Source organism: Sinohyriopsis cumingii, unplaced genomic scaffold (genome assembly GCF_028554795.1).
Source record: "Sinohyriopsis cumingii isolate HCF-2022 unplaced genomic scaffold, ASM2855479v2 utg002317l, whole genome shotgun sequence".
Lineage (NCBI taxonomy): Eukaryota > Metazoa > Mollusca > Bivalvia > Unionida > Unionidae > Sinohyriopsis > Sinohyriopsis cumingii.
Window position 1 is genome coordinate 148,058 of NW_028316184.1, and position 144,179 is coordinate 292,236.

Here is a 144,179-nt window from a genome sequence, read left to right on the forward strand (position 1 = left end):
TTTCATTAATACTCGAGTATGACATTGACTTATCTCGCCTTAATTGTGTTATTTCGGTTTCTTTCCGTACATATCATTTTATATCTTTTTTAAAAGGGTTTAAGTGGTAAACATTTTGCGTATAGGAATTGGAACTATGATTGTTTCACTTTCTTACTGCAATGAACCCTGAAATTTACTCTGCTATAACGTCAGCCTATTTTTGTAAGTATGGGGAATTTTTAACTGACCGTGTCAGCTGTTATGTGTGAAAAACAATAAACGTGATTATGCAAAATTATGAATTTTGTATACAACAAAAATGCATTCATTTGGGTGTTCCATGTGTCAAATTGTTCGGCTTGAGGTTGATGTCTCCCGCTTTCGTTAGTGGTGAGGCTAAATCCTGGACCCGCAGCAAACATGTTCTAAACTAAAGTCTACTGGTAATGCACACCCTGTACATGTAGGTGAGGAAATGTACTCTATGAATAAATGTGTTTCTCTTTCGGCTATACTGATGTCTTATTTTCATCAATAAGATAGCCTGTAACACCTGACAGCGAGTAAAGGATTACTTAAAGTATTAAAAAACATTCGATACTGTTTTGCCTGACGCACTTTGAAGCAGTGAACATCAATACGGAATTGGTGTGCAATGAAACAAAAACTGTCATTGACGCTTGTGAATAACTCATTTAGAGGCAAGGACAAGTATGTATTGTTTAAACTTTCGCAAATCAAACATAAACTGTTTTTTTTTCTTTTACATAATGTTTGCAAATAAAAGACAATTTAGTAAGCAGTGGAAAAAATGTCGCATGTACAGCTTTAGGCCGATACATCAGCCGCTCTGCAGTGATGATATTGATTATCGGTTTAGGACTGATATCACCCATTCATTAAAACCTGCAAAACTTTGCAGCCAGTTTTGTCTGCACACGTTGGTATATTTATTCTAAAATTACACGTGTTTCTCGTGGCTGTGTAGCTACCGTCACCTGAAGTGTTCTTTCGGTGACAAGTACATTATAATTCTGGAGTAAATCCTAGTTTTGGTGACTTGTAAATCCATGTAGAATAGCAAAACCATCTGTCATGTAGCCATTTTGAATTTCGCGCTAGATATGGCTGTTACCAATTACCGGTATGTATCTAAGGTGTACGCAGGTTTGTTCCGAAAAGATTTACATGCAGCAAAATTGCACATTTTAATGAATGGGTGACATCATACCTACATATCGTTCATCAGTATCAGCATAGATTTTTTTTTTTTGGGGGGGGGGGTTGATTTATCGGACTAGAACATCCTAATTAAAGGCATGGAGGAAATTAATGGCCATAAGTAATGTTGGTAATAATTTAATGATAATAATTTCAGTGGCAAACATTATGCTGATGAACGTTCAAGCTTAATCTCTGATCAGATGTCTTTCTGCGCATGCTGTACGTCTAACTATATATCTGCCTGCCTGTTTGTACCAATAAGATACCAAAAACACTCTACAATGCCCGCTAGTCCCCCTTTTTATTACTTTCCTTATGAAAGATTACAGGACTGCCACCATGCTTTACTATTTTCCTGGCCACCTTTATATGCGATTATGTCGACCACCAGTAGCATTAAATTGCCTCTTAAAAATTCTTCTTTTTAAAGCACCCTTTGTCTTGCCACGAACTGGACCGTAGCTCCATAAAAACTGATTGACTCATAATCTTCAAATCTTTCAAACAAAGCAAACCCAATTGATACCTAAGACAAATACAAAAAAGTCACCTAAACAGCACCCAATTGTACATAAACTAAATCGAAAAATGAGTTAAATTCTATCGCTACACATAGCCAAATTTATGCACCGTAGATTTCACTGTAGAAGAACACGAAGATGCCAATCAACGGATCTGAAGGAACGACGTTCTTCTAAAGAACGCAATTTTTCATATATCCTACCGAATTAGTTGTTTATTTTCATATAACAACACTTTTTTCGTTGAGGAAAATGCCCTCACACACAGTGGACATATATCCTACAGCTACAATAGTTCTTATTGTTGCACCCAACATCAATGTATGTACCGTTTGCGACGCAATACAATCCAATTTACAATTTAGAGTTAACTTAGTGTAATTTTTATTAGTTTAAACAGATATTAATAACACCGGAAGATATGACGCTTGGCGGATTAATATTTACAAAACTATATGCGGTGAATCGACAGAGGACAAACAAGTGACATGTCAATAAAGGAATGAGTCGTTAGAAAGCATGTATTTCAAAGATATTTCGGAATTGTCTTTGCATCGCTTTCAAGAGTACCGACCACAAATGCACTTTCTATGTGTTAACTTTTAAAGATATCAGGTTTCGAAAGTACTGACTGGAAGAAGACCACCATGGCAGCCTCCAGTATAGTTCATTGGGATGTTTGCCCTATGCAGTTTACCTAATGCCCCATGTGCGATGTAACGCTTGTTGCATTTTTATTAGTTTTGTTTTGTTGTTTTTTTTTTATGATATAAGACCGGAACTTTATTGCAATCATTCTGTTTCTATGTTGTTATCTATCGTCCTAAAGGGGGCCACAGACATGTAGCATGATGTCCCACCCAGTCACATTATCCTGACACCAGGCCGACAAGTCCTAGCACTAACCTCTTAATGATGTGCGCCAAGCGATACGGCTGTTAGTACTATTTTTATGTCTTTGGTATGACTCGCTCGGGGATCAAACCCACGACCTCCCGCATCCGAGGCATGCAAAATGTAACGCCTGTTAAATCTTCAATATTTTCATTTTGTTATAAAATGCAAAACGAAAACTATGACACAATTCTATTTATATCTTGTTATCTATTAAAGTTAATGGGGCCCCGGCAGCCGAGTGATCTAAGGCCCCAGGTGGCCGAGCGGTGTGAGGCACTCGCCTTTATAGATAAATGACATCTCGCCTCTATACGCATGGGTTGTGTCTCAGCTCGGCCAACGTGGGTATGTGAGACTATTGTCAGTAACTTCCCGTGGGCCGTTGGATCTTTCTGGCGTTTACCCGGGTTCCTCCTCCACCAAATATAAAGGCCGCCATGTAGCATCTTTTAAAAACCAGCGCTACACCCACAAACGAAACCAAATTAATGCGTGTAATTTCTGCAGTATCAGATTGGCGATTTTAACTCTTATAACTACCCTTTCCGCAAAACAGGTTGTAGCCGCATATTAAATTGGGTGTTTTTAAGCACATAATGTAACATTTTCCAGTACTATCATCTATGCATGACACTTGGCTATAACCACACCTACCCACCCTATGGAGCATGTTCGTATTACCAAAACAACACGTTACAAATTAGGTTCCCATGTTGAACAGTTAATGTTCACACTTAGTCATTATATCTTGTACTTTGGCCATAAGACTTCAAATAATTACAAACAAACAAAACTTATAGTTCTGGTTAATTATGGACGTTAGTACCATCTAGACTACATCACTGTAATTACAAATAGTTACAAAACATTTAATGAATATATCCATTATTAAAAACTTTCCCAAAATTTGACCGAATCCAAAACAACGTCATTCATTTGTTTAAGTTGACCCCCATTCACATGCAGAATTAGGGTACTCACCCCTAACATAAAGTGGCAATTGGTTTGAATACATGACCACTATGGTGCGAAAAATTTTGAATGTGATCTCCTGTATTAAGTATAGGCAGGCGAATGGAACTACACTAATTTATTGGACATTTTCCCTATTGTCGCGAAGTTCTCCATAACAAGAAGCATACAAATAACTTCAGACTTTATATACTTCAAGCATTTGTTAATAATTTGGTATTAATATCATTACAATTCGGAAAATAGATTGAATTGGAGAAAGCATTAGTTTTCATTAATCTACTTTATGGGGCTGATCCTCGAATACCTAATGAACAATAAATTAATTATATACTAAATCCAGAAATGTTTAATTGGAAATTCAATAAATCTGGATAATATAATCTAATTATGGTGACATAGTTGTACGGACAATAATGTATGTAACGAATTTCGGGGTTACGACCAAGAATCCCGACTCCAAGGAGAGTGCGGTGGCAAAAGGGCATAGGGTGAAAATAGAGGGAAAGAGGGTGGAATAGAGGGTCTGAATTTTACTGTTGCCTTTATGGCAGTGTAAAAAGAGCAAGCATTTTCGACGGCAATTAGTATTTCCTTACCGCTCACACAACTGGCTAGATCTTTTTGAGTCACTCGTATGAAATTCTTAGATGTACAGAATCAAATTTTATGTTTCCATGTCCTTTGAACTGTATTTAAAATGTTCGGCTAAAAATATACGACAAGCGGCAAAAAGGGATATATGTATTAAAACAAAATCGTGGTTACTTTTGCGTGTCTGGGGAAATAACTCATTTGATATTGCGTTGGAACACATATTGAGGCAGCCGTTAATTATTTCTGCCAGGAAAATAGAACATATAATTTATATGGCCGTGAAATACAGTATTTATCTTTCATGATAAAAAAAATACAGAAGCTTACACGACCAAACTCCCACGGTGACACGGCAAAAAATTCAAACAAACTCGATTTTAGATGAAAGAGTTTTGGTAAAACCAAATCTGCACATTTGGCAGGAAACATGGGGGTGGGGCGATTAACTTATGATAATAGATCTGCACGTGAGAGACACGAATGAGGATCTGATAAAGCTATACTTGGATATAAATGTTTGAAGGTCATACACGTGGATCGGATTAATTGATAATTAGATCTAAACGTCTTAGGGACACTCCGATTTTTTCAGCTAATGATGGACATACATGGCGGTCAGTATATCTGGTGGAAGAAGAACCCGGGAAAACTATGGGAAGATTCACCGTCCCAGAGAAAGCTACTGGTAATCTTTCGCACATACACATGCTGGCCGTGCTTGAGAATTGAATCCACGCAGATAGAGATGAGATTTCAATGATGTGTAAAAGCGAGCGCCATAGCTTACTCGGCCACTAAGGGACCAGGTCTGAGGGACATAGGTGTTGTTCAGATAGGGGCCATCCATTTAGTACATACGCAAACATCTGGTAAAGCTTGACCCTTCCCCACTTCCATGTACATGCGTACTTTTTTTACAAACACCACACACCTGCATACGTATGCTTGACGCATATCCCCCCCCCCCAATTCTATAGAACGGCCTATATTTAATCCAGGCAGAAACGATGAAGCATTAGTAATATTAAAGTGTTTAATAAAACAGATAGTCCTCCGACGTTGAATGTCTGGCTGCATCAAAGAAATAAGATGCGTAACGTTAAAAAGTTTGTCTAGTGTCCGCTAAAACTCAAACGCCGTATGAACCCGGTCGAACAGGTTACGTATTAGACAAATTGTTATCGCGGTTTCACACTCACACCCGCTTCCTATGCGTACATACATTATCAGTAGACCCCCCCCCCCATATGCAAGCGTATGCATTTTTGTTAACCCCCTGCCCCCTTCGTGCGTATGTACCAAATGGACGGTCCCACATACCGATAATTAGATCTAAACGGTTGTAGGACATGCATTTTGTTCGATAACCGATATTTAGATTAAAACGTTGAAGGACATGCATTTTGTCTCGATAACCGATAATTAGAACCTAAACGTTGAAGAATATGCATTTTGTTCGATAACCGATAATTAAACCAACACGTTTGAGGGTCATATATGGGTATGTTTCAGATTAACTGATACTTAAGAATGCGTGCTTGGGGGACATACACGTGGTTTGGATTAACTATTTGGATTAACCAATAATCAGATCTAAATATATAAACATATGTGGCTCGAATTAAACGATAATTAGATCTACACGTCTGAGGGACATATGGCTAGGCTAAACCTATAACTACACATAAGAGGCTGATGGACATATACATGGTTCCGATTAACCGAAACAAACAAGGTTCTATCTCATGTGCCTTGGCTTGTAACGTATTTTACTTGGCTTCATTATAGAAAATTGTATTGCATTGTATTTATCAATGTAAATCTGAACTGCTTCTTGGAGAAACAAATGGTAGAATGCTATGAGGTTTTCATCGATTTATTTTGATACTGTAAAAGCATGAAAAAAATAATGATTTGGTAGGAATGTCAATACATTTATAATTATTATTACAATCTGTAGCTTCAAGCTATGAATGACCATTAATTTCGGAAAATACAAAAATATTCTCTGAATATATCATATATTTACGTGTAATTGGAAAGACAGTAAGCAATGCATAGTGTAATTCTTTTTCTTACCAAACAAGATTTATTCTTTACAAACAAAATTTCAAGGTATTTTCACTTTCATTTTATAATATGTAAGTATCAGTCTCATAGAAAAATATAAAAAGCAATATGAATAAAAATGTATCAGTGAGATAAAGAGACAGACATTAACACGGAGAGAGAACATATAATATATTATTTGAAATGGATAAATAATTCAATGCTCAGTTTCGAAAGAAGTATTTTGTGCACCTAAATCACTGCACTTAATGTATGTCAACACAGAAACCGAGATAAAAAAAATAATCGTGTACATTATAAATGCAACATTCAATTATGCATGTAAAGAGAAACAATGTCATAACAAAATACCTTAATTACTTTTTGAAAAGGATTTTTTGTACATGATTAGCACGGCTAATACTGGATACATCAGGCATGATATGGACTCGTGTCTTGATGCACTACGCCATAAAGAAATGTGCAGAAAGTGACGTGTAGTCATATACGGAAAGAACAACAAACTGAGAACATAATGAACATGGATATTTTTTTTCCTAAATGTACCAGGAGGGTATAGAGTACATTTACGACTTGAATTCCACAATATAAATTGTGATCTGGAGACGTAAAACTCTGAAAACGAGCTAGGATTGAATTTTAATTATCTGCCAATCTACCAATCAGAAAGAGCCTTTCGAATGTAACGTTGTTTTTGAAGGGTCAAAACAAAATCTAATGCACACTCGGTTTCTCAAGCGTTTTATACTTTCGTACCAGGAGATAATAAGACACTGGGCTTAAATTTAGATCTGAGCCAATAAAAAGTGACATAAAAGTAAAGTCATTTGCGACTGGCTGACAAAAAATCTCAAGCTCAAACTCAAGCTTAGCATTAATCTGATCAAAGTCTTGCTGCTTTATATTGTTCGCATGTACGTTATGTACACGTCAATAATTGACAAATCCATTCTTTTCTACAAATTATAGATATTGATTTCTTTAACTGGTTCTGTTATTCCTGTCATTTTCTTGGAATCTAATAATTATTTCAAATCATATTGATGGTAACTTATTTAGTTATTTATAGGAAATGCATTTACCTGTACAGAGAACACTCAAATCGATTTCAGTGATATATAGGTAAATAAAGAAGAGTGTACTTAGATAAACTTAAAAATACAAATAAATATTATGAGGTAAATTATATAAAAAGCCATTGGTGTATTTGTTTTTCATCTCATTAGACATTCTGTATGAGATGTTCTCCAAGCCAGATGCTTTAGTGATTTTCAGCTCAATGGAGAAAGGTTGTGAATTTAGTATTCTGTACAGGGTGTTCTCAAATTCATATACATTAGTGATTTTTAGCTCAAAGGACAAAGGTTGTGAATTTAGTATTCTGTACAGGGTGTTCTCAAATCCATATACATTAGTGATTTGTAGCTCAAAGGACAAAGGTTGTGAATTTAGTATTTTGTACAGGGTGTTCTCAAATCCATATACATTAGTGATTTGTAGCTCAAAGGACAAAGGTTGTGAATTTAGTATTCTGTACAGGGTGTTCTCAAATCCAGATACATTAGTGATTTGTAGCTCAATGGACAAAGGTTGTGAATTTAGTATTCTGTACAAAGTGTTCTAAAATCCAGATACATAAGTGGTTTTTAGCTCAATGAATGTTATATTCTGTATGGTGTGTTCACAAATCCAGATACATTAGTGATTTTTAGCTCAATGAATGTTATATTCTGTACAGTGTGTTCTCAAATCCAGATACATTAGTGATTTTTAGCTCAATGAATGTTATATTCTGTACGGTGTGTTCTCAAATCCAGATACATTAGTGATTTTTAGCTCAATGAATGTTATATTCTATACGGGGTGTTCTCATATCCAGATGCTTTAGTGATTTTCAGCTAAATGGACAAAGGTTGTGAATGTACTATTCTGTATGGGGTGTTCTCAGATCCAAAATACATTAGTGATTTTCAGCTCAATACATAATTCTGTACAGGGTGCTCTAAGATCCAGAGGACAAATATTGCCAGCCATGAAATCGACAGGAGTAAATGTGGTAAGCTGTGAAGGCCTGAAATGGAAAATATATGAAAAACATGATGAAATCTTGTTTCTTTGTCTCTGTTGGCACCTATCACAATTTATATTAATATCCATGGTACAGTTTTAGTCTTGAACAGGTACAGTGTATGCGACTACAACCAGCAACAAATTTAAACAACTTTCGATCTCATCGCTGTAACTAAATAATGCGGAGATCTGAAGCCAAACAAGACATAACAAAAATAAAGTGTTTTTAGCGTGTTTTGCTTTTTGCTTTTGAATTTTTAAAATATGCCTTAAGATGAAAGAAATAATATGCTTATTTCTGACAGTAGTCCCAAGTTTTCAAGATGTTGAGTAGGACGTAGAAACTCATACCAAACTTTTAAAGGCTTTCAAACTTATAATCACTATTATTAATTAATATTATATTCTACGTTATTTTCCCAATTTCCAAATTTGTGTCTATTCAGATATCCAAGACACAGGATTGAATTATCGGGTGGTGCGCATTTGCCTTTATCTTTCGTACACCAAGACGAACTAAAATTAGCTACTTTCCTCTTCGGGATACGTGGCACATGTACCCAGTAATACTTCTTTTAGATATTCAAGGAATGTGATGCTATTTCTTCTGCCAAATCCAATACTGGATCAGTGATGAATATGGCGGAAACATTTTGGTGGAAACTTTCTAAACAGCAACGTACAAATTTATTTATTTGCCGCTTCAGTTACTCCTTATAGCTGACCTAACCTAATGAACTACGTAGCTATGTAAAAATCACGCAGGAATTTCCAGCAGCAGTTCCAATTCAGAATCATTATCATGCTCGTGACAAATGTTCTATTGATTGGAAGGACATTTGTTGCTTTATTTGTTATTTAATTAATTTAGTTTTATGGATTTAATGCCATTTTTCAGCACATGATAGGCTATACATGGCGGTCAGTATATTTGGTGGCACAAAAAAACGGGCAGAAATAACAACCCACTGGTGGATACTGGCTAGCCTTCTCACATACTTGCATTGGCCGAGCTCGGGACTCGAACCCACGAAGGCGAGCGTCACAGACCACTCTGTCAGCTTGGGGCTCAATAGAATACTGTATATACTCAGAACGTTTACTTATTTAGCAGAGAATAGTTTCACAGCAAAAACTTTTGTTTTGATATAAAATTGTATACCAATAATTTGGCTTGCGAAATATCAATTATCCTTTTCCCATCCCCACTCCCGATCCCCATTCCCACCCCCCGTGACTTGCCTGCTTCTCCTGAGCTGACTTTGCAGCTGGAGTCTGGAGAATAGATCCGTAGCTCCTTGTAGTTCCCACTGGATATCAAGTCCTTAAACAATGTACTCAATCGCAGAGCATCTGAACCTAAAAAAACATATACAGATGGGTTTGAGTGATTCGTCTACATCCATGAAAATGAAAACGGTGAGAGGTGCAAAATAAATGTAAATGCATACCTCGTGGTCCTCCTTATGTCCTCTCTCCTCAAGTGACATCTTTACCACCTTCTGTGACCCATATTAGAAGCTATACGTTTATAAGGCCACCGTTTCATAGCTTTAGGGGTGACATAAAAAGAAGGGAACAGCGCTAGAAGTCATTTTTTATACTAATACCGTAAACATTCGCTTATAAGTCGAGCTGCAAACACGCACCCTGGTCTGCCATTCCATAATGCGACAGCAGATCAGGGCCTGTGTTATTTGGTCTGCTGACTACTGCTACCTTCACAGTCTGCAGTTGGACTCGATTTTTAAGCAAGTATAGATGGTAACACTGCATGAAATGTGTCCACATTATTGACATTATAAGTTGTTTTTTTTGTTGTAGGGTTTAACGCCATTTTTCAGCACACGATAGGCTATACATGGCGGCCAGTATTAATGGTGGAGGAAGAACCAGGGAAAACCCCGGAAAGAACCACCAACCCACGAGAAGCTACTGGCAAGCTTTCTCACATACCCACATTGGCTGAATCCGAGACTCGAACCCACGCAGAGGTGACAAGACAAGGCTACAAAATACTTCCCAAATGGTTTCGTATCCCAATAGCACTGTGTACGATTATTTGGGGTAAGCATCGTGTTTGGGGTATGTAAAAGGTTTGAATTATGCAACAGGTTTGCGGGTTAACAGCCGGTTTGCAGGTATGCACCAGGTGTGGGGTAAGGAACAGGTTTGATATGCCCAACATATATGCTAAAACAGAATAGCCATTACTAAATATGGAAGTAGAAATAGCTCCGATCAACCGTTACTTAATATGGAGGTAGAGATGTCTTCGAATAACCATCGTTTAATATGGAGGCAGGGATGTTTTCGAATAACCATTACTAAATATTAAGGTAGGAATATCTCCGAAGAGGATTTACTTAATAAGGAGGTAGGAATGTCTCAGAATACCCACTACTTAATAAAGAGGTATTCAAAGTGAGTTGTTTTTGTGCATTTTCCAAAACATAATACGCAAGCTCTGAATGAAGCAGATAATGTCCTGACTTTGAACAAACACATAACGTGGACAAGTTACAGACTGCAATGAAAGTGTGGAAAAGCTGAATTTGTAACATGAAAATTGAAATCTTATGATTACTATACTACCGCGGTATCTGCGCTAAGTTAATATGGTCAAATCCATTCAATTCCAGAATCTATTGCACTCTAGCCGTCTCATGGGATATGTAGTGTTGAACCTGTGACATGGGAAGCATCCCAACAAGAAGATCATGCAGGCGTTATCTGACCAATGTGCTGCTATCCACAAGTCCGTAAAATAGTTGCAAATATATTTGAACTGTTGAATAGTGATACTTAACATGCAAATAATTTCAGACATCTCGATAACGGTCAATGTAATCTTTTGATTCGCACTGTACAAGATTATTATAAAATACCAGAATTATGACAGAGACAAAAGATATCAGACGGATGATTTGTTATAGCCCTGCAAGCTTTCACTGACTGTGGTACTTGGCACTTGTACAGACATCTCGAGCATTGAAGATCTGAAGGAACTCGTAAAGGTCGTGGTCGAGTTACGTCATACTTTAATTATCATTTACCAATACTTTATGGGGTTTAGAAATAAAAAATCAATTAGAAAACTTGTCTCTAAGTTGATTGACATATTTCATAATACTGAAAAACAAAAAGTAATCTTATGTCTAAAGTTAATTTTTAGTTCTTGATTAACAAGTTTATCCAACACTTCTTCCTCCCTTGCATTTAAATAACTGTAAATAAAGGAAAATCTAAAGAGAACATCAGTACTGTCCAAAATTACACTCTCTTAACCAGAAGCCTTTTTTTTTTTTTCTTGCAATATTTAAATAAAATCTGAAATCAACACATGCCTAAGGAACTAATTCACTGTCAGAATCCCGAAAGTTGAATTTTAACTTATTTAAATTCCTGCCAAACAAGTCGTCTTAAAATGGCTCTAATCTGGGTTTCCTCAGACATACTTTATTGGATGAACTTTGTAAGGCATAGTCTATAGACAATAAAAGTCAACGCTTCACATTTGGATTAATTTTCAGTTTCAGCGAATGAAAAGTAATCTTTCAAATGTATACTTATCTATGCCTGGTTTACACTTAGCAAATTTTCAAACTCAAAATCAGGCTGAAAAGTAACACGATTTTCAAGCCAGATTTCAATGATATTGAGAGACAAGGTCACTCACCTAAGAAGTGGACCTTGGCGGTCATACAGTTGGGGTTCCAGTTCTCCCATTGCTCACAAACAACGTTGTACGCATCTGTGTTAATAGCGTTGGCTACTGTAATCGCCATGTCCGTCCTGGGATTAGGGAATAAAAGCATTGGACAATAAAATGCTGGTAATGTTATTAATACAGAGACTAACGTTTTCTATATACATGTCGTCTTACAGAGCAGTGACAACAGAGAAAAAGATAGTAATGTTACGTGTATATCTCGAGAAATTTTTTGGAATATTTCTAAACTATTATTTACGTATATGTAGATGAAACTTACTTACAATATAAAGTAAACGCTGTTCCTTTAATCGATGATGGTTGCAAATTTTTACATTCTCTTGAAATCATATCTGATCAATTAGAAAAACAAAGTCTAGTTGTCCTCTGTTTGAATTTCCTATTTATTTGAAATTTATGGAAGGATGTAAACAAACGATTATTGTCTTACCGGTTGAAATTTGAGACAGAAGGAAAACTAACGGTGTAATAATAAGCTGAGTTGAAAGGCATCAAATCTGCGCAGGCGATCCTCGGCGCACCTCCATTTTCAGCATGGACAACAAAAGATCGCCCGAGAACTGTAAAATTAAACGTTTCTCCTGTAAATATCCCAAACCAGTTATTCATTCTGAAAGTCTTAAAATGTAGCAAAATTACAAAATTTGACGGTTCTCGTGTGTTTTTGGTCTGTTGAACTCCATCTCAATGACACTCCTTTTAATCGGATTTGAATGTTCATAAAACAAGAAATTAGCAAATTTCTTGAGATGTTATATTTAAAATTTCTAGAATTGTCAAAGACACTGCCTTGGACAATAAATATCTACCTAGAATATTTCCCCACCCCCATCTCTCATAAATATCCACCTAGCATATTCTTCCACCCCAATCTCTCATTCCGACAAAAATATAGGATCATAGCGCTATATTTAATTTATCGAACACATCTTTATTTCATTCTGCGAAATTCTGTACTGGGTTCATCATTTCTGGATTTTACTTCCCTTACATTAATTAATTTCTGGGCGAGATCTTAATATTCAATTGACGCATACCTGTTCACAAGCTGGAGGAACAAACCGTCTTAACCCTCTATAGCTAAAACAAAATGCAAATAGTTCAGACTGAGATCTGCTGTTGCATAAATCGGGGTAGGCCCGTAACAAGTCTATTCGTTTGGAATTATAAATAGAAGAAACACTGCTGGGCCAACAGGTATGAATTTATACTAGTCGCAACTGTGTCTGGCTTTTGAAAGCGAACATACGGTAGATATGAGTCCAAAATAGTTAATTAAGTTAAAGTACCAGCAAAACGTCCAGTAAGAGGTAAATTGACATCGACGTAGAACCTCCTTCCACTTCCAATAGAATACTGGCCAAGTTTACGGGACTGGTCTCCGACCTCACAGCGCAGAGGATTGGCCATTTTACATTCACTGTAATTATTCTGCACCTGAAATGTGCAGACAGACATGTGAATAACAACTGCTTTTCTTATTAGATATTTTACTCAGCCATCTGCTTTAACAGCCTTGAACAAGGATTTAAAATAAACGAATTGAGGGGCAGGAAACAGACGGGGGAGAACAAAATAATTTCATTATATTATCGTTGTGATGCACCGTAAAGATAGCTTTTACCACATTTCGAAAAGTACTGGACCATATAAATCACATCTTAAAGTATTTTCAGAAATAAAATGGCATGAATGGACGCTTGATTTTACCAGCTTTGGCTAATATTGGTAGGTGAACGGAAATTAAAATCAAATGCAAGTTAACATTTTGGATACTAAAACGTACTTGAAAATGATATGGATAATGTTGCTAAATCAGTACGTGTATATTTACTATTCTTACATACGTCGAGCTTGGCGTTCTGAAACAGGTATTTTGAGAATCTAAATGGCATGCAAAACAATATGTTTGTCTGTGCAGATCACGTAATTAATTGGTGCAGGTGTCACTCATGGACTCAACTGGTTGGAGAACTTGATCATTTCTTACATACTGCTAGATCAGATGATAAAAAAGCGCATAGATTTGTATAGGAAACTTAATTAACTCAACCAGCTAGATGAAAGACGCTCTCCCTCCCTCTCACTTCTCATTGTGACCATAAGCGGCACATGAAGCATTCGCGAGTCTTCCCCAACCACAGCGGTCTGCTGTTTTCATATCAAACTGATCTGACTGGCCTCATTTCCGTGGAGCGTCTCTGGGTCTCTTTCAGGTGTCCTCTTCCCTGCTTCCTCTGTGGTGTCCATTTTAGGGCTCATTTTGGGCAGACCGTCTGGATTCACTCTTATGACATGTTCAAGCCATCTCCATCTCCGTTAATTTACCTCTTCTGATGGAAGCCGTGCATTGCACGTTGTCATTAGTTCACCATTCCATATCATATTAAGACAAAACATTCTGCTTCTAAAGCACGTGGTGTGGAACGACTCGAGTTTCTTGTTGATGACTTGGGTGGTTTTCTAGCATTTGGATCCATATAGTAGAATGCTTAGTACATTTGATTTACAGATTCTCAGTTTTGTCCTCAGAGACAGCTGTTCTAATTTCCATATTCCACGTAGCAAGGCAAAGTTGTTGCTGCCATTCGTCAATTTAGAGACAACCTCTGTTTACTTTCATTATCAGTTGTAATTTTGCTCCCAAGGTATGTAAACTCTGTGATCTCCTCAACTTCCTACTTGTTAATGGTTTGTGTCTTATTTAACCGTGTTGTTTATTCCTGAAAACGTTTTTTTTTTTTACTTCCTATGCTTAATTTCTTACTATTATGACTCTGTGGTATTAAACTAAGTAATAGAAAAGAGTAAAACCCAGTAAATTTTTATATAAAAAAAATCAACAAATAGTTCATTTCCCTAAAATACAAAGTGAAAATTTAAAAAGAACTTACAGTATTGCGAAATAAATCACAAAATAGTCCTAATAAATAGAGTTCTAATTAAATTCCAGTGGACGGGGCCATGAGTGGCCGAGTGGTCTAAAGCGCTCACCGTTACGGATCACTGCCATCTCACCTCTGTCTGCGTGGGTTCGAGTCCAAGGGTCGGCTAGCGTGGATACGTGGGAAAGCCTGCCAGTAGCTTCTCGTGGGTCGGTGGTTCTTCCCTGGGTTTTCCAGGGTTCTTCCTCCACCAGTTATACTGGCCGCCATTTATAGCCTATCTTGTGCTGAAAAATGGCGTTAAACCCTTGAACAACAACAACAACAACAAAACTCCAGTGGTGTTCGAAATAAGATCCAACACTTAATGTGTTGATGTGTCCTTAGTAGTCTGTGACGTGGAGATGTGCCAAGCATCTTTCGATGAAGCTCAATAACATACTCAAAGATGGCCTTGTCTGAATTCACTATAATTCCAAGTTAATGTTTCTGTTTAAGAATATTATTTAAGAGCACTTTGTATTTCCATTGAATAAATATCTGAATAAATAATTCCACCCAAATCAAAATACTGAACACAGATGATTTCTGATTCAAATAATCTCACAAGAGTGAATATTTTTTCAAATAAACAAGATTTATATTTTAAAAAATAACACATAAAAGAAAATCCAGGATTTTGGACAAAAGCCAATTTTTAGAAATATCTAAATTATCAACACGATAAAATAGGTAACTAAAATTAAAATAAAATAAGTAAACGTAATGTCGTTGACTCGGACTAAGAGAATGATCCTAATATTTAACCCATACTCCTAAAAACATATTCACTATGTATTATTCGTTTACAAAATAAAAACATCAGTAGTTTTAGTCCGGTACAATATGAACTTGATTTTGGGCAAGGTTAAGTCCAAAATACATTAACACATAACCTTTAATCCAGAAGAAAAAAGCTAGCAATCAATAATATATATATATATATATATATATATATATATATATATATATATATATATATATATATATATATATATATATATATATATATATATAACAGTAACAACGTGTCTGCTATTGCCGCCAGCATCATCTGCAAATTCCTAATCTTCTTGTAAGAAGGTGGTTAAAGACCTTTGTATATTTTTATTTGTGTCCTTAATTGTCTCTTTCATCAACCTGCATAGTGTTAGGGTGAACAGAAATGGGTAAAGTCTGCATCCTTGTTTCGCTCCGGTCCTGATCTTGAAGCTGTTTGTTGCCTGTATTCACAGATGCAAGAATACACCAATAGTAAGACATATGTGCACTTCTCTGGAGTAACCTGGCATCTAATTTGCTGAGCTGATTACTACTGTACAAGTTTCTTTTGAAAATAGATATCCTAATGGAAAGTTGTCGATATAAACCTAAATCCTACGTACATATGGAATACATTCATTCATACCTGCCGCAGTTTTCATTGCTGACATGAAACATATTTAGCATTTTAACAGAAACAACATGCAAACTTAAAACAAGAAAGAAAAAAAAAACTTTGCATAAGATTTTATCAACAGTCAGAACTTACATCTACTTGGAATGGATTGAAGTGATCTCCGGTCGTGGAGCAATTTCCGCTGACACCATACACATGGACGTGCCAGTTGTGGTTAGACGTCTGTAACATCGCAGGGTATATTAAATAATTTACATAGCAATACAGATAACGTTATCAACTAATGGCTATATACAAACATGACCGTATTCAAAATAGTGATGCAAACCTCAATCCATTGATGGCAATGCAAAAGGAATAGCACAATACAAATTAACTTATATACGTGGGATCGAAAACATGAAAGAAAACAAGTAAACTAGAATACTTTGTTCATATCTTCGTGATCCATTTACAGCGCCATGGTTCGTGGCGTCTGTGGCCAATATTCTTCAGTGGAGATTGTTCTTTGCTCCATAACATTTTTTATGTTAGTTTCCAATAGCTCCTTTCCCACCCCTAAATATGTTTTGCAAAGAATAGCTCCCATCGCTACACTCAGGGCCGTAGAGAGCAATCACGGACCCTGGGGTAAGAAACACCCGAGCCTCTCCAAGTTCTTGTTCAAACAAAAAATGTCTTGCATAAAATTAAAAAGTTTTGTTCGGCCTAGGCCCCCTTATCGGCCCGGGCCCCGAGGATATATTCCCAGTTGACACACACACACACCCATTGTCGGCCCTGGCTACACTAATGGTAGTCCGAGTTTCCTCTGACCCTTATCACACCATTTTTGATATTTGGATAGTTGTATTGGGATGTTGGGTCAGAGTCCATTCCCTATCGAAAAGTTGGAATTCTCCGACACCATTTGGTGTCGACATGGGGTAGCCGCTTACTAGCCGGCCCAGCAAATTTGAATGAACTTTCATCAAGATATACCTGCATGAAATCGATATGAATATGATTTATCTTTTTCAAAAATCGTGATCATATCATTCGTCATGTCTTTAATTCGCTGACATACGAGACGAAAGTACGTCTTTGCTGAAATTTTACCTGGATATGGCCATTTGCATTCCGAGTCACATGACTATACAAATTTCGCAATGTCAGTGACATTAGAGGTCATATAATCACGTGATATCGACAATAAACAAATTTCTGAAGTTATTGTACATAGAATTGGGACATATTTTATACGTCACAAAATGATTGTAAATAAATATAATTCCCCACTAATTCTCAACATATTTATTCTGAGAACAACGAACAGAAACCTGTCGATATCAAAGCAAGGCGGAGAAAACCATTTTAAAGAAGTAGCGAGCACGTGTCAGCGATGTTTTTGTTGGTGTCACATGACTACCACGTTGACATGGTCTCTCTGAGTAGTGGATCTGGTTTTCTTCAAATTGCTGCAACATTTACAGAGTTTAGGTAGTTATTTTGACAATAAATATTTTCAAAGTTTTTGTTTTTTCATTTTTATATAAAAATTACGTGACTGTCATTTATATGTTTGATTTGTTTTCCTACAGCAACATTAGAAATGGTTTAGTCTCGATATTACGTGACTGTATGACCTCTGATGTCATTGACAAGTAGGTTGCGAGAGTTGTGTAGTCACGTGACTAAGAATGCAAATGGCCAGATCGAGGTCAAATGTCAGCAACGATGTACGTTCGTCTCGTCTCTGGGCGGATTAAAGACATGACGAATGATATGATCGCAATTTCTGATGAAAAAAAAAATCATATTCCTATCGATTTTATGCAAATATATCTCAAAGAAAGGTCGTTCAAGTTTGCTGGGTCGGCTAGTAAGCGGTTACCCCATGCCGACGGTGTCGGCGAATTATAACTTTTCGATAGGGAATGAACTCTGATCCTATACCCAAACATAAATGCCCAAATATAAAAAATGGGGTAACACGGGTAAGAGGAAACTCGGACTACACTAAATAGTAGGTGAAATGCTCTGAACATTTTAGTTGCAGGAAAGAACTCCCAACAGCACTCCCTTCGCCTGGTTCCTGTTGGCAATTGACCTCTCCCAACCCATTCCATTGCGCCGTTACTGACGTACTTCACCAGTATGGCTTAAATCTCAAAGTTGTATGTTCTTGGGTAGGATCCTGAGGGTAAGAACTACCTAAGGGATAAATATCACAAGTACATCTACTTTAGTATCTTCAGGGCATGGTCATAGGGTGGTGATATCGATAGTTCCCAAACGATGGCCCAATAGTGTAGGGTACGGACTAATCCAGTGACCGGTATAAGTTGCATGGATACATTTGTATTTTCATGCTTAGTAAGTCTACATATGGTCAAAGGGCGTATATTTAAATAACTTTCAATGTATGACCCAGGATTAAGCCCCTAATGGTGCAGATGAACTTGCATGTATAATTTGTCTCTTTCATACCCAGTTGGTACACCTATGAATACTTAATGAGCATCTCAACAGTTTCTAGGTCATGAACCAGACGCCATGTTTCTGGGCGAGGTGATGGACCCTGCGCTCAATTTCGGCTACATGTAAAAATGTGTCTTCTTATGCCCATTGGTTATGTTGGAAACGCATTCCCTTTCCTGTATTTTGACCCAGGGTCAAGTTGCTGGGGATATGAATCAATACAGAGGATTCGGTGTAATATGCCTTGTCATCTGTGTTATAGATCATACATGACAGTTCGTATGCATGTCGGCCAAAAGAAAAATCGGATATTTATCTGACATTTATGGAGCGGTATGTGTAACCTCTAAAGTCCTACCAACAAGGGCTAGCACAGGCACTTGATTCCGGGGTAAACTAACTGTCAATTGGTAAGTGTACACATTAGTTTACCCCAAAATCAAGTGCCGGTGAGGGCTAGATCTAAATTTAGACAAATATTAATAGAAGCTACGTCCATAGTACTGGCGTTAACCCACAAACTCTGTCAAGCTTCAACTGTGTGGGACGAGTTCAGGACATTGCGTGTGTTCGACTAAAGATTTTGGTTTGTTTGTTGGTTGGGGTGGGGTGGGGTGGGGGAGGTGCTTACATAAACTATTTGACAGCTTGTACGCTGAATAAACCCGTATATCACTCTGCAACGTTAGTAGAGCTAACATGCATACTGAGGGTACATTATTGGGAATTAATGAAATTGAATGACTGATGATACAATAAACAACAATGTATCATCATCTATTGTATACAATATAGAAAGAAAACATTTTAAGAAAAGGAAAATTACATATGCATGTAGATGCAGATCAATGAAAATGAAATAAGCAGATTAAATTCACAAAACTGTTCCGTATGGAGAAACAGATAAGGGTAATAACATTAAGATAAAATCCCAGGAGTTATGCAACTTGAATTTATAGTGAAGTAGTGGTCTATTTACAAGATATTTGAATATACGACTATGTCTCTATGATTAAAAGCTTTATAAATATAAATGGCCAAGTTATTAAAAATTCTAGTATTCTGGATATTACATACTATGTCTTTTGTGAAACATTTCACTATATATCTGGCTGGTAAATCTTTATACGATAAGCATTCAAGTACAAAATGTTATTCATCTTCAAGCAGGTTAAAAATATACCAGAGTCTATCATGAATTGGTTTATATGGTCTTGCCCATCTCCCACCTTCAACATCGAGTCTGTGATTCTAAATTTAGCAATTAGATTTCTATATTTAACAGAACAGATGAAATATTTACATAAAATAATGCTTGACTACTGTTCTTACGGCCATCCATCCAACTTGGAATAAAACTGTCCAATAGCTATAATTTAAATGACTGTAAAAATAGGTCAATGTTACCTGTCCCTTCATTAGCCAAATTTTCATAGAATCTAAATCTTGACAATACAATTTTAATTAATTATGATAAACTTAGACGTTCTAAAACGATCAACATCGTTTGGTGTGTGTGTATATAATTTTACTCCTTTGTGCCTAATATCTTAAACCAGTCATAAACCAATACTGCACAATGTAATACAATCTATTATTTATAATTTACTACTATTGTAGTACTGCCCATAAATAAATCATATTGTGTTGTCACGTTCACTCCGGACATCATTTTTCAAAATCTATGTGCACTCTTCCAACGCATTTAGCAGAAATAAATACGGAAAACTTGGCAGCAATAATTTAAGGCAGATTTTATAAGTCTAACAAAAGATTCATGACATGGCTTGTTTAAAGGGTGTAAATTCAAAAAGGTATTTTTCAAGTAAAAATCTCGCTTTTTAGTTTGTATTGCCAATGTTGTCTGTGCTTCGATAAAGGAACAACCAGAGGTCATAACAAGTCCAAGACATGTAAAATTATGTATAATTTCTAGTTTTCACATATGCATCTGCTTATTAACAGTTGTGCATATCTTAAAGACAGTAGGATTAAAATTATAAATGGAATTAAAATGTAGGTTCTGTCTTGAACGGAACAGAGTAATCCAGTAAGTCTTCAACCAATTTTTGCGGCGAGAGTATAATGATGAGAGAAGCGTGGAAATATCCTGTTTGATTCAAAATTGAGTTTAATTTAAACAGATAAAGTTGAACATTTACAAAATATAGGTAAATATCTTTATCAGTTTCATTGACGAGATATTCAAGAGTTTATCTGAAAAGTTGCATTGTTCCGGAATCCACGAATTATATTGTAGGACCTTTATCTCCAATGGGTCGAAACATTCGGAATTTTCGAAGTTTCATCCTACACTATACGATATTTGCATCAAATACCTCAAAAGTAAATAATTTTGCACTACCGATATCAGAAAGCATTGATTAAATTAGTCCGATAAATCAGCGCCCCACCTCCACCGGTGTTAATTCCAGTGAACGATTTGAGGATATGATATCACGTATAAAACTGAGGAATGTTTTCCAAACAGATCTGTAAGTCCACGTCAAATAACACAACATTATATCATGTAACCATTTTGAATTACGTGGCTACATACGGCTGTTATCAAACAGAGGTACATAGGTAAACAATAAGTTGGTGTGTTCCGGACAGATTTGTACGCAGTAACATTTCCGACAGGTTTCTATGCAGTAACATTTCGGACAGGTTTCAAGGCAGTGACATTCAGGACAGGTTTATATGCAATAACATTGGCTTAGTACTGATCCACAAATCGTCCATTAATACCAACACGGTTTTTTTTGTGGGGGTGGGGGTATCGGACTATGGTTAAATGTGAACATGCAATAATAGTAAAGTGTGCACCAGCATAACGAAATTGTACTCTAGATCGATTTTATTTGTCACAGTAGTCTAAGACCCTAAAAAGATGAAAACTGAGTTAATCGCCTCTTACAAAAAATGTGGCGAAATGAAACTGACGGTTAATGACTGTTTGCTAGTTATAACAGAAACAAAATATGAATACTCACACCGGGACGACCGTCTGAGTATTTCAAATCCACCAGCACCATTGTGTCGCTAAGTTTGCCATTGGGATACAAGTATTGACTCTGAAATTCATAAAGTTAGCATGTGTGTACAACTTTTTCAAAAGGAGGTTATTACACGCTATGTAATTTGACTGACTGAAGTTTCCATTTGCATGCACAAGCGTAGGAGATTCTCAAAAATAACTTGTGAAATACAATTAAATCATAGAAGTCGCTTTGGTAGAGATTTGGTTTTTATGTTTAAATCAAACGGTATTTTCTGTAGCAAGAACCCCATGACCCTCGAAAATACGTAACTATTTTGCAAGATAATGCGTGATCGTGAATAGCTAATTCATAGGATGTTAATTTTCACCGTTAAACGTATGTGCCGATTATGATAAGATTCTCTTCATGGTAACAGATGAACAGATGATAAAACATATACTTAATAAATTTTGCAACGATTTACCCAGAAGCAACAAACAATTAACCCCATGGACCTTGATCTCAAACACGTTGATGTGTAATCCCAATAGGTACACCACATACACACAGATGAATCTAGTTCAAACTATGATGCATGCTCAAAGACACGTTACATAAGTTTATTATGTGTTGATTCCAAAAGCTTTGTTCCAAGTGACCTCAGTGACCTTGACCTTTAACTCACTGATCTCTAACTCCCCAGTAGATAGTTTATAACCTGTGGTAAATTTCTTAGAAATGTCTGACAAATATTTATCATTTTCAACATCGGATAATTCCAAATCCGAAACTGGTAACCAATGACAACAAACCTACAAATTAAAGAATAGTAAGCAGTAGCCATGACGTTCGACAGCTTTGACCTTTAGGGATGTTCCTTCCTCGTGACTCAGTTAGGGGCAAGAGTTGGTGATAATATATCAATAGAAATTATAAATCAAAGAGAATAACAGTAACTAAAGGCTGAAGCAGTAGAAAACACCATCTTACTAGAGGTTTATATGAAGGAAGGCAATCATGCGGGAAAGGATCGTAATAGCTGATCAATTCTATTGATTTACGTCCATAATGAATATTTTTTACAGCAATAATTATTCTTCTAGATATAGTCGGGAAATTGGAGTAATATTTTAAAATCGTGCTCTCTTGAATTCCTGAGTTACATTATTCCTCGTGCCCGTCCGTCCTTAACTCCGACATTAATGCATAAAACAAGTCACTCGTTTTTATATATAGATTGCCATTACACCTGCTAAAACATTATCATCACAAGAAGAGATAATATAGATATATGCCTCTTCATGTGATGATAATGTCGATATATGTCTCTTCATGTGATGATAATGTAGATATGTGTCTCTTCATGTGATGATAATGTAGATATGTGTCTCTTCATGTGATGATAATGTAGATATGTGTCTCTTCATGTGATGATAATGTAGATATGTGTCTCTTCATGTGATGATAATGTAGATATGTGTCTCTTCATGTGATGATAATGTAGATATGTGTCTCTTCATGTGATGATAATGTAGATATGTGTCTCTTCATGTGATGATAATGTAGATATGTGTCTCTTTATGTGATGATATTTGTAGATATGTGTCTCTTCATCTAATGATAATGTAGATATGTCTCTTCATGTGACGATAATGAAGATATGTGTCTTTTCATGTGATGATAATGTAGATATCTGTCTCTTCATATGATGATAATGTAGATATGTGTCTCTTCATGTGACGATAATGTAGATATGTGTCTCTTCATGTGATGATAATGTAGATATATGTCTCTTCATGTGATGATAATGTAGATATCCGTCTCTTCATGTGACGATAATGTAGATATGTGTCTCTTCATGTGATGATAATGTAGATATGTGTCTCTTCATGTGATGATAATGTGGATACGTGTCTCTTCATGTGACGATAATGTAGATACGAGTCTTTTCATGTGATGATAATTAGATATCTGTCTCTTTATGTGATGATAATGTAGATATCTGTCTCTTCATGTGATGATAATGTAGATATGTGTCTCTTCATGTGATGATAATGTAGATATCTGTTTCTTCATGTGATGATAATGTAGATATCTGTCTCTTCGTGTGACGATAATGTAGATATGTGTCTCTTCATGTGATGATAATGTAGATATCTGTCTCTTCATGTGATGATAATGTAGATATCTGTCTCTTCATGTGACGATAAAGTAGATATGTGTCTCTTCATGTGATGATAATGTAGATATGTGTCTCTTCATGTGATGATAATGTGGATACGTGTCTCTTCATGTGACGATAATGTAGATATGTGCCACTTCATGTGATGATAATGTAGATATCTGTCTCTTCATGTGATGATAATGTGTGTCTTTTCATGTGAGGATAATGTAGATATGTGTCTCTTCATGTGATGATAATGTAGATATCTGTCTCTTCATGTGATGATAACGTAGATATGTGTCTCTTCATATAATGATATGGTAGATGTGTGTCTCTTTATGTGTTGATAATGTAGATATGTGCCACTTCATGTGACGACAGTGTAGATATCTGTCTCTTCCTGTAATGATAATGTAAATGCGTGTCGTTTCATGTAATGATAATGTGGATATGTGTCTCTTCATGTGATGATAATGTGGATATGTGTCTCTTCATGTGATGATAATGTAGATAGGTGTCTCTTCCTGTGATGATAATGTAGATATGTGTCTCTTCACGTTTTGACAATGTAGATATGTCTCTTCATGTGATGATAATGTAGATATGTGTCTCTTCATGTGATGATAATGTAGATATCTGACTCTTCATGTGATGATAATGTAGGTATGTTTCTCTTCATGTGATGATAATGTAGATAACTGACTCTTCATGTGATGATAATGTAGATATATGTCTCTTCATGTGATGATAATGTAGATATCTGCCTCTTCATGTGATGATAATGCAGATATGCGTCTCTACGTGTCATGATGATCTAGATATCTGACATTTCATGTCATGATAATGTAGATACGTTTCGTTTCATGTAATAATTATGTAGATACATGTCTCTTCATGTGATGATACTTTATATATGTGTCTCTTCATGTGATGATAATGTAGAGATATGTCTCTTCATGTGATGATAATGTAGAGATATGTCTCTTCATGTGATGATAATGTAGATATCTGACACTTCATGTAATGATAATGCAGATACGCGTCTCTACATGTGATGATAATGTAGATATGCGTCTCTACATGTGATGATAATGTAGATAGGCGTCTCTACATGTCATGATAATGTAGATATGCGTCTCTACATGTCATGATAATGTTGATATCTGACACTTCATGTGATGATAATGTAGATACGTGTCGTTTCATGTAATGATTATGTAGATACGTGTCTCTTCATGTGATGATACTTTATATATGTGTCTCTTCATGTGATGATAATGTAGGTCGGTACAACATTTCTTGCAATTTTTAGTGGATTACTGTGGAACTTAGTACCTAACATAGATATCATCAGAATACACGCATTTTGAGGATCACTGCACTGTCTATTTTCAGAAGAGCTAAGTGGATATCAACACGTGTCGGCAACGGTAGTGTGTCCCAGGGCAAGCATTTTACTCAAATTACAATGGCACAAAATAATCATTAGCCTTTGTGATTTGCTATACCGAAAAGCTCCAAGCCTATCATCATCTCTATTATGAAACAGAAAATTTAAAAAGAACTTATAGTACTAATTAGATTTAAGTCCTAAACAGTGCTTAAAGTTCAAAAAGAAGTCCACAAATATTATGTATTCTAAAGGAATTCCAGTGGAGTTCCTACCGAAGTCCAATCTTGAACGTGCTGATGTGCCAGGAGCCTTAAAAGTGATGTGTCAACAGTCATGATGTGTCACAATGGTATAGTCCAGAATGTCTTAACATGAAGTTAAAATAATTCCAAAATACTGATTGCATTCTAAGACCTATAAGCTCTTTGTAATTTCAAAGAATAATCAAAATAAATAATTCCTCTCAAATAACAATAGAACACAGATAAAAGACTGATTCCGATAAAGATGTTTAAGACATGAATGAACAATTCTAAGGTCAACAACCCTTATATTAAAAGACACAATAACAAAACCAGGATTCGGACCATGTGCTCAATTCCTGAACATTGTAACTTATAAACTAGGTTAGGACCTATACAGAATTTTACCAGTCAACCATTCAGAAATCGGATAGGTCATCGACTTTTTAAATTAATATATTTTTTAAAAAAATATTATATTAAAGTACATACCCAACATCATCGACAAAATTAGTTATTCACTATGTTGCTTACAAAAGTACCCTTAAATCCATAACCATAAAGAAAACATATTAAGCACACACTATAGATATACATAGCGATATGTAAAATAACTACATAAGTACATACATACATGCATGCACACACGCACACATGCACATACATACATACATACATACATACATACATACATACATACATACATACATACATAATGTACCTTCCATGATAACACACACAATGTCCCTACAAACAAACAACCCTTCACATATACGTGTGCTATCAAGCTAATACAAAGAAATTAACAAAGGCATATAAACCTATATACACGGGCAATTGATATTTACATTCTGCATGTGGGGGAGTGGTGATGGAAGTAAGATGCACGACTATTTTTCGACACTAACAAATTTAAAAGTTGAGACTTAACTAAACATACGAGACACAGTAATAGTCTGTTACGTACCAGAAGAATTGATCCATTAAGAAGTCCGGTGAACATAGCTCTTCCTTGAAACAAAATGGTATTAGGCAGGTTCGACGTGTCCTCCATAATGTTACCACAAGCCCATCGCTTGCCGTCTTTATCGTGAATGACGACGGATCGCCCAATAATACTCAACGGACCGCGAAGTGGAAGGTTCGTGTCGCTATACGATGACATGTACTCGGAGCCAGAAAGCATGCCAAATTTGTTGCTGAGGTCACCAATCTCGTACTGGTCATTAGTCCCTGTGGCGGTGGCCGGCCAGGTGGTCACATAGAATGGATTAAAATGTCCGCCTACATCTGCATCAGAACATCGTGATGGTGCATTAATATCCGTGGGATATTGATGTACATGATATCCGCCAGCTCCTGCAATCATGTTGCTCAAATGGACGTCTACGTCAGTTATTCCAGCCATGATTCCTGGCATTGGATTCTGGAACATGATATGTCCTGTAGGAGTGCTAGCTTGGGTACCTGGAGACCAGATACTCACGTGTGCAGATAGTACGTGTAATTCGTAGATATTTGCACATGAGAGACGCCCACTGCCACTATTTGCAGCATGAATTGTGATGGACCTACCGAGAATAGACTGGGGGCCTGTCAAAGGAAGATGTATATCCGTGTAGAATGCTCTGAACATTCCCCCTAAAGAGCTTCTGATGCTCAGACTCCCATGTTTACTAGATAAGTCACCCACTTCGCATCGAAACTGCTTCCTTGAGCTACACTGAGTTGAATAATTTCCTGCAACACTCAAGTCCACATAATACGGATTGTAATGTCCTTGGACAGATTGGCAACGAGAAGTGGTTGTGTTTTCATTGCCCCAGTCAGTTCCGACCTGAGACATATGAATATGCCAGTTATGTCCTGTAGTCTGTACGGCCGAATTACCATAATTAAGTTCCACATACACCTGAGTATCTGCGAACCAGTCCCCTTTTGGCTGCCTGAGTATAATGTGGCCGATCACTGGGTAGGTAAACGTCGCAATTGCTGTAGTCATGGCCCCTTGCAACTCCAAAGAAGCACACACCCATCTTGCGCCTGTATAAGCCTTGTGAATCACTATGGATCGTCCAACTACACTATTCACTCCAAATAAAGGAAGATTTCTGTCTGTATAATTGTTTTTGAGCTCCACTAGGTTACGCAGGGTACCATACTTTCCGCTTAAATCCCCTATTTCATATTGGTCATTCGTACCTGTACCTGCTGATGGGGATGCACTGGAATTTACAAAGAAGGGGTTAAAGTGACCGGAAACATATTCTCCACTGCAGACAGATTGACCCTGCTCCAGCATCCGTGAAACTGGCCATTCATGAACGTGATAACCATCACCTGAAGAATTAAGCCCTTCTAGATCGACCTCTACTAACGTTTCATCAAGCGGAGACTTCTGTGTGAATTTTATATAACCGTGCACGCCGTCATTGCTAAACTTTGCTAAAGCTTCTTTCGTTTTAAACTCAACCACATTAGCGCATGCCTTTATGTTACCTGATGATGCATCATAGAGTGTAATGGATCTGTTGATGATAGAGTTTAGACCACTGAGTGGGAGATTTAAGTCCACATATGCAAAGGTTCCGATAGAAAGGTTCCCAAGTTTTGAGGTCAGATCTCCAATTGGACAGCTCCTTTGGTCTGAGGTAGAACATAGTGTACCCGAGTTAACGCCTGATTGGTTAAACAAAACACCAGTACTGGAGCAACGTGAGGAGATGTTCACAGTCTGCGACATGTCCATCACCACGCTTTCCTTGTTAACCTGCCACTTGTAGTTGGTAGGGGCACCAGCGGAATCAGAAATGTAGTACAGACTGCCACTGATTGTAGTAATAGATGATGGTGAATTGGCCTTCTGGCGGAAAATCACGGTGCCCCCCACATAGGCTGGAAAGTTGGCAAAGGCTGTGACATATTCTGTGTCCTCTTCAATTGTTGCACACGCCTTTATGATGGGGTTTGTCGATTGCACAATGGCAAATGACTTTCCTGTGAAAGAAAAGTGGGATGAACGCAGTTATGGAGATAAAACACAGCTTAATTCAGAAGCAATTTACCAATTGAAAACTGTCATCAATAACTAATCATCGATGATCTAAGTGGGATGCTTACCAGTCCGATAGTGATCCACATGACATTTAGAGTGCATTCATCCTGTACTGCTTTTTTGGCAATATCAATGAAAGCAGTCACACTTTGCACAATCGACGTGCTGTAGGATTATGTTTTTTAATACTGAAAAATATGATCTATTTATGAGAAGGCAAACCTGTGTCAACAGGTCTGATTAGTCTTATTAAAAAAAGGTTCAAGTTGCTGATGAAAAACTGAGCTTCTGGAGAAGCCATTTACATTATTGGATTTGTCTGGGGTCTTAGAGTACCTTTAAGTTTTGTTTCCGCGAACATAAGACACATTTATTTATCTACATTAGTAGCAAACTGTTAAATAATGCTAGCTAGATGGCTTTAACTTAGCTTCATGATATTGCTTGTCAAGAAAACACACGCTTAAACCAGACAACCCTCTTGAAGAGGTAACGAGAAAATAGTTGCAAACAGGAAACTGGCAAAAATACTTACGTGAAGGATGGACAAAGGTGAATTGAACTAGTTGATCTTGAGCATTGGGTTCAGTTTTACAAACTGTCTAAAGTTTATCCTTAAACTAAATTTGAGAACTAGGCAAACTACATGGTTAGGCCTTCAGATTGATATTTCTTTCAGTCAAACTTTGTGACCATAGGCGAAAGACATGTTAATGTATTAAGAAAGCTGTCAGTAACCTAGAAACCATTAGCACAAAAAAACAGCTCAGACCCAATCAATGTCACGCTCATACAAAAATGCATAAAAATGGAGGAACACGTGCGCAGTACCTACTATTTTGTACATATCTTAGATCTGCATAAGCGCCAAGTGTTACATAATGTCGTCTTGTTTAATGTCATGTTAACTTCATACAAAATTCTAAGGCTTGAAAACCAGCGCCTAGCAACTCAAGAGAACAGGCAGTTATTATAATTTTAGAATGGATTGCCGTGTGAATGGTAAATTGTGAAAATATTACCAAAACATGAAAGCAAGGTGTCCAATAAAGGCTCAAAATTAATCGGAAAAACAAAATAACTAATCACTTATCAAAGTAAAAAAAATAGTTCAAGATGCAAATAAAAGAGTCGTGTTTCTTGTCCGATACACACATCTCATGAGACTTCTTTATCTGAGTGTAATTTCCGTGATATTTGAAATATTAGTGCATGGTCCATAACGTGACTCTAAACAGTGAATAAATTACAAATATATTTGATAATGTTCACAAGAACCTTAAGAGTTATCTCACCTTGAACCGACTTGGCGCCATCCAGATCGATTCCCTGTACTTTCACAGTTCCCACACCGGACGTGATCGTAATGCGGCTCCCTAAACTGAGCAAAGAGCCTTCAAGTCAGGTATTAGCATTAACAAATTAAATTATTCAAAGTACAGCTACTCTGTGCAAGAAAAATAAATAAATTACTCTGTCCGAAAATTACGCATTTTTTATATTTTAGTATTAGATATTATTCTTTCTTAATTGCTTTCATATTCACTATACTGTTTGTATGCGGTCTCAACTAAATTTAAAAATGTTTATAAAATATTACTGCCTTCAAAAGTACATACATACATACATACATACATACATACATACATGAAATGTACATTTGTCTGTAATGCAAATATTACGATTGAGAAAACGGAGGTAGTATAAAATACCTAAGTAACATATGATCTATTTGTAAATTGATAAATTTAGGGTGTATAAAAAAACAATTACATTGAAAACAGTGAAAAAAATATTACACATTCAACCTATCATTAACTTTAAATAATTAAATCTGGCAATAAATAAAAGTCATAAAATTGCTTTTATTTGTGTCATGAACAATTCTATACAAGTTAAATTGCCTTGAGCCGTTGAGAGAATCCGGAATTATGCTTGACTTTATATACATCGTAACATTGTTATACCGAATGACCAATATTATAAATATATACGTGTTTGGTACACTTTATCAGTTATTACCTTTACAACATCATACAGCATACACATCTACATTATAAACATATATATTTATACATCAAAATATATATGGCATGCTTGTATCTACGGGAATATAGTGCTAATACGTCCAGATAAACGCACAGCAGGTGTTAGGGTAAAACTCCCTACAGTAGCGAAACAGTGCGAGAGAAAGAGTTAGGGTGTCGCTCCCTGTAGTCACAAAATAGTGTGCGTAAGTAAGAGTCAGGGGAGGTCCATGCATTCACGAAATGGTACGCGTGCAAGTAAGAGGCATGGGTTCACTCCCCTCAGTTACGAAAAAGCATGACAGTAAAAAAAAGTCAGAGGATCACTCCTCGGGGGATCACTCGATGTAGTCACGAAACAGCTTTAGCGTACTATCTCAACTCCAAACCAGGTTACATCTTAAAAAGGACATGGTTAATTGCCTTTTGACATCTGTCATTTTTGCAATATATTAAGCTACAAATAATCAACTAATTTCTGAGAGTTTGGCAATTTCTATCCGCTTCCATGGATACAAATTATTTAGAATCTTTCGTCACGTTCCATATACGATTAAACATTTTAAGTTCAAGGTATTTTGTGACGATATCAGACCCTAGTGTCACTAAATTTCTAAACTTGTTTCCTGGAACAAGATATTACGTTATCGTGGTTTCTACACTTGAACAATATTGTTGTTGTATACAGAGGTTGATATGGTGGAGACGAAAACTTTGACATTTATAGAAATGATAATCTTGTATGCTCGAAAATTACGTTACGAAATAACACAAATTTAAGGAAATCCTCTAATTTTCCTCGGTGATAAAATATATCTATTTTTATGGGCGAGCTAAAGATATTATAACTGAATTGTACTCTGTTTAATGTTCTTCTAAAAGTGCATGGTCGCCAAATTGTCTGCGTCTGTGTGTCTTTGGTAAATGCACTCGGCTCTACTTCATCTTCATAATATGGTCAAAAATGTGTTCAAGATCACACAGAGGCACCAAACCCGGGTTTATCTGGAAGTGTATCAAACCCGCGACTCCTGAATTACGAGTTCGACGCTCTACCGACTATGCTACCGCATCCCCGTCCCAACAGGAACATCAAACAGGTTTTGGTTTTGTGGGATTCAACGCAATTTTACGGCACGTGATTGGCTATACAAGGCGAGATAAAAACCCGAGACGACCTCGGGAAAAACAACTGATCCAAGGGATATGAGAGGTCAAACATGTGCAAGCAGAATATTGTTATGTTACATGCTGGTGGTAATAAGCGGAAAGATGAAATAGGATCAAGCAACTAATAGTAAATTGGAGATTACCTGATAGTGGTTAAAAGCAGAGGTCCAACAATGGTTACATATATAAAGTATTTTCTTGACAATATATTGTGTGCAAAACAAACAGAGATGATTCCAATCTGCCGGCTATCAGATTCGTTGTATTAATGACTCAAAGCGAACAGCATACATCCAGATCAGACAGAGCATTAGGCGACAGTAAACCTGATTGTGCCCGATTCTCAGCTCGGTACCTGTTGTATAGTTATTTACAGTACGTATGACTACAAGACAAACAGAATGAAGCCACTTAAGTTAAAGGAAGTAGATGCTAAAGTAGATAGGAACCTATGTGGTACTAGGTTACATCAAAGACATACTTTTAACTATATAAACATCGGATTTGGAAGTCTACAATCCAAGCATAACTTGGGCGTGTTATTTTTATTTGAAACCAGATTTCCTTCAAATCAGCATGAACTGGCGAGTTTTTCGTAAATGGATTCAGACTTAGTCTTGCTTTCCTACAGATATGTGTAATTTCCCTTAATTTTTGCTACAGCGGAGCTGATGGAAGATGAGAAAAGGTTCTTTCTGAAATTGAGTTTTTGTCTGGACAAAAAATTTTGGCAATATTTTTTTTTTCTTATCGTGCGCGACGTGACGATATTTACATCACTATGTGCTTATACTTCCGTTTGACCATCCAAAATTTGCGTCATCGATCGTTCTAATGTACAAATGACAACTTTCTCTTTTCGTCCCTGTCATAAAGCGCATCCATCTCTTACATATGCAGTGACCGCTCCGGTGGCCTAGTGGTTAGAGCATCCGCCTTGGATGCGGAGGTCGTGGGTTCGATCCTCGGCAGAGTCATACCAAAGACTTACAAAAATGGTACTAACAGCTACCTCGCTTGGCGCTCAGCATTAAGAGGTCAGTGTTAGGACTGGTCGGCCTGGTGTCAGGATAATGTGACTGGGTGGGACATCATGCTACATGTCTGCGGCATGAAGCCCCAGTGCTAGACATCATACTGCATACATCGTAGCGATATGACTGACAAATTGTTAAAGCTACGTTAAAAATCCAAATCACACACACACACACACATGCAGTGCTGCTGTTAAACATAACGAGCTCCGACAGCATAAGACTTCTCCGTTTTAGGAAATATACTCAAAATTAAAAATGTCAATTTATCGGAAATTATTCAAGTTACAAACTCAAATCACCAGCCGGAATATAAGTAAAATTACACAATATTTCCCATTTACACGTAGTATCATGATATATGAAAACTGGAACTGCCTGCGTACTGCCTGTTTTATAAAAGTAGTACCAGGTGTCAAGACCCGCGTTATTTATGTATCCTGCTAGAACTTAAGCAGCAATGGAGATCGTAAGAGCTATGTCTGGTCCTAAAGCCTATGGAACATAGCTCCTTAAATTTACTGCAGACAAACGTGATGGTCTTATAGCAATCTTCTCAAAAACATTTTATTTGCTAATGGCAGTTACTGATCACGGAGATAACTGATTTCAGTAACACTTTGTACAGCTTCCGGTCCCGAAACTAAATTTCAACTAAATATTACAAATGCAGATAACGGCAACGACACCTAACAATGAATACCCACCCTCACAAAGGAAACATGTACTTCGAAAAGGTTCATCCAAGTCAGCGTTATGCTGCTGACAGTTTATCCACTCATAGTCCCTTTGGAGTTTAAAATATATTAACTAATAAGCCATGAAAACTTATCAAGGATGTTCCCGCATAACGATACAGTGTGGTGATATACGAGTGGGATTAATTTGTAAAAGAAATAATTACTCTTCTTCATCCGATTACAAACTTTTGATCGGGTGTAAGTCTTGCGACAGAGCAGTTATGACTTAATATTCAAAATTGATAATGATGTAATGATAATGACGTAAACTTCCAATCCTGTGTTTATAGTATTGTTACTTACCCTGTGAAATTCGAGCTGGTTATGTTCCACACGCTATAAAAATTCGTATTAAAAAGTAGCATCAACACTTATAGATTCATGGAATAAACTTCGAAAAATATTACGGTATATACACCCGTTATAATAAAACTCAGACTTTTTAAAAACTTTGTTCAGGTAAAAAAAAAAAGGTAAGTAACTCAGTCAATGTAAAATACGGGCAATCCTGGATTCTTCTTGTTGAAGGTAAAATTGTGGTTGCAGATACAAGATACTTCAAAATATTGATGTACGCTCAGCATCAGCTTATGCCGCTGGTTGTTCTCATGAACTATCGGAAACGTAGTTTAAACCTCTTTAATTCTACAAATTATTACTTTATGAATGAATTATACACCCGATTTCAATTAGGCAGGTCATATTTGTTACTTAACAAATAGCTAATAAATATAACTACTGCTGGGGTGGGTGGGGTGGAAACGCCGATAAATGATTATTTATCATTAAATATAGCATAATATCTGATTTAATAGCAAGAAGTGACATCGAATTCAAGAATTCAACAGGGAAATAAGAAATGTAGCAATAATAATAATAACTCACATAGGTCCAATCTGAGAGTCACTACAGCGGTCTGCCACGTCATAGTTGACCCTTTGTGCATGTAGTTCCAGGTAGTAGGTCTGCCCAGGCGTCAGTCCTGTTAAGTTGATTGTGATATCTACGTTGCCACCGATAATTACTTGGGAGAGAGTGACAGTGCCCTTAATCCCGGTCATGTGAAAATTGGCAGAAAGTTCAACGCCGACAGCTGAAATAGAAGAAAAAAAAAACGCAAAATTTAACATTGCTGATTAAGAGAGTATCATCTTCTATGCAAAATAACCTGTTAACACTGGTATTTATTCCATGCACCTATTCTGGATCAACAGACAATAACAACTCAGCCACCGCCACCAATAATAATAATAATAATAATGACACCTAAGTCACAACAAATCTTTTCTCATATCTCATACAGATCGCCGTTGAATGAAAATCAACGAACTCTCAAGTGTTCCTTGCATCACCTGCAGTCATATTTAAAATCTGCTACGCTGAATAAGGGTCACAACAGGTAAACAGATTTACAACGGTTTACACAGCTGCTAAACAGCTTTACAACGGTTTAATGCAGCTGGTGAACAGATTTTCAACGGTTTCATACAACTGTTAACAGATTTAAAAAGGTTTAGTCTAGCTAGTGAAGAGATTTTCAAAGGTTTAACACAACAGGTAACATATTTACAACGGTTTAATACAGCTGATTACGATATAGTTTCTTTCTAAAAAGTGTACATGAAATCGGTAGTTTCTTGTACACCTCAAGTGAATTAGGTATATTAGACGTCAAGGTGACAACAATACCTATTTGAACATTTGAAATGGCTTTTCACATACAGTTTGAATCCAAACATTTACGTTCTAAGTATCTAATTTCACACACACACACACACACACACACACACACGTAACCTCAGCACACCTAGGTGTAACCCGAAATCCATTTCATATATTGCGTGTTTTCCATACTTTGACCAAACACACTAGGTTTTGCAACAACATCACAATCAAAATATATTTTCCTCATCAAGCCCATTTTAGCAGGTTTGACATGTGCAATATTGTGACGTCAGGTGCTTACCAACATATTTATTATTGTTTAAAATTCCTCTTTTGCTGTCTTGTAGTTTGGCAATATTGTAATGTCAGGTGTTTTCAAACATCATCAATTGTCGTGTTGTTTGACAGATATTTTTCGTGTTTAAAAGTCCTCTTTGCTGACACTTGCTATATAATTATAAATGTTTTAGTAACTTCTCATGTCAGAATGACAATAATTACACGCTTTATTGTATTTCAAGCGCTCGGAAATGACTTTGAACCCTTGGGCTCAAACTCGTCCATTGGCTGAACATAGAAAACCGTGTGTAGTCCAATTAGTAGTTTAACTTACGTTTTAAAACATTTGAACTTTTGACCCTCTACCGGGAACTCCAGAAGAGTGAGCCCAAAGCAATATTCTCTTTCACATGAACGCCAGTTATCATGTGGGCAAGTTATAATACCAATTGAAATTCTAAATATGCTACCGGACAGACTGAGTGGATCACAACATATCCGAATTCATTTGGCATGGAGATAAGGAACCTTTCAGTAATTATGTTTTCTTTTTAATTATCTATGAAAATCATTGTTGTCACACCTGTTGATCAACAGTTGTCACGCCTGTTATGCATTAGTTTTCACACCCGGTAATGGTTTTTAGCCTGCTATGCATTAGTTGTCAAACCTGGTAATGGTTTTTAGTTGTCACACCTGCTAAACTTTAGTTGTCACGTATGAAAATCATTAGTTGTCACACCTGGTAATTATCATTTGTCACATCTGCTAATCATTAGTGTCACACCTGTAGCAGCAGGGAAGTTGTACAGACCAGCCGTTCCAACCAAAATAAACCTTCCTGCGCAAACTTTCTCCGTAGAAGCCTCAGATTTCACTTTTGAGCCTTCCTACGAAAATTAATTTGCGTAAAATCCCCACCGAGTGCAATTTATGTGTTCATTCAGGCAAGTAAAAAAGGAAGATTTTTCTGGGGGGGTCTGGGAATATTTTTTTGTGTTAATGCGATTTTGCATCTTTGGGCTGCGTTTTCATGAATAAATTTGATCGAGACCGATTCGATACCTACTACGCGGATCATGAAGATTGATCGTGATAAAACCGTGCGGTGTTGCCTGAGCTCGGCTGAAGAAATTTTTAAATTTGTTTATGTCCATGTCACCGTTACACCAAGTCTGATGAATATTTCTCAGCGTGTGTGTGTCTACGCCGTTGAACACCGACAAAATATTACAATTGTCCCTGATCACCTTTGGAATCTGCGTATATCTCTGTGTCACGTAAATCACATCGGTGTTCTTATGTCTGCCACGCGAGAATATCCTAGCCGGATTAGTTTGCTTGTCCAGCATAACATCATCGAATACGACGAGATTATTAACATCGCCATCTAAATTTTCCACGGTTGGAGCTTCATTAATGTCTGTGATAAATTCGATTGTGCCCTCATCGGTATTGTCACTAAATTCCTTTAACACTTGATAACAGCGTTGATCGTCCACGGATGGTGCAACTAAATACAATTTATCCCATTTCAACCATCGCATTATCAAATTTAGCAACAACTGTGTCTTTCCAGAACCAGACGGGCCAATAATTATCATTCTTATCGAATTTGGTAATACCGCGTTATGTTTTATTTGCTCGCGTCGCTTCGTGGCGGAAAAATCAATTACATTCATGTTACTAGAATACATGGATCTATATTGTGTTAAGTGTCGCACTCACACAGCTACGTTAAATCCAATCGAAATTGTCACACGCAACAACAGAAACGCAATCAAGGGGGAATGCGAAGTTTGCAAGACTCGCAAGTTTAAATTTGTAAAAAAAAAAGTAGAACCGGAGGAGACATTGCCGCCTCCTTATCAAATCTACCCGGAACTCCCTGGGCAAAATATCCCGGAGAGAAGCATCTGCCAGGGTACAATTACTGTGGACCCGGAACAAGACTCGATATAAGACTCGATGATAATAATCAACCAAATCAAGGCGAAGATCCAGTAAACGCCATCGATAGCGCTTGTTACTACCACGATCTTGCGTATCGTAGTGGAGATCTACAACAAAGGCATCTCGCTGATATCAGGCTAATTCACGCACTAAACGCGATTCCTGACAAAAGTTTCAAAGAAAAATTGGCAACTTGGTTGATAAAAGGCGCAATGAAAGGTAAATTAGTACTCGGCGCTGGTAAATAATAATGGAGCAGATATATTATTCTCCGCGAGGATTTTGGCGATGAAAATCAGCAATTGCCAAACTCGCTAAAGCCGCTAAAGTAAAACAATCCACCGCTGAATCGTGGTTATCGAAACAGGCAATTTGGCAAATATATCTTCCTCCGCCTAAGAAAATACCATATGCAAGTTTCACCGTCAGTGTCCCTAATGAGGTCCATCAGGCTGATCTTATGTTTCTTCCTTACGATACCGTCGACGGAGTCACATATAAATATGTCTTGACAGTCGTTGATATCGCTAGCAGATACAAGGAAGCGGAGCCGTTATCGAATAAAACAGCAACAGAAATTGCCAAGGCGTTTAGCGAAATTTATTCACGATCCCCGTTGACATGGCCGAAGCTTCTCCAGGTTGATCCGGGTCGAGAATTTCTTGGTGCGGTTACTTCACTGATGAAAAAGAATAATGTTAAAATCCGTCGCGGTATTGTGGGTGTTCATCACAATCAAGCTATCGTCGAAAGATTCAACAAAACACTCGCGGAAAGATTATTCGGATATCAGTACGCGCGTGAATTCATTCAAGATAATCGATCTCATGATTGGGTATCAAGATTGCCTCACGTGATTAACGCGCTAAATAACGAAGTAACTCGAACAATAGCAATGAAACCCGCAATTGCAATTACAAAATCGAATATACCCCTAAAGCGAGATTCTACGATTCCGCCTGTGCTAGGTAGCGTCACGGTCAGGTATTTATATAAAGAAGGCGAGGCCGAGGGAGGCAGAAAAAGAGCAACCGATCCAAACTGGAGCGTCACAACACACAAAATATCAGCCGTAACAAGATCATCGGGAAGACCAGCAATTTATATTCTAGATTCGCTAGCGCCACAACGCGGATTTACCAAGGAGGAATTACAAATAATACCGAAAGATACTCAACTACCACCAGCGTCACTAATGTGATTTATTCGAATTCTACCTAACTGAGATAATTTTCTTACTCTCGACACGGCTAAATATACCAAATTTGACCAGGAAATTCTATCATCGACGATCCAAACTTGGCCATGCACGGTCAATCCCTGCGATGAATGTATCGTTGTTGCGTATCCAAGTTTCCATGGCGATTTTTCTGCGTTTATCGCGTCATTAACAAGATTAATATCAACGAGGATAATATCATTCAAGACCAAGGTCTTTTCCTCTCCGCAGGGCAAAGTAACACTGATATTTTGTTTCCTAGTATCAGTGGGCCTATAACATAACGGCACCTGCAACGTTGGAAACTTCTCGCAATGCAGCTTGAATAACATTTCTTGGATAATATCACGAACAATTTTCCTACTAGCAACAATCAGATGATCGGGACGCCACAAATTTAGAAAATCATCCATCGGAGTCTCGTCGATTATTCTTCTCATCACATCACATTGAATCTTATTCGGTTGTAATCGAATTAATTTCTTAAATTCGGTCAGTAAAATATCAGTAGATCTATAATCGGCGTCGATTTCTTCATAATAATCAACGAAGTTTCTGAGCCATTCATGAGGCGATTCACCATCAATCGGATCAGGCTGACCGTGATCTCCGCACATTACCACGGCGGTATTTTTCCCTTCCAGCCAAGTCAGTATCGATTTTAGCGTGACCAGATTTACCGTGCAAATTTCATCAAATATTATGATCTTGTTGATATATTTGTTTCCCATGCGAGCCGGATCCCATAATCCACCGCTGTATTTGAAATAACTATGATACGTGCAAGAACCAACTCCGCGTTGCTTTATTTCTCGCGCTAATCTGTGAGTCGGAGTCAACACGATCATATCAGAGTTTGCAAATAAATTTATCGCTCGCGTTGTTTTACCGCTACCACCAGGACCATTCATGTAAACGAATTTACTACGTGAAATTGGGTCAAATGCAGATGCAGCCGCCGAAAAATCTTCAAATTTATCTCGATGAAATTTATCGCAATCTTCGACATCGGCGTCTTCACAATAATCTAGAATATCCTCGTTTTTTATCCTCCAAGTTCCCCAAGAGCTACCATCGGTGATTAAATTCTCCAGCTTGTATTGGTATTTTTTATCGATATAGAACGAATCCGTCGCAACTCTTACCGCGATATCAGAAAATTTGTTTATCATCGACAGCAAATTTATACTCACATAAGCGAGCATCGACGATCGTAAATGCGTATACTGCGCTGATTCTCCATCAAGGTAACTAATCACGGTACCTAACTTTGCTCCGTCAATGATAATATTCTCTCTGTTGCAGAATATTCCTCGCGATACCGTATCGGCGATTATAAAATCCATCTCGGCATCGTTGATAAACAACCTAGCGTGTCGATGTTTATGATCAACGGATCCGCCTTGAGTAAATTTACCAATTATTTTTCTTCCTATATCTTTCGCGTTGTCACAGTCCGTCGGCAACCACACCTTAGTTTGTTTCCTATATGATATAATTGCCTCGCTCACTGTCAACGACATTAACATCGACGAATCTAGCATATATCTCAACAACACCGTAGGAACCCAACGACGCTGGGATAAATGCCTACCGAACCAAATGTAGCAAATTTTATGTAAATTTTCAGCAAACTCGAACGAAGTAACACAAGCGAATCCGGTCATGATAAAATCAGGTAACGGTCCGTTAATCGCTACTCTTGTCATCTCGCTGGTAGGATGGCCGAATTTAGCAAAATAATCTGCACAATCGCCGTATCCAAGGAAACTTCCAGGATAACACGCGCTCATGTCAACGGAAATCATATCTTCGAAATCGTACTTGGTATTCCACAATCCGCCATGGCCGTATTCGATACAACTAAGTTGAATATCAGCGAGATATTCATTCCTCGTAGGCTTCCATGAGTTCTTCTCTCTAGCGGCATGAGCGGCCACAGACGGAACCGTAAAGCAATTCGTTAGTAACTGATCGGGATTCGACGAATATTTTACCGCAAGTTTTCTCATCGACTCGTGTAATATCTCATCCCGGTAAATATCACCGCATGGCAAAATAAATTGATCGTATTTTTCTTCACTCGAGAATAACCATATCGATATTGGATCAGATGCGCTTAATTTTTTGATAAATCTGAACATAGCATCGGAATTATTATTCTCAACATCCGCCGTGGAAAATTCCACGGGATAAAATTTGACCACACGATCCCGCGGAAATATCATTACCGACTGCGACCACGCATGTGAATTGTGATCGACAATCTCGATTGGTGCTCCTCGTGATCTATACGGCGACGAGTATAATATTTCTCCCGATAACGTTTTCACCGTAATTGGAAATTTCAGTTTTTTGCTCAACGCAGCTACGTCATCCACCGATGCACCATTAGCGACAGTCTTCGCCCACGCATTAATTTTATCTAGCCTTAATTGTGTTAAACCAGATCCACGTCGGGCGTTTTTCATGTGTTCGATTACACGCTCAGCAACGCAGTTTATCTTCGGCGATTCTTTCATCGCAGGTAGATTTTTCATGTCAGGATTATTATTCAGCCGATAAATTCCATAAACAACTGCGCTGGCTGGATAGGATCTAGCATAATAAGGACCGTCGATTCCAAGTAACAATCCGGGCTTAGAATTTTTATCAAAAACAACGTTTTTCTTGCCGCCACGCACGGGATCTCGTTTATCGCGAATAATCCAAGTATCGTCAGGCATTTGTGCAATAAATTTTATTCCGAAGATAAATCGCTCTTCTTTGTGTTCGTTTTTTATGTGCTCGATTATTTTCTTGGCTCGCTCCAGATTCATCGTGGCATCGACAGAATTCGTTTTCCAAGTCGACCAAGTGTGAATCGCTCCATCATCGAAGAATTCTTTTTTCGCCCGATCAACTTCAGGAATGATATATTCTGCCTCATCAAGATCAAACGCATCCATGATTATATTTTAGACAAATGTTTAAATTATAATGAATAAATGTGCGTGGATATCAATCGGTTCAGTAAAATCATGTGATAAATCCTGCAGAGGCGATTATTGCGGCGCTCATATATATGCAATTCGACATGGCAGTAAAGGACCACAGCGGTGTTTAGTTTGTCAAGTTGGCACTCGAGGAAAGACTCGATTGTGTTTGGCTTGTGGAGGGAAAAATTATCGAGAATTGCGCCGATATTATGAAAAAAGATCCTCCTCGGTGATAACATGCGAAGAAGATTATATTAATCGATTCAAGGCAAATTATGATTTAGACATATAATTATTATATAATGAACTTGAAATCAACGATTCCTCCAACAACAATGACATGCGAGTTTAAATCTCATCCTACGATCATGGGATACGAGTCATCATCGGATGGTATTGTCAGAAATATCAAAACGAAGAATCGTGTTGGTAATGTTGATATCAATGGATATCTCAGATTTACCGTCAACAAAAATGATAAAAGAAGAGGCGCAAGGTACTTCAATCACAGATTCGTATACGAGTGATATCACGGACCAATAAAAATTGGACTTGTCATCGATCACATTGACGGAAATAAACTCAACAACAAGCTATCTAACATTCGAGCAGTAACTCAGAGTGAAAATTGTAGATCCGGCAATACCGGTGGTGCGCGATCGGCTAAGTCGGTCAAATCAGTAAATCGAGAAACAGGCAATGAGCTTGCATTTGAGTCGATGAGGGCCGCTGCAAGATACTTCGGTATTAATACCGTCTCGGTACGATATGCAGCAGAAAAAATACACAGGGCGACGTTTTCATATGACCTCGGTGCGTGGATCGAGTTTTCCTATATTCCGATAATATTCGATTCGGAAAATGAGGATAAAAATTAATTAAATATTACAAAAATTATATAATGGACGAACAGAATATAAATAACATCATCGAAGCTATCGATGACCTGAGAAAAAAAAATATAAATCTTCCCTCGGAGTTGGACGCGAATAAAATCCGATCCGAATTCGAGACGATTGTTCAGGGAAAACTCGAATATAAATACACGCTGCCGTCAGAGTACAAATTAATAAAAAAGATCCAAATTGCCATGTATCAATCACTTGCGACTGTCAGCGATGATCAAATCGAGGATTTTGTTAAATTATCGAAGCTGGTAGAAAAAGCTAGGTTGATTTTATCAGACGCATACGAATCGAGAAAAATTACAAGCTCGCGTGTCAGGCAGCTGAAAAAGCTGGTCGATGAAAAAGTCAAGGAATCTTGAAGATTTCTGCAACAAAAAAACCCCAAAAATTAAAAAAATATATTAATTTTGAAAATTTCCTTGGTTTTTATTTATTTTTTTGGCCTGTTTTTTTCCCGTGGAGAGATTTAAGAATCTTTGATTCTATGATCTTACCAGCAAGTTGATACTTAGCGTTTCCCCGCGTATATCAAGCAAATGTCCATTTTGATCCGTCAGTTTGAAATTTATCCTCGACAATATTCGATTGTGACATCGCAGATAAAACGGATTTACTGGCTCTTTTATTATCAAAAAACCCGGAGATGCGCTAGGTGAAAACGAATATAAGATAAATCCCTGCTGTGCCTGCTCTGACACTGACGAATCAACATTGTAGCTATTTTCAACAACATCCGCGTGAAGATAAATCGCGATAACTTCCGTTATGTTAACGATACCCAGCGAGATATGCCGCCCTTGCCCGGCAGGATCATTATTATGTTTGAGAATCGATTCTGATTGTATTTTTTTAGTCCACGCGGCATTTAATTTCGGAAATAAATCATCGATGGTATCAGTGACGGATTTTCTCATTTCATCAACATCATAATCGGGAAATTTGAAATTTGGTAGCGTTTCCTCGGTTAATTCAAATACTCTCATGAATTTTTGTTTTTCTCCTGAATTTCTGATCAACTCGAATTTGCTAATAGGAAGAACATAATCGGCAATTGATATATCGTCGATTATCGCCCGAATGAACATACCATGATAATATTCAACATCATTCGCGAGTTGATTTAAAATCTTCACGCGTTCGATAATTTCGCTACATGAACCTGATTTATTTAAGATGCATTCATGAAAGGATTCCCGCAATAAATTTAATTGTAATTTATGTTCTTGAATAAATTCGTCGAGGGTTCTTCTTATCAAGATACCGTCTATGGGGGCTATTATCCTGTTAATGTTGGTAGCGTCGAAGATTTTCACACCGGGGGGAATTTTAGGAAGAGGCAACCACGAGAGAATTCTTTCGTTAATAAAAGTAAAAGCGAACATTACCAGGTTAAATTTGTGGTTATTCATGAGGTTGATGGCGCTGTGGATCAGAGGCTTGTGTTTGTTATCTTCCCTCCATCCCTCATCAGTAGTAAAATCTGATTTTTTTGGCTCCGGTAGTTCTGGAGGAGCTTCCTCGTGCCAACCTGGAATAATAAAATCTGGTTTTTCTGGTTTTGCCAGAGGTGCGATTTCGGGCCAACCTAGAACTGTCCTAATCGATGACTGGTAAATATCAACGATATATGGCGATTTTACTTCGATTATCGACGACAACGTTGGATCGTGCGAGGATATTTTTATTCTTGGAGTAGCATCGCCGGTTATATTTGATATTCTACTGGTAAATTCCTTACCTAGTTGCTCAATTTCGTAACTGCCTGTTGGTATGCCAACGACGATCCAATCGGGAGTTCCATCGGGGCGGTTTTTATTAGCAAAAACAAGCGAATTATTCGATGATAATCTACCAAATGATTTCGACCTAACATTGGGCCAGCTGTTATAGACGCGTAACTGTGACAGCGCAATTTCCTTGACGCTAATTGGTATTGGAAAATCGATACTAAATTCTGGCCTGGTTGAGCTTGCCGATATCAGCGTTGTTATCGGCGGTGTCGTGTTTGTCACGATTTGAGTTAGTTCGGACATTATTGATATTCATTTGTTCAATCTCGGAGTAGATATTTATCATTGCTGAAAATTCTAGATCGGATATAACGCCATCGTTGAGACTCTCAGAAAGCAGCGACGATAATTTTGAATACGCGCCGTTGACCTGGGATAATTTACTCGTGTATAGAGACAATTTCTCATTCGTGCACGAGGATATTTTTTTCGCGATGATATTGAGAACACCAGCGATTGTTGTTGTCGATGAGATTATTATCGTTGCTGCGATCGGCGCGATTGTTGTTACCGCGGATAAGATTATTCCCGCACCGGCGATTATTGCACTTACCGCGTACACAGCAACATCGATGGCAATTAATCTGCGTTGATATTTTTTTATTTTTGTTTGATATTCGTCAAGGAGTTTTTTTAGCGAATCCTGCCATGAACGCGCCTGATTGTAACGGTAATCCGATGCGGTCATTTATTAGTATCTACGATAACAATTACGGAATACCAACTGTTCCCCATCCCGATAAATATTCGAAAATTACAAAATAATTCACCGGTCCTGTGGTGGTTCTGTCTGGCGGTTCTAGATCGCATAACATATCGCTACCTTCACTTAGCGAAATAATAAAAAAATCCAGGGTAGAATTCATGAATTTTACTGCCACGTTCCACTATTATATTGAATTTTATCTCGGAGATCACATATATTCGATATACGCCAGTAATTGGCGCGTTGAAATAAAACCCGATACTGTTTCCAGGTTCCCAAGTATAATTGTATGTCCTAAACACAAATGGCACATTGCAGGGAAGATTTTTTGTTTCTACTTCCGCTGGTATCGAAATACGCGCTAATCTTCCAAGATTCATTGACGATATTTTTGTGTTAATATCGCTAATTTTTGTAGTTGCGTCGAGAAGTTTCGCGTTTAAATCTCGAATTTCTCCGCCGTACACTGATGTATCGAATTTTTGACGCGCTAATTCACGTACCACGTTAATTTCATCGTTGATTTTAGTAATATCCTCGTTGATTTTTTTCGTTTTCTCATCTATCGATTCACGTATCGCGTTAAACCCCTTGGTAAATTCGGGAGCAACAACATCGCTGAGTTTATTAATTTCCTCGCTGATTTTTTTGTTGAGATCGTCGATTGATGTTTTATCGATTTTCTGACCCATCGCGGTATTTATTTTGGTAATTTCCTCGTTGATTTTTCTTATTCTCTCGTTGAGATCGTTGTGTGTAGTGGAGGAAGTATCGCTGGATGTTTTTATATCATCCTCAAATTTTTTGCTAAATTTAGCTAAGGCATCGTCGAGTTTTTTAAGGTCGTTATTTAGCCTGTTAAGTCTTTTTGTCATTCTGTCCTGAAGATCGTCGTGTAATGTTTTATCGGCCTTTAGAAGCAACGTTGCTGATAGCTCGTTGTCCTTTTTTTCCACATCCGCGATATTAGCCTTCAGGGGTAACTTCGCTATAATATCGGCGATATCAGCGATGGATTTTGATACCGAATCTGACAGGCTAGTAAATTGATTAATGCGATCGTTATATTCGTCTCGCTTGATTATATCGGTTATTTTGACGTTGCTTGTTTGTAATCTTCCTTCGCGGCTCTGAAAAACAGCAACTTCGCCAGGATCTACTTCTGACAGCGATAGAAGATTGTTAATATCATCCCTGGTTGCGAACTTTGATAGATCGACGTCAGTCACTTCTGCTTCCTTCTTCCTGTAGATAAATCTACCGTAAATATCAACCATGATATTTATCTATGGCATATTCAAATACAATTTTATGATATAGACCGGATGATTTTGAAATTGCATCAAGGACATTAATTGATTCAGGACCGCATATCGGTGGATCCATTAACGTCTGCGTCGGAAGTGTCGAATACCAAATCGGAATATTCAACGAAGACACGTAACTGATAAATTCCTTCGGTGGTGCTAATCCGTACGAGTCAAAATAAACGACTTCGCGAGGATTAATCGCGTAGGCAACCCAGTGTGTGCCAGGGCCGGTATTTGCATCAAGATTTATTATTCCTGTCTCGGTAGGGTTTGGTTTTTCTGGTAGTTGGTCCCGCATAAATACGCCTCTGAAAATTTTTTTTTTTTTTTTTACTTCGCTAAGTAGATCTAAATTTGAGGCTGGTAGACTCGACTTAAGCCGGATCCGTACGGGGGTCGTCTTAGGTAAAGGCCGTTTCCCTTTTTTTTACCGTATCTTCCTCCCATCACTTTTTGTGCTAATTTGGAACCTACACCTCCAAGCGCGCCTAACCCTAATGCTTTTCCAATTGCCGGAAGAGCCCCAGCTAGCAGCCCTGGAAGAGCGGCAAATAGAGGGAAAATGCCGCCCGTTTTGACCATGTCTCTGATGGCGCCTATACTAAGACTCACATGAACACCAGAATTTGCTGATTTGGCCTTGGAGAAACGTTCACGTTGACTTTTGGTTAGCGATAGTTTGTTAGGTCCACCCTGAATTTGATCGTTTTTCAAGGTTAATTTCATACCGCATCGCTTTGATATCGCTGATTGGAGCTTTTTCATCTGACCCGGGGTCAGAATTACACTGACGTGTTCGTATGGCATATTAATAATCGCTTAATCTAAATTTAGAAATATTCGATTTTGTCACATTTTCTCTACAGGAGCGTCGATGATTCTCATTCTACCACTGATGCCTTCCAAGATCATTGCTCTATCGCTGAGAATAACCGCGATAGCTTTGTGATTAAGTCCAGCTGTGTGAATTCTGGCTTTGAAATGGATATCAACGACAGATTGTTTTACCAAATCGAGATGTTCCAGGGAAAAGTAATAGATAGGATAAAATTTATTAAAATCTAGCTGTGATATTTGCAATCCTGTATCGATATTTTGATCGCGACCCATGAAACTTAGCAAGCGATGATACGCACGGGCCGTCGAATGATTTTCAAAATCAATAGATATTTCCTCGGATGGTTCTTGTTGGCCATTTACTCTCAACGACACATTTGTCGCTTCAATGCGATCAAATATCATATGACTGTATAATTGATGATATCTATCGGTACGCAAAAACGCGATAAAGATATGCCTAGGTGCAGAGGTACCCTGCTGCGATGCAATACGCCAGGTAAAATCACCATTAATATTGGTAGTTGTGGAATCTGTTGTTGTTGTCAGCCATGACATGACAGATTTACCGCCTTGGTTCATGAATGATAATAATTTTTCTTCCTCGATTATTGATGGAGTTATCGCTGGCATCCACAAGGTAAATTTTAGTAATCTTACTATGCCGTTATTATTCGCGGCATCATTAACACCTATCACGCCGGTAGCGTAATCGACGGCACCTTCTCGTCAGATAGCATCGTTGCTATTTTCCTTTCTGATAAACGTAACGGTGTGTTTTGCTCCGTAGATAATTTTCCTGAAATGCCTGCAAAATCCGAATATATGAGATAACGGGATAGCACAAGAAAATCTTCTGTTACCTGGTGATAGCATGGACTTTCGCGTGGTAAATCCGAGATTGTAATCAGGATAAGGTTTAATGATCATATCTTCGACATCAGCGGGAGCGGCGGCAGGAGCGGTGCGATCGTTGGGTTGTCTGATATCGAATTGTCTACTTTCGGGACGATTAGTATTATCCTTGGCAAACATCATGCTAGGGCCAGCCGATCTAGTAAAATCATCTGAGTATCTCGCTAGGCCTATTATCGTTGTTGCTAAGTCAATATCATTGGTAATTGACTCAATCTCTCTTCCGTCAATCATGTAAGTGGCGCTCTTGAATAATGCCATAATACCGTTATTGACGAATCCGACTCTAAAATCTGCCCCATAATTGGTACCATCAGTTTTAACAACTTCCCCAATAAGTTCGATATATGCCTCAGATGGAAGAAAATATCTTGTTGTATCGTGAACTTGAATTTCCAAGCGATTAGGTGTATTTGGTTCAACTGCAATATACGAAAAATACTGGAAATCTCGCACGGATGTGTCCCTGCCTACGGGCTCGTCCATGTCGAACACTTCATTTGACACTTGTGCGAACATTTATTATTAAGAATATCATCTAAAACGAAGACCGCTGCCTGAAATGAAGCTTGTATTTGCAACTTCATTTGCTAGATTTGCGTTAGCAACTTCCTTTGCGAGATCGTTTATTTTTTTATTTGCTGCGTCGTTTATGGCTTTGCTGATCTCGGGTGGCATTTCGCTGGTGCTAGGTAATTTGACGGGTTGTTTTTTACGCGTTAAATTTAATATTTTACTTTTGACAACATCGTAGCCTTTAGTGGCCAAATTGCCGATACCAGAAATGACAGTCTCGCCGATCTTTCCTATTGCTTTTGACGCGAATTGCTTGACCGTGGGTCCGATTTTAGGTATTATTCGCGTAACGAGGCTTTTAACGATATCGCCGAATCCATTGCCGTGAATATATTTATATACAGGCAATCGAGAGTTTACTATGCGGACCTGTTTAGGTCTGCGCTGATGTTTGTGAACAATCATGTTATTTCAATTGTGTTGTTTTAATCGATGAGTTCATCAACGAACTCCTTATAAATGTGAGAGTCGATGACACCGCCGCGGAATAATCGTTGACAAATATCTGAGGCCTCGTTGATTATTTCACGAGAGTTATTTCCGGCTCGTTTTCCTCCGATTAATATTTCGAGGCGAGACACGTCGTTGACAACGCTGTCAGGGCAAATGGTATATCCGCTTCCTGTCTTTGGTTCTGGACTACTTTCCCACCCCTGAAATATATCTTCCTCTTCTTCTTTTTCTTCTTCATTTTTTTGTAATATTTTCCCAATAAAATCTTGGTAACCCGGGTCATCAAGATTGACGGATTGTTTTTTTGAAGCAAAATATACCGCGGGGATCCAATTTCCTTTAGCAAATTTATCAGCTTGTCCGGGTTTCATGTATTTGTCTCTTTCTCCAAAGCCAATTCTGGCAACGTTGATTAAGGTATCCTCATTGGTGTTAAAATAATCGATGGCATCTTTTTCAAAATGTTGGTGAGGAAATTTTCCCGAGATATTGGTTTTTTTCTCTGTTTGGGGAAGCACCCGAGATGTATCGGGGGATTTTATTTGGGGTGTTTCCTCTTTTTCCAAATATTGTGACGTTACCGAAATTTTAGGTTTCCCCCTTGCCAAAGGTTGACTTATATTATGCTTATATCTATCCCGTGCAGATTGTTGAAATCGATGAAAAATTTGGTCACCAGGAGATATTTTCTCTATATTAAGTTTAGCTCGGTATATATTCCTGATCCAAACATCTCGCGATTTAATTTTTTTTAATCCATCACTCGTTAAAAATTTCGATCTAAAGCTAAAGGAATCCTCGGCAAATGCACCAAGCTCATCAATATTATTACCAGATATTTCGAATTGTTTTTCTATTGTTTTCCAACCATCATCGGTAAATTTATCTTTTATTACTTCCCGAGGTTCTCTATCACCTTTCTCCTCCTCTTCTTCTTCTTCTTCTTGCTGTGGTTGTTCTTGAGGCAATTGTGCTTGTGCTTGCTGCAATTGTTCTCGCAGCGCTTGTGTTTGTGCTTGTACTTGTGCTCGTGTTTGTGCTTGCCTCAATTGTCCTTGTAGCTTTTGTGTTTGTGCTCGCACTCGTTCTTGTGCTTGCATTGCTCGTGCTTGTTCTTGTCCTTGATGAATTTGCTCAAGACGACCCGGTACTAATCGAGTGTGTTCCTCAATGTCTCTCGTCATGGGAATAAGTCCGCGTTTCCTGAGTTCCTTATCTTTCTTTTCGTCACCGTACGCGACTTGCTCGATTGTTCCAGTGACTGGCTTTAGCCATTTCGACGATATCTCGGTAATTCCATATTGCGTATCTTCGTATTCACGAATTTTTTTCTTAAATAATTGTTTTGTCGGGATAAGTTTCTTTACTGCCGCTAATTCTTCTCGCGCTAATCTAGCAGAATGAGGCTCTCCAACTGTGCTAGTTTTCTGACTCATATTATTTTCAAGTATATTATTTTAATGTGATGTAAAATTGGCCAAAGCAGCCCAAAGATGCAAAATCACATTAACACAAAAAAATATTCCCAGACCCCCCCCAGAAAAATCTTCCTTTTTTACTTGCCTGAATGAACACATAAATTGCACTCGGTGGGGATTTTACGCAAATTAATTTTCGTAGGAAGGCTCAAAAGTGAAATCTGAGGCTTCTACGGAGAAAGTTTGCGCAGGAAGGTTTATTTTGGTTGGAACGGCTGGTCTGTACAACTTCCCTGCTGCTCACCTGTTAAACAGTTTAACTTTGGTTAGATACAAGATTACTATCAAGAATGAAAACAGATATGAATCTAATAGTAGATTATTATTTAATGCCACGTCACAAATGTAGAAGAGACAAACAGTGCTACCCTTTCAGTGCGTACTAACGGTAAATGGCGCTCGGAACGACGACGAAGGCCCCATGGAGTTTTCGCGCCCCAAGACCTCTGACGCCGGAGGCAATCACCACGTTCGCCGAAACACACCCGTTAGTACGCTAGTATACATTTGTCAATCCTCCCGTCACATCTCGGTTCAGTTTTGTGTTAATGTCAAAGGATAGGGTGTGGAGACGATTTTGTGTTTCTCAACACATTGTTAATTTTTCAGGGATGTAAGAAAGTAAATTTTCATTCATTCATTCATTCATTCATTCATTCAACGTCTATAATCCCCGAGGGTCATAACCCAAAGTCTTAACCCATAAAATGAACGATGTGTCTTCTTCGTACGACAGTATCCATAAAGTTTAGCAAGTTAAGACTGTTAATGTAATATTTTTTTAATACATTTACCATTCCCCCACCCACCATCCAGATTTCAACAGAGATAGAAACTATAAATATCAAACTTGCGCATGGTTACAATATGAACAAGATGACCGTAAAGTTCCACGTCAATTCGTCTGTGAGATCTTGTGATTGACGAACGTACAGACTGACGAAGGGATGAACCAATTTTTTTTAATTATCCCAGATACAAATGCGATGGGATAATAAAGTGCACTATATTTCCGATAGCTCTAGTGCTTCTGGAACATCATCGACTCTTTCCGATACGAGACGAATATATTTTTCTTGATTGTTGTTGTTGTTGGGGTTCTTCTTCTTTATAATGCCACAGTAAACGCAAAGGTCATCCGACTTCGGTCAGGTGAAAATGTGGAGTGATCTTTAGTTCGGAGCGAAACTTTAAATATCTCTGAGCGAATCACTTGATACTATTTTGGTAACCACTGGCAACAGGCAATAAAAACTAGCCCGAAGAGGTGCAACCCTAACCAATAATCTGTTCGATTCTGGAAATCGAGCCGTTATAGTCTCCTGTCTGTACAGATATGTACCCACTTCTGAGCATCAGGATGTGATGTGATTTCGATTTTAACGTAGCTTTAACACTTTTTCAGTCATATCCCTACGATGTCTGCATTGTGACAGTTTATAGTGATGTCTAGCACTAGGGCATCATGCCACAGACATGTAGCATGATGTCCCACCCTGTCACTTTATCCTGACACCAGGCCGACCAGTCCTAACACTAACCTCGTAATGCTGAGCGCCAAGCGAGGCAGCCGTTAGTACCATTTTTTTTAAGTCTTTGGTATGACTCGGCCGGGGATCAAACACACGACCTCTCGCATCCGAGGCGGACGCTCTAACCACTAGGCCACCGGAGCGGTTCTGAGTATCAGTAATTAACTATTTGCAAAACATCGGGGAATCTGTGTTCACTCGGTCATGCTAGAGTTCAGATATGAGAGCAGCAAGGTTGTGGCCGTTGAAAAAAAATACTGCCTGGCATCTTTGGTATGACTCGGCCGGGGATCGAACCCACGACTTCTCGCATTCGAGGCGGACGCTCTAACCACTAGGCCACCGGAGCGATTCTGAGTATCAGTAATTAACTAACTGCAAAACATCGGGGAATCTGTGTTCACTCGGTCATGCTAGAGTTCAGATGTGAGAGAAGCAAGGTTGTGGCCGTTGAAAAAAGAAAATACTGCCTGGCATCTTCTGTAAACCATGATCATCTCGATGGAAAAGACAACTCAAACTGACACAATAATAAAAGGGTGCTAGATATTCAATTTATTTGAAGACTGCATGTCGTGGCCAAAACTTAAACGTTCTCAAAAATATTGAACTAAATAGACTTAGAAGTGATATTAGCCGATTTCAAGGGTATATCCCTCAGGGTCAAAATTAATCTATTGTTGAGATAAATAAATATGTGCCATATGCATACCAATATGTTACATTGTACGTAAATGTGAGTAGGGAAAAGCCCAGAATCAAGGTTGGCACTATAATTTTTAAAGTAGTCCTCACAGTTTACCTGAGATAGACTGGCAGATCAAATTAACTGTTCTACAAAAAGGCTATGTTATTAATTCTTCCGTTCCAAATACTGCACTAAGAATTTTTTGTAATGGGTTTCACGCAGTGTTTTATCACCTGATAGTCTATACAAGGCGACCAGTATATTTGTGGACAAAGAGAACCCAGAAAAAAACCCAATGATAAATAAAATGAACTAATGTACCAAAAAGCTAAACTATGAATTCTTCAGTTCAAAATACTGCACTGAGAATGTTATTGTTGTGGGTTTCACGCCATTTGTTTTATCACATGATAGGCTAGAATATTTGAGTAAAAGTATTAAGATTGAAATTTTCTCTAGATTGTATTAAAAGTACGTTTTCATTAAATTATATTGAAAGTAATTTTCCACTAAATTATATTGAGATTAATTTTATCTATTTGCGTAATACAACTGTATGCTATTTTATAAAGATCGCACGTTTACTAGCAGGTGCAGAAATCCATAAAATACATTTCGCTTGTATTTAAAGATCAGCAATTTAGATTTGGTGGGACGCTGCCGAACAGGCAAATTATTAAATCAATAATGGATGAGTTAAGCAGATGATTCACACGGTTTCCCTGAGAAAGGTCGAGAGCCTTGTTCTGACTGGACTGAGCGAATACAAAAACTGCTTATAAATAGAGAAGCAGACTTACGCAGAATCAGTTCGTTATTCGAGTCAGAACAGCTCTGTCTTTTCCTTACAGCGATTCCGTACCTCAATCCCCAACATGTAGCCGTATGTACACGGTTATGGGTGAGACCTTTGTTAGAGAGCCTGAACTTATTCTCTCTTTCTCTCTAACCATGGGCAAAAATATATTTCGTAACTTATGAGTAATCCCTTCTCATAGCAAGAGATGAGAAGAAGGTAATGATACAAACTATATCATAACACGTATATATACACGGGGCCAGTTTATTTGGTGGACGAAAAACCCGGAAAAAAAGCCAAGAACCACCAACCCACGGAAACTGCTGGCAAGTTTTCTCAAAACCCCGCATTAGCCGAGCCCAAGATTAAACCCATAAGGCCAGGAATGAAATGTCAGCGACAAGTAAAGGTGAAAGTCTTAGACGTAATTAACAATCATTATTTTGCACTCAGCATTAAGACGTTAGTGTTAGGAATGGTCGGCTTGGTGTCAGGACAATGTGATCGGGTGGGACATCATGCTGCGACATGATGCCATAGTGCTAAGTAAGCATCAATATAAACTGCCATACTGCAAGCGTCATAGCGATATGACTGAAAAATTGTTAAAGCAAAGTTAAAAATCCATATCACACACACACACACACACATCTACGGGATATAGAAATCACGTTACACTATTAACGGTCAACAACCTCAAATCGTAAATCTGCAGGAAACAACGCATGCCTCAAACCGCAATCGGAAATTAGGCTATGTATACTGAAGTGAATCGTCATCTGAAAATTTGATCGCTCGCGCGCGCGCGTGCGTGTGTGTGTGTGTGTGTGTGTGTGTGTGTGTGTTTACTAAACCGACGCATTAAATTAGTCATGAACATGCAGACACTCTCAAACATATATTGTGTGCCGACATTTTGCCAACATTTTCCAAACGACGAAGCAAATTGAAACAGGTGTCGTTAGAATCACACAGGCAGCCATACAAAAGAACTATACAAAGCTATAAAAATAGAAAATGATAATTTTATTCACTTTAATTATTTCAGTAAAAGTTGTATATCATCAAGTTCTCTATAGATTAAACAAAATGATAATACTAATTACGTTATATTGACGTAGAAGTAAAGATATGTAAATTCTATTAAATACAAATCCTTGTCACTATTTTTCTTGTAGCCAGTTATCCTTGCTATTAAATACAAATCCTTGTCACTTTTTTTCTTGTAGCCAGTTATCCTTGCTATTAAATACAAATTTTTGTCACGATTTTTCTTATAGCCAGTTATCCTTGCTATTAAATACAAATCTTTGTCACTATTTTTCTTATAGCCAGTTATCCTTTCTATTAAATACAGATTTTTGTCACGATTTTTCATATAGACGGTTAAATACAACAAGAACAATTTATACCAAATTCAGTTTTCTTGGTAGGAGTAGCAGTGATCTTTCCTTAGAGTTCTGCCACCATCAAATAAATGAATTGTTTATTTTGCTTTGTTTTTAAATTCTTCTTGTCGTATGTGTGTTTATCGTCGTTTGGTTATACTAGTGCCTATTTTCAATGCAATCATGTGCAGTGATTCTGTGTACAATTATGTTTCGTTCTTTCTTTTGATTCATCAGTAACTGAAGGATTCTGATTTTTTCTTGGTACGGATAGATTCTTCTGAACAATATTCGACTGCAATTTGTCCATCTGAAGTCTCGAAGTGCAGATAGTAAATTCGCTCGCATTTTATAGTATACTAACCAGGAGCAAGCTGAAGATGGGGGTGGGAACAGGCCGTATTTGCAACCTAATGTGGCCGTGTGACACATCCGACCAATCTGGAACCCGATGTTACATATAAGCAAGCTGGCGGACGAATAGATGATCACCATATTTAGTCGCAGTATTCGAATAGAAGCAAGATGGCGAATACGGTGTAGCAATCCTCGTGTGAGTCATGACATGTGATTGGCATTTCGTAAGATGTGGTATTACAAAAACAACACGCTGCATAAAGCAGACAGATCATGGAAATGTATGCATCCATGAGCTTAAACTAGTCCAAGATATACTAATTTTAGCAGTTATTAATATACGGTAAATAACTTTTACCATAGTAGACAATGTTAGCTTCTAAAAGTGCGTTAAATGGATTATTTAACACATCTTTTTTTAAAAATTAAGAAAACGCAATCGACTAGTTTGTTGTATTGTCTTTCCAACTTGCTTTAAAAAACCATGAATTCAAAATGATCAAGCGGAACTAGCAGTTCTTTGAAAGATGTATATTTAAAGCAAGACCAAGCAATGTACTCTCTGACCAATATTCCACACATCAATCATAAACCACAATAAATGTAATTAAAAGTTATTTTAACACTGTGTAAAATCTATAAGGTCTGTTTTAAGCAGTCGGGATTACCAGTGAAGAAACACTGGGAAATTAGTTTTCTTTACATATCGAAATACGAAACTTACAGAGGAAACTAAAGAAAACAGAGTTTCCAGTTTGCTAGATTTGGTTCGAAAAGACATCATTCGTTACTATGCCCAAATACATCATTATTTATATTGTAATGTCTGTTTATTTTTTAAATTATACTACGAAACAGTAGGACTATAATCTATAATTACATATAGATTGGTGTCGAAGCCTTTAGAGAACCTGTGTCTTACGTCATTGTGGTACATGTTCAACGGGGCCATTTACCTGACTGTATTATCCATCAAAGTGGTTTCTCGAAATAGAATTTGGTTTTGTAATAGGAATTATTTTTTCCTCATTACGGAATGTACAAAGTCGCTTTAAATTGAATGAATACAAATTCAAATCTTGTATCTTGTGTGAATAGCGGAATTTCATAATTTAAAGTGATCAGCATAAACTAACAATGTTATTTGTCACATGAACAGAACAGTCTCGTATATGTTAACATATAAATCGTAAGTAGTGAAGGGGGGCACCCTACGTACAATGGGAATTAGCATTACAGGGACCCCTGGGTCAATCTACGTACAATGGAAATTTAACATGGCGAAAAATCGTGGGTCAATCTACGTACAAGGGGAATTTAACATGGGAATAAATCGTGGGTCACTCTACGTACAAGGGGAATTTAACATGGGATTTTTTTTTAAATTTTAAAAAAAAATTTTTTTAAAAAAGGGGTAGGCAATGGAAAGGCTATCTCTTTTCGAGAAATATGGCTGGCCCTGAAAAGGGCCTTTGGGTTTTATGTTAATGTATTCATTAACATAAATGGCACCGCATTGGTCTTCTTCTTGTCCTTAGGCTGCGTCTTACTGTTGGTCCGTACATCAGCACTCTTTTCAGGCATCCTTGTCTTTCGACGTAGATCCTACGTATCCACAGGCTGGTGTTTGTCCTGTGGACAACGGTCCACTTCGATCGGACATACATGAGCAAGTCTGTCCGAAACATCATGGAAGACACAAGGGTGGATGACTCAACTGTAGTCCACATCTTGAAGCGACGAGAACAGGTGAATCAATGCATTGAACGGCGCTTATTTATAGGCGGAGGAAGGATTGAAACGGATTGAGTTCATTTACCAATCCGAACACGCGTTACAGAATTCAGTCAGCTCGCATCCAATCCGAAGAGAGCAGTCTGTGACGTCACGTAGTCAATATAGATTCGCTAGCGCTTGTGTGCAGTCAATCTATGCGACAGTGATTCAACATGACGGAAACTCAGAAAACGATCCAGTGGGGTGCACCAGCAGGGGAGACTGCCCAAGGGAACCCGGACTTACTTTCAGAAGAGGTGAATTGGGATTTTGTGGATTTTCTCTCCTCGCAAGAATTTGTTCCGGAACCTTCGTTACTTTCTTCATTACCGCAAGTGGAGAATTTTAGACAGAGACAGAAAGAAGAATTGGAGAAATTTATACAACGACAAAAGGAAGCGGAACAGACTTTTCTCCTACAGCAACAGCAACAAGAAGAAGAGGTAAGAAAAAAACAACAGCAAGAAGAAGTAGCAGCAAAGAAACAAGAGGGTGAAAATCCAACGGTCACGGTACTGTTGGACATTTTAGCGGAGTTAAGAAGTCTGAAACAAATGTATCAGACTTCTTTATCACGACCGAAGAGAATACGACCTTCCCGAGCCAAACATGTCAACCCTGTGACTAAGCCTACCGTACCACCCTTAGTGATTTCAACCCAATCATTATCATCAACATTACGCAGTCCAGAAGTAGGCCTTGGCCGTGGCAAAGGCTTAAGGCAGTTAAAATTGATTGCTTAAACTCACCCCTACACCATGAAGAAAAAAGGCCCTTTTCAGGGCCACCCACATTTCTCGAAAAGAAATACAATTTCAATTTGCCAATAACTCAAAAAAAAAACTCACCCATGTTACCCTTTTAATACGTGTCTGTGTATGAGTGCGTGAGTGTAGCTTCTTATTTTAAAATCACAACTCAAAGACACTTACCTTATATCATTCATTTATTCTTTTCTCCATTTTTTACAATCCAATTCACAATTTATAACTCAACACTTTAATAAAAAGTTCATTAATTTCTTCTGTCTCCTTGTTTAGTCTCTCTGTTTTTTGAATTTCTTCACCGTCACACTCTTTTCCTCTTCTTCTTCCTCCTCGCTTTCTTCCCTTCTTCTTTTTTTCTCTTGTTTCTTTTTCTTCACCTGTCTTCTTTCTTCCTCAGAAGAATCCCTCTCTTCCTCTGAAGAATCCCTCTCTTCTTCTGAAGAATTCCTCTTTTCTTCTGACTCCTCTTGTTTCTTTTTTGGGCAATCTGGAGACCAATGTCCTTTTTCTTTACAATAATAACAGGTATCTTGACTTTTGTCTTTTTTATCCCCTGTTTTTTTTCTTTTTTGACGGTCTGGACACTCTGAAGACCAATGCCCTTTCTTCTGACAGATATAGCAAGTATCTTGACTTTTATCTCTAAAGGAAGGAGAGTAGTCCGTAGGCTGGTCTGAAGAGAATTTTCTAATGACCCCTCGCAAAGCTCTGACGAAACGTTCCATCTGGTCAGTCTCTTCCATCGTTGTGTTCGGCTTGAGAGTGAAATGAATAGTGAAAGGACAAGACACACACCCTTTTATATACGCTGGTCTGCTATGACTATAAAGTAGTTTATGGTGTTTGAACTTGAGTCATTTGACTTTTTGCTTTCAAGATGAAACGATCCCATTCATTCGAGAAGAAAGAAGAAGAAAGTAAGAGGCAGAAACGTGATCTATCGCCTCGTACCAGGGCTGAAATCTTGGCACAAATTCATGCCAGTGATTTTGAAGAGGACATGAGTGAACCAGAATCCGAACCCTCTAAACCAAGTTCACCACCCTTTGTCAACCCTGAAAAGTACTATTCCATTCGAGAGACGGAAAAGCGCTCCTCTAGAAAATTTAGAACCACGGCTTACAAATACACGGTGAAGTTTAAAGATTTCAAGGCTGAAGTGCCGTTAGAGAAAGCAGAAGTGTTCATCACCGAGGTGTGGGATTCTTTGCTCACTGCACTCAAGCAGCAATGTCAACCCAAAGAAGACGATCGCTTGAGACTTTCCATACAACACGACGGTTTGAAATCCCCTGTTTGGATCGAGTTTAGCACCCCTGCAGAATTAACTGCTTCCAAAGTCATGGACAAGATTCAACACGTACAACAATCTAATGATCAGTTTGACATCACCGATGGTAAAGCCACACTGGATATGACCCACGTCTCTCCTCCTCAAGGGACTGGACGCAAAAAGATGTTATTGGTGGACGACCTTCGCAACACCAAAACGAGTCTCGTCCGAATTAACAACCCTCATGACCAGATGTGTTTAGCCCGTGCCATCGTGGTGGGACGAACCTATGCCAACAAGAACGACACGGTAGAATGGAAAAGAACCTGGAACACTATTCAACGTTCCGACCGAGCCAAACAACGAAACGAAGCAGAACTCCTGTTACAACAAGCCGGACTGCCCAAAGACACACCCTGTGGCATTCCTGAGATGCAAAAATTGCAAGATGCCCTAGCTCCACGCTACACCTTGAAAGTGCACCCTCAAGAAGTGCGCGGACCTCTGTTGTTTCGAGGCCAAGACTTTAAGGACGGAAAATACATTCACCTTTATCATCATGATGACCATTTCGATACCATTACCAGTATCACTGGATTCCTGGGATATGTTTATTATTGTGAGAAATGTGACCATGGTTATAACAATCGAGAGCAACACAAACATTGTGGATCGAAATGCACAGGATGTTTGGCCTCTTCACCCTGTCTGAGCGAAGAACCAGTGCCTTGTTCCACTTGTCTGCGCACGTTTGTCAGCCCTACCTGTTACCAACAACATTTGAAGACGCAAGGTTCACAGAAGAAATGCGCTTGTCAACTGCTGAGATTGTGCCCTACGTGTGAACAAGTCATACGTACCAATAATACCAAGGCACACGTATGTTCAGGAAAGAAAAAATGTCACATTTGTCACCACATCGTGGACTTGGAACACCAATGTTACGTGCAAAAATACCAACCCTCACCAGAGAAAGAGGACGGTGACAAGAAGAAAGGCAATTTCATCTTTTTCGATTTCGAATGCATGCAAGAGACCGGCATTCACATTCCTAATTTTTGCGTGGCTCATCGAGCGTGCGAGAAGTGCATTCAAGAACCTATCTTCAGTCATTGCCCTCACTGCAGCAAGATACCCGGAGGACGTGAAAAAATCTTTCGGGGACCGAACACGTTAGCCGATTTTGCCCAATGGGTCTTAGACCCCGTCGACAAGACGTGGAGCCAAGAGGACATCGAACGTTACGGAGATTGTCATCGTCATGCCACGGTGATGGCTCACAATTTTTCCGGATACGATGGACAGTTTCTTTTGAGGTACTATACGGAACAAGGCACCGAGCGTCCTAAAGTGACTTTGAACGGAGCCAAAATCATTTTCATGCAAGTGGGACAAGTGCAGTTTAAAGATTCGATGAGCTATTTGGCCATGCCTTTGAGTCGAATGCCTAAAACGTTTGGAATGACAGAAATGGCTAAAGGGTACTTTCCACACTTTTTCAATACGGAAGCCAATCAACACGCCGTTCTACCCCATTTACCTGAGGCTCACTATTACGACCCCGACAACATGCGCACCGAACAACGAGAAGCTTTCTACGCTTGGTACCAGGCTCACGCTTCGGACCCTTTCGACTTTCAGGAAGAAATGCTAAAGTATTGTCGTTCCGACGTGGACATTTTACGGCGTTGCTGTGGAAAATTTCGAGAACTGTTCATGGAACACGGAGGGGTGGATCCTTTGAAAGAAGCTTGCACCATTGCCAAAGCGTGTTCCCTAGTGTATCGACAACGATTCATGCCTGAAAACACCGTGGCTGTCATCAGCCCTCAAACGACCCACTTTGTCAAACGTCAATACTCGGTCAAAGCCCTACGTTGGTTACATTACTTGTGCGACAAGGAAGACAAGTGGATTCAGCATGCCCGCAACGGAGGGGGCGAAAAGACCATCGGAACGTATTCGGTCGATGGCTGGGACTTAGAAAACCCCAAGATCGTGTACGAGTTTAACGGTTGCTTATTTCACGGATGTCCTGTTTGTTACCCTGACCGTGGCACTAAAAATCAGTTTTTGCAACGAACCATGGAAGACTTGTACCAGGACACTTGTCAGCGACGCCTAAAGTTAGAACAGGAAGGATACCAAGTGGTGGAAATGTGGGAACACGAGTACGATCACCGTATGAAAACCGATCCCGAGTTTAAACGCCTCGTGGAAAGTTACCAGTTCATGGACCCGCTGAACCCAAGGGATAGTTTGTACGGAGGAAGGACCAATGCCGCCTGTTTGCTGTACCAAGCCGACGAAGAGAAAGGAGAAGAAATCAAATACTTGGACGTGTGTTCGCTGTATCCCTACGTGTGCAAATATTGTCGCTTTCCTGTAGGGCACCCGCAATTGCTGACGGAACACATCGACCTGGTCAACATTCGACAATACGAAGGCTTGATCAAGTGCAAAGTTTTGCCTCCCACGAACCTATACCACCCCGTCTTACCTCACCATTGTCAAGGCAAACTGATGTTTCCCTTGTGCCGTACTTGTGCCGAAACGTGCAACCAAGACCAACCTTGTCAGCACAGTCAGGAAGAACGGGCCTTGACGGGAACTTGGGTCAGCGTAGAATTGTTCAAAGCTCTGGACATGGGATACCAACTGTTAGAAGTGTACGAAATTTGCCACTTTCCCAAGACACAACAGTACTGCAAAGGTGACCCTACTCAGAAAGGCATTTTCGCCGACTACGTGGATGCCTTTTTGAAACTGAAGCAAGAAGCCAGCGGCTATCCTTCCTGGTGTCACACTCCCGAAGACCAAATAAAATTCAAAGAGAAATACCGGGAACAAGAAGGCATCACTTTAGACCACATCGAGAAAAACGAAGGCAGGCGATCGTTTGCCAAAGTGATGTTAAATTGCTTGTGGGGTAAAATGGCACAACGACCGTGTTTACCCAAGACGGAATATTTGACAGAACCTTCCCGCTACTTCCAGATGATTCACGACAAAACCAAATACATGAAACACGTGGACGTCGTTCGAGAGAATTTAATCTTGGTCAATTACGAAGAAGATCTGGACTTTGTACAAGACGACCCTTTTGGAAATGTCATCATTGCGGCTTACGTGACAGCTCATGCTCGCTTAAAATTGTACGAAGCTTTAGAACTGTTAGAAGAACGCGTCCTGTACTTTGACACGGACAGTTGCATTTACATCCATCACCCGATTCAACATCACCCTAACATCGAAGGAGACCGTTTAGGAGCCTGGACAGACGAGCATCCCGACGACAAGATTCTAAGTTTCGTCAGTGGCGGTCCCAAAAATTACGGCTACGAATACCGGGACAAACAAGGAGAAGTGCACACGACGTGCAAAGTGAAAGGACTGACTCTGAATTATCGTACCAGTCGAGTGGTCAACTTTGGGGTATTGAAAGAAGCCTTGCAATCGGGAGAGGATGGAAACTTTAAAGTGACCACCTACCAGCCGAACAAGATTGTACGTTTACCCACTCACCACATCGTCAGTCGACCCCTGGAAAAAGTCTATCAAATCGTGTACCAGAAGCGAGTTCGACTTCCCAATCATTTCACCTTACCGTATGGACACGTTGGTATAAAACATTGGTTGTAAGAGGATAGCCACCCACCAGAAAGATGACTTCGCCACAGCAAGAATCAAGTGAGAAACCCGATGAGAACTCCAAGTTCAAACCCTACCATTTTCCAGTCTTCTTACCTGACTATTGTGATTGTGCCCGTCGATTGGACACGTTTCAGAAATGGCCTACGGATAGGGAAGGATTACCTTCTTCGCATGTTTTAGCTAGAACAGGATTTGTCTACTTGGGACCTGAGTCAGGATTGGGATACGAGGTACAGTGTTTCGCTTGCGGACTGAAGTTACGAATGGATCTATGTATCTATAAAGATTCAGCTATTCTGGAACATACTCGATGGTCTCCGCACTGCCCTTACCTTTCTATGGCCTTTCCACTCATTACACTACGGTACAATGTTGACGGTACCTTAGAGACGGTACCTTCCGAAACAAGACATAAAAAACGTAAAAAAGGAAAGATGTACAAGCTGGAGACTGCATTGAGACTAGTATAAAAAGGGGCTATGGTCAAGATCGATAGTTCATTGTGACTACCAAGACCGAGCGAACAAGATGAATACTTTGAAAAAGACATCGTTCCAGTTTGGGGATTGTAAAAAAGCTGTATCTTTCTCTAGTGCGACTAATACTGGATGGATAAGACCCATGCATTGCGACGGAAAATGTCCGGAAGGAAACTGTGATTGTCCATGTGGTTACCATTGTAATTGCGTAACGGAGTTTGCAGACGAGTGCGATTGTGAGCCTTGCGATGGGACCGATGCTGTACGTTGTGACCTGAGCGATGCCGTAAAGCATTATGGGAACTTTAGTGCCCCTACCCCTATCATGGAAAGTGATGCTGTGCGTGTCAAACCTGTGGGGTGCGAAAGCGATGCTGCTCGTCCTCTTGGACATTTTACTGGGTTTCGTTTTAAAGGGGAATGTTCACCTTCACGTCTACCCCCCTACGGATGTCATCCAGCCCTGAGCAAACTCCTGTTCATGTCACCCAACCCTCATCGAAACGAACCTGTGAAAGACGAATATTCGTTTCCTGTGCGTTTGTCGGAATACTGCGACTTTGAAAATCGTCTTCAATCGTTCAAAGGAAAATGGCCAAAGTATCTGGGAGGACCGACCCCCGAAGAATTAGCCAGAGCCGGATTTTTCTACTTGGGCGAAGGAGATAAAGTCAAGTGCTTCAGTTGCGGTGTGTCACTTCACCACTGGGAACCGCAAGATTCGGCCTACGTTGAACATGCTCGATGGTCACCGAATTGTCATTACTTACCCTTAGTGAGACCGAGACATTGAAGTAACTTCTTACCATAATAATTTGTTCATGGATACTTTACAAGAGAACATTCGTGCTTTGCCTGTGGAGTTGAGAGAACACATTTACCGAGAGCTGGTCAAAATACAAGTGAAACGTAAAGAACAATTGCATCCGTTACGTCACCGGTGTTTGAACCACTGGTACCTGAAGGCTATACAAGGATTGATTCAATTGAAAGTGTTCCATCGGACAGACATTGATCAACGATCCTCTAGTTTTAAAAAGGATTGGTTTGGTATGGACGATTGTAGTTACATCATTGTAAACGTACTGCATCGAATTCCAGAGGAAGAGTTAACGAATTACCAACATCTTGAACACAATGTCAACTTGGTGAAAGAGGAAACTTCTGAACGAATTGTAATGTGTAGATTAGTGACTCAACGATTTAAATTCGACACTGAAGTGAAACCATGTTTGTGCAAAGAGTACATTTCTTGTGTCAGACCAAAGAGGATTTAGTATGACCTATTCATGGATACTTTGCTAGAGAACATTCGTGCTTTGCCTGTGGAGTTGAGAGAACGCATTTACCGAGAACTGATCAAAATACAAGTGAAACGCAAACTCAAAGTGATTCATCCGTTTTTAAATTATGCTCTGTTCCAAAGTACAAGAAGACTGATTATGAGTGGATATTACATTAGGCACAAAGTTAAACGAGGCTATTGGCTACCACCCAGCGATTCCAAAAACAGTGTATATACTTATGGATACTTTACAAGAGTACATTTTGGGCTTGCCTGAGGAGTTGAGAGAAAGGATTTATCGAGAGTTGGTGAAAATACAAGTGAAACGTAAAGAACAATTGCATCCGTTACGTCACCAGATCTTTAACCACTGGTACCTGAATGGTATAAGAGGACTGATTCGTCAGAAATTTTTTCACTGGTCAGACCTTGTTGAATACTTTCAGTATATGAATGATGATGATGGGCTAGACGTTCGTAATTTTGGTTACTTGGAGATTCACTTACTGCAACGTATTGAGGAAGACGAGTTAAAGGATTACCAACATTTGTTACATGGAATCTGCTTAGAAAAAGACGAAACATCTAGACAAACTCTGGCGTTTCAGTTACAGTATGTAACATTTAAATTCCCTACTGGAGAACGAACGTGTTTGGTTAGAAATTACCTTTATTGCTTCCGAAACAAAGACACTATAAAATCAAGTTGCCATGCCACGGATTATGTCACATATCATTCAACAGATTCCGTGGAAGGAACTCAATGACCATATTCAAACCGTGGATCATTACCATCAATTATTACAAGAACTGTATCCATTCAATTTTGGACGACAAGTGGTGTGTGTCTTAGTGACTTGTTTTCTGGGATTTCGTTTACCAGCCGATTCTTTGTGGACTCTTTACGATCAGTACTTACCACCTCCATGGCCTTAAATGGTCACGAAAAACTCCTTTTGTTCAAAGCCTTGCGTTTTCATCTGGATACTTCTCGACCTCAACAGGAAAAAAAGATTCGTCAACTTTTAGCGACCCAAGACGTGTATGACGATGTGTGTGTAGCTTGTGACTTACATCCCCATTGGACAGATGTTCGTGATTGGAAAAAGGGGGGTTTTGAGGCTTGGACCCAAGAAGTGGCCCAGTATGCACAAGAGTTGTTCAAGGAAAAAAGTTACTTTTCAACCCGTGTTAGTGACGGTGCCAGAAGAACCCGTCACCGAGAACAACCACTCGTTTCAGGACAGGACTGTCATGGACATGCCTGAAAGGTCATTCCGGGAGGACACTTGTGTGACAATACCTCATGTAGAAACTGTAAGAACATTACACACTGTCCCTAGGACATCTTGGTTAACCAAAACATGTTGTACAGACACTTGTTTATATTCCACTTTGATCACTTTGCTGTGTTTTATATTCCTGTACATCACTATTTGGGTTGTATGTATTTTTGTCTTTCGTGTTCATATTTGAAACATTCAATAAACGTGTTCTGAAAAAGTATATAAACTCTTGTCTTGTTTGTTTTTTCGTGTCACAAGTGACATTTCTCATACCATGGCTACCTCTGCTGTCTCTGCTCCCTCTTCCTCTACTGTCAAAGTCATCGACGAACACTTAGATCGTGCCAGTTGGGAGGCTTTGTATCTTCGCCATCCCTTTAACATGCTCATTGCTGGACCTAGCGGTTCGGGCAAAACCGAATTCGTCAAACGTTTGATCGAACATAAACATCATTTGATCGATCGGCCCCCTCAACGGATCGTGTGGTGTTACAAAGAGTGGCAATCGGCGTACAACCTCTTGCGAGAAAGTCAAGGCGATTCCATCGTGTTTGTGGAAGGCATTCCTAAAGAAGACGATGGCATCGTCTCTGACTCCCGTCTAACCCATTTGGTCATTTTCGACGACATGTTAGGAGAAGACGAAGAAGAAATTAAATTGTGGTTCACGCGCAAAGGGCATCACCGTAATGCCAGTGTCGTTTACATCACCCAAAATTTGTTTCAACAAAGTAAAGCCCATCGCACCATCAGTCTCAATGCACATTACGTGGTCTTGTTTAAAAGCCCTCGAGATAAATCGCAAGTGCAAGTCTTAGCCAAACAGTTAGGAACGCCTTGGCTGACTCAGGCGTACGACGATGCCACTCAAACTCCACACGCCTATTTACTCGTCGATTTGAAACCTACGACCCCCGAGGATTTGCGATTTCGTACCCACTTGTTTCACCACTGGTGCCAAGACGGAGGACCTGTCCTGTACACGTCTCCGTCCTCGACTTCATTTCACTCCTCCCATGAAAAAAATCTATAAAAACCTCGGACCCTTTTTCGTCTGTCTCACACAGTGTGAACATGACGTCCCTTCAGTCACATCTTCCCGTCAAATTGATTCGTGCCTTGTATGGCATCAGCCGAGAAAAAGATCCACAAACACGAGCCCGTGTCTTAGAAGCTAGTCTCAAAGAAGTCTTACGATGGTTCACGGTGACGGCACGTCAATTACTCCAAGGAATCATTCAGATTCCTCATCAAACCCAACGCTTTTTCGATCGAAACAAAGTCGCTTTGGTCCAACTGGCCGATCCCCGCATCGACACTCAAACCAAAAAACAAATCATTTTGAAACCTGGAGGGAGCGGTACTCTAGGAGGGGTCATCATTCGCTCACTCTTAAGATGGGATCCTAATGCCCCCAAAGTTATCCCCAAGACAAAAGTTCAACGAAGCCCCAAGAAGAAAAAGAAAAAGACCAAGTCCCCAAGAAGAATAACTTCTCCAGTGGCAGGACCCTCCTCTTACCAGACACCACCACCATCACCCCGGAAAAAGAAAAGAAGCCCCAAGAAAAAGAAACAGAGAAAATGTCCTCAAAAAAAGAAAAGTCCACAGAAGAAAACTAGTCGCAAGAGAGGCACTTCAGCCAGGACGCAACCTTACACTCGCAAGCCACGACCTGCCACAACGTCTCCGGTAGCCTCACGTTTGTCCACTTCTCCGTTGATGTCACCAGGAACTGAAGAGTACTTGGAGACGTTGATCACACCAAGAACTTCTCCGTTGATGACCCCCAAAAGAGCTTCCCCAGTGGCAGGACCTTCCCATTTAGCAGCAGTGGCTGCTGCTCACAAAGTACCTTCTCCCAAAATCAAAGTTCAAGAAAGATCGGGCATGTTACAAAGTTTACTGGATTTGTCCAAGCAAGAACTGGCTCGATTTAGTCCGTTACGTACCCCTGCACGACGTGTCATGCCTGTCCTCAAACTGATAAAACGTAAAGACAATCAGTGGCGACGCGTTCCAGTATAAAAAAGGCCTGTGACCGAGTAGGGTATCAGTGTTTTTAGGTGCTCCTAAAGACTCAAAGATGTCACCCTCCAGAAAACCCCAAGGAAAGAAAAGGAAAGGACTACCACCACGTTTAGCCAAACATGGGGACCTGTTATCTGTCCTGTCCAAAGCTTCTCCACCCCTACGAAAAAAACTCATTCAAACGGCCTCCAAAGAGGTCATCGATACCGTGTGCGAATGTTGTTTGAACGTTTTGAAAGGCACTATCCCTTTGTCCAAACACCAGAAACAATGCTTAGGCAAACATCGTCACGTTCTTCGGAAAATGGTTCAAAAGAAAATTCCCATTCGTCAAAAAAAGAAGATGTTGGTCCAACGTGGAGGCATTTTACCTCTCTTGTTAGGCCCCATACTGAAAGGAGTCTTGGGGACCATGTTGGGAGGACTGGTGGGAGCAAGATAAAAAGGCCTTCGGAAGTCCCAAGATCTCAGAATTCACCCCTGACAACCCCATGGAAGGACGAAAACTAGCTTTAGTGCCTTACAAACGATGGATGGAATACCATCGGTGGCAAGAACAACGCACCCCGCATTTACCTCCCAATCCCAATTTGAGCGAGATGTCCCAGTTACAACACGAATTGCAATCCTTGCTGGATCGCCAAGATTTGTCCGAAACAGAAAAATCGCAAAAGTACGGTCAACTCTTGCAAAGACTGCAACTCTTTCACCAGAAAGCTTTAGACGAAACAGCTCTACCCACTTTGAAAGATTTTAAGACCTTGATGAAAAGTCCAGCACCATCACCAGTACCAGTACCAGTACCACCAGTACCCGTGACCAAGACAGAAAAAGGAAAAGAAGAAGAAGAAGAAGGATTTCAAACTCCACCAGAAAAAGTACGCAAGTTAACAACACCACCTACCTCCAGAATTGGATGGATTAAAAAGATGATGGCCACCCCTTCTTCCTCACAAGAGAAAAAGAAAGTGAAGACAGAAGTGAAAACAGAAGTGAAACAAGAACCGATATCCCCCGCTCAGACATCCTCCTCTTCGACACCTATTGCTGGCCGCACACGCAAAGCCTTGCAATCCAAGAAAATACCCCAAGAGAAAAAGAGTAGCCTCTTCCAAGAGTGGGTGCCTTATTAAGACACCAATCCACACAAAAAATGGAAAAAGTCTTAGCTAGCATTTACTACGATCCCTCCCATCCTGCAGGTTACGCAGGAGTTCAAAAATTGTATCGTGCTGCCAAAACGCGACTGAAAAGTCTCCGTTTACCTCAAGTGCAACGATGGTTACAAGAACAAGCTACCTACACTTTACACAAACCCATTCGACGCAAGTTTGCCAGAAGTCGCACCCGAGTGGAAGGCATCGATCATCAATGGCAAGCCGATTTAGCCGATGTCTCTCATTTGGCCAGCTACAATCGTGGTTACAAATATTTGTTTTGTGTCATCGACGTCTTTTCCAAATTTGCCTGGGTCGTGCCTTTGACTTCCAAATCGAGCAGCGAGTTAGTGCGAGCCCTGCAACGGGTGTTGAAACAAAGTGGCCGTCGCCCTCTTCGATGGCAAACGGACAAAGGCACCGAATTTCTGAACCAAGCTTTCCAAAAAGAATTAAAGAAACGTGACATTCATTTTTTTACCACCGAGAATCCCGAAACCAAAGCCAGCATCGTGGAACGTTTTCAACGCACTTTGAAAGAACGCATGTGGAAATATTTTACGCATCACCACACTCTGAAGTACATCGACATCTTACCGCACCTGGTGCAAGCGTACAACCAATCTTACCATCGAAGCATCGGACGTGCCCCGCAAGACGTGACTCCCAACAACGAAGTGCTGGTGTTCGAGCGCCTGTTCGGTACGTCCCCGACGAGGGCTGTCCCCAAGAAAAGTGGAGAGTTGACCGTAGGAGATTGGGTGCGCATTGGCAAAACCAAACGCACTTTCGACAAAGGTTACTTACCTAACTGGACGACCGAACTGTTTCGCGTCACTGGACGAGTACATGGCCGTCATCCTGCCGTCTATAAATTGGAAGACATGAACGGAGAAGTACTCAAAGGAACGTTTTATTTGCCCGAGTTACAACGTGTCACCAAAAAAGAAGACGACGTGTACGACATCGAAAGCATTCTCGAACGCAGAACCCGTAAAGTGGGCAAACGACGTGTCAAAGAAGTCAAAGTACGTTGGAAAGGATATCCACCCAGTTTCGATTCTTGGATCGACGCTTCGCAAGTCATCGACTATAAAAAGAAGAAGTGACCATCATGCCCTTTCACACAGCAGACGCAGCTACGTCGACCAGTCCTTCTTCCCCTAGTTCTTCTGTGCAAGATTTACAAAAACAACCCTTGTGGGTGTGGTGTGGAGAACGTGTGCCTAAAACGCAAATCGTCTTTTTCTGCCAAATCTTCGTGGTGTATTGTGTCATCGGGGCAGCCATCGCCAATTTGAGTTTGCAACAAGGAGACAAACAATTGTGGACCATTTTATTGAGCAGTTGCATCGGTTACCTGCTTCCCAATCCCTCCCTGAAATTCTCCTCTAACGGGAACGTTGTGTCCAGTGCCAGTGCCAGTCACCACTCCAACAACCACAACCAGAACCCCATTTTGGGCGGAGACACACCTCTGACATCCACTAATATTCCCTCGGACAGCCACAGAACTCTGGAATTATGAGTCACCAAAACCAATTTTACTTAACCTTACCCAGTGACAGTTCCATGGAGGTGTTTCCCAACAACACGTTGTGCTGTTACACGGCCAAATTACCTCAAGCCATCCCCTTAGATCACGAAGCCCATTGGGAAGTGGCTTTAGTAGAAATGATTCACCCGACCCAAGTCCTCAATGTCGTTGTCAATCAAAATACATTTAATGTGGAAGTTTATGACGAACAAATACAACAGTGGATGGATACCCATAGCAAATATAAGCATAAAAGCCCTAGCACAAAAAATCTAAAGTACACCACCTATCACTTGTTCATTCCCCAAGGGTATTATTTTAGTGGTCAACATTTGGTCAACACCATAGCCACCAGGTTTAATGGCGTGTTTGGGGAAGCTTTTAAGAATGTCAAGAACAAAACTGTCACCCTGGAATACCACAAAACAGCTCGTCGCTTCCTGATAAAATTTCCTGAGGATAAAATCATGGGTTTCTATTTTTGTGATGAATTGTTTGACATGTTGGGCGGTGACATGGAGATGAGGAAGAGAGTAGAACAACAAAAAAAACCCCCCGAATTATCAATCATTTACGACAACGAGTCTTTTGGCCAGTATTTTCGTACCCCGGTAGAACTGAACCAAGGACAGAATTTGATGTTCGTGTATTCCGATGTGGTGGAATACAACGTGGTGGGACACACCTCCGTACCGTTACTGCGTGTCATTCCTTTCAAAGTGGATTCTGCCGCAAACGCTGACGAGGAAGGTGGAAACACTTACCACGTCCACCGCGAATTTGTCCATCCTCACTATTTGCCGGTCAGCAAGTCGTATTTGGACACGGTCAACATTACTATAAAAGGAGATCTGGGACAAAATATTCCATTCACCAAAGGAAAAGTCACGGTGAAACTCCATTTTCGAAAACGGTTCTCTCACGACTCGTAAGCAAGTCATGTATCCAGTGTACCGAGGGGTGGCTCGACAGCGAGGACACGGTTTAGGAGATATGTTAAAATCGGCCTTTCGTTCGGTGGCTCCGGTGTTGAAACCGATGGTGACACGAGGATTGCACGCCTTGAAAGATGCGGCACTGACGCAAGGCAAAGAATTTCTCCAAAATGTCATCATCGACAAACAAAACCCTAAAGAAGCCTTCATGAGGGCAGGCAAAAATGTCTTGCTGCAAACGGGAAAAGACATTTTGGGCCGACGAGACACACCTATAAATGCCCTGCACGCTACCGAGTCAGGCATTCAGCAAGGACAAGGCAGAAAGAGACGACGAAGAAGAAAACACCCTTTCACCAGACTTCAAGCGAGAAAGGCCAAGAAAAGAAGAACCGTTCGAGACTTAGACGTTTTCGATTATTGAGACACAGAACAAAAAAATGATGCACCGAGAGTCTTGCGCTTGTTCCAAGACGGAACTGGATCTGTTTGCCATGCCCCCCACCATGATGACCATGCAAGAATCTCAGTGGGTGGAATTTCACCCCGTCTCCTCATTGACCGATTCCGCTCCCATCGAGTTTGAAATCAAAGGACAGCCCGAAGATTACATCGATCTGAATAGCAGTTACTCTTACCTGAAAGTCAAAATTCTAGATAAGACTGGAGGTCCTATAGACACTGAAGCAGTAGCTCCCGTCAACAAGTTCATGCATTCCTTGTTCAGTGGAGTGGACTTGTACTTGAATAACAAACTGGTCAGTAGCAGCATGGATACTTACCCTTATCGTGCCTACCTGGAAAATCTCTTGACGTACGGAATAGATGCCAAGAACACTCATCTCAATTCCTGTGTGGTATGGGAAGCTGACGAAGCAGACGAGTTTGAAACATTCGAAATTGATGCAAAAAAAACACCAAACAATGCGGGATTTATAGAACGAAGAGACAGAATCAAAGATGGACAGAGTTTAGAACTGATGGACCGTTTGCATTTGGACATGTGGTTGCAAGAGAAATATTTGCTAAACGGAGTGAATGTTCGCCTGAGACTGAATCGGAGCAGTACCGCTTTCCATTTATTGGGTAATGCTGACGAGTACAAAACCAAAATCCTAGAAGCCAGACTCTACGTACGCCGTGTGGAAGTGTTACCTAAAGTAGGAAACGACATCAGTCAGACGTTGAGCAGAACGACCGCCAAATATCCCATACGAAGAGTGGAAGTGAAAACCTTCACCATTCCCAAGGGACAGCGATCCATGATCGAAGATCATCTGTTTCAAGGACAGTTACCCAAACGTTTGATCGTTGGTATGGTCGAGAATACAGCCTTCAACGGAGCTGCCGATAAAAATCCTTTCAACTTTGAACACTTTGACGTGTCTAAGATCGAAGTCAGTCGCGATGGTAAGACCTTGTGTACCCGACCTTTTGAACCTGACTTTAAAGAGAAGAATTACTTGAGATCGTACTTGTCCTTGTACGAAGCCACCGGTCAGTTAGGAACCAACACCAGTCACGGTATTACGTACGAAGATTATGCAGGAGGCTATGCTTTGTGGGCGTTTGATTTCACTCCAGACCAAGGCAGCGACGAGGGACATTTCCACCCTATAAAATCCGGCCAGATTCGTGTGGAACTTCAGTTTGCAAATCCTCTGCCAGAGACAGTGAACGTCATCCTGTATGCAGAATTCGATAATACCATAGAAATCAACAGTTTGAGAGAAGTCATTCTAGATTATTAGAAGCCATGGAAGACTGTTATCCCTCTTTACAAAGTGAAGAAACTTTGGACATGAAATGTGAGGAGACCGTGGAAGGAGAATCCCAAGACGAAGAAATTGTCATGATGAAGTCGAGATGGCCAGAACAAGAAGCCCATTTAGTCTCCTGTTTTGCCAAACACTTGGTCGACAAAATGACGGAATTGATCAAGAAAAATTGCTATGGATGTCAAAACGATCATCCCAGTCAAATTCAACACAATAAATGCCTGATGTTAAGTCAAGAAGAAAAATTGGACGAGTATCTGGACGAAGCTTGGAGTCTCATCTCGAACGAAGACGTGTTGCACCAGTGGTATAAAGACTTGCGTGAACATTCTTGTCCACCATTAACCACTCAAGAGATCCATCGTATCGAAGCTCTCCTGAATCAGAGTGAGGAAACAGAACGAATAACCGTTTATTCCTCAGACATTTTCAAGCAAAAAGTCAGGATCGAATTGACAACGTATTATTACCTGTGAAGAAGAAAAAAACAAACACAAAACAATGGATACCTGGGAACTTTATTACCTTTTGAACCACAGTTCGTATACGTCTTCTTGGAATCCCGTCGTCTGTGCTAAAGATGAACTCCCTCATCGCAAACCTAAAGACCATCAAGCTTACATGATCAACACGGACGACAGTCATCTCCCAGGAACCCACTGGGTAGCCGTCTACTTTCCTCAAGAAGGATGTGTGGAATATTTCGATTCGTATGGATTGCCCCCTTTGGAAGACGATATCATCGACTTTATGAGAAGAAATGCTCAAACCACCCGATTCAATAATGTGAAATTACAAGGCACAGATTCCTTGGTGTGTGGACAGTACTGTGTGTATTTTCTGCATCATCGGAGCCTGGGCTATTCCTTAGAACATTTAGTGACTCATTTTGATCCTCGTTCTTCTGCTAGAAATGATGTGAAAGTAGATCGATGGTTTTGTGACCATTATGTTTATCTTTTGTCTCAAGCTAGGAAACGTAGTGTCCATCAATGGCCTAATGATTTCCAACAGTGGAAATCACAATTTCATTCACAACGTTGTCAGCCCTGTTTAAAGTAGATTGTGAATTGAGAAAAAAATGTTTGTGATTTGAAAAAATTGTTTGATGTTATAGTGTTGGATTATTGTTAAAAATGTTAGAGTTGTTGTTTAGTGTTAAGTGATTTTTGAATAAAAAATGTTGTGTTTTGAAAAAAATGCCTTTGTCTTTTGTTTAGCTATAAGAATGTTGGATTGATGCTCTTTCATTTCTTACTATCCCTCTCATGAACGTTGCGGCTCGAAAAAACCGTGTGTGGGATGTTTTCCTTCACGTCCGCGCTTTAACTTTAAGAACCGGTTTGTTCCCAGTCTAACCATCCATTGTCGACTCATCCTCCTACGAAGATGTGCTCCAAACTAGCTAAGCTCAACGAAGCCTACGTGAATTTGCATAGGGTCAGACACAGTCTGATACCGAAGCCAGAAGAAATAGAGAATGTGAGAATGTTAAAAATCACTGAAGACCTGATAGAAGAGCTCTTCAGAGAAGAAATGAACAGGGAAAAAGAAGAATGGACAGAGAAGTACAGACTTCAGAGACAGCAGCAACAGCAGCAACAACAGCAACAACAGCAGCAGCAGCAACCTGAAGCTGACAGAGGCTTTGTCGATTGCCGTATCGACACCAAAGAGTTCTTCTTCTCTTTCCGAAGAAGCAGACCTATCGCCAGAAAGTCTATCCTCAGAGGACATCGCATTCTTAGAAACTAAAAAAAGAATGCCATAGCAAAACAAAAAAAACAGCCCTTTTCAGGGCTACCCAATACTCTAGAAAAGAAATAACTATTAATTTGCCAATGTGTGTGTGTGTAGGTAGAGTAGTGTGAAAATAAACACTAACTCTTTTTATGGATAGTAGATTAAAATGATGTTTGTTTTTTGGTGTTTGAGGTGTATATTTGGGGTTAGATTGGATTGCCTTGCGTATGTGGATAGTCTATTGAAGTGATGGGTAAAATAAAAAGTGAGTGAGTGTTTCTTTTAGGTCCGCGCGTTGTTGTTGATTTTGGTCATGATCTAGGTAAGATGAATTTTATGTTTTTAGGGGGATGTTTTCCTTCACGTACGCGCTTTCAGTATAAATTGAAACCCGTTCGGCAGTCCAGCTACCCTTGTTGATTGATCAACACCAAAAATGAACACGAGACTGGAGAAACTGTTGGAACTTCATGTGCATCTGGAATATGCCAGACGCATATTAAATGAACTGGCCGCTGAAGCCATTGTCGAGGAGGGAAGGATAAGAGAGGAGGAAAGAAGAAAAAAAGAAGAGGAGGAGAGAAGATATAAAGAAGAGGAGGAGGAAAAGGAGAGAAGAAAAAATTTCAGAATCCCAGAGAGTGAAAATTGGGATTCTGAAGCGACATATCCTGCCTCTGCTCTCTCCCCCCAAAAGGTAAAAAGTAACTGGGGGATAAGATGCGTATGTGGCGCCAGGCCTGGAAGGTGCCACCATTAACCAGGTGTCCATGAAGTTCCAAACAAAACAGCCCTTTTCAGGGCTACCCAATACTCTAGAAAAGAAATAACTATCGATTTGCCAATGTGTGTAGGTAGAGTAGTGTGAATATAAACACTAACTCTTCATTAATAGTGTAAGTGAATGTGTTTGTAAGAGCTCAGGTATGTTTGTGTGAATAGTAGATTATGGGTTTCTTAGCGTATGTGAAGAGTATAGTTAGGGTTATATTATATGAAAAAAGTAGGGGGATGTTTTCCTTCACGTTCGCGCGTTGTTGGGCCATGATCTAGGTAAGATCCATTTTATGTTTTAGGGGGATGTTTTCCTTCACGTTCGCGCTTTTCGTATAAGAACCCACAGTATTCGTCGTTCAAACCATTCTTCATAGAAGATGGCTTCAAACCACCTGGATAAATTTCAATCATTGCAAGACGTGCTTGACAATTTGGGAATGATAGAACAAATGCTCGTACGACTAGTTGAAGATCACTATTCTTATAGTCCGCATAGAGTAAAAATGGAAATTAATAATTTAAGAAAAGCAAAGGATATGATAAGTGCTGTAATGAAGGAAATAAAGGAGGAGAAGGAGGATGAAGAAGAAAGGACAAGGATGAGAGCATGGAATGAAAAAATTGAAAAAGAAGAAGAAAATGAGAAGAGGAAGAAAGAAGAAGAGGAGGAAGAGAAGAAAGAAGAGGAGGAGAAAAAAAAGAAGAAAAAGAGTGTAGGTGAGAAAATAAGAAGTTGGTGGAGGAAAAGAAGAAATTAGAAGCAGAAGAAGAAGAAAACCCAAAGGCCCTTTTCAGGGCCAGCCATATTTCTCGAAAAGAGATAGCCTTTCCATTGCCTACCCCTTTTTTAAAAAAATTTTTTTTTAAAATTTAAAAAAAAATCCCATGTTAAATTCCCCTTGTACGTAGAGTGACCCACGATTTATTCCCATGTTAAATTCCCCTTGTACGTAGATTGACCCACGATTTTTCGCCATGTTAAATTTCCATTGTACGTAGATTGACCCAGGGGTCCCTGTAATGCTAATTCCCATTGTACGTAGGGTGCCCCCCTTCACTACTATCGTATAAGTACGTTTGCTTTATGTGCACACGATAACATATATTGATCAAACGAGAAAGCGTGTCACTTCCGTTACTAGAGAGGATAAATCCAGTAATCACATATGAAAACCTCTCAGTAAGTAATTTAGGATTCACTGTATAATTCGGGTAGGCCGATAAATCAGCCCTTCACAGGTGATGATATTGATTTTCGGGTGAGGGGCTGAAACAAAGCTGCCAACCTTCCAGGCTCACAATTAGTGAAAATAGGGATAAAAAGTCCTGAATTTGGACATGATTTAGTGAAAAATACCATGACAATAACTCCATCCACTCTGACCGTCAATACTACACTATATCAAGATCGCAATATAAATCTAAACACTACATATATGCAGAAATATATCTGCATTTCTATTTATTATGGTATTCATAAACTTCACTTGTTCTTGTGGTTATTTATCAAGACATGATACTGTGGCAGACTTGAACTTCCTCAACTGCTTGATCGTAAATTTGTTTTCTAAACAGTTCAGACTTCTTGTCTGCTGGTTGATCTTGGTGACTAAAATTGCTGACAAATTTTCTGCAGCTAAGGAGGCCCTAAAGTCGTACTTATTTTTCCTCACTAAACAAAATACTCTTTCGCTGTCACCGTTGCTGTGAGGAATGCACATGAGCTGCAGCACTTTTGGTTCTTCCACAGGAATATTCGGAAGCGATTTTCGAGTCCGGGAACATTGGTCGGAACAAATGTTTAGCATGGTCTCCAGCTGATAAAGGTAGATTGTGTTCAACACGAAACCTCACAAATAATGCTTCAGCGTTGGTAGCTTGCCGGTCTTCCGCCAATGGCTTAAAATATTCCAGAGCTGAAATCTGCGAATTCTTAATTTTCCTAACTTCTACGTGTTGTTTTTTTTTTTTTTGCAACCGATGTGCTTCCTCACATCGTCTCTGCGACCTAGCTACGATGTCGTAGCCTCAACTTGATTTGTTGAGGTTGATGCTACGAACTGATCCCATATCATGTATATTCCAAATTAAACTTCACTTTCAGCAATACATTTCTTTTACCTTGGTGGTGAAGACATTTTCAAGATCTTACATGCGATGCTGAACGGTAACTCAAATCAGTGTTGGTGACGCATGCGCGGAGCACAATTCCGGTTAGGCTCCAGTTTCTCTCAAAGCATTTGTAAAACTACTCTTATACATATAGATTAAAATAGGCTAAAATGCTTGCTAAAGGGCCAATTGTACTAATCGGCTGTAATTCTACTAATATCGCGACCAGCAGTACCGGAGAGTTTCGGCAACTGCGAATATCACGACTAGCGCTTAACGGGAAATCGGTTATTTTATTAAAGATTTAAAATAATTGAGAAATGGAGAATTCGTGAATTTTTGGCTTGCGGCGTGAATCCGTGAATCGCTGAAAAAGTCCTGAAATTCGCGCCAAATTTGTGAGGGTCGACAGCTATGCTGATATCACCTATTCATTAAAAGCTGCAATTATCTGAATCCAAATTTGGCTGCACACATCGATGTATATTTTATACACTTACTGGTATTTATCGTTGCAGTGCAGCTACCGTCGGCTGAAGGGTTCTTTTGGTGACATGTAGATTATATTTCATGAGGAAATCATATGTTTGGTGACTTGCAAATCCATCTGGAATAGTACAACCATCTGTCCAGTGGCCATTTTGAATTTCGCGTTTGACATGGCTGTTACCAATTACCGGTATGTGTCTAAAGTGTACGCGGGATTGTTCCGGAATGATTTGCGTGCAGCAAATTGTATATTTTAATGAACAGGTGACATCATACCCACCTCATCGTCCATCAGCATCAACACAGATTTGTGGGCTTGATTTATAAGACTATATTTCGGGTAGCAATATTTATTTTATATCACGTACAGAAAGCATTTTATTGTGTAAATCGGTACTGTTTTAATCACGCGCATTTTCGCACACATACATACACACACACTCTCTCTTACACATCTTAAGACTAAAAAGGTCAATCACGCACAAAACAAATCATCTGTCCTCTGGTACCATATTTTTCAATTAAATAATTCATTCATTTTGTTCATTAGTCACTCATAATTACTACTTTTTGTGTTTCTTCAGACTTGTCTGCTTTTTATAAGTCCATTTAAGTCCACTGCTCAAGAACTGTCCATTCAAAAGTCACGAAACTTGGATACTGGATGCATCAGAGTTCTATACCAGTATAATGAATGAAGATCACACTGAACTGTCTTTCATGATTCGTTGATGATTGTTGAATTTTGTGCACAAGTTCAGATATGTGATCAGAAGGTAATAGAACACATTACTTTAAAGGTAAAATGATAGTTTTCTTTGCAAACTGACACATTTGAAGTAGTGACCAATTTTTATTTAACTTTACAAGAAAGATCTTAGTGTTACTAAAGGACATAACAATGGTGATAGATAAAATCTGATATAGTTATTTGTTTGTGCTTCTCATCGAGGGCTTGCTATTGCGAATATTAGTGATACTGCACAGGATGACAGCCATTAGAAAATCATTCTTGGTAGGTGTGAATCAAATGTAGAAAGTGTAAGGTTATCCAAGGTTTAAGATGGGTTAAATTCAATGAAAATATGGTCATGTATCTGTTCTAAATCTCGCGTAATCACGCGGTTTTAGAGCTGCATAAACTTATAAGAACAAATCGAAGTACATGAGGTATATATAATTTTTAGGAGACAATAAGTCGACTCTATTCATTTCGGATTCGCCTTGTTACACACAGAACAATGAGCCCTCAACATGCGGTAACGTATGTGTCATTACATCTCTACAAGGCACTAACTGTATGCCTCTCTATAAATAACGCAAGAGTCAAACTGTGACAGAGTTCAATTCATCGTCTTGTGCAGATCTAGCTTGCTACATGATGAATCATAAAATTCTCACTCAAATTTGGAGGACTACATCCGATATCAAACTCCTTATATATATATATATATATATATATATATATATATATATATATATATATATATATATATATATATATATATATATATATATATATATATATATATATATATATATATATATATAGATAGCAGCAGGGAAGTTGTACAGACCCCCTGGCACAGACTAAAATAACCCTCCCACCAAACATTTCTTCGTAGAAGCCTCAGAAAGCAGAAATAACGCCTCCTACGCAAATTAATCCGCAAAATTTCAACCCAAAGTGCATTTTTAGGCATAAAAAAAAACAGCAATTTTTTGGGGGGGTATTGTAAAATTTGTTTGTGCCATAATGAATTATGGTGGGCTGCGGATGCTAGTTTTATTTCACATTAAAACAATATAGTTGAAAATAATATGAGTCGGAAAACTAGCACAGTTGGAGAACCTCAATCTGCTAGATTAGCGCGAGAGCAATTAGCGGCATTAAAGAAGTTCATTCCGACAAAACAATTATTTAAGAAAAATGTTCGTGGTTACGAAGATATGCAACATGGAATTTCAGAAACTTCGGCAAAATGGTTGAAGCCAGTGACCGGAACAATTGAACAGGTTGTATATGGCGACGAAAAAGATCCAGATGCTAGAAAACGTGGAATCTTTCCTATGTTGAAAGGTATTGAGGATCAATCACGAACATTACCCGAGCGATTAGCAATAGCAGCAGCGGCGCAACAACTTGCAATTACTGATGGAGGACAACCGGGAGAAAGAAAAATCTCAATGATAAAAGGAAAATATAATATTGATAATTTAAGAGAAAATTTCACCGATGAGGGATGGGAAATAATATCGCAGCCCCTCTCGACATTGTATAATATAGATGAGATTGGCCAATTTGCGGAGGAATATTTTAGTAGTCGAACTGAATTTTTGACTGCAGTGGGGAAAAAAAGATATGCAACTCGCGATAGTTGGTATGATATGGTATATAAAATTTACACACAAACAACATCAATAAGGAAGACAGCGGATCCGCGTTACAGAAGGTTTTTAGAAACGGCAAGAGATACACAAAGATATAATAAGCAAATGGCGGAAGAAAGAAAACAACTGGAAAAAGAAAGAAAACAACAGGAAAAAGAAGAAAGAAAACAACTGGAAAAAGAAAGAAAACAACAGGAGAAGAAGGAAAAAACTAAAACACGAGGAAGAAAAGCAGCACCACAGGAAGATATTCAACTACAGGAGCCAATATTTCAACCAGAGGAATTAGGAGCTAGACCAAAAGAAAAAACTCCACCTCAGAAAAAAGAGAGAAAATCGAAAAAGAAAAAAGATCAGAGTGATGAACCAATAATTGTTCCCGAATATGTACCATCACCGGCTAGTAGTTCGTTTATTCTTAATCCTAGAATATCTGCTGAAAATTATTTGGATGAAAACATGTTGCATTTAACTCGCAACTATGATTCAACAGTTCAAATGGCTGCGGATAATTCTCCGGAAAATAAAAGATTCCTTTTGCGAAAAGATATTGATGCTGATAAAATTGACGAAATTGATTGGCTAGCAATGATGTATTTTGGTAGTATAGAAAAACCAGTAAAATATGATGATGAAAATTTTAGAAAATTTTCATCAGATGTTATTAAATATAGAGCTGCGAGTGCGAGAAAGACAATTTCGCCACCTAAAAGTAAAAGTTCGTCACCCAAAGATAAAGGTTCACCACCTAAAAGTGATAGTCCTGAATCATTTTCCTTTGAACCTCACCACTCTCCTCTTCTCTCTCCCACATTATATCCAAGGGAACCTTCTGCATTCCCCTCTTGGCGACCCCCACCTGTGGAACCAACAGCGTCAAACTACAGGGGTCCCACTGAAAAACCATTAAGATGGGGAATTCACCCCGGGGAGGGTGCAACACTTAGGGGCGGTACCCCTTCACCTCCACTAGAACAATATTCACCACCGACGTCGTCAGGGACATCACCAGGATCAGCAGAGGAGAAGAAATCTTCATCGCCGTCAGATGAAGTATTCTACGTAACGCCATTGGAATCTCCAGAAACAAAAAAAACAGGAAGCGGATATTCAGTTTGTCCCGATAGTGTTGTCAACGATGTATCTCGCCTCGAAGTATTAATCGGAGGAAAACGAGCCGGAAATAACTCTCGTGAGATAGTCAACGAAGCATCAGATATTTGTCAGCGATTATTCCGTGGTGGTATCATCGATTCTCACATTTATAAAGAGTTTGTCGATGAACTCATCGATTAAATCAACACAATTGAAATAATATGATTATTCATAAACATCAGCGCAGACCTAATCAGGTCCGCATAGTAAACTCTCGATTGCCAGTGTACAAATATATTCACGGCAATGGATTCGGCGATATCATTGGAAGTCTCGTTACTCGAGTAATACCTAAAATTGGACCAATGGTAAAACAACTAGGATTGAAAGCAATAGGAAAGATTGGTGAGACTGCTGTTTCTGGTATCGGTAATTTGGCCAGTAAAGGCTTCAACGCTATCAAAAATAAAATATTAAGTTTAGTACGTAAAAAGCAACCCGTCAAATTACCTATTACCAGAGAAATGCCACCTGAAGTCAGTAAGGCCATAAATGATGCGGCAAATAAAAAAATAAATGATCTAGCACAGGAAGCTGCTATAACAAATCTAGCGCAGGAAGTTGCTAAGACAAATCTAGCGCAGAATGTTGCTAATACAAATTTAGCAAATACAAGTTTTGTTTCAGGTAGTGGTCTTCGTTTTAGACGATATTATTAATAATAAATGTTCGCACAAGTGTCAAATGAAGTATTTGATATGGACGAGCCAGTAGGTAGGGATACATCAGTGCGAGATTTCCAGTATTTCTCGTACGATGTAGTTGAGCCAGATTCAAGAAATCGAAAGGAAATTCAAGTCCACGATACAACAAGATATTTTCTTCCATCTGAGGCGTATATCGAATTTGTTGGAAAAATTGTAAAGGCAGCTGATGGTACCAACTACGATGCAAATTTTGGTGTTGGTTTTGTCAATAATGGTATCATGGCATTATTCAAGAATGCCACTTACATGATTGATGGAAGAGAGATTGAATCAATTACGAACAACGTTGATATAGCAACGACTATCATAGGTCTAGCGAGATACTCGGATGATTTTACCAGATCAGCCGGTCCTAGTATGATGTTTGCCAAGGATAATTCCAACTACCCTGAACATTTACCATTTGATATCGGTAGACCGGTAAACCCCGCTGGCCTCCCCGCTGATGTTCGTTCAGCGATGATTGCCCCCAATGCCAATTACAATCTTGGATTTGCCATAAGAAAAAATATGTTGAAGGGAGATGAACGAAAATTCTCCTGTGCAATTCCATTATCTCATATTTTTGGATTTTGCAGACATTTCAGAAAAGTTATTTACGGAGCGAAGCATACGATATCTTTCGTTCGAGATGCCAATGATGACAGAGCCATTTGGCGAGATCCTGGTGATCCTGGTAAAGTTGTCCTTGAAAAAATTACCTTGTGGATGCCAGCAATAACACCGTCGATGATTATAGAAGAAAAATTATTATCATTTATGAATCAAGGAGGAAAATCCATCATGTCTTGGTTGACAACAATGACTGACTCCTACGATATTAATATGGACGGAATATTTACTTGGCGAATTGCGTCACAGCAGGGCTCTTCCGCACCTAGACATATCTTTGTTGCTCTGCAAAGCATGATTAGAGACGATCAATTACATAGTAACATGATATTCGATCGATTAGATGCAACAAATGTATCGTTGAGAATAAATGGCCAACAGGAGCCATCTGAGGAAATAGCCATCGATTTTGAGAACAATTCGACGGCACGCGCGTATCATCGATTACTAAGTTTCATGGGCCGCGATCAAAATATTGATACCGGATTGCAAATATCACAGTTAGATTTTAATACTCTCTATCCCATCTATTACTTTTCCCTGGAACATCTCGATTTAGTAAAGCAGTCGGTTGTCGATATTCATTTCAAAGCCAGAATTAACACAGGAGGACCAGCAAGAGCAATCGCGGTTATTCTTAGTGATAGAACAATGATCCTGGAGGGTATCAGTGGTAGAATGAGAGTCATCGATGCACCCGTAGAGAACATGTGATAAATTCTAAATTTAGATTAAGTGATTATTAATATGCCATACGATCACGTCAGCGTAACTCTGACTCCCGGTCAGGTGAAAAAACTTCATGCAGCAACAACAGCGCGACGAGGTTTAAGTTTAACCTTAAAAAGTAATCAACTTCACGGTGGACCTAACAAACTATCGTTAACTAAAAATCAACACGGACATTTCACCAGAGCCAGATCAGCAAATACTGGTATTCGCTTGAATCTCTCGATAGGTGCAATCAGAGATATGATCAAAGTAGGTGGTATTTTTCCTTTATTCGCCGCTATTCCAGGATTAATAGCTGCAGCGGCCCCCATGATTGCAAAAACAATAGGATTAGGTGCACTTGGTGGGATGGGTACCGCATTAGGAAAAAAGATCGTCGGAGGAAGATATCGCAAAAAAAAGGGAGGGATATTCCCTCTTCTCCCCCTTCTCACAAAATTGATGCAACCGCAACAAGGATCCGGTCTTTATCTAAGACGACCCCCGTACGGATCCGGTCTAAGTCGAGCCTACCAACCTCAAATTTAGATTTAATCAGTGAAGCAAAAAAAAAGAAAATAAAATTTTTCAGAGGCGTATTTATGCGAGATCAACTACCAGATAAACCAAATCCTACCGAGACAGGAATAATAAATCTCGATAAAAATTCTGGTCCTGGCACTCACTGGGTTGCGTATGCGATTAATCCTCGCGAGGTTATTTACTTCGACTCATATGGATTAGCACCGCCAAATGAATTTATCAAATATGTGTCAAAACTAAAACTTCCGGTTTGGTATTCAACACTTCCAACACAAACATTAGCGGATCCACCAATATGCGGTCCGGAGTCAATTAATGTCCTTGATGCAATTTCAAAATCATCCAATTCTTATCGCAAAATTTTATTTGAATATACCGTAGATAAATATCATGGTTGACATTTACGGTAGATCTCTCTTCAGAAAAGAAAAAAAGGGAGCAGTCGACATCGATACATCAAAGTTTGCCACGAGGGATGATATTAACAATCTTTTATCGCTGTCAGAGGTGGATCCTGGCGAAGTTGCTGTATTTCAAAATACAGAAGGGCGATTACAAACTAGTAACGTTAAAATAACTGATATAATCAAGCGAGACGAATACCGCGATCACATTAGTCAATTTACTCGCCAATCGGAGATGGTATTAAAATCTGTTGCTGATATCGCCGATATTATAGCAAAGTTACCCCTGAAGGCCGATAAAGCATTACACGACGATCTTCAGGACAGAATGACAAAAAGACTTAATAGGCTAAATAACGACCTTAAAAAACTTGACGATGTTTTAGATAAATTTAGCAAAAAATTTGACGAGAATATAAAAACATCCAGTGATACTTCCTCCGTATCAGATCAAGCATCATATGACGATCTTAGCGAGAAAATAAAAAAAATCAACGAGGAAATTACTAATATTCTTGCCGAAATTAACGAAGTAAATATCTCGATGAGTCAGAAAATCGATAAAACATCAATCGACGATCTCAACAAAAAAATAAAAAAAATCAACGAGGAAATTACTAATATTCTTGCCGAAATTAACGAAGTAAATATCTCGATGAGTCAGAAACCATCCACCGACGATCTCAACAAAAAAATCAACGAGGAAATTATTAAACTCGGTAATGTTGTTGTTCCTGAATTTACCAAGGGGATTAACGTGATGCAAGGACAAATAAAATCCATCAACGATGAAATTAACGCGGTACGTGAATTAGCGCGTCAAAAGTTAGATATATCAACGTACGACGGAGAAATTCGAGATTTAAACACGAAACTTCTTGCTGCAACAGCAAAAATTGATCAATCCGCCGATAAAACTGGTCACGCCACTGACGTAAAACAATTAGGTAGGGAAATTATCGAAACAACCACAAAAATTAACAATATCAACACAAAAATATCATCAATGAACCTTGAAAGATTATCGCGAATTTCGATACCAGAGGAAGTAGAAACAAAAAATCTTACCTGCAGTGTGCCACTTGTGGTAGAGGTACGAAAAGAGGCATGGTGGACACCCGTGAATAACACATTTAAATTTAAACCGCCAATTAGTGGATATTATCGAATATTTATTCAATCTCCGGTAGGTTTTAAAATAAAAGCCGCAGGTGGTAAAATTTTTGGTGAAAATTTTAATTATGTTATGTACACAGGTTACGAGACTACATTTGTGCTGGAACCACCAGATAGAACCAATATGGGACCGTTTGGTTATAGTATAGTTTTCGAATTTTTGTCGGGATTGGAAACAGTTGGTGTTCCAGATGAAATTGATGAGACGGTAATTATCAAAGTAGGAAATTACCAGGAATTAATCAAATAAATAACTAATAATGACAGCATCGGATTACCGATACAATCAGGCGCGATCATGGCAGGATTCGTTGCGAAAACAACTTGACGATTATCAGATAAAAATAAATAAATACCAGCGCAAATTAGTTATCATTGATGTTGCAGTGTACGCAGTATCAGCTGTGGTCGCTGGTGCAGGAATAATTCTATCCGCGGTAACAATGATAGCGCCAATCGTAGCAACAATAATAATCTCGTCAACAACAGCAATCGCGGGTGTTCTTAATATCATTGCAAAAAAGATATCCTCGTGCACAAGTGAGAAATTATCATCGTACAAAAGTAAACTTGCTAAGATCAATGACGCGTACTCGAAGTTATCATTGTTACTTTCTGAAAGTCTCAACGATGGTATTATATCCGATCTAGAATTTTCTTCAATGATTAGTATTTACTCGGAGATTGAACAAATGAATATTAATAATGTCCGAGTTAGCCCAGATCGTGACAAACACGACACCACCAACAACAACGTTAATATCGTTAAGTTCAACGAAACCCGAGTTTAGTATTAATTTTTCAACACCAATTAACGTTAACGAAATTGCATTAACACAATTGCGCGTCTACAACAGCTGGCCTAATGTTAGATCAAAATCATTCGGTAATTTGATGCCAAATAATTCACTTGTTTTTGCAAATAAAAATAAACCCGATGGAACACCCGATTGGATCGTCGTTGGTATACCAACGGGCAGTTACGAAATTGATCAGCTGAATAATGAGTTTACCACTAGAATATCAAATTTAACCGGCGATGCTACTCCGGGAATAAAGATATCATCACATGATCCAACACTATCGTCAATGATAGAAGTGAAATCACCGTACGTGGTAGATATTTACCAATCATCGATCAGGAATATATTAGGTTGGCCCGAGGTCGCACCTCTGATAAAACCAAAGAAATCGGATGTTATTATTCCAGGTTGGTATGATGAAACCCTTCCAGAACTACCGGAACCAAAAAAGGAAGATTTTACAACCAACGAAGGATGGTATGGAGATATCAAACACAAACCTCTGATCCACAGCGCCATCAATCTCATGAATAACCACAAAATTAACCTAGTAATATTCGCTTTCACTTTTATTAACGAAAGAATTCTCTCATGGTTGCCTCTTCCTAAAATCCCCCCAGATGTGAAAATCTTCGACGCTACCCACATTAACAGGATAATAGCCCCCATAGACGGTATCTTGGTAAGAAGAACCCTCGACGAGTTTATTCAAGAACACGAATTACAATTAAATTTATTGCGCGGATCATTTCATGAATGCATCCTAAATAAATCTGGTTCATGTAGCGAAATTATAAAACACGTGAAGATTTTAAATCAACTTGCAAATGATATTGAATATTATCATGATATGTTTATTCGGGCGATAGTCGACGATATATCAATTGCCGACTATGTTCTTCCTATTAGCAAATTCGAGTTGATCAAGAACTCGGGTGAGAAACAAAAATTCATGAGAGTATTTGAATTAACCGAGGAAACACTGCCAAAATTTAAATTTCCTAATTCTGATTTTGATGCGATGAGAAAATCCGTCACTGATACCATTGATGATTTATTTCCGAAATTACATGCCTCATGGACCAAAAAAATACATTCAGAATTAATTCTTAAACACAATAACGATCCTGACAAAGGTGGACGACATATATCGCCGGGTATCGTTAATATAACGGAAGTTATCGCGATTTATCTTCACGCGGATGTTGTCGAGGGTAGCTACAACGTGGATTCGTCAGAGTCAAATCAAGCCCATCAGGGTTTTATATTGTATTCGTTTTCACCTAGCGCATCTCCCGGTTATTTGATAATCAAGGAACCAATGAATCCGTTTTACCTGCGATGTCATAATCGATTATTGACAAGAATAAATTTCAAATTAACGGATCAAAAAGGAAATTTACTTGATATACGAGGAGAAACTGTAAGTATCAATCTTTTGGTGAAATCATAGATTTTTAAATCGCAAGTGAGATTTTCCAAATCTGTCTCCGTGGGAAAAATGGGCGAAAAAAATAAATAAAATCCAGGGAAATTTTCAAAATTAATCTTTTTTTTTTGTTTTGCGGAGATATTCAATTATTCTTCGTCACTCTCCGAATCAAATATTATTGGTACATAGGAGAATTTGATCCACGAATCAGCATCATAAGAAAATGTTGCGTTATATTTTCCTTCTGCCACAAATTGTACTGATCGTGGTTCAATAAAGAAATGTTTTGCTGCTGCACTCATCGATGTAAACGCGATTTCCTCACCTGTTGCTTGATTCACTGATTTAACAGTCTTCGAATAATTAGGAAATCCACGGTTATTACCAAATCTTGAATTTTCACTCTGGGTTACCGCGCGCAGATTGGAAAGTTTATTGTTAAGTTTATTACCGTCAATGTGGTCGATAACAAGTCCGATCTCTATTGGTCCTTTGTAGCATTCGAACACAAATCTATGATTCGAATAACATTCTGTTCTTTCATTTCTTTTATGGACTGTAAATTTGAGATATCCCGAATTACAAATACTACCAACACGTTTCTTTGTTTTGATGTTTCTGACATTACCATCCTCAGATGCTTCGTAACCTTCGATGATGGGATGCGATTTATACTCGCATGTGATTTTCATTGTGGGAATCGCTGATTTCATTTCCATATATGATATTCTCTTTGTTTAAATCGTAATTTGCTTTGAAGCGATTAATATAATCTTCTTCACATTTTATTACTGACGAAGATCTTTTTTCATAATATCTTCGTAATTCACGATATTTTTTCCCTCCACAGGAGAAACATAATCTTGTCTTTCCTCGAATACCAACTTGGCAAACTAAACATCGCTGTGGTCCTTTGTTACCTCGTCGAATTTCGTATATATGAGCGCCACAATATTCACCTCTGCAGGATTTGTTACATGATTTTGTTGATCCAACTGTTATCCACGCACATTGCTTCATTATTATAATTAAATATTTGTCTAAAATATAATAATGGATTTATTTGATCTTGATGAGGCAGAATATATCATTCCTGAAGTTGATAATGCGAAGAAGGAATTTTTTGATGATGGAGCGATTCATGTTTGGTCGACATGGAAAACTAACTTTGTTGATGCTACGATGAATTTGGAGCGAGCGAAGAAGATAATCGAACATATAAAAAACTCACACAAAGAAGAGAGATTTATTTTCGGAATAAAATTTATTGCACAAATGCCCGATGACATTTGGATTATTCGTGATAAACGAGATCCGGTACGCGGCGGTAAGAAAAATGTTGTTCTTGATAAAAATTCGAAACCAGGATTGTTATTAGGGATTGATGGTCCTTATTATGCTAGGGCGTATCCTTCTAGTGCTGTTGTTTATGGAATTTATCGGCTGAATAATAATCCTGATGTGAAAAATCTACCTGCGATGAGGGAATCTCCGATAATAAACTGCGTGGCTGAGCGAGTTATCGAACACATGAGGAATGCTCGTCGCGGATCTGGTCTGACTCAATTGAGATTGGATAAAATTAATTCATGGGCAAAGACAGTTACTGATGGCGCATCAATCGATGATGTTGCTGCGTTAAGTAAGAAACTTAAATTTCCTATTACGGTTAAAACACTATCGGGTGAAATATTATATTCATCGCCGTATAATTCTCGAGGAACACCAATCGAAATTGTTGATCATAATTCACATGCGTGGAGTCAGTCGGTAATGATATTCCCGCGAGATCGTGTTGTTAAGTTTTATCCCGTGGAATCTGGGAAAGATAGTTCCGATGCAATGTTTAGGTTTATCAAACTATTAGCCAAGTCCGATCCAATATCGATTTGGTTATTTTCTAGCGAAGAAAGATACGATCAATTTATCTTACCACGCGGAGATATTTACCGAGATGAAATATTACATGAATCGATGAAAAATATCGCGGAGAAGTATTCGTCAAATCCAGATCGATTACTGACAAATTGCTTTACCATTTCGTCTGTTGCTGCTCACGCTGCTAGAGAAAGAAATTCGTGGAAACCTACAAGAAATGAATTTCTCAATGATATTCAACTTAGTTGTATCGAATACGGCCATGGAGGATTATGGAATACCAAATATTATTTCGAGGATATGATTTCCGTTGATATGAGCGCATGCTATCCTGGAAGTTTCCTTGGGTATGGCGATTGTGCAGATTACTTTGCTAAATTCGGTCATCCCACCAACGAGATGACTAGAGTTGCAATTAACGGACCGTTACCCGATTTTGTCATGACAGGATTCGCTCATGTTACTTCATTCGAACTTGCTGAGAATTTGCATAGGATTTGCTATATTTGGTTTGGTCGGCATTTATCTCAACGCAGATGGGTCCCTACGGTATTGTTGAGATTTATGTTGGATTCGTCGATGTTAATATCATTGACGGTAAGTGAAGCAATTATATCGTATAGAAAGCAGACCGAGGTGTGGTTGCCGACAGATTGTGAAAACGCGAAAGATATTGGAAGAAAAATAATTGGTAAATTTACTCAAGGAGGATCAGTTGATCATAAACATCGCCACGCTAGGTTATTTATCAATGATGCTGAGATGGATTTTATTATTGCCGATACAGTGTCTCGTGGAATATTTTGCAGTAGAGAAAATATTATTATTGATGGAGAAAAATTAGGAACAGTGATAACTTATCTTGATGGAGAATCGGCGCAGTATACTCATTTGAGATCATCAATGCTCGCTTATGTAAGTATCAATCTGCTATCAATGATAAATAAATTTTCTGATATCGCGGTAAGGGTTGCAACGGATTCATTTTATATCGATAAGAAATTTCAATGTAGATTGGAAAATTTAATCACCGATGGTTCCTGGGGAACTTGGAGAATAAAAAACGAGGATATTCTAGATTATTGTGAGGACGCGGATGTGGAAGATTGTGATAAATTTCATAAAGATAAATGTGATGAAGTATCAACAGCAGTATCTGCGTTTGATCCAATTTCACGAAACAAATTCGTTTACCTAAATGGTCCTGGTGGTAGTGGTAAAACAACACGAGCGATAAATTTATTTTCAAAATCTGATATGATCGTGTTGACTCCAACTCACAGACTAGCGCGAGAAATAAAACAACGTGGCGTTAATTCTTGTACTTATCATAGTTATTTCAAATACAGTGGTGGATTGTGGGATCCGGCTCGAATGGGAAACAAGTACGTTAATAAGATTATAATATTTGATGAAATTTGCACAGTAAATTTAGTTGTGTTAAAATCATTCCTGAGTTGGCTAGAAGAAAAAAATACCGCAGTAATAATGTGCGGCGATCATGGTCAACCTGATCCTATTGATGGCGAATCTCCTCATAGATGGCTTAGAAATTTTGTGGATTATTATGAAGAAATTAACACTGATTATAGATCTAATGATATTTTACTGACCGAGTTTAAAAAAATGATTCGATTACAACCTAATAAATTTCAATGTGATGTGATGAGAAAAATAATTGATGAGACTCCGATGGATAATTTTCTAACTTTGTGGCGTCCAGATCATTTGATCGTTGCTAGCAGAAAAATTATTCGCGATGTTATTCAGGAAATATTATTCAAACTTCACTGTGAGAAATTTCCAACATTGCAGGTGCCGTTGTGTTATAGGCCAACTGATACTAGGAAACAAAATATCAATGTTATTTTGCCATGTGGAGAAGAAAAAATATTAGTTTTGAATGATATTATTTTCGTTGATATTAATCTTGTCAATGATGCAATAAACGCAGAAAGATCGCCATGGAAACTCGGATACGCAGCAACGATACATTCATCACAAGGATTAACAGTAGATGGTCAAGTCTGGATTGTCGATGATAGAATTTCCTGGTCAAATTTAGTTTATTTAGCCGTGTCTCGAGTAAGAAAATTATCTCAATTGGGCAGGATTAAATTTCACATTAACGAAGATGGCGGTAATTGAGTATCATTTGGAATTACTTGTAGTTCCTCTTTGGTAAATCCTCGTTGTGGCGCTAGTGAATCTAGAAAATAAATTGCCGGTCTTCCCGATGATCTTGTTACGGCCGATATTTTATGCGTTGTAACGCTCCAGTTTGGATCGGTTGCTCTTTTTCTGCCACCTTCGGCTTCTCCTTCTTTATATAAATATCTTACAATAACACTACCTAGTACAGGCGGAATTGTGGAACTTCGCTTTAGTGGTATATTTGTTTTTGTAATTGCAATTGCGGGTTTCATTGATATTGTTCGTGTTACTTCGTTATTTAGTGCGTTAATCACGTGAGGCAATCTTGTTACCCAATCGTGAGATCGTTTATCTTGGATAAATTCTCTCGCGTACTGATATCCGAATAATCTTTCTGCTAGTGTTTTGTTGAATCTTTCAACGATAGCTTGATTGTGATGAACACCTACAATACCGCGACGGATTTTAACATTATTCTTTTTCATCAGTGAAGTAACCACGCCAAGAAATTCTCGACCTGGATCAACCTGAAGAAGCTTCGGCCATGTTAATGGAGATCGTGAATAAATTTCGCTAAACGCCTTAGCAATATCTGTTGCTGTTTTATTCGATAACGGTTCCGCTTCCTTGTATCTGCTAGCAATATCAACAACCGTCAACACGTATTTATATGTGACTCCGTCAACGGTATCGTAAGGAAGAAACATAAGATCAGCCTGATGGACTTCATTAGGGACGCTGACAGAGAAACTCGCATATGATATTTTCTTAGGCGGAGGAAGATAAATTTGCCAGACTGCTTGCCTCGATAGCCACGATTCAGCGATAAATTGCTTTACTTTTGCTGCCTTAGCAAGTTTGGCTATTGCTGATTTTCCTCGCCAAAATCCTCGCGGAGAATAATATATTTGCTCCATTATAAATTACCAGCACCTAGTACTAATTTACCTTTCATTGCTCCTTTTATCAACCAAGTTGCCAATTTCTCTTTGAAATTTTTATCAGGAATAGCATCTATTGCGTGAATTAATTTAATATCAGCGAGATGTCTTTGTTGTAAATCTCCGCTGCGATATGCAAGATCGTGATAGTAGCATGCGTTATCGATAGCGTTTACTGGATCCTCGCCAGGATTTGGTTGATTATTATCGTTAAGTCTTATATCTAGCCTTGTACCAGGTCCGCAGTAATTATATCCTGGTAAATGTTTCTCTCCGGGATATTTCGCCCAAGGAGCTCCAGGCAGATTTGTTAAGGAGGTTGCGATGTCTCCTCCGGTTCTACTTTTTTTTTTACAAATCTAAACTTAATTGTCTTGCAAACTTCACATTCTCCCTTGATTGCATTCCTGTTGTTGCGTGTAACGACTTCGATTGGATTTATCGTAGCAGTTCGAGTGCGACACTTAACACAATATGAATCCATAATATTCTAATAACATGAATGTAATTGATTTTTCAGCCACAAAAAAACGCGAGCAAGTAAAGCACACCGAGGCATTACCAAATTCGATTAGAATGATAATCATTGGACCGTCGGGATCTGGAAAAACGCAATTGTTGTTGAATTTGATAATGCGATGGTTAAAATGGGACAAATTGTATTTGGTTGCGCCATCCGTTGATGATCAGCGATGTTATCAAGTACTAAAAGAATTTAGCGATAATACTGAAGATGGCACAATAGAATTTATAACAGATATCAATGAGGCTCCATCAGTGGAAAGTTTAGACGGCGATACTAATAATCTTGTTGTTTTCGATGATGTGATGCTGGATAAGCAAACTAACCCAGCTAGGATATTCTCGCGTGGCCGACACAAGAACACAGATGTGATTTACGTGACGCAGCGATATACGCAAATTCCAAAGGTAATTAGAGATAATTGTAATATTTTATCAGTTTTCAATGGCGTTGATACTCACACGCTGAGGAATATTCATCAAACTTGGTGCAACGGCGACATGGATATAAATAAGTTTAAAAATTTCTTCAGTCACGCTCAGGCAACACCACACGGTTTTGTCACGATTAATCTTCATGATCCTCGTAGTAGGTATCGAGTTGGTCTTGATCAAATTTACTCATAAAATTGTAGTCGGAATTTGCAATAACAAATAAATTTTACAATACCCCCCCAAAAAATTGCTGTTTTTTTTTTATGCCTAAAAATGCACTTTGGGTTGAAATTTTGCGGATTAATTTGCGTAGGAGGCGTTATTTCTGCTTTCTGAGGCTTCTGCGAAGAAATGTTTGGTGGGAGGGTTATTTTAGTCTGTGCCAGGGGGTCTGTACAACTTCCCTGCTGCTTATAGATAGATAGATAGATAGATAGATAGATAGATAGATATCTTTGTTTTGAAACTTAAAATCAATTGCCGATAATTAAAGATAAATGTGATAGATATATAGCTGAGGCAAAATGGTTAGAATACAAATATAGCAAGAAGAGTTTATATTTATATGGCTAGAGAGATAGATGGATTGCATATAAAGGTTTTAGAAATGGTTAGGAGAGAGAGAGAGAGAGTCTTACATGTTTCTTATAAAGCGCTATACGTGACAACATATATCATGTAGTCTTTATTAATAAATATCAGCATTATAAATAATACACATCGTAACTTCGTCATTTAATCAAAGTAAATATGGTACTCAAAAATATTAACTTGTCCTAAAACTACGCTCCAGTGGATAGATAATGTAACGACAGTGAGCTTAAAGAAATATTGGTACAAACTTACCTGGTTTGGCTATCAGAATGAAAAACCAAGCAATCAATACAAACATCCCGATTCCTTAAGATATTTGTGAAACTATGATCCGCTCTGTCGTGATGTGTCCACAGCACTAAATAATTAACTCAGTCTAGTGTAACAGTATAAACCCTCGAGAACAACTTATACAGTCACACTATTTACATATATACAAAGGTGTATTTTTGTTAACACTATATCCAACTGGCTGTAGTTCCCTGCTCGTACGTTGCTGATAAAACGTTTGGAGTATCGGACGGGTATTTTCGCTCTAGCGAGAATTCTGAATGATTGACAGCTGTGTGTACATGTCAGCTGCTGATGATTGATTGCTGGGCAGTCCCTACAACCCAATACGACGGTAGTAACCGCTTCAGGACACGGAAGTACAAGGATTGTTTTGATCTTGTTGGATTAAACGGCACTTTTAACACATTATTGCCTACACGATGTCGAGGAAATGTGAGTCATGTGCCTTTCGCAAGGACACGCCGAATCATCCGACTAGTGATGACCTGGGCGGATATCGAATCCGCTACTCTTCGATTACGAGTCTCCGTCTCTACCATTTGAGCTACAGCTGCTACATGGAAGTGACAGGTGAATTTTCAGTCATATCGCTACGATGTTTGCAGCGTGGCAATTTATAGTGATGTCTAGCACTGGGGCATCATGCCAATCACATTATCCTGACACCAGGCTGACCAGTCATAACACTAACCTCTTAATGCTGAGCGCCTAGCGAGGCAGCTGTTAGTACCATTTTTGCAAGTCTTTGATATGACTCAGCCGGGGTTCGAGCCCACGACCTCCCGCTTCCGAGGCGGATGCTCTAAGCACTAGGTCACTGGAGCGATAAAAAAACAAGGTAAAAATGGGGGAAAATCCAAAAATAATCCAAGAATAATCCAAGAATTATAAATTATTAGTCCAAGTAATTAAATGTTCTAATGAATTTGAGTTCGAGTCCCAACGAAAATCCCAAATGAAAGGCGATGACGTATACTGTAGCCAATATACGACTGATGTGTCAACAGTTCTTTGTTGATCCACAGAAAATAATATTCCGGTATTTGAATTCCGAATATTTTTAAATAAATGTCTTTGTCCGAGAATTCTGTATGAGTACATATTCCCAGGGAAAAGAATTAATCTCTTAAAATCCAAATGATAGGAAGCAAAATTAAAATTTAACTCCAACTTGTCACAACATAAAAAACACCTTCATATCTAAGTGTTTAAAAGCCCAACTGAGATTATCTCTCAAAACATCGGTATTAAACCTAGCTACTGCGCTAAATAGATGCCCGTATGCGGGTCACGTGTTCACTTTCCAGAACAAGGTAGAAGCTTTACATCAAGTACTCCCAGGACAGCCTCGAGTTCACTCTTGAAATCACACATTAAGAAGGAATTTTCATTTTAAAAAAGTTGTTTACCCAACTATTAACAATTCTGTATCAAAGGTCAGGAACTATGTCACCATAAAGATACAAAGTTCTGTTTTAGGTGTTTACGAAAAAAAACAGTCGGGTCTAACTAATTTCTGGAAAATGTCAAATTTCAGTAAACAAAATTACATTCCTTTAATATGTAATAGAATAAAAAAAATTAAAACTAAAAAGCAAACAATTAAATTAAATCAAGTATAAATTAAATCAAATACATATAACACTTTAAAAAAAATTAAATAATTATTTATTTCCCTAGAAAAACAAGTTAAAAATGAGAAAAAGAATCAAATCCAAAAATAATCCAAGAATCAAAAAATAAAAATCCTAGAAACAAAGAGTCCTAATAAAACTGAGTTCGAATCCCGATGAAATTCCAAACGGAAGGCGATGACGTATGTTGTGGTCAGCATCGTACTGATGTGTCAACAGTTCTTTGATGAATCACAGAAAATAATATTCCAATTTACATTCTGTATAAATTTCTATAAATGTCTTTGTCCAAGAATTAATGTTGAGCACTAGTATTTCCAGGGAAAAGAATCACATTTCCTTAAAATAAAATAAAAATTAAGGCAGGTATGACTATTATTTCTTAAAAACATCAGTAATAAATCTAACTACAACGCAAAAGAGATGCCCAGATGTCGATCAAGCCCCTGGAAAAACCTCATTAATACGTGTTATGACCTCGAAACCCTTCTATGAATCTTACTCTGAGAAAGAATTTAAAAAAAAATTAAAAAGTTGTTTACTACAAACTATCACTGGTTCTGAATCAAGGACAGGAACTAGGTCAGCATCAGATACAATGTTTCTATAACGTTTATTACGTCACAAATAATAATAAAAATCTGTCAGAACTGAACCATATTCCAGTAAATAGATTTACATTACAATAGCAAGTAATGGAATGCAAAAAAAATTAAAACTTGCAAACAAACAATTAAATTAAATCAAATATACATAACAATATCAATGCAAACAATTTCCTTGCTTTATTCGATGGTTTTGAATTATATATTGTCGCATGTAAGTCAAACCTATATAAATATAAATAGCTAACAACACTGACCAATATTCTTGCGTCAAATGTGCGAGTCATTTATACAGGTGCACTGGAACCTTGTACGACAACATGCTTCATGTCAGTCACATAGCCGACTGCCACTATATCATATACAAATTCAAATACGTCATAACTTTAACATTATGTAACCATTTTTCATGTTTTTTACAGTGTACACTACAAAACTAACACTAATACATATTGGGTTAGTATCAACGTAAATTGCTCTCGCTTTATGTAATGTACTATGCTAATGAATATATGTGGCTATTACGGTAAGGGAATTGGCTCGGTTATCTCTGCTAGGGGCATAGACGCTGTTACCTTTGATATGGGCATATACGCGATTATCTCTTATATGGGCATAGACGCTGTTATCATTTATATGGGCATATACATGGCTATCTCTGATATGTCACAATGCTCAACTTCATATCTTCATGTTAGAAGTATGTCCTCAGTCGAGATATACCATATACATGGGATAACAATACAAGATCTGTTTAAAGGTAATTCCATTGACATTAACATACAATAGGATAACACTCTAACTTGATCACTTTTCACATCTAATGACACAGTTGTGAACTAAAGAATGACTGTGTTAACTTTTTATATGAAAATTATGCTGTTTTATGTGTCTGTTTGTTTTGTAGGTTTAACTACATTTTTCAGCACATGACATGGCGGTTAGTATATCTGGTGGAGGAAGAAGCCAGGAAAGCCACCGGAAAAACTACGGCAAGTTATCTCACGATGGCCGAGCACGCGAAAGTGAGATGTCAGTGATCTGTAAAAAGGATCGCCTTAGGGCACTCGGCCACCCTATGCGGCTTTAATCAAAACACCTAGACTGCATACGGCATATGAAAAAAGTGAAAAAAGGGAGATTAAGTTAGTTTTATATGTAGAATCAAACCTTATAAAGAACAGATTCTAAACTATGGCAGAAATGGGTGAGTGTTTATTTACTGGGCTAAAAAATAGTTTGCATTAACTTAACAAAGGTGAAGATATGTTGGTAGTCATATCAAACCAACAAGGTGGATATATGACTCGAACTGAATTTGACACGAACGAAAACATAAGGTCAACAAATCAGGTGAACCATGCTATTATAAGATTTAAATACTTTTGCAAAATAATAATAATAATAATAATAATAATTATTATTAGTAGTAGTAGTAGTAGTAGTAGTAGTAGTAGCATTAGTATTATTAGTATTAGTATTATTAGTATTATTTATTTATTTATTTGTCATGAAAAATGAAAACATGCAGTTAGAATCATTCAGTCTGTAGGAAGATTACTAGGGAATGACGAAAACTACTGAAGTACATGTACAGTTTTCAAGTACCGTGGTACGTAATGTCGGAATAAAGTACCGCGGAATACAGATAATACATCTCACCGATACTAATGACTTTGCATCCAAAACGCACTTAATATGTCCTGCTACCACATCCTGTTTACTTACGTAGGACGTTAACGTTATTGGTTATCCTTGGTTTGAAATCAGAACTCCGCTGTTAGATGTCCGCTGTTATACATGAAGGACAGTGGAGATCTGATTTTAATATAACTTAAAGCAAATGTTGACCGAGATCATTATAGAAAGTGTTTAGAAAGCGAAAAAGAAACAGTAGATTGAGCATACAGTACTGAAGCACTTTGCACATCTAGACAAAATATAGTCTCCATTCCTACTAACAACCATAGGCTAAGACAAATATAATCACTTTAAATGATTCAGTTGCTGGCCAACGGGTATATTTTTATAAGTAAATGAAGAATGAAGGTAAAGTTATGGGTCATGTTGACAACAGACTCTTTCAATAATAAAGTTGTAGTTTTAATGCCATTTCTCAGTGAAAAATAGGCCATATTTGGCAGCCAGTATAACTGGTGGTGAAAGAACTTCGGCAAAAGACAACGACCAGCGGGAAGCTACTGACAGCTTTCTCACATCAGTAGTTATTGGGGATACTTTGGTGTCAATGGAAATCCCAGTCAAAAAGGTCGTGGGACACTTTGGCGTCAAGGAGAATTTAACATGGAGAAATTTAACATGGAGTGAATGGGAATTTAACATAGTGACAAGGGATTGGGTCACTTTAGCTCCAATGGGACCTTAATGTTAAAATCGGGTATATTAAAATTGGCGTCAGTGGGAATTTAGCATGGGGAATTTTAACGTGGACTGTCTAGCTTCAAGGTATTGGGACAGTCTAGCGACAAGGGGAATTGAACATGGGACGATATACGGACAATGGGACTTCTGTTTCAAATTTGGTCGTTTGTACTATAAGTACAGAACGGGAATTTAACATTGTGGGACTATATACTGACAAGGGAAATTTAAGATAGGCGGGACAATATACGGACAATAGGAATTTAATATGGGGGAGTTTAACATGGGTGGTACTATAGCGGGACAAAGGAAATTTTAACACAGGTTGGGACTGTATAGGGACAAGGGGAATCGAATATAGGAATGTATAGAGACTATGGATTGGGACTGTCTAGGGACAAGGGAATTTGAACATGGATGGGCCTGTCTGGGGACTATGGAGAAATTGTATAGGGCCTGTCTAGGGACAAGGATGGTAGAGGGCCAAAGCAAGAGACAGAGACAGACATATACTAATTCAAGCCCGATATTTATATATAAAGCATTACCTAGACCTGAACTTATGCCGGCGGCATTCATAAATTTGCATAATTGTAATGATAATAATCTATAATCAAGGAAAAGTCTAACGCCAATACGGATGTAACTAAAAGTGACGCTAAAATTACGAAACAGTTCCAGAATTTAAAGGAGACTGTGTATATATATATATATATATATATATATATATATATATATATATATATATATATATATATATATATATATATATATCCCCGAACATTAAGTTACATTGGTTTAGACTAAAATGGATAAACCTAGCAACTATTTATAGTCTCAACTTGTGTGACGATCGTGGATAAATACCCATGTATAGTTTTATAGCCATAACCTATTTAATGTCCTATAAAAACCCATTATTTATTTATAGCTACCCGTGGAAAGTCCTATGAAAAACCCACTATATATTTATAGTCACAACTTGGGTGACGGTCCAGTTTGAAAACCCTAGTATATATAGCTACAGCTTGTGGAAATTCCTATATAAAAACCCAAGTCTACATTTATAGCATCTATAGTGACTTCACTGTACTGGACACTAGGGGAATAATGACAACAGTGTTGCAATTGGCTGACCTGAATACGCTCTACTGTAGGTAGGTAGGTGAAATGAATTTGATAGGGATAAAGGGAGTTTTATTGGGACAAACAAAGACATACACACATACAAACAAGTGTCCGCACGCACAAATACACACAAACCAACACACACAGATTCACACAAAAACAAATGCACGCGCTCACACATACACACAAACACACATAAACATACATACACAAACGTACACGCGCACACATGCAAACACACACATCTACACACACGTACGCGCACGCTCACAAACACAAAGACCAATACACACACACTTCAATTGTTATGTGTTCTCTTATAATGTATGAGAAGGAGATGAAATCTCGCAAAATATCTATCCCTTACACAACAAAAAAATGCTATCCATTACATACACTATACCATCCATTATATCATACTCACTATCCAAACGCCCTGTATTAGCCTAAAATGTAAGAAGAGGCGATAAAATCTCACAAAACAGACTATCTCTTACACTACCAAAGGAAATGTGGAAAAACACTAGTATCTAAATATAGTCACCACTGGTAGCGATTCCTTTGGAAAAACTAGTATTTATTTTTAGCTACAACTTGTGGGAAATTCCTATGGAAAAACCCACTATCTATTTATAATCTTATATGTAGGAAAGTCATGTGAATTTACGTAGTATCTATTTATAGATGCAACCTGTGAAAAATCCAAGTCTATATTCATAATCTCACAATTTGCAGCTTCAATGACGTCACTGTACTAGACACTAGGGGACAAATTCATACACACACAAACAAACGTGTGCGCACACACATACACACAAACACACACATACACACACAAACAAACGTACGCGCGCACACATACGCACATACAAACACATATACACATACACGTAACGTCACTGTACCAGACACTAGGGGAATAATGGCAACAGTTTGCAAGTGGCTGACCTGAATACGCGTTACTGTATGTATGTAGGTAGGGGAAATGAATTTAATATGGATAAAGGGAGTTTTATAGGAACAAACAAAGACCAATATATACACACAAACGTACGCTTGCACACATACACACAAACAAACACCCACTATACCATCCATTATAGCGTACTCACTGTCAAAACGACCTGTATTGGCTTAAAATGTAAGTGGAGGCGATACAATCTCACAAAATAGACTATATCTTACACTACCAAAGTACTATGTGGAAAAACGCTAGTATCTATATATAGTCACCACTGGTAGCAATTCCTTTGGAAAAATTTTGTATTTATTTTTAGCTACAACTTGTGGGAAATTCATGTGGAAAAATCCAATATCTATTTATGATCTCATCTTGTAGAAAAGTCATATGAACTAGGCTAGTATATATTTATAGATACAACCTGTGGAAAAATCCAAGACTATATTTATAAACTCAAAATTTCCAGCTTCAATGACGTCACTGTATTAGACAGTAGGGGGAATAATGGCAACAGTATTGCAAGAGGCTGACCTGAATACGCGCTACTGTAGGTAGGTAGGTAGGTGTTATGAATTTGATATGGATAAATGGAGTTTTATAGGGACAAACAAAGACCAATTCATACACACACAAACAAACTTGTGCGCGCACACATACACACAAACAAACACATACATGCACACAAACAAACAAACGTACCCGAGCAAACATACACACATACAAACACACATACACATACACGTACGCGCAAGCACAAAAGCACAAACAAAGACCAGTACACACACATACGGAAGCGCACGCACACAAACACAAAGACCAACACACACACATACTTCAATCGTTATGTATTCGCTTAGACTGTAAGAGAAGTAGATGAAATCTCACAAAATATCTATCCCTTACAACACAAAAATAATATCCATTACACCCACTATACAATCCATTAAATCATGCTCACTATCAAAACGCCTTGTGTTTGCTTAAAATGTAAGAGAAGGAGGTAAGCTCTCGCAAAATATGATATACTTTACACGAACACAAATACTATGTAGAAAAATGCTAGAATCTATTTACAGTCACCACTGGTAGGAAATTCCTTTGGTAAAACCTAGTATTTATTTTTAGCTAAAACTCGTGGAAAATTCATAAGGAAAAACCCACTATATATTTATAGCCTCATCTTGTATGACGTTCCTATTTAAACACCCTAGTATATATTTATAGCTACGACCTGTGGAGAAACTATACTAGACACTAGGGGAATATTGGCAACAGTGGTGGCTGACCTGAATACGCGCTACTGTAGGTAGCTAGGTAGATAGGTGAAATGAATTTGATAGGGACGAAGGGAGTTTTGTAGGGATAAACAAAGACCGATACACACGCACACGTACGCGCACGCACACAAACACATACACACATAAACATACACCTACACACACAAACCAACGTACGCGTGCACACATACAACCACACATATAAACATACACATACACACAAAAAAGTAAGCACGCACACATACAAACACATAAACACATACACACACACAAATATATTATTGTCAACTTGATTAGTCTCTCTTTTCTAGAGATCTGGTTAGCCCTGAGAAGGGCTGTTTTAAAACAAAAAAACTCCAAATACTCCTGATTAATGCTGGAACGTCCCAGGCCGAGCACCAGCACGCAACCACGGCTTCAGTCTTTATCCTAACTGACATTTGTTCTTGGGAGTGCAGAAGGGGGTTGAGTTGCTTCACTAACCCATTCCTCCCTTTGAGGGATAGTAAAGACTTGTTCCCTCTGTCTTCTCCTATGCCAGACCCGTGGATGATGTGGTTTTTGTGGTTGCTCTCGCTGTCTTTCAAAATCCTCCTCTCAGTTCTCTATCTGAGGTACCACATGTCTCTGTGATTGTAATGGATGTGGTGCTGGTAGTGGCTGTGGATGTGTCCTCACCGTGGACTTGACTTCACAGACCTGTCTTAGCATCAGGTGCGGCAGGACCATTTTTTTCTTCTTTCCCTTCTTTTTCTTCTCTTCCTCTTCTTCTCCAATCCTACCTTCTTCTACAATAGCCTCCATGGCCAGTTCGTCCAGGAGGCGACGGGCATACTCCAGATGCATTTGGATTAAGCAATTTGGTGATCCTATTCATGTTAACGAGTGAACACTGGGTAGCCAGACTGACGAACGCTCTGCTTTATATTTCTGAAGCACGGACGTAAGGAATACATTCCCCTAACAAAAAAACTAACAATACCCACTCCACCATCAATCACATGGAACGCGCGGACTTAAAAGAAACACTCACGTTCACTTTTGTCACCGATATGCACATTTTATTATTACTTCTACATATAAAAACACAGAGACTATCTTACAAGTCAAAGAAACGAAGTGTTTATAGGCACACATTTATTTCTTAACCTACTAACACACAAAGGGGCTGTTTTGTTGAGGAGGTTATGGCCATCTCTCATCGTCTAAGATTGTGTCCCCGTCTGGCTGCACGCTTTCCCACAGGGTAGGGTCAGCTTCTTCGGAAGGAGAAGGAGAACTCTTTCGCGTCCACATGACAGTCCACAAAACCTCTTCTGCTGTTGCTTATGATGATGCTCTCTCTGCTTTTTCTGAAGTCTGTACAGCCTAAGACAACTCAATCACTCAGGTCCCCTCAATACTAAGGTATTAATTTAAAAGCCCCCCCCCCAAAAAAAAAAAAACAACCCACAAATGTTGTTGATATTCGTGAATTGTATCAAATGTTTTTTGTTAAAGTCACTAAACGAATTGCTGACTTTGAGAAAATACATCTTAAAATGTATCTTTTATAATAAATCAATATGCTTAAAAACTTCTTGACGTATAACAGTTTTGCATGTTTTGTGCATAACATGACTAAACCAATTGTTGGAGGATTGGATGCTTCTTATTTTTTTGTTATACAAATATAGAGATTTTTAAATTTAGGAACTTGACCATGACTGCAGAATCTAAGGGTGCATTTTATATTTTCCATTGACTTAAAAAAATTAACACATATGGCGCTGGAATAAATATCGCAAATATATGCTTAATTGCTAATTCTAGGGCTTTCTAATGAGTAAACTGCATTCATAACTGGCATACATAGATGTTGAGCACTTAGTGTTTGTAAAAGGTGAATACGAGACACATCAGCCATGCAACTGATATATATCTGGGGTAATAAAAGAGGAAAAGGTCAAGTTTAAAACAGACTCATTCAATATCAAGGTACTAATGTATCGGACTAAAATCCCGACAGAACATGTGAGTTAAACCACATAATACAATGTTTCAATAATTAAAAATCTCATGTGTTTTAAATATTTCAGTATCAAAACTGTAAATGCAAGTTTGAATCGTCCATAAATATTCACTAGATGGCTGCAAGTCATCAGATAATACCAATATCAGTTATGTTTACAGAACGTATGAAAGCACTGTTGATTATAGGTAAGCCTTGATATAAATTTCTAGTTTATAAGCAATGAAGTAAAATTAAAATATTATATTTAATATGATTTATCTTTCTTACGGATTTCAGTGGTACATACCAAATTAATTTGAACCATTATAGATACACTTCTGAATTTGGTCAATATCACATCGAGGTCCATCCAGGGAAATACGTTTGGTAACTTTATAGACATTAAACTTGAAGTGTTTATATGTTTTGAATATCTAGTGCCTTTATTTAATGGAGCCATTGTGACTTTCCCTTTACACCAAGATGAACATAGTTTATAAAAGACGACAGGAAATTTTTATACCAGCGTCACACACCTTCCAGTACGCGCATCTCAAACTTAGGATTGATATAACACAATTCCCTATCCATCGATAAATTACTGATACAAATCTCTACTACATTTCCATTCAATCTTACATGGCTGATCTGGCGTTCGATATGCTAAAAAATCAAAATACAATCTATAATTCAGTATCGCACGTCAAAAAATGCACAGATCGCACACACAGCCCCGAACTAATTATTACAGGTGGAAATATTAATTTATTTTCCACTTATAAAATATATGGATGATTTATTGCTATATATTGTTAACTATTAAAATATGTCAACACAAGTTTGTAATTTTAAGAAATGCAGACATAGCCTAGAGGCCATGTTACGACGAATTTACCTTGTTGCTAATAATAGAATTTGACGTTATTTACCCGCAAAATATGGCATGCACAAGCATAATGCTTTCGGGACGATAGTCTGGTTCCCTGCTTGGTATTCTCCTTGCGTTATACTCCGCTATACTAGAGTGCAACGCAGGGAGCATACTAAGCAGGGAACCAGACTATTGGGACGAACGAACAAAACTGGAGTGTACACAATGTGATGCTTACGTTGAACTATACCGTATACTATCTGAAATATGTTATTCAATGTGTACAAAATAACACTCAAAGATCAAATATTAAACCTGGTTTAGTTGATAAAACAAAGACTCGTGTTATAGACTTTTAAGGCGTCTAATTTGTGGAGATTAGTGATTTATTGGCTGTGAGGATAATTGTTTTACTGTTTGGTCCAATGAAAACACTTAATAAATAAACATTAAATAGAAACACACGTTCATTGTCGTAATGTGAATGTGTTATTTAAATGTCCGGTGTCCATTTTGAGAAATATTATGGTCCTTTATTATCACCTTGTTTATTATGATTCAAATGTAAATTCTCATGTTTCGCAATTATTCTATCTGTCTATCTTTTCTTACAAAACGTGTTATTTCGTTCATATTTTCATTCCTTCATTCATTTTATTTTTACGTCTGCTCTTTTACTTACCAAATTATAGGCACCTACACATCTTTGTTAATCCATTTCATTGTAAATGATTATTAATTATAAAACTGACCAGTGAAATCGAATACACAGATAAACGAAGGTACTAATGACAATCTCAATAATAATTATTTCCAAGAAAAACTGTTCGAAAATTCTTAAAGCACATAGTTATAATCAAAGTGAAACGGCCGTTTTATCCAGAGAAAAAGATGGCGAATACAAGCTTTTCATGCATTACCTTTATCAGATATTACAAAGATTGCGTGGGTACATGAAAATTTAAATCAGTCAACAAAATATACTTTTTATTAAAGTACAAGTCATTACGGAATGTTGATAAATATATATGCAGAGGATTACGTCTTTACAAGGGGCCGAGTGGTCTTAAGCGCTAGCATTTACCGATCATTGACATCTCACCTCTGTCACCGAGGGTTTCAATCTCGGACTTGGCCGATATAGGTATGTGAGAAACTTCGCAAATAGATTCCCGCGGTTCGGTGGCTCTTATCGTTTTATTTTTTCTTTCTCCTGTTTTTCCTCCACCAGATATACTAACTGCCATAAACAGCCTGTCTTACACCGAGAAATGAAGTTACCTCATAACAACTTCATTACATTCCTCTGGACATTTCTATATTTAGATGTTCTAGTCATAGTTTTAATATTGGGACAGGAGAAAGGTGACCCTGCTTCATTGATTTTTTTTTTTTGATTTTTTTTCTTGTCACTTTTGTTTCTGTAATAATTTGCTATTAGTTGATGACGAACGCGTGTCTTTAATTTACCAAGACATTAGAGAGAAAAATATGATAAACGATGGTGTGCTTTTTCATATCAATAAAATTCTATAACTTGATTTCTTTTCAAAGTCCATTGTTTCCCTGCCATTTATTAGCTCGACAAAAAGCTGTACTTAACATCTGACAGTTATGCTATAAGAAGTGTAGTGCGCTCCAATACAGTGACCTATTATTGCATGTATTATATAACCTAAATTACTGAAATAAAGAATATAAATTTACTTCGATTTCCAGTTGAAAGGAGATGGCATTATAACCACCAGAGTGACTTTTATTACGTTATAAAGTAATTTTGCCCTCGGTATATTGGCTTCATTTTACTCTACATATTGAAACTTAACAGCCATGTTACAAAGTTTGTCTGGGGTTGTAAGATACTACCCAGGCGGGGAACTTTTTAAGCGTGATGTCATTAAGCATGGCATCATATACGCCTTATTCGTAGCCTGCAATATTGGGTGAAAATGGACGCTTTGCCGATGGTAGTAATGAGATAATACCACATAGAAATTAATTAGAGTTAGTTGAGTTTGACAAGAATATTTGGGGTTGGAAAGTTTTTTACAATGAATTCTAATTTTATGCTGGCGTGCAAAGTGATACAAAAATAGGAGAGAGAGAGCGAGAGAGAGAGTACTTTGCCGTAGAAGTCTTGTATTGAAAGTTTGCCAAATCCCAATACAGTAAAAAAAAAAAAAAGACTTAAGGAATCAAATCAAAGTTTCAAGGCATAGTTCGAAATGCCCCAACGTTGGGATATAACTTTTACCCTAGTTTAGTTAGACCCATAAATGGATGCCTACCTGGTTACTTTAATTAAACCGGATAGTTTGTACTATGAACCATATATTCTTAATAGTTACAACATGCATGCAGATAATTAAGGGACAGTAACGACGGCTACAGCATCTGATCTTTAAATGAGTTTGCTAATTGCCACAAAGTTCTGAATTTTGGGGGCAAGGACCTTAGAAAAAGGTCTAAGAAATCGAAGAACATCCATCTTCAGCTGCAGCACCGATGACACAGACAAGAGACGTTCCACTGTGCAAATCATCTACAATACCAAGTTTAAGCGGAGGAACTTTCAATTTGTTTTTTAATGTTGCTGAGGAATGAAAATTGTTTATCAAATCTGAAGATAAAACTGACAAAAGTTTGTTTATCAAATCTGAAGATAAAACTGACAAAAATTTGCAAAATAACGACATACGTATTACAAAGAGCAGCAAATGTTTTTGACTGTGATGCAAATTTAGAAGAATTACATATTGTTACAATGTTGCTGAGACTTTTTCATCAAGAAAAAAAATATTTTGGACCAATATTCGGTTGAAAATATGGAAGGGGGGGGTAAAGTGCTTTAGGTTTGATTAGTAGGTCTCCAACTGGCTCTAAATTGCATGCTATGGAATTGAAATAAAAATACAAGAAAGAAATTGAGTTATGAAAGCTTGATACTCAGACAGAAGAAAAACAAAATTCCGAGATTATTAAGGTCGAGTTTGATGTTGCAGGAATACAACACTGACATCAGACACTTCAAGGGAAAACACAATCTAGTAGCAGATGCACATTCACGTGTATATAAATATTATATTGTTTCATGTATACTTTATGTCATTCCTAAGATTTCATCTTATGTACATTTCTATCATATGTATGTTCGACAAATAGATAAAACAAAGCTTTATTGCATATATCGTTCTTTTTCTTTTTGAGGGGAGGAGTTATTGTGTTTAATTTGCATCGTTTGTTATGTCTTTGATTTTTTAAAATTTCATTTTATGTTATGGGTTATGCAAATTGTAGTTTTGTACCTGATTTTGTCCAAAATCAATGCTATTTTTGTAAATAACATTGTTTATATTTTTCTGAATGAAGGATAAAAATTAGGATCATTATACTGGTCTAAGTCAAGGATATTGTATCTACAATGTTCTTTTTTTACAATTTATAATGTTTTAAAAAATTCGAAGCCACAATTTCAAACGTGTCAAACCAGCAACAGTGACCCGTGCCCCGATCATATAAATATAATAACTTGAATTTCTTTTGTTTGCTTGTTTTGATTGTTTGCTGGGTTGGGTTGGGGTGCTTTTATTTATTTATTTATTTATTTATTTATTTATTTATTATCATTAGTAGTAGTAGTAGTACTAGTAGTATTGTTGTTGTTGTTGTTGTTGTTTTCAAAGCAGAAAACACATAATATATGAAAATTATCTCGGTTCATTGGCTCGGGTGTGTAAAGAATGGTAATGAGAAGTGTTGTTTGGGGATATTAGAGTGTAAAACAATACTGTTTCAAATTAGGCAATACGCTGTATATGAATAGACGCTATTAACCAAGCCACAAGTTTTCATTCCACATCCGTGATTAGTGCAAGCTTTACGGGTCTTTTTTTAAAATATATTTTTGCGGATAGCCATGACTTATTTCACATTGACTATTGATACAGCGATTTGGCTGCTGAAGTGTGACGTGGCTGTTCCAGCCCAAGTGGTTATGAAAACGTAGCAAGTTGGTGATAGGCGAGCGTCTCAACACAATAGCACATTGCATGTTGCAAAAACTGAATTTCGCCATCAAATAAATAACTTTGATGAAAGGGAAATTAGCAGAGTTTTAAATTTCTGGAATTTTATTCCTTTTCACTTTGATCTCAGATGTGTGGCGGAAAAAAACATGAACATAGTGTAGGGTCATGAATCCAGATAATAATAATAATAATGAGGATTTGTATATCGCCTAATCTTTAGAAGCTCTAAGCGCTTTAGTACATTAGAAAACACCTTTAACATAAAAAATATAATGATATGATTACAAAAAAACAAACACCATTAAAATAAAAAAAAACATAAAAAACATGCTTAAAATATTTAAGGTAGAAAATATTATTAGGTCTTTATATAAAACAAATTAGTCAATACACTATATATGAATAGGCGAACATAGATAGAACAGAGAGAATAGCCAAAATAAACATCTCAAAGAGGAAAAGCTCTCCTATTTCGTATGATATTTCACAGAAACGAGTAGAAACCAACGAAGCCTTTGGATCGTCGATGCATCCCTGGGTGAGGGTGGAGGCGGGGGTGAAGCGATTTAATAAAAATAAATCTATTCCATCCATTGTTGAATTTGTGGTTAGAAATGTGATCACCACATGAAGAGTGATGAAATATGCCTTGAGCACATTTTGCTTTATTCATGCTATTGAATGTTTCGTCTAGCATAAAGAAAATAAGAAACAAATGTTGGTTTTGAACAGAAGTGATAGACATGTCGCACAGATAAATCAAAAAGGAGACGAAAGAAGAGTTTGAGACTAGGTGTGATGTAAAGGCGTATATTAATTTGAATTGTTCGTTTATATAGTACATGGCTTTCTGGATGAAGTTAACGCCTTGAAAACCCATACTCTTAGAAACGCTGGAAATTGTTTTGCTTTTGACTCATGCTCTCTCTCTCTCTCTCTCTCTCTCTCTCTCTCTCTCTCTCTCTCTATATATATATATATATATATATATATATATATATATATATATATATATATATATATATATATGCGCGTGGGTGCAGGTGTGGCTTTAAATTCAGCAGCATGTGATATAAGGTTATCATTTCCAACTTGGGCTGTTACTTTCAAATTGTTATAGGTATAACGTTCCATAATGGTCTCCGTTTACATCAGGCGTTACATTTGCTTTGCCTGCTTAACATTTGTGTCATTTTGAACGTCGGAATCTTGTATACGATTGCAAAATACGAAATCATGTTAGATATAGAAATTACTTCGAAGCACAATATGGGATGTACCAATTTATTCACGTCATGGGTGTTATTTTAGTCGATTCTGCTAAATTTCGTGAAAATGACTGGATTTATCTGTGCCAATTCTACAAGAAGTACATTTGATTTCAGAAGCGAGGGAGCAGCTTGTTGACATCTGCAAGTGTGTTCATGTTTTGAGAGCAACCCCTGATGCTAAAGTTTGTCCAACGTCTTCCTGTTTCTAACCTCTTTGTCTTGGATTACCCATCCGGTTAGCGGTTAGAGCGTCCGCCTCCGATACGGGAGGTCGCGGGTTCGAGCCACGGTCGAGTCATACCAAAGACTAATAATAATGGTACTAACAGCTCCCTCGCTTGGCGCTCAGCATTAAGATGTTAGTGTTGGGACTGGTCGGCCTGGTGTCAGGTTAATGTGACTGGGTTGGACATCATGCTACATGTCTGCAGCATGATGCCCCAGTACTAGACTTCACTATAAATACCTACACTGCATACATCGTAGCGATATGACTGCAAAATTGCTAAAACTACGTTAAAAGTCTTAATCACACATACAGTATAGATTATGTTGTACATGTCTGCCAACTGTTATGTCCAGATTTAATTTATATATTGGATATGTTGAATTAGAAAGCAGTTGTTATGCCAAAAATTTCAATTTCATATGTTGAATCAAATTATTTGTGTTGAAAGTTCCATTTCCTATGTCGAGTTTTAAATTGCATCTGTTGGATTACAGAGTCACTGTTGACATTTCCACTTCTATGTCGAATTTGTATATATTTTCCGTCGAATTACACATCGATAGTTGAAATCTTATTGTTGTATGTCAAGAATTCCAGCTTCCTGTCAAATTGTGAGTGCGTGTTCAACTTGTCTGTCATCCATGCATTTGACGACATTCCAATTTCACGGACATTTTATTGTTTTCTGTTTAGAAATGTGAAGGTAAGACAAGAACTGCATGTATTCTAGAAATTTTAATATATGTGCTGGTTATAATCAAATACAAGTGAACGTTACGATTTAAGCACATCTAATTACAGCCATCTTCCTCAAAGCGTATAAGTAAGCATTTTTCCTATTCGTTTCCATAATGTTTTGGACCTACCATACTTTTTACGTTTTCTCTTTTATATCTCTGCAGAGTTAATTTTTGTCACCGAAAATCACGAACCAATTATTTTGTTTTCAATGAAAAAGTAATCTGTGTATTTGCATTACATTAAAATTAATGACTTCGTATCTGTCGTAGCTTAATGTTGTAAAAAGAGATCCCAGTAATGACCAGACACGCTTCTGACAAACATGTTTACTTTGCTGTACGTTTCTGGCAAGAAGAAACGTGAGTGCCTCAAAACTATTACCCTTTGGGATCTAATAAGGGCAATGTAATTATCACCAAAAAGGGCACTTTAAACGCGTATCTCGCGTACATTATTTTATCAAGAATTGTTGTTGTTTTTATTATTATTAATATTATTATTATTATTGGTGGTGGTGGTGGTGTTATAAAATTGGCAATTCCGCATGGAGAGTGGTTGACTTCTAAAATTCGAAAACTTCTATGTTTCCTTTCTAGCTCATCGATTGCAAAAATATTCACGTTTGTATATCATTTTAATTATATCTCCTTAGCTGCATTTTAGAATGTCCTCCATCGCTTAACCGGCTTGATGCAGCCGTTCCGTTTTTTTTTTTTGTGCCCTTTTCATGATATTTGTGCTTGTTGTCTGTCTTCGTCTACGTTTTTTGTGTGCATTATGTATTGGCTGTTCAGTTCGCATGTGTTTGTTCATCTACTTGTTTTGGAAAGGAGGACAATTAGACTTTTTCTCATCTGTCTTGCTCCACTGCTACAACTTCCGTTTGTAGAAACCGTGATCACGTGCTACTCGCCTGTCAACCCGTTTATGATATGATGGACCCTCATTAATTGTTTTAAATGACCACTCTTTGACTCTCCGCACTACATTGTGCTCTAGACTCAACAAACTGGGACTACATTCATCATTACCTAAATGTAAACAGAAGCGAAAAAAGAAACGTTGTTTCAAAATTGGCCGGTGTAGAACAGGAAGAAGAATTCCAGTTATCTCCCTTATGCCCTTTCCGGCTCGACAATTTAAAAATTCGACCGTTAATTTAGATAACCTAATTCAAATCCCTATTAATTCGTCAACCTTCGTGTCAACTATCCAAGAGATACCTCTGCGTATTGCATTATTCAATGCCCAATCAGTAGGACCACCGGAAAAGCGCACAAAAATAATTAATTTTATCAACGACTAGAATACTGACGTCTCTTTTCTGACAGAAACATGGCTAAAACCATCAGGCGATGAGCCCAAGTGTGCGGATCTAACACCCACTGGTTACTCCATCAAGTCGTTCCCCCGTAACTCTCGCGGAGGTGGAATTGATGTCATCACAAAGAACTCCATGATCAAACGTCTTAACCACACAAAACATTCAATTTCGAACACACATCGTTTGAACTAGTCCAAACCACCCTCACACTGGAGCAAAGGTCAGTCCATTTTTTCTGCCTATACCGCCCTCCTCCTAGCAACAAAAACAAAACAAGCTGACTGAATCTCTCTTTTTTGGAGCAGTTTCCGAATCTCCAGGAGTATGGAAATTCGGTAGGTGGCAACTTGATTATTCTTGGAGATTCCAACTTTCACTTTGACTTTCCCGGAAACCAAAACACGTCAAAACTCATAGATTCCATTAATGTTTTCAACCTCAAACAGTCAGTTAACCAACCCACCCATAAAAAACATGGTCACATTTTAGACTGGATTCTTCATAGACCTGATGATAACATTCTACGGTCCTCTCTGGTATCCCATTAACTTGCATCAGATCACCTCTGCATTATATGTCATCTTGACGTATCTGCTACTAACAGAAACTTCTGCATGATAAATAGAACCAAACTAATGCATGACATTCAAGCAAACCGAACAACTTGCTTACCTCCTACAGCAGAACAACTCGATAACTGTCTGCGTTCATTGCTCGACAAACATGTCCCAGCTACCAAGTGCAGAGTATCAATTCAAAAGTGTTCTCTGTGGTATAGCAGTGTTAGCGACCAGCTTCGCACTGCTAAAAGAGACCGCCGTAAAGCTGAAAGGCTTTGGCTTTCTACCAGACTCACTATTCATAAGCAAATCTATGAAGCCGCTAAGAAGAATGTCACAAATATAGTCCATGCAGCGAAATCAGCCCACTACACCACTAAGATCATGGAAAGTTCCAGCAGCAAAGAGCTCTTCGAGAGTACTAACAAGCTAATGTCAAGGAACAAATCTACACCACGTCCAACTACCTTCTCTCCAGTCGAACTTCAGGACATGTTTGCAAATTTCTTCCGTGACAAAGTACAAACCATTAGAGATAAGCTTGACACCACAATTTCAATTGACTCGTTGACAACATACAGTTGGGATACAGAATTTGAGCGGCAACCATTAGCAACATTTGAATCTGTCTCTATGGATTTCGTACGTACAATCCTGCTGAAGAGTGCACCAAAGTCATGTGAACTTGATCCAATTCCAACATCACTGCTGCTTGAGTGCTTAGATCCAGTATTGCTTTCACCAACTGTTGTTATTAATACCTCTCTCTCTCATCAGGGAAATTCCCATCATTTTTCAAAACTGCCATTGTAAAGCCTCTGCTGAAGAAACCAACACTAAACCATAACGATTTAAAGAACTACCGTCCAGTTTCTAATCTCCCATTCATATCAAAAATCTTAGAAAATGTTGTTCTATCCCAGCTTGTATCTCATCTGATTTCAAACAGTCTTTTTAGAAATGTACAATCTGCATATCGCCCTTGCCACAGTACTGAAACTACTCTTCTAGAAGCAGTTAATGACATTCTCTCTGCTTTGGATAGCGGAAAGATTACAGTCCTCTCCCTCCTTGATTTGTCTGCAGCATTTGACACAATAGACCATAATATATTACTTCACCGTCTCTAGCATGTATTTGGCATTCATGATACAGCCTTACTGTGGTTCAACAGGACACAAATTGTATCTGCAAATGGAATACACTCCAGCCCAGTTGATCTATGTTGTGGTGTTCCACAGAAGTCTGTTCTTAGATTTGTTCTTTTCATTCTATACACTCAGCCACTCTCAAGTGTCATAGATCATCATCCAGTGTCTCACCAGTTGTATGCTGATGACACCCAAATATACAAATCTAGCCACCCAACTGAAGTTGATGCTACCATCCAAGGTGTAGAGAGGTGAATTTCTGATGTGAAATCATGGATGCCATGTAACAAGCAGCAGATGAATGACGATAAAACGGAGGTCATTCTGATTACAACACAACGACTTTCTCATTCACATCCTTTACCTCAAACAATAAATACCAGCAACACCAACATTAAATTCACACAATCAGTACGAAACCTAGGTGTTACTCTGGACAGTACTCTCACATTGCACCAACATGTCATGAACATATGCAAGGCTACATATCTTGAGCTGAGACGCATCAGCTCCATTCGCAAATATCTTTCAGTTAATGCCACTAAAACACTTGTGTGTTCATTAGTACTTTTCAAGACTGGACTATTGTAACTCAGTTCTGTCTGGTTCATCTCAATATCTACTCCAAAAACTTCAAAGAGTTAAAAACACAGCTGCTATGATCATACTTAGAGTACCATGATCAGAGCACACCTCCCCGCTGCTCTGTACCCTACACTGGCTATCCATTCGATCCAGAATCAAACACAAAATTTGTTCTCTGTGCTACGTTTCACTGACAGACTCTAGTCCAACATACATATCCGACCTCGCCCACGTGTATACACCAGCAAGATACTTACGCTCCTCTTCTGACAATCGTATACTCATTATTCCCACTATGAAAACAAAGTCATATGGACAGCGTTCTTTTGCATACCAGGGCCCAGCAACGTGGAATGAATTGCCCACTGAACTTAGACACAAAGACACAGTGATCACATTCAAGAGTGCTCTCAAAACTCACTTATTTCGACTGCAAGAACAAACTTAAAGAACTAATAATGTTTCCTACCTTAAATATTCTCAGCATGTTTTTTTATGTTTTCTAATTTCATGGTGTTTGTGTTTGTAATCATATCATTATATATGTTTTTTTTATCTTATAGGTGTTGTCTAATGTTGTAAACCGCTTAGAGCTTCTAAAGATTAGGCGCTATACAAAGTCCTCATTATTATTATTATTATTATTAAGTACACGCACTACCGATACCAATCAGTTCTCAGAAACAAAGACCACCTTTATGAGTCACCGCAAGGTTTTAATCAGCGGTGATCTGTTGTTACACAGTGAACAGAATACTTCGCTTTCGGCAAATATGTAACGCTGCTTAAGAAAATAATAATAATAATAATAATAATAATAATGTTGAATCAACTATAAATGCGATTGTTGACCTTCTTAAAAAGACATTTTAGCAACGGAAAAATGAGAAATTCTTGGGAAAATGTAACCCCCCACATGGCCTCACCCAAAGAGAAGCATGCAGCGGCGCCATTTTAAATTGACCATGGGGGGGGGGAGACGTTACTCAACCACATGCCGCTCATGCTAAAATCCATCGCTGTGCAATTTAAGATACATAATCTAGCAACTCCATATATCAAATGGAACTTTGAACACAAACAATTTGATTCAAAATGTGCAATAGGCAATCTTAACATACGCAACTAAACTTTCAATCACCGCTGTGTAACTCATAAAGGTAACATCTAAAAATTCGACATAGAAAATACATTTTAAAACCACCGCTGTGTAATATAACACATAACTTCCAAAGCTTGAATATATCGCACTTCAGCAAGAACATTTGATTCGACATTAAAACTATAATTCTTCCCATACACGATTAAATTTCAACCAACGCTTTGTAATTTACAGATACAATTTAAAACTCGGAATAGTAGGTCGAACTTTCGACAACGGCCGTGAAATTCAACAAATAACACTAAAAAAAATATCGGCATGAGAAATGTGGCGTAATGTTGCCCTAGTGATGTCCCTCAAGTGCACCATACAACCTGTTATTTCATACTTAAGAATGCCCTATTTAAGCCACGTCTCAGTGAATGCCAATATATCAAAGTCCTTTACATTTACCTGTAAAAGTGTTTTGTGAACAACATTCCCTTTCAGCAAAATAGCATGCCGCATGTGTTTCAACACGACATTAAAAATGCTACCTTTCAAATAAATCAGTCTATAAACACGATGGATGGGTACATAAATGGAAAGAGCATCTCCAAGACCACATCACTGAAATGTCAGTTCACTGTGCTTTATTTGAGGGAGCACGGAAGATACTAGAAAATCGCGTCCGTCTTACAACCTGCAGAAAGACATGTGAGCAGAGGATATGAGCAAATTACCAACCGTTCGGCTTGGGGATAACCATTATATTTGGAACAGCCATTATTATCATTAAAACTATCAAGACAATACATGTAAACATGCCTTGTTATGTTTCTTCTAAAATGCTGCATTTGATAAATATAGGCTTGCATAATGTTTATTACGAACTCTTTTCCAGGTTTTCATCCCTGTCTAACATGTCTCTTATTGCAAACAGCATGTGCAGACAATTAATTTATGTTCAATTTCTCACAGTTTTATAACAAGTCCGCTGACGTTTGTCCTTAAATGAAAAATTGAGAAGTGCCACTGACATTGTGCTGACGTTGTATATAAACTCTGTATTCATATCCACTTTATCAAAGTCGACGGACACAAAGACATCTCTTTTTTTAATTATTTTAAGTTATTTTTCACAAACCCACTGTTAAGTTTTACAGTATTCTTAACTGAAAGAAATTAGACATCATTATTGCTTCTATTTTCAGTCATTTCTTCAGAGTACTACCCCCTCCCACTTTTACTGAATTGTTCCTTACCAACGAACTTAAGGAGAATACATTTTCTAAGGGCAAAAAATAAGTTGCCGGTAAAAAAAAAAAAACAATATACAAAAACAGCATCATGTGTTAGGCTGTGTAAAGTCATCCTTTGTGTATTCGATACGTGACCTGATTTTAAGAAATGTTACTGTAGTCTTACCTTGTTTAATTGTAAGAATTAAAACACAGGCAAATACTCCGAACATCCTGAAGCCGAATTTGTGATCAAGACATTACGTTCGAGAATCTGTTACCGAAAGCGATTTCGTGTGCATAAGTTAATTGGTTTTGTCACGTGATTATCAAGACTATTTTAAATTAGTCTGCCCCGCTTGAGGGATCTTCTAAATAGGAAATACCCTCAATATTTTTCAATATGTTAATAAGGCCGGAACACCAAGATCACCATAGTCGGATGTGATAAAAACAACCCTCGCGTTCAACCGGAGCATTGTTGTTGAACACGCTACCAATAAAGCGAGAACAGATGCTTTTTCAGATTCACCACAATAGATCAAACAAAAGCTGGAATTTCATAAAATGTAAATATGTAGTTTGCTTTACTGAAAGACAAATTTTTCATTCGTTGCTTCTTACAATTGGCTGGAAATTCATAGTTCGGTTTATGGATATGTTGCTTCTGGCTTTAATTTCAGTTACATTAAATTCATCCGAGTTTTTAGTTTTATACAACTCCATGTGATGTTTCGTCTTTAATATGTATGTTCTGTATATATATGATGGTAGATTCCTATATCATACAAACCCTGGATGAGACTGGTGTATACATACATACATACATACATACATACATACGTACTTACTACATACATACATACATACATACATACAGGCAGGCAGGCAGAGAGACAGACATGTATACATACATACGTTTGTACACAAGTTAGTGAATGTATATATGTTGGTATGTATGTATATACTACCTTCATCTTTTATTTTATATACATTTTTCAGAAATTAACGTTTTATGTTTAATATTTTATTTTACTTCATGTTTACAATTTTATAGAAAGATATATCTTCCTAAAGTCTGAGTATAATTCAGTTTTTGTACATTTCTGAAACATTTATCTTTCGTGGCACCATATATCCACTACTGAAGTAGGTTAGTGGTTAAAACGATAACATACTCGATGAAGGTGCACATATATATATATATATATATATATATATATATATATATATATATATATATATATATATATATATATAACCTAGATCGTGACGGTTCATATACCGTCGAATGCCGTTTTTAACAAACTTGTCATCTAAACGTGATAAAATTACAATTGCATTGCCAACCTATTTATTGATCCAAGTTCTCCACGATATACATCATTTACATAGACGATTTCAACTCTGACTATGAACAGGAAAACTTAGGCCATATTTGTTTAAGTGCGACCTAACGTTAGTCTAATCTGGAGACCTAAGAATGACAACAGCATTTGTGTAATCCATGGAACCTAATGACTCAAGCTACGGTTACGCTAAAATGGAGTATTGCTTCATTTGACACAAGTAGTGCAAAAGTAATGAACTAATTTTGCACAATATAATGAACTGGGGTGGGGGGGTGGGGTGGGGGCAAGTTAAAGAACGTCATGCACTATAATAAATTGTGTAGTGATGTAGTTCACTATAGTGAACAACGAAGTAATGTAGTGCACGATATGAAACTATGTAGTGACGGGCTTATGGTCAATATGTACCCAAGTGGTTTTGTACCCAGGAGAAATTGAAAGTTTTGTACCCATGGTGATGGTCGTTTTATACGTGAGGTGATGGTCAATTCGTACCTATTTTTACACGGTCAAACATGCCGTATTGTTACATTTACCGCACCCTCTCTAAATACAAAGCCACAATTTCAAACGTGTCAAACCAGCAACAGTGACCAGTGACCTGATCATATAAATATAACAACTTGAATTTGTTTTGTTTGCTTGTTTTGCTTGTTTGTTGGGTTGGGTTGGGGTGATTTTATATATGCATTTTTTATTTATTTATTTATTTATTTATTTATTATTTTCAAGGCATAAAACACAGAATATATGAAAAGTATCTCGGTTCATTGGCTCAGATGTGTAAAGAGTGGTATTGAGCGGTGTAGTTTGGGGTTATTATAGGGTAAAACAATACAGTTTTAAATTAGACAATACACTGTATATGAATAGGCGATATAAACCAAGCCACAAGTTTTTCATTCCACATCCGTGATTGGTGCAAGCTATACGGGTCTTTTTTTAAATATATTTTTGCGGATAGCCATGACTTGTTTCACATTGACCATTGATACAGTGATTTGGCTGCTGCAGTGTTACGTGGCTGTTCCAGCCCAAGTGGTTATGAAAACGTAGCAAGTTGGGGATATGTGAGCGTCTCTAGACACTAGCACATTGCAAAAACTGAATTTCGCCATCAAATAAATAACTTTAATGAAAGATAAATTGGCAGAGGTTTAAATTTCTAGAATCTTATTCCTTTTCGCTTTGATCTCAGATGTGTGGCGAAAAAACACGAACATATTTTAGGGTCATGAATCCAGATAATAATAATAATAATAATAATAATGAGAACTTTGCATATCGCCTAATCTTTAGAAGCTCTAAGCGCTTTACAACATTAGACAACACCTATAACATAAAAAACATATATAATGATATGATTATATAATGATATGATTGCAGAAACCAAACACCATGAAATTAGAAAATATTAAAAACATGCTTAAGATATTTAAGGTAGGAAACATTATTAGGTCTTTAAATAGAACAAATTAGACAATACACTGTATATAAATAGGCGCAATATATATATATATATATATATATATATATATATATATATATATATATATATATATATATATATATATATATACACTGTATATGAATAGGCGCACATAGAACAGATATAACAGCCAAAATAAACATCTCAAAGAGGAAAGGCGCTCCTATTTCGTATGAAATTTCACAGAAACGAGTAGAAACCAACGAAGGCTTTTAGATCGTGGATACATCCCTGGGTGAGGGTGGAGGCGGGGGTGAAGCGATTTAATTAAAAAAAAATCTATTCCATACATTGTTGAATTTGTGGTTAGAAATGTGATCACCACATGAAGAGTGATGAAATATGCTTTGAGCACATTTTGCTTTATTCATGCTATTGAATGTTTCGTCTAGCATAAAGAATATAAGAAAACAATGTTGGTTTTGAACAGAAGTGATAGACATGGCGCACAGTTAAATGAGAAAGGAGACGAAAGAAGAATTTGAGACTAGGTATGATGTAAAGGCGTATATTAATTTAAATTGTTCGTTTATATATCAATATTATTAGAGAAAGAAATAACTGTGATAAACCCACGTAGCAATATGTTTCCTCTAAGAGCAGTTAGAAATACCGTATATGGAGTGGTGAAAGAGTCGACGAATACGCTGCTGGGTAACCCGAATAAATTATGAACGCATTTCTCAAATTATGAATACATTTCTCAAATTATGAATGCATTTCTACAATTCTTGAATTCATATGATATTCGATCATTGTTTATGTCCTGGCTTGTTATAGCCATTTCAACCCCAAATTCCTCCTGAGCAGGCCCAGTCTTGGGGAGTGGAAGGAGTCATACGTCCCGGGCCTCAACCACAAAGGGGCCTCGAAAAGCGTTATACAAATAAACTCAAAGTCAGGGGTGGACAACCTTTTTCGGCCAAGGGCCAGATGACATTTTCTAAGACCACTCGAGGGCCGCAAACAAAAAGCTAATCTAAAGATGTACAAAAATTCGGACGAAGCCATGGGTAGTGCTGTCACAAATTTCGTTCTAAATTGGAATGACAGCTGCGTGAAGCTGAAAATGGGTGTTCAGGCTAATCACTTATGTCACTTATGTAGTACATGGCTTTCTGGATGGAGTTAACCCCTTGAAAACCCATACTCTCGGAAACGCTGTACAATTTTGTATTTTCCGCGCATGAAGTATGTGCATCACCGTTTTTGACGTATACTCTCTCTCTCTCTCTCTCTCTCTCTCTCTCTCTGCGTGGGTGCAGGTGTGGCTTTAAATTCAGCAGCCTGTGATATAAGGTTATCATTTCCATCTTAGGCTGTCACTTTCAAATTGGTATAGGTATAACGTTCCATAATGGTCTCCATTTACATCAGGCGTTGCCTCTGCTTTGCCTGCTTAACATTTGTGTCATTTTGAACGTTGGAATCTTGTATACGATTACAAAATACGATATTATGTTAGATACAGAAATTACTTCCAAGCACAATATGGGATGTACCAATTTATTCACGTCATGGGTGTTATTTTAGTCGATTCTGCTAAATTTCGTGATAATACTGGGATTTATCTGTGCCAGTTCTACAAGAAGTTCATTTGATTTCAGAAGCGAGGGAGCAGCGTGTTGACATCTGCAAGTGTGTTTTTGTTTTGTCATTGAATGTTTGAAATCAAAATGTGGGGAAAATATGAAGTCTTTTAATTGCAATTTTCAAAAGGACGCTATGGAATATAATAATTGTTTCATTTTGAGTGCAGTACGGAGGACGTAATTGCACTTGTATTATAGTCAAAATTACAGGACAGTTTGAGAACCCATGATATGGCTAATGTAATTCGGATTTGCAGAACTAAGAAAGAACACTTTGAGAAAATTCAGGATGTAAAACTGTCAGTATATTTTTGCCATTCTTATTACCAGCTAAAGAAGACAATTTATACCTTGTCACTTGCATGTTATTTGTAGGGACCCACACCTGTCAGATGTTTATCTCTTGCCTAAATCCTAAACATTGTATCAAAAACATTACTCGGAATGTGGCAAAGCAGCTGGTATGTGGCAGTCCACGAAACATCTGTTTTAGTTCGTTCAGAAACAAATTTAATCAACCAAAACGTAAAGCGTCTACTACGTGACTACATGATTTGTTTTGAAAGTAGTTCCAAATATACTATTGGGCACACGTGAGTGCAATATGAAGTACACTTGAGTGCAATATCGTAAAATACTGAACGATTCTGACAATGTAAAGTTAAGGGAACATAAAATGAGCATATAAGAAAGCAGTTTATTATATGATCGTTTTGTCTGATGGATATGCTGCACTCCCAAGGTGGTGCAGTATTTCCATCCGAAAAACTCGTTCATATTTTCCCATACAAATCCAGTAACCTAAAAACACTATATTCTTAGCCTAGCATGCATGACCTGTGATGTTCGAAAACCAATGTAATACATAGCAGTAAACGGTTATGATAGGCTGTGAAACTTTACAAAGGGCGTTTGTATCTTACTTCTACAGGTAACATGTTCCAAATTCGAATCATGCAGGTGAAAATAAATTACTGAATACTGTTGTTTTGCATACCGGAGCTGCAATGATGTTTGTTGACCGAGTGGAGCAGATTTTGTGTACACGTTCAATGGTCAAGGTCGAGTGCTGGTTTTTGACCGAGTAGAACAGTCTTAAGTGGCATGTTCTATACTCCAAGCTTGAATGATGTTTGTTGATCAAGTGCAAGATTCACCTTCTATACATCAGGGTCGAATTACATCTTCAAGATACCCTGGAGCTAATCCGAGATAAAAGTTTTAATAACTGATAGAACTTGCTTGCACCTGGTATTCTCATCGCCTCGACATTTATTTTTCCTATCAGTGATTTCTCTTGTAATGTACAGTTTTCTCAAATGTGGTCAGGGTAATACAAAATTGGTAGAATATACTATTTGTGCAATTGTTTTCGTATGAAAATCGAAGTAGTTAAATTCAAAACATTTTAAACAGTTAAATTTCTTCCAGATTTTGAATTTTAAAAGAAAAAAATAACCACGTGGCATCACTGGCTACTATAATGTTTACTTCTTTGTGTTGATGACATCTTGCATGTTTATTTCGACCATGTGTACTATAGGATAGTAAGTTATGGTTTCGTTTTCGTGATATTAGCATTTGTTAGTCTTTTTAAATATTACCCGACAAAGCCTGAACTATTCATGCAAATTTCAATTATCTAAATTTAAGATTTCACCAGCTACGATCGGATTAACAACTATCATGTAAAATGATAAATCATCAACAAGGAGTATAATATATGAGTCTACGTTTTGTTTATAACGCTATTGATGGAAATTAAATATAATATGGCTCAAAATGGATATCTGGGGTCATCAGCATTGATCCACCGGGCATCGGATTTAGAATTTGTGATAAAACGTTGCGTTCTTTGGAGAACCACATGTACTGGTTAATAAGGCGAGTTCAGTCGAAATTTGCACACACCCATGTCTACCTGCATATAATGTGCTGGCATATCTGGATCTGTGCAGTTTGTAAGGAATAATCAGTAGAACAAACAACAGATTCTAATATGATGGCGCTTTATGCTACGACAGATCAGGATCTATATTGTTTGCAGTTGAACTCGTCTTATGAGAGAGTGTAGACTGTAAGTAATTTCAAACTATGATAATACATTTGTCCTGAACAACAACAATACGTTTTAGTTTTGAGAGCAACCCCTGATGCTTAAGTTTGTCCAAAGTCTTCCTGTTTCTAACCTCTTTGTCTTGGTTTAACGCAATACAGATTACCGATCCGGTGGCCTAGCGGTTAGAGCGTCCCTCGATACGGGAGGTCGCGGGTTCGGACCACGGCCGAGTCATACTAAAGACTAATAATAATGGTACTAACAGCTGCCTCGCTAGGCGCGCAGCATTAAGATGTTAGTGTTAGGACTGGTAGGCCTGGTGTCAGGATAATGTGACTGGGTTGGACATCATGCTACATGTCTGCAGCATGATGCTCCAGTACTAGACTTCACTATAAACACCTACACTGCATACATCGTAGCGATATGACTGCAAAATTGCTAAAGCTACGTTAAAAGTCTTAATCACACACACAATTTAGATTATGTTGTACATGTCTGCCAACTGTTATGTCCAGATTTAATTTATATATTGGATATGTTGAATTAGAAAGCAGTTGTTATGCCAAGAATTTCAATTTCATATGTTGAATCAAATTATTTGTGTTGAAAGTTCCATTTCCTATGTCGAGTTTTAAATTGTATCTGTTGGATTACAGAGTCAATGTTGACATTTCCACTTCTATGTCGAATTTGTATATATTTTCCGTCGAATTACACATCGACAGTTGAAATCTTATTGTTGTATGTCAAGAATTCCATTTTCCTGTCAAATTGTGAGTGCGTGTTCAACTTGTCTGTCATCCATGCATTTGACGACATTCCAATTTCACGGACATTTTATTGTTTTCTGTTTAGAAATGTGAACGTAAGACAAGAACTGCATGTATTCTAGAAATTTTAATATGATATGTGCTGGTTATAATCAAATACAAGTGAACGTTACGATTTAAGCACATCTAATTACAACCATCTTCCTCAAAGCGTTTAAGAATTTTTCCTATTCGTTTCCATAATGTTTTGGACCTACCATACTTTTTACGTTTTCTCTTTTATATCTCTGCAGAGTTAATTTTTGTCACCGAAAATCACGAACCAGTTATTTTGTTTTCAATGAAAAAGTAATCTGTGTATTTGCATTACATTAAAATTAATGACTTCGTATCTATTGTAAAAAGAGATCCCAGTAATGACCAGACACGCTTCTGACAAACATGTTTACTTTGCTGTACATTTCTGGCAAGAAGAAACTTGAGTGCCTCAAAACTATTTCCCTTTGGGATCTAATAAGGGCAATGTAATTATCACGAAAAAGGGCACTTTATATGCGTATCTCGCGTACATTATTTTATCAAGAATTGTTATTATTATTATTATTATTATTATTATTGGTGGTGCTGGTGGTGGTGGTGGTGTCTGCATGGAGTTTCTAAAATTCGAAAACTTCTATGTTTCGTTTCTACGGAAGCTCATCGATTGCAAAAACAATTCACGTTTGGATATCATTTTAATTATATCTCCTTAGGTGGACTTTAGAAAGTCCTCCATTAGGTGCACGCACTACCGATACCAGTCAGTTCCCAGAAACAAAGACCACCCTTATGAGTCACCGCAAGGTTTTAATCAGTGGTGATATGTTGGTACACAGTGAATAGAATACTAAGCTTTCGGCAAATATGTAACGCTGCTTAAGATAATAATAATGATAATAATAATAATAATGTTGAATCAAGCATAAACGCGACTGTTTACGTTCTTAAAAAGACATTTTGGAACGGAAAAATGAGAAATTGTTGGGAAAGTGTAACCCCCCAACATGGCCTCACCCAAAGAGAAGCATGCAGCGGCGCCATTTTAAATTGGCCGGGGGGGGGGGGAGACGTTACTCAACCACATGCCGCTCATGCTACACTCTCATACGCTTTTAATGTTCAATTTCCGTTTACTAATTGTTACGTCTTTGCTGCTGCATTTCATAAGAAGATGATTGTGGTTTGTGGGTTTAAAGTTTTAAAAAATGTTCAGCACATGACAGGCTATACATGGCGGCCAGTATATCTGGTATAGGAAGAAGAACCATGGAAAACCTTGAGAAGAACTAACAACCCACAGGAACTACTATAAGAAAATTTAAATTATGTCTTCCATATTTACTGAGATTTCTCGATATAAGGAATCGGAACTTTCAACCAACGCTGTGCAAATCAACAAATAAAATATTTTTTAAAAATTCGATATATCAAATGGAACTTTTAACCACTGCAGTATAATTCAGCAAATAAAGTATATTTTAAAAAATCCACCGCTGTGCAATTTAAGATACATAATCTAGCAACTCCATATATCAAATGGAACTTTGAACACAAACAATTTGATTCAAAATGTTAAATAGGCAATCTTAACATTCGCCACTAAACTTTCAATCACCGCTGTGTAACTCATAAAGGTAACATCTAAAAATTCGACATAGAAAATACATTTTACAACCACCGTTATGTGTGATGTGTGTGATTAGGATTTTTAACGTAGCTTTAACAATGTTTCAGTCATATTGCTACGATGTCTGCAGTGTGACAGTTTATAGTGATGTCTAGCACTGGGGCATCATGCTGCAGACATGTAGTATGATGTCCCACCCAGTCACATTATTCTGACACCAGGCCGACCAGTCCTAACACTAACCTCTTAATGCTGAGCATCTAGCGAGGCAGCTGTTAGTACCATTTTTGTAAGTCTTTGATATGAACCCACGAGCTCCCACTTCTGAGGCGGACGCTCTAACCACTAGGCCACCGGAGCGGTAACACCGTTATGTAATATAACACAAAACTTTCAAAACTTGATATATCGCACTCCAACAAGAACATTTTATTCGACATTTAAACTATAATTCTTCCCATACACGATTTAAATTTAAACCAACGCTTTGTAATTCTACAGATACAATTTAAAACTCGACCTTGGAAGTGGAACTTTCTAAAACAGCCGTGAAATTCAACAAATAACACTGAAAAACATGGGCATGAGAAATGGAACTTTGAACACCAACAATTTGACTCAACATACGAAATTGGCACTGTAGACACATGATATTGAAATTTCGACTGCTACTTTCTTATTATACAAACTTTTGTCTTTTACGACGCCATATGCTTGACACCAAAATAAATTCAATCAGAATACGCTGTAAAGTTTGTTGGTTTGGTTATTAACTGATGAAGATTACTCTGCTGCTACAGAAGTAACATTTTGTTATTTAGAAGGAGACGCTTTTTATTAAAATATCCTATTCAAGTTACATAATCACGATTAGTGGAATGGAAACGTTGTATACTTAATTCGATATGGTTTCAAATAGAGAGGTCGCAACTGGACATTTTTTCTACACTGTCGCATTCAAGGTCAGAAAGGTAAAAGTCGGACCTTTATCATTGTTTCAATGTTGTTGTTTTTTTGTTTTTTTCTTGTTTTGTTCTTGTTATTGATAAATAGCCACGCCACCCCCCAAAGTAACTTTTGGCCCCGGGTAGCCGATATCACTGGCAACTCACAGCTCACCACTGTATGAGTCTCGGGTCGGCCAATGTGGGCATGTGAGAAAGCTTGCCAGTAACATCCTGTGAGTCGCTGGTTCTTCCCAGTTTTCCTCGGGATTCATCCTCCACCAATTATACTGGCCGTCATGCATAGCCTATCATGTGCTGAAGAACGGCGTTAAACCCACAAAACCAAACCAAGCTAAAATGTAAATATGTCCCTCCAAACGGATCAGAGTATCACGAAATAGTTATTAGTGGTTGTATTGGGTACATGGGAGACATCATAAGCACATATATCCGTAGGTTAACATGCCTAGGGCACTTGGGGAACAATGGGAGATCCAGTATTGAGTGTATTGACTGGGTACATGGGAAACATCATAGGAACGTATGTCCGTAGGTTAACATATACAACTAAAAAGTGTTCTTCGGCTCGGGCCCGTAAGGATATATCGCCGGTTGCCAAGCCCCTCTTGTCGGCCGTGCATATCCAGTATTGAGTGTTTTCATAGGTTTTACATGTGAATGGTATTATAAGGACAAAAGTGTTTATGGGGACAAAAGTGTTTATGGGGACAAAAGTGTTTATGGGGACAAAAGTGTTTATAGGGACAAAGGAAAATGTAATGTTAAAATTATAAGCTACAATTCAGCACTTACTTCTGACATCCAACACCCTATGTGTAGTGACCAATACCCCATCATCCAATACCCAACACCTCAAACTATACCATCAACACGCCCGTGTATAATGACTTACTTCCGTGTGGCCGAGATTTAGATATAAAGTCTTGCCTATACATCAGATGATGATTGTGTCAGTAGATTTACATATACTGTATTGATGTTATAAATAGTTTTGATCTAGGAAACCAACTCAATAACACTACAGATGACGTGACTAATATTAGCACTAAATTTGAGAAATTGTACCGGACATTAGCTATGATTTGGAAAAAACAAATCTTGAACATTGATTATAAAGACCGAGATTCATTATATTACCAAACTTACGAACTGTCACCGCCTTTAGCGAGAATATGAAAAAATTCGGAACATTAATTTATAATGAAATGTACTAAAAGTAGTATTAAGCTACCGAACTGTCAGGGACTTTAGCAGAGACTGAAAAAAGATCCAGAAAGAAATTAAAACTATTGTCCTGGACTAAACGTGGTGTCAAGAATCTGAAACTCATACGGACTGAAAATAATTTAAAATGTTTGTCTAGACTAAACGTATTACTAAAATTCCCAAACTCATACGAATGTTAGCGGAGATTGAACAATGTCCGAAAATATTTTAATATGGTCGAGACTAAAAGTAATACTGAAATTTGAAACTAACACCGAAGTATCGAAGATTATATAGAAATTTCCCCAAAATGTATAAAAATTTGTTTAGAATTTTTACAAATTGTGAATAGTTTTTGAAGTGAACAATGTAACTGTTCATTTTTGCAAAATAAAGGAATAAAAAAATTATACTTAATTTAGCGAAGAGTGGAAAATATCCCGACAAATTTCAAAATTGTAAATAAATTTTACAAATTGTAAACAAAAGTTTAAAATCTTAATATTTGTTTAAAAATTATGAAAGATGCCATTAAAAATTAAAACTTTCACGCTGTTTTCAGTGACCAATATTCCATCCTTACTTTTGATAAATAAACAGAACATGGACAGGAAGGTTGACGTCGCTCTTAGAAAATTGCAAAATTCGACAGAGAGAACGCAAAAGAACATGTCCAAAAGCATATTTTCTATAAGACCAGCGAACACATTTTTTAATCTAAATGAACATCGTTTAAACAGTCCCGTCAACTGATATATCAAATGTAAAGCGGTAGAAATGGGACACATCCCTTGCTTTTCATGTACAAACAACAAAACAATATTAAACGTGAACGCGTATATAAGGTTGACGAAAATACGTGGTTAGACTATACTTCCAATGTTCTAATAGGGTGTCATTTGGATTTCGATGCACACTACATTTATATGCTGAAGGATCAAGAGAGCCATGATGTTCACAAGATTTACATTCTCATTATTATAGTCCTCACCGTCAAAACAAGTCACTCTGTGTTCTAAGGGAAATCCAATACTGCGTTGATGAAAATATACCCACAAAAGTGTCCATACACTATGGAATCTTGTCATTGCAATCTTGCATTGTTGACTTGAGTCGATACAGAATTTTTTTTTCATAGAGTCAACGATGTCATATTACAGAGTCGGTTGTTGTTGTTCGTCCTTCGAATTCGAAGATGACCATGACATCACTCAATAGTTTGGTTTCTGTGAGTATGGGAGTGGCTGATCAGACACATTTGCCACGAACTGTCTGTGGCAGACTTGATTGAAGACGTCTTTCTTTTGAGTTTGTTCGATCAATACAGCGCGTTCTGCGTTTTTGAGATTTACGCTGTTCATGCTTCTGCACTGCCTCAACAGTTGTTCTCTGTTCAAAAGCTGTAGCTCCAGTCTTGATGAGACTCCGCCAGAAGGAGAGATCCTGCGCGAGATTCTCCCAAGACTCAGAGTCAATGTCAAAGTATTTTAAGGATGACCTGAGGGAATGTTTGAAGCGTTTCTTCTAACCACCGTGACATCGCTTTCGCTCCTTGGGTTCGCAGTAGAATATCTTTGGTAGTGACTCTTCCGATGTCCTGGTGACGTGGCCTGTCCATCTGAACTGTGATTTAATCAGTAGAGTGTGGATGTTTGAAGTTTCTGCACGTGTGAGATCCCCAGATTATGGGACCCTCTCCTGCCAACTGTATCCTCATCATTTTCCCCGGCAGTCCATCTGAAAATGGGTCAGCCTCTTGACATGGTGTTTGAGCTCGTTTGTTGTATACTGATACCTCTGCACCAACACACATTTATGGACACGATTATTGTGAAAGTTTGACTGATATCGTTTCCTACTTTAGGAAAACTTCCACACAGTGCACGTAGAGTCTGGCTTCTTCGAAGATAGTTTTGTACTCATCAGCATTGGTTATCAAACGGTACAAGTCACTACTTCGATTCAGTCTCAGGCGTACATGCATTAAAAACTGAGCCCTTGTTTGATTTTCGTTCCAAAGTAGTTCAGTATTATACTGTGAGAATCATGTGCTGCTGTCAACTCTGTCTCGTTCAAGGCATCTAAGATTTTAGGCTCTCGTGCTACAAAAGCATCTAGATGTGTGTTATTGGTCTTTTCCGTACATCAATAAATTTTTCAGGTACGCTCGGTAAGGGTCAGTATCCATGCTGCTGCTGACCAGTTTGTTGTACTACATATCCACTTCACTAAAATGTTGACGGGAGCTACATTGGCATCGGCGGCTGTACTGGTTTTGTCACCTTTGAGGACTTTGACTTTCAGGCACAACTGACTGATATTCAGATACATGTAATCCTCGATTTGTCATTTGATTTCAAGTTTAATAGGGATTGATGTAGATACAGACGAGACAAGATACAATTCTACCCAATGAGATTTCTGCATCGTCATCTTCGTGGTTTTCGTGGCAGTCAGATCGAGTTCTGAGTGAAATGTCGAACAAAATCAATTTTCAGACGGCGAGTAATTTTATGGTACTTGATTAGTGCTCTTTCTTCAGTGCTTTGCAAAACTGATCGTTGGAAATCGCTTAAATCGTTTCGTCGAGGTGTTGATCATAAACAAAATCCTGGAGGAATTTTTGGTCGGATCTTTAACCACGTTCTTGACGTAAGTGGGATAAATAATTTCTAAAAAAAAGTTACTTCCCAATACACTTCATGATCCAGTCGTATGGCTTGTGGTAATTTGGACGTGAAACGTGACGATGTATTATTGGTAAAGTGCACCCATAGAACTGTCACTAGGTAAGGTTAAATAAAATCGATCATTAAATAGTTCGACGCTTCTTGTCTCTGAAGAATTACTCGTTGTCAAAGGAGAATGATTTTCCAAATGTTTAAGAGAAGGCGGTTGCTACATTGGCTGGAAGAATGGCTATTTGCGTTGGCACCAACACTACCCCTGTTGTTGTTGTTGTTATTGTAACTGTCGGCATATTTCAATGACGGACTGAGAAGAAGATAACCAGTACACATGCTGAGTATAATTGTCCACAACTGTTTGTCTCCTTGTCGCAAACTCAAATTCGCATTTGCTGCTCCGATGACACATGACACAATACACTACAACGATTTAGCAGAAAAGTCCATGATTTTTAGGGACATTTTCTCTACACTAAGCCCACAAACCTTTTTTTTTTTTTTTTTTTTTTTTTTTTGAGGAGGGAAACAGAATGAGAGGTAGCTATTGTGTTTAACTGCATGGTAGTCGCGCATTCTTTTTATAGTCGATGACTTATGAAGCACCAACCTAAGAACTGAAACTGGATGGATATCCTTTCCAACACACTTTCACTTTCTCTTCAAGTTGACGTTTGCACACTTTGCGTGTTCTTCGATCGAGAAGCTTTCGATATTGTACGCGTCGTCTTCTCTCTTGGTCATTCGTTGTAACTCAGGCAAGTAAAAGTTCCTTTTAGCACTTCTCTGTTCATATCTTCCAATTTATAGTTTTGTTTTACCAATGCGAACCGAAATCTCCTGTGTTAATTTTTCTTCAGTGACACCTCAGGCATTTAAAACAATCGTATCGCTTACACACAATATATCCACAAACACACTTATACACTATCATACTAGCTGGTTAATTATAATGGTGGATGAAGGATTTTATTTTCTTTTTCATTTGGCAATCATTTGACAAGTATCTCTTTTCCATATGATCTAAACGGCTGTTGAAACGGCTTTATATGTCTATGTCTTTCACAAAATACTTAACTTTAAAACGTTAGTATGTTTGTAGGCATAGTGCATGAGAGCACAAGAACCCTTCGCATTTTTAAAGAAAAAAAAAAACGTTCTTTTCTAAATAATTGTACTATGCATATCTTCTTTTCTCTCCAACCTGTTTAATGCTTATAGAAGTCTATGTTGCTACGTTTTAATCTTTTCAATCTCGAACAGAAAATGTAACTTTGGCACTATCAGTCTTTAGTTTGGCACAACAATAACTATAATCACCAACCTAAAATTAAAGATCAAAATCACAAATGAAAATACAAAAATTAAAATATTCAAAATGAAAATTTTAAAAGATGAAAACAGAAAACTAAATTTGTAAATGAAAAGTGTGTGTGTGTGTGTGTGTGTGTGTGTGTGTGTGATTAGGATTTTTAACGTAGCTTTAACAATTTTTCAGTCATATCACTACGATGTCTTCAGTTTGGCAGCTTATAGTGATTTCTAGCACTGTGGCATCATGCCACAGACATGTAGCATGATGTTCCACCCAGTCACATTATCCCGACACCAGACCGATCAGTCCTAACACTAACCTCTTAATGCTGAGCGCCTAACAAGGCAGCTGTTAGTACCATTTTTTTGTGTGTAATTCTTTGGCATGACTCAACCGGGATTCGAACCCACGACCCACGAAAATGAAAATTTAGAAAAATGAACAACAGAAAACTAAATTTGAAAAACTTAATTTGTAAATTAAAAGTAAAAATGGCAAACTGAAAATGAAATTTGAAAACAAATATTTGAAAACGAAATAACCAATTTGAAAATTTCACTTGATTATGAAAATAAAGAAAATGAAAATTGACAAATGGCTAAAAATGAAATTTAAAATACAAAAATAAGTAAAAATGAAATATAATAAATAGATTTGGAAATGAAAATGAAAATGTTAAATTGAAAATTAGACTTTAACATATGAATATTCAAAAATCGAATCGAAAAATAGAAATTGAAGTTGAAACTGACAATTAAAAATTAAACCATTAAAATGAAAATTGAATATTAAAAATGTGTCAATATAACATGTTGACTCATTATTTCATTCACCATCTTAACGTTTATTTGAACCTGTAACACTTCGATCCCTAGGATACCATTTCCATGTTAAACCTATGGACTTATTTAACATAGGATTTTCCCTTGTCCCCAGGGTGCTCCGCATATTAACCTACGGGCGTAATATTGCCCTATAATGTCCTTCAAGTGCACCATACAACTTATGTTATTTCATACTTAAGAATCCTCTATTTAAGCCACGTCTCAGTGAATGCCAATATATCAAAGTCCTTTACATTTACCTGTAAAAGTGTTTTGTGAACAACATTCCCTTTCAGTAAAATAGCATGTCGCATGTGTTTCAACACGACATTAAAAATGCTACCTTTCAAATAAATCAGTCTATAAACACGATGGATGTGTACATAAATGGAAAGAGCATCTCCAAGACCACATCACTGAAATGTCAGTTCACTGTGCTTTATTTGAGGGAGCACGGAAGGTACTAGAAAATGGTGCCCGTCTTACAACCTGTAGAAAGACATGTGAGCAGATAATATGAGAAAATTACAAACTGTTAGGCTTGGGGATAACCGTAATATTTGGAACTGACATTATTATCATTAAAAATATCAAGACAATACATGTAAACATGCCTTGTTATGTTTCTTCTAAAATGCTGCATATGATAAATAAAGGCTTCCATAATGTTTATTACGAACTCTTCCAGGTTTTCATCCCTGTCTAACATGTCTCTTATTGCAAACAGCATGTGCAGACAATTAATTTATGTTCAATTTCTCAAAGTTTTATAACAAGTCCGCTGACGTTTGTCCTTAAATGAAAAATTGAGAAGTGCCACTGACATTGTGCTGACGTTGTATATAAACTCTGTATTCATATCCACTGTATCAAAGTCGACGGACACAAAGGTATCTTTCTTTAATTATTTTAAGTTATTTTTCACAAACCCACTGTTAAGTGTTACAGTATTCTTAACTGAAAGAAATTAGACATCATTATTGCTTCTATTTTCAGCCATTTCTTCAGAGTACTATCCCCCTCCCACCTTTACTGAATTGTTCCTTACCAACTAATTGAAGGACAATACATTTTCTAAGGGCAAAATATAAGTTGCCGGTAAAAAAATATAAAAAAATAATTTTAAAAAAACAACATTTGTTAGGCTGTTCAAAGTCATCCTTTGTGTATTCGACACGTGACCTGATTTTAAGAAATGTTACTGTCGTCTTACCTTGTTTAATTGTAAGAATTAAAACACAGGCAAATACTCCGAACATCCTGAAGCCGAATTTGTGATCAAAACAGCAACATTACGTTCGAGAATCTATTAACGAAAGCGATTTCGTGTGCACCGTAAGTTAATTGGTTTTGTCACGTGATTATCAAGACTATTTTAAATTAGTCTGCCCCGCTTGAGGGATCTTCTAAATAGGAAATACTCTCAATATTTTTCAATATGTCAATAAGGCAGGAACACCAAGATCATCATAGTCGGATATGATAAAAACAACCTTCGCGTTCAACCGGAGCATTGTTGTTGAACACGTTACCAATAAAGCGAGAACAGATGCTTTTTCAGATTTACCACAATAGATCAAACAAAATCTGGAATTTCATAAAATGTAAATATGTAGTTTGCTGAAAGCTTTAATGAAGGATTTTTTTTTCATTCGTTGCTTCTTACAATTGGCTGGAAATTCATAGTTCTGTTTGTGGATATGTTGCTTCTGGCTTTAATTTCAGTTACATTAAATTCATCCGAGTTTTTTGTTTTATACAATTCCATGTGATGTTTCGTCTTTAATATGTATGTTCTATATATATATATGATGGTAGATTCCTGTATCATACAAACCCTGGATGATACATGTGTATCCATCCATCCATCCATCCATCCATCCATACAGAGAGAGAGAGAGAGATACAGATAGAGAGACAAACATGTACACATACATACGTTTGTACACAGGTTAGTGGGTGTATATATGTTGGTATGTACTACCTTCATCTTTTATGTTATATACATTTTGCAGAAATTAAGGTTTTATGCTTAATATTTTATTTTACTTCATGTTTCATGTTTACAATTTTATAGAAAGATATATCTTGCTAAAGTCTTAGTATAATTCAGTTTTTGTTCATCTTTTAAACATTTATCTTTCGTGACACTAATAATCCGCTACGGAAGTAGGTTAGTGGTTAAAACGACAACATATTTAATGAAGGTGCACCTGTATATATATATATATATATATATATATATATATATATATATATATATATATATATATATATATATATATATAACCTAGATCGTGACGGTTCTTATATCGTCCAATGCCGTTTTTAACAAACTTGTCATCTAAACGTGATAAAATTACAATTACATTGCCAACCTATTTATTGCTCCATGTTCTCCACGATCCAGATCATTTACATAGACGATTTCAACTCTGACTATGAACAGGAAAGCTTAGGCCTTATTTCTTTAAGTGCGACCTAACGTTAATCTAATCTGGAGACCTAAGAATGACAACAGCATGTGTGTAATGTTTGGAACCTAATGACTCAAGCTACGGTTACGCTAAAATGGCGTATTGCTACATTTGACACAAGTAGTGCAAATGTAATGAACTAATTTTGCACAATATAATGAACTGGGAGGTGGGGTGGCAAGTTCAAGAACGTCATGCACTATAAAAAAACTATGTAGTGATGTAGTGCACTATAGTGAACAATGAGGTAATGTAGTGCACTATATGAAACTATGTAGTGACGAGCTTATGGTCAGTATATACCCAAGTCGTTTTGTACCCAGTAGAAATTGAAAGTTTTGTACCCAAGGTGATGGTCATTTCATACGCGAGGTGATGGTCAATTCGTACTCATTATTTTACACGGTCAAACATGCCGTATTGTTACATTTACCGCTCCCTTTCTAATTACGAACCTATCGTTTGTCTAATAAAATTTTCATGTCATAAACATTGCATGATTAAAGCATATTCGGGCCCAAAATAAATTGTCCAAGCACTGATAAACAGTTATATTGTGTTCACTGAATAATAGCATGTTAATATTTAAAATAAAATCACAATGCAAGTAAAAAGAAAACGAAATGTTTTATCAGGTTTAAATAATTGAATAAGTCCTTTCTTTTGCAGTCGTTCAAATCGACAAACATTGCCATTTTTCTTGGTTCTTTTTACAAATGCTTAACAACTCAGAGCCATGTTTATGTAGCCTGCCGGCTGCAAAAACGTACTCGAGCCAAAATATTGGACATTACAACGGATCACATAAATACTTTCGCACAGAGAGAGAGAGAGAGAGAGAGGTGGTGGGGTAAATTTAACTCGGCACTACATTTTTTGTGTATTTTAAAGCTATAAATTCAATGTTTTAAATAATTGAATCAACTTATGAATGCTTGATTCTGCCAGCAAAAAGACTTCTAAAATGCACCCCAGGTAATACGGCAAACATCTGTCACCAAGGCAATGACTGAAATCGAATATGTAACCGTTTGAAATATGTAAAAAACATATTTTTATGTAATCTTGGTGGTTATATTTGTAATTCGATGCTTGCAATGAACGACTTTAGTTCTGGGTACGAAATGACCATAGCATTGGGTATGAAACGACTCATTTGGATACGAAACGACTTGGTACGGAACGACTTGGGTACGGAATGACCTGCTTCGGTAGTGATGTAATGCAATGTAGTGAACAATCAAATGATGTAGTACAGTATAGTGAACAATGAAGTGATGTAGTGCAGTATAGTGAACAATGAAGTGATGTAGTGCAGTACATGTATAGTGAACAATGAAGTGATGTAGTACAGTATAGTGAACAATGAAGTGGTGTAGTACAGTATAGTGAACAATGAAGTGGTGTAGTATAATATAGTGAACAATGAAGTGATGTAGTACAGTACATGTATAGTGAACAATGAAGTGATGTAGTACAGTATAGTAAACAATGAAGTGGTGTAGTACAGTACAGTGAACAATGAAGTGATGTAGTACAGTATAGTGAACAATGAAGTGATGTAGTGCATCATAGTGAACAATGAAGTGATGTAGTGCAATATTGTGAACAATGAAGTGGTGTAGTACAGCATAGTGAACAATGAAGTGATGTAGTACAGTATAGTGAACAATGTAGTGATGCAGTGCACTGCATTGAACAATGAAGTGATGCAACGCACTACAGTGCAGAATTGTGATTTAGTGAACAATGAAGTGATTTGGTGCACTGTATTGAACAATGAAGTGATGCAACGCACTGTAGTGAACAATGTAGTGATTTAGTGAACAATGAAGTGATTTAGTGAACAATGAAGTGATTTGGTGCACTGTATTGAACAATGAAGTGATGCAACGCACTATAGTGAACAATGTAGTGATTTAGTGAACAGTGAAGTGATTTAGTGAACAATGAAGTGATTTAGTGAACAATGAAGTGATTTGGTGCACTGTATTGAACAATGAAGTGATGCAACGCACTATAGTGAACAATGTAGTGATTTAGTGAACAATGAAGTGATTTAGTGCACTGTATTGAACAATGCAGTGTTGCAACACACTATAGTGAACAATGTAGTGATTTAGTGAACAATGAAGTGATTTAGTGAACAATGAAGTGATTTGGTCCACTGTATTGAACAAGCTAATAATATAATGAATAATGTAGTTTACACGTATAGCTAATGTATGAATGAACACACCGCACTTATGTGACACAAGTTCTCGGAGTGTTATGAACATTCTAATGAACCAATATTGACTAAATAATAAAGAAATACATTGTTAGCATGTAATATTTCAAGGGTACTTTACCTTCCATATTTCTTTATATTATACAATAGAATAAATGTAGAAGGAGAGGAATTGAAGTACCGCTGTGGGGTAGTTGTTATGGCAGTTAGAAATAACAGTATTAGTTGTATGTGTTTCTGTTGTTATTTTGTATCATAAATAATCATTAATAAATGGATGACTGGCTGGACGGATGGATGGATATATATATGCACGTTATAATAATAATAATAATAATAATAATAATGATAATGACTTTGTATAGTACCCACTCGTTAGAAGCTCTAAGCGCTTTACAACATTCGACAACACCTAAAACATAAAAAACGTATCCAGCTGTAGAATAACCAAAGATACGCAGAATTCGTCTTAAAATGAAAAGACATTTTGATCAGTTTTCTTTTGTTTCGTATTACATAATGTTGAATCTTGGTTTAAAAAACACCATTGCTTTAAGAAAGATGACCATTGCTTTTAAATAACCAAGATTTGCCCTAATCTGTTCCGTATGTTACATTTCTTTAATTGCCTCCAGTCCTAAATACAAAACTCTGAACTCATCCATGCGTACTCTCGTTCTTGATAAGGGTGCTCCTCTTCTGACACTAGTATTCTCATTATTGCTACTATGAAAACAAAGTTCTATTGATAAATTTCTTTTTGCGCACAAAGTTCTATTGATAAATTTCTTTTTGCGCACCAGGGCCCAAGCTACCGGGAATAAATTGCCTCTTGAACATGGACACAATGCCACTGTGATCGCATTCAAGAGTGCTCCAAAAACTCACCAATTTACGTTACAGGTACAAGAAAAGACTTGACCTGTAACAATATGTATATATATAGTTTCCCAGGTACTACCAGCCCTTCCCTTTTAATTAGTAAAATAGCTCCTCTATAGCCACAATATGATTAACCTCAGTATTTACTCATCCCAGCCACAAATACAGCACATAAACTTTATCTGAACCCTTCTAAAATATTCAACATGTATATAAAACACGCTATCACAATTTTAGTGGTATCAGCCCGTTACCTACTGTAACTCCTCTGGCCATGCTTGTATAAAGGGATGGTAACAAGGAGGAGGAGGAGGACGACGAGTATCGAAAGGGTCACCATTATCATCATAGTCGCCGTCGTCGCCATCGTCGTCATCATCATCATCAGCAGCAGCAGCATCACTGCAGTAACAACAATCATGCAATTTGCCAGAATAATTCAGTGTCTATGTACATTTTATCCAATCTACTTAAAAAATAAAAGAATTCAGAAAAATGAAGTATAAAAATCTAAATGAACGCCGAGAAGATAAGAAATTCCTTATCGTTTTAGCTATTTCTTTGATGCTCGTGTTACATTTGGCAACTGTGGAAATATATGTTAAACTCTTAAGTCAAATAAAAGGGTGCGACAGTGTTTATTCTTTCATTCATGCATTTACGCACTCATATTTATTTGAAGAATAATAATAATCCGTAAAGTCATGCCATATATCAACTAATGTCAACCAATATATCTCCAGTAGACAACAAAATGTATCGATTTTAACTCCTAAAATAAACCTCCGAGTTGAACTGGCATATGGCCACACGATTTCATTGCCAATTTCCTACCAATTTTCATTACGTCTCCTGCAGATGACAGAGCCGTGCCATTGACGTGACATCTGCGCGCATAAATACAATCTTCCTTTTCCGGATATTTTTACTCTTCATCAGAGATATTATTAATATTAAAAACTGAACACCCTCTGATCGTCTGCATTTTTATTATGGACATGCTCCAATTGCACAAGACTGATGCACCATTTTGTATGTACATCTTCTCGAGCAAGACTGACCAATTGCATCTTCTCTAGCAAGACTAACCAACTGCGTCTTCTCTAGCAAGACTGACCAGATTGAACTTTGTGGCGCAGACTCGGATGTAAATTTTTGACGTCATATCCATTTTTTCCTAAAGCGCTTCTAGTAACTGCTTTTTGAGAAGCTATACATTATTACGTTAATTTAACCCTTCTTTTTTTCTTAACATAAGATTGTTTTCGACTGAACCTTACGCAGAGTAATAAACCACGTATAACCGGGATATTGTGTCATCATAAGCAAAATGTACGGTTATGTAACTTTAACGTTCTTAAGTCGTAAAATTTCGATTGATTGATTTAAAACCTCAGACGTTATTGAAGACGTCTATCAGCTGAAAACCAGAATATAAAATTCTTAGTATACTGTTACTCTAACATGAATGAGCGCTTGCAGTAGTCATAAGATACTTATTTACTGCCATTCATCCGGAACATGTTCAAATAATTAGGACCTCTCACTGAATAACATATTATTTTGACAAAAATTTAAAGTGTATAGAATTTTCCATGAAGTTTGTTTGCATACCTCAGTATTTACATTAGTTTTATTTCAAATGATGGAATAAAAATGTCGGACAAAGTTTGCAGATTGAAGAGGCCGTATACTAGAAATATGCCGGAGAAATAAGAGGATAGCATGCCAATTATAAATATGTCAAAGTACTCATCCTTCCTTACTAGGACTTCTAATTTTTAATTCTTGGATTATTCTTGGATTATTTTTGGATTTGATTCTTAAAACCGTAAGTTCTTTTTCTCATGTTTACCTTGTTTTTCTATGGAAATAAATTATTTGTTAAATTTTACAAAGTTTGTTGTCTTCACTTTTTTCTTGTTACTGTTTATGAGAGCCAAATCACGTAACAACGAAACTGGGGGCTCGTCCGGGATTTATGAAGTTTGGCTAAAATATTTCAGAAAACGTTCCTTTTTGAAATTTGAATTTCCCATGTTTTTAAAATTATTTAAAATCCCAAGTATTATTTTACAATTTTGAAATCTTTAGTGAAATCAGCAAGCCGTTTTCTACAGTGTCATTAAAAGTGGAAATCTTTCTTTCAAATCCTACCCAGGAACAATTAGTTCTTTTGAAAAAAGACGAATTAATTCCACTTGCCAGAAAATATGATCTTTCTGAGGCAAAAGCTTCCTTAACAAAGCAAGAAATAAAAAATATTTTGGTCCAGTATTGGTAGAAAAGAGTGGTTTGGATAAAAGTGCTTTGGTTTCGATCAGTAAGTCTGTATCAGACTCTGACGTAAAATTAAAGGAATTAAAATTAAAATACAAGATAGAATTAGAGCTAAGGAAGCTGGAACTTCAGAAAGATAAAAAAGGAAAACAAATGCAGTTGCAGTTGCAATTGGAGAAAGAGAATGAACAAATGAAATCGAAAAAAAAAAAAAGCAAACGCATTTACAATCGGAGAAAGAGAAAGAGCAAATGCGTTTACAATCGGTGAAAGAGGAGAGAGAAAGATGAATGCTGTTACAAAAAGAACAAATACAGTTACAGAAAGAGCAAATGCATTTACAATCGGAAAAAGAGGAGAGAGACAAATGCAAAAATGCAAATTCAAAGAGAGAAGAAAGAGAGGGAATAACAATGTAGAATAAAAGAAATGGAGCTGGCAAGTGAAATTCACACCCTCACTTAGATACAAATTCAAGTTTTGATGTTGCAAAGAATATTAGGTTAGTGCCTCCTTTAGAGAAAAAGATGCTGAATAATATTTTCCTTATTTTGAAAACGCTGCTGAAAATTTGAAATGGCCAAGGGAGCATTGGACTCAATTATTACAGTTTACACTTTTTGGCAAAGTCCGAGATATCTATGCATCCCTGTCAGTACAACAGAGTGCTGACTATGACTTGGTGAAGGAATGCATCTTCAGGGGTTATGAGTTAGTCCCTGAAGTCTATCGGCAAAAATTTAGAAACTATAAAAAAGAAGCTGCACAAACTCATGTCGTATTTGCAAGAGAAAAGCAGTTACTTAATAGATTTGATAGATGTTGCTTAGCCAAGAAAGCTGATCAAGATTATGAAAGTCTCAAACAACATGTATTACTCGAAGCCTTTAAGAACTGTAGCCATATAGACATTACAACTTGTCTTGATGAGCATAAGGTCGAAATCTTGGAAAATGCTGCTTTTGCTGCTGACGAGTATTTCTTAGCTCATAAATTTTCTATTGTAAATAAGATTTCCACTCAGCAGTCTTCTGGCAGAAAAGTATTTTAACTTAATGCAAGCACTTCTAAATCTCAATATGGCACAACTTTAAAAAATCAAGCTTCAGATAAGTTTGATCAAAGATCATTGTCTATTCCTAAGTGTAATTATTGCAAGAAGAAAGGACACGTTATTTCTGATTGCTACAAATTAAAAATTAAGCATCAGAATCAGGACAGACATATTCCAAATGCTCTTATTTCTAAGAGGTAAAAAGTCACGGTCATGTATCGAAATGTAGAATTAAAGAAATGGAAAGTAATAGATTTGTTGAGTCTAATAAACCCCAGTCTGTTTTATTATGGAGAATTGTGAACCATTCGTATCGAAGGGTTCTATATCAGTGTTGGGTGATTTGGCCAATCCCATCCCTATTAAACTTTAAAGTGACACATGAGCTTCTCAGAGTCATTTATTATCAGGTATTTTGACTTTTTCTGTGAAGTCTTCTTTTAATGAACGTGTTATTAATTAGGGATTTGAGTGCGGCTTTCTTAATGTTCCTCTTCATTATGTAAATTTGTCATCAGACTTAGTCTCAGGACCCTTGACAGTCGGAACAGTCACTGTTTTACCCGTTGAGGGCATTCATTTATTACTAGGAAACAACCTAGCTGGAGACAAGGTTGTGGTTAATCCACTTGTAACTGACAAGCCTTGTTTGGATCAGAAAGTCGATCCAATAGAAAAAGAATTCCTTGATTTATACATAGCTTGTGCAGTTGCCAGAGCTATGGCAAAGAAAGCTCTTGAGAATGATGTTGATAAGGAAAGTATTCCTTTAGCTGACACATGTATTGGTCAGGCTTTTGATGAGGTCACTTTCACTCCTTGTTTGAATAAATCAAAAGGTATTGATCACAGTGATCCTCGTTTAAATACTCATTCTTTATTAATCAGGGTGACAAACGACAATCACTTGTCGTTGAACAGGAAAAAATCCTGCGATCTCCTGTTT

General features: G+C 37.8%; 1 protein-coding gene across 2 annotated transcripts; it reads right to left on the bottom strand.

Moving 5' to 3' along the window:
• Positions 1-6,053: 6,053 nt before the first annotated feature.
• On the bottom strand, positions 6,054-95,722 carry LOC149770800 (uncharacterized). Of its 2 annotated transcripts, XM_089949101.1 has the most exons (12): positions 95,279-95,722; positions 34,544-34,751; positions 33,962-33,994; positions 29,983-30,068; positions 26,600-28,629; positions 21,846-21,926; positions 16,522-16,611; positions 13,356-13,503; positions 12,497-12,626; positions 12,013-12,128; positions 9,576-9,692; positions 6,054-8,334 (listed from the first exon to the last, which is right to left on the bottom strand). In XM_089949101.1, the coding sequence occupies exons 1-12, from the start codon at positions 95,322-95,324 to the stop codon at positions 8,234-8,236; spliced, it is 3,186 nt and encodes a 1,061-aa protein (XP_089805227.1). In that variant the 5' UTR covers positions 95,325-95,722; the 3' UTR covers positions 6,054-8,233. The 2 variants fall into 2 exon arrangements, with proteins under 2 accessions (XP_089805227.1, XP_089805228.1); XM_089949102.1 differs by lacking the exon at positions 33,962-33,994.
• Positions 95,723-144,179: the final 48,457 nt, after the last annotated feature.

Bases quoted from the DNA above. Each gene is read 5' to 3' on its own strand.
- LOC149770800 (XM_089949101.1), bottom strand. From the start codon at position 95,324: ATGTTTGTATTGATTGCTTGGTTTTTCATTCTGATAGCCAAACCAG. The intron at 33,995-34,543 runs GTGAGTTATTAT...GAATTTTTATAG, and splicing joins GACTCTCAGATTGGACCTAT to CGTGTGGAACATAACCAGCT. The intron at 21,927-26,599 runs GTACGTAACAGA...TATGAATTTCAG, and splicing joins TTAATGGATCAATTCTTCTG to AGTCAATACTTGTATCCCAA.